Consider the following 144,179-nt stretch of genomic DNA (forward strand, 5'->3'; position numbering starts at 1 on the left):
TCATCACTTTTTGGCGTCATTGCTGGGAAGGTGTCTAAGTAGTTGCAATTTCTTCTTTCCTTTCTGTTTTACATTCAGTAAATAGTTTCAATTTCAACTTTCCTTTCTATTTTACATTCAGCAAGTAGTTGCAATCTCTGCTTTCCTTTCTAGTTGGCCTTTTTCAATTTATGATTTCTTTCCATTTTGCATGTAACTCAGAAAAAACCTGAAAAAAAAAACGAACATTTCTTTCATGCCTCATAGGAGTAGAGAAAATTTAGGAAATTTTTTTCCAAATAACCCCACACCATCAGACATCCAACCTTCCCTCTTCTTCGATGGCTTCTATCTTCCCTCAATAACTAAAGAGGAGTTGGAGGACCCATTTGGTGAGCAACCAAAGATCTTTGAAGAGCCTATTGGGGAAGAAGAAGAAGAAACCCTTCCACACACTTACAACATGGCTGAAAACAAAAATGAAGGTGATTTTCCCATTAGAGAGACTAATTGAGATGCTAGGATGAAAAACATAAGCCCCTCTTCCCTTCCTCACTTTCATGGATTAACCTCAGAATACCCTGATGCCTTCTTGTTTGAGTTTCCTATCATCTGTAGAACTTATGATTGTACCTCTGATGACCAAAAGTTTAAATTGTTCCCATCCACCCTTAAGCATGCAACCTTGCACTGGTTCATGGTTTTTCTTGGGGACAACATCACTACTTGGGCTTAGATGCCAAAGAAGAAATATCTAGAATGACCTACAGACATGATGAATCGTTGTAAGATTAGGAGGAAAGGTTCCAACTCAGTTACAAAAAGACCATATGCACCCTCGATCCTAAATCACTCAAGTTAGTCCTTCTTAGAGGGACCAGTGAAGATATCCTAGAAACCCTAAACATGTTTTCTAGAGGGGACATCTACTAGTTATCTTATGATGATATCAAGACAATTTTAAAAAATTATTCTAAGGTAGCCAGAAAGAAGGGTAGGGTTAGTCAAGCTTTGGCTAGCTCATCCTCCTCCACCAAATCCATCAAAAGTTAAATTGGAAACATGTTGGAGGACTTTAAGAGTGAAATGTTGCATAACCTTGCTCTACAAATGGACACCATGTAGATCAAGAGGAAGAAGGAGGAAGAAAAAAGAGCCTTAATTACCTTTTTCCCTAGATGCACTAGGAGGCGCCCTAGAAATGAATGTCCATTGAATATTATAGAGGTCTGATCGCTTTGTGAGGAAAACCACTCCAGAGATAAGTGCCCTTCTCTTCCTAGATTGAAAGTTGTGTATCAAGGAACTGAAGGTGTGACTGGACAACTATGCTATATCAATCAAATTATGCCTCAAGGACATCAACCATACTAGTAGGGCATGCAAGGGGTGCCTTATTCATACTACAACCCCAATCAGAATGCATCCATTCCTCCTTGGTGTCCTCCTGCTCATTCTTCATGGCCCACAACTTCTCCCTGGTCTTATGCACTTCAATACCATTCCCAACCTTCCAATCAATCATTACAGCCATATGCTCCCCCACAACCTTAGTGGAATACACCATCACAGGGGTGGAGGCCCCCATTTAACGAATCTCTAGCCTTACTGCCTCCACCACCATCTAAACCACATCTCCTTCACCCTGATCCACCTAAGAAACCTCAGATGCCTTCTCAGCCAAATCTGAACCCGAACAACAAGCAGGCATAACAGGTCTATAGTGGAGAGATATCCTACCCTACTATGCTCTAGAAATTCAGGAAATCAACCTCAGTTCTGGAAGAGTGCTTCCAGTTAACCAACCTCCATCTCCACCTGAGGAGCTTGAAGAGGAAAAGGAAGAGAGTGTTCCTCAAGCCAATCCACCTCATTTTCTTGAGAGACTAATCCATCCTAACCAACACACCCCATAAGAGACTAAACTTCTGGGTGAATTGAAAAATATTTGTGTTAAAATTCCACTCCTCCAAGCTATGAAGGATGTCCCCATCTACAACAAGCTAATAAAGGAGAAATCATTCAAGCGTCATGGGAGGAGAAAGAAATACACCCCTACCATTAATGGCATTAGACAATTGTCTGACTTAATGTTTGGGAGAGTGATTTTCCCAAAGTATCTAGACCCTGGAAGTCCTGTGGTAGATGTGCACATTGATGGCATCATTGTCCCCCATACCTTGATTGATCTTGGGGATGCCATAAATGTGATTACTAAGAAGACCATTCTTAAACAGAATCTCCAAGAATCATTAAGGAAGACCACAACAATCTTGCATCTTACAGATAGATCCATAGTAGCTCCTAAGGGATTTGTTAAGCATGTGATGGTCTCCATTGATTCCTTGGAATACCCTACTGATTTCTTAGTTCTCCAACCTAAGACCAAATTAAATGGTTATCCTCTCATCTTTGGAAGGCCATGGATAGCCACTGTTGATGCTTAGATAAGTTGCAGGGCTCAGAATATGACCATTAAAAATGGGTATTTTTCCAAACAATTGGTCTTGTATCCTCCTACTCAACCATGTCTAGAGAATGACTTACCCTTATGGTTGTAAGAGGAGGAGGGAGATGAAGTATATTGTGCTACATCTTACTCAATATGTACCCAATATGCTATTATAGGAGGTGGGAAACATGATGAAGATGACCAGATTGATTGAATCCTCCAGAATCAGCCGCCCAACACCATGTCTTGATGAGTTAGTAAAGAAATCTGAAGATAAACCTTGGGTTTATTTGTCCCTATCTAACTCAAGTCCTACTCATTTCAAGATGATATCATTTGGTCCAACAAAAACATTGAAAATCATCCCCTGTCTCTTTTCACATCAAGAAAAGGAGTTATGTGGCATGCTAAGAGAGAATCTGGATGCCTTTGCCTAGAGTTATAAGGAAATGAAGGGGGTTCACCCTTCGGTGTGTACTCATGACATTTACATCAAGAAAGGTTGCAAGCCAATGCAGCAACCTCAAAGAAGAATGAACCCAACCCTCGAAGTCATAGTTAAAGAACAACTGCAAAAGTTGTTGGATGCAAGGTTCATTTACCCCATCCTAGATAGTGAGCAGGTGAATCCTCTAGTTCTGGTCGCAAATAGGAATGGAAAATGGACGATGTATGTGGACTATAGAGAGCTAAACAAAGCTACTAAAAAATACCATTTCCCTCTACCTTTCATTAATCAAGTCTTGGATGGTCTTGCAGGGAAGAAGTTCTTCTCTTTCTTAGATTTATTTAATGTTTACAATCAGATCTAGATCAGCCCAAAGGACCAAGATAAAACAACCTTCAATTGTCATTAGGGTACCTTTTCTTATAGGTCCCTTCCTTTTGGATTATGTAATGCCCCTGCCACTTTTCAGAGGGTAATTCTGAACATTTTGGTAGAGCTAGTCCATGACTCTGTAGAAATATATATGGATGATTTCACTCCCTATGGGTGCTATTTCCTGGAGGCTCTCTCTAACTTGGGAAAATTATTAAATAAGTGCATTGAAATGAATCTATCCCTTAGTCCTTAGAAGTGTGATTTCTTGATGAATTCATTGACTGTTCTAGGTCACTCGACATCCCAGGAAGGAATACAAGTGGACCTAAATAAAATTGCTATCATAAAGAGGGTCCCTACTCCTCAAGAGTTTATTGGGCTTAGCTGGATACTATAGGAGATCCATAAATGATTCCAGCAAAGTAATATTGCCATTATTTGGACTACTAGCCAAGGAATTTGGTTTTTTTGGTAAGAACGTTGCCAAGAGGCCCTATAAACCTTAAAGGAAAAGTTGACTACTACACCCATACTCAGATGCCCAAATTGGGCCCTTCCTTTCCACATCCATGCTGATGCCTCTGAAAAATATATAGGAGCATATCTAGGCCAGATAGATGATATGTTACCTTATGGAATTTACTTCATTAAAAAAATCCATCTAAGGTTGAATTGAACTATATTATGACTGAAAAAGAGCTCCTAGTTGTTGTCCATTTGTTGAACAAATTTAGACACTACATCACTGGTTACTAGACATTTGTACATACTAACCATGCTAATATTAAATATTTGATGAGCAATCCTGATGTGAATGCTAAAATTGTTATCTGGTTTCTTTTATTACAATAGTTTGATATAACTATCATTGATAAGCCTCATAGAGAAAATGTAGTTGCAGATTTTTTATCTAGACTTGCGTTTCCTGTAGGTGAGGAAGGAATGGTTGATGATCAGCTTCCAGATGAGCATTTATTTTCTATTTTAGTTCTCTCTGCATGGTTTTCTGACATAGCCAACCACCTAGTGGTTGCATAGTTCCCTCCAAATTTGTCCTCCAAGGAAAAAAAACAGAATTGTAAGAAAGAGCGCACCATTCACTTGGATTGGGGGAAATCTCTTCAAGTTATTCTTAGATCAAATTTTGAGGAGATGTGTCATAGGGGAGGAAGTCTTTGACATCCTTCTAGCCTGACATGATGGGCCTTGTGGAGGTTACTTTGCAGCCAAGTGCAGAACCTTCAAGGTACTACAAGCTGGATACTACTCGCCCACTCTCCACCAAGATGCAAGAAGATACACCAGTTGATGTGATTAGTGTGAAAGGATGGGGAAACATACTACCAAGCATGAAATGCCTTTACAACCTCAAGTGACTCTTGAGCCATTTAAAAAGTGGGGCATGGATTCCATTGGGCCCATTGATCCACCATCAGGGCAGAAAAAGTACATAATTGTATGCACTGATTATTTACAAAGTAAGCTGAGACCAAGGCTGTCAAGGTAGAAACATAAGAGAAAGTTGCTGATTTCTTAAGGGAGAATATATTATACAAGTTTGGGTACCCTAAAGAACTATTCATTGATCAGGGGGCTCAATTCACAACACACCTGATTAAGAATTTGTTGAGGCAGCATAATATCAAACACAAGAGGTCAACTTATTATTATCCTCAGGCCAATAAATAAGTAGAGGTTACTAATAGAGCATTGGATGGTATTCTCACCAAGGTTGTGAGCAACAACATAAAATATTGGGTTGACAGACTAGCGAAGGCCACTTGGGTCTATAATACAACTTGGAAGACAACCACTGGTTTCACCCCTTATGACTTCGTCTATGGAAAGAAGGCTCTAGTCTCCATTAAGTTTGAGTACAACACTTTGAGAATCACAGCACAGTTGGATTTGGATGTTACAAAGAACAATAAGAGACACTACTCTAGCTCAATGGTTTGGTTGAATTCAGGATGAAGGCCCTCCTACACATTGAATTTGTTCAAGTATAGAGAAATGTTTGGCATGACAAAAACATCAAGGACAAGGTTTTTCAAGAAGGATATTGGGATTTTCTATATGATTCTAAGTTCAAGGACTTCAAAGAAAAATTGATGACTAGGTGGTTGGGCCCATATCTGATAGAAAAGTTCCATGATAATGGGACTGTGCAAATCAGAACCATTGATGAAGAAGGTATCCCCTTGATTGTCAATGGATACAGATTGAAAGCCTATAAAACACCTCTGTTGAGGGAGGAGTTCATCAGTACCATCAGTGAGCAAGTGAATGTGCTTGGAAGTGTCTCACCTTCTAGCTCACTAAATTCTTGAAGATTGCTTTTATTTTTCAAAAAAAAAAAGAAAAAACAGTAAGGGACCTAGGTGAAAACCCCTATGAGGCACCTGAGGCCAACTTTTGGGTTGAAAAACTCCTTGAGGCAGCCCAAGAGTGAAAAAAGGAAAATGATAGTATCCTTGGGTGAAAACCTCCCTTGAGGCACCTAGGGTAGGCAAACAGGCTGAAAACATCCTTGAGGTGACTTTTGTGTCTTTCAAAAAAAAAGAGAAAAAAGAGAAAAGGAAAAAATAAAGTGCCATGTCAGGGAACTCAAGCCTGCCCACTAATAAAATTATGTGATTTTTGCAAGTTTTTAAAGACAAAAAAGAACTCAGAGTTCAAGGGATAACAAACTAAGCATCAAAACAATTTTTCCTCCATTCACTTCACATCTTCCATCCCTACCATGTTTCCATCATCTATCCTCACTTATAGGCATCAAAAACCTGTTGGAAGTAATGCTTCCATGGCATGTATAGCTGTCATTATGAGTTACAAGGAGTCAATCTAGAAGCTGTTGATTCCTATGCTATGAGTTGGAGTCATAATATAGACGTGTTGAAGTAAGTGTGCTATGTCCTATATATGTAATGTCTGTGAGATAAATAAATCATAGCGTGTTTTCATGTTGTGTGTAATCAATCTCTCACTCTCTCTCTATTTTCTATCATGGTATCAGAGCCTATTTTGGCCTGACTCCTTCATAGGAGGGCCAGGAAGATGTGAGAGAGCCTCAATGTTATTGTTTCTGTACATATAGGTATAAGAGTGTGCCAATTTATGATGTGGTAGAAAACATAGTTGTCTTTTATGTCCCTATGTGTAGATCTATAGTTCTATTTTATTTTGTTTATGTTTATAAGTGGTGTTGAAATTAGATCGTCTGCTATGTATGAAGAGCATAACTTCCAGTTGCTTGTTATAGATTTGGCTAGGACGTGTCCCTATAGAAGATATGTGAATTCACTGATATTTTGTAGATCAGGACCTTGCATGTAGAGTACTGAGCTGTCATGTCGAGCGTTTGTTGAGTCAAAGGATGGTGTGAAAGTCGTGGAAGTGACCACTGCTCAACGCATTTCTGCGTGATTCGTCAAAGCTAGAGATTTTGCTCGTAGTGATTTGCTAGAATACCAGCGTGAAATTTCAACATGTTGTGATGGACAGTGATAGTCATCACTGACTACAGATTCGGATCTGATAAGATCAAGGTTTCTACGCTCCAACACTTTCTTGAAATTGGTAATGCTGTCGAGCATGGGATGTGAAATCGCTTAAAGATCAACCATTTCGGCAAATTGAGGTAAGATCTGGGCCAGATCTATTGATAAGAGTATGCATGTTTTCCATCAATTATATCAGGATGCTGGTGAATCAAACATTGAACCCTGCCCTGTCATCCTATTTTTTGTGTTTCGAGGATTTCGGTGAACCTTTTTCATAAAATTTGAGCCAAAATCGTTGTTATTGAGGTTTGGTCTGTGTTCATTTTTTCAAAGATTATCTTCAGAGAATTTTAACATTTGGTCTAGATGTTGGAATGGACACCGTCAAAGATATTGGAATGTATTTGAGCCAGATTTATGTCTTGATTGGAAAACATCAGAGTATATTGATGGAGGTTAAGTTCTATTGGGGATACAAGAGACCATACTATTCGATGGTAGCCATGTATCTACCTTTCGATGTTTTTGTCTATAATGCTCCCTTTTACAGGGGTGTGGTTCTAGCAACCAACTCTTTCATGCAGATTAATTTCCCAAAAGCACAAGAGGGTTGATGGAAAAAGGAAGTAACAGAGTCGATCCATAAAGCATTTATCTATGACACTTCTGCTGCACAGGAAACACTTGTTGGGGTTGACTATTTCTAGAGGTTTTCTCCACTGATTTCAATGTACTGTGCATTGCCTTCAAGAGAAGAATATTGTTTTTGAGATTGGTTTGGTTTTCACAACTCTTCTCAAGTTGAAAGGTTGCGGTGAAGATCTTGGGAGGCCATTGAGTTTAGAAATATTAATGGTGATATATAATGTTGATTTTTTGTCCCAAGTTTGTGGTGTGAGTTGAAGTAGTAGTATGCTATTCAATAATCAAATGATGCAGAACCACAAAGAACATGCCAAATATTCAATAGATTAATGTGACCTATCGTGCTCCGGGAGCATTAGTCACAGGTAGTTCTTAATAAGGTCAAGCTAGTGTGACCCGTCATGCTCCAGGAGCATCAGTACAAGTTATTTATACAAGGTCAAGTTGTAGAATTATCTGTTGAAGACATTCACTACCCAGAATTATATCCTAGATAAATGATGAAGATTGCGGAGGACCGTGGATTCACAGATGGTGGAAATTTCATATGATGGTTTAGTATTGAGACTGACTCGTTGCGCTCTGGGAGGTTGATAAACGTCAATTCTGCAAATTAAATCAACGATGGTTTGAAGTGGTTATGTTTTAAATGGAGGTCAAGTGACAACTCGAAGATTTGGTGGTGAAAGAGCGGTGTTTGTGATATTCCAGAGTGGATGTGAGTGCTGATGAATACCACTCAAAAAAATTATCCTTGTTGTTGTAGTATGTATTTTCCATGTAATCATTAAGGGAGGGTGTTGGTAGTAATGCTTCCATGTCATGTATAGTTGTCATTATGAGTTACGAGGAATCAATCTAGATGTTTTTGATTCCTATGCTACGAGTTAGAGTCATAATCTAGATGTGTCATAGTAAGTGTGTTATGTCCTATATATGTAATGTCTGTGAGATCAATAAAATCATAGCCTATTTTGGTGTTGTGTGTAATCAATCTCTTGCTCTCTGTCTATTTTCTATCAAAACCAATTTGTATGAATTTTTATATCTTCTAGAGGGTTTCCTATAGTTACTACAAGAAGATCCTGTAGTACTACAGGATGTCCTGAAACACTACAGAAAAGGAGTCTTGATTGGAAAATGATGATGAAAGCATATTTTAGGTTGAAAAAGAGGACCCTACACCTCACCAAGTCTCACCCAACACTACCTCATGACCATACCCCTCTTTGTGTCCATAAAAAATAAAAAATACAAAAAAAATACAAAAAAGAGAGTCCAAGCGACATGCCATCATTGGCTTCGCTCACCTATCACTCCATCTACTTCATTACCATCTCTCAACTCCTACATCACCACCCATCCTCCCTCCAACTAAAAGAAATATATATATATATATATATATATATATATATATATATATATATATATAATGAAGAAAAGGTAGCTATAAGGTTTCCTGTAGTAACTACAGGATTCCTTGTAGTAGCCTGTGTTATGACAACAACATATTATCACTACATTCACCTGTACCACCCATGCAAATAGAGAGCTCCAACATCCATGCAGGGATTGTGACTATTATGAAGAGCTCAACAGCAGCAGCAAAGAACAAGCACTTGTACACCACAACAAAGAAAACAACTACATCAGCAAGAAGAAATCAACATAAATATGACAAAGGGAGATCACTTACCTAAACAACAAAAATCACAGCAAATTCACCCTCCAGCATGCATCAACGAAGCAAAGGAAGGAACGTGTATGGAACCTCATAAAAATAAGTACGATATGATAAAAGTTTAGGAATATGAAAAAGTTCTTTTTTATAAGTTGGAGGTGGCTAGTTAACTCGACCACCCTCATCTCGAAGACAAAAAGTAAACTCCCAGTCAACATGCCACATTGCAATGTCACATTACAGATAATTAGTGAAAAATGTGGTCACGTTAAATTGTGTGAGAGTGGATGATGATTACAAGAGGAGGTTTCATGATAACCAATGGTGGGCCAACGGTCCCAATGAGGAAATCTTGTACATTGCTAGCCAACAAAGCACTCCAAGGAATCAACCATAAATAGAAAAAATTCCAAACTTTTATGCACAAATTGTTCATTTTGAGATAAGAGAGAATGAGACCACCTTGGAGAGACATCGAGGAAGCAAACCCTATTTTGGCCACCCTATGGGAAATAGAGCTACAAGGACTACATGAAATGCAGAGAGCTGTAGGAAGCATTGAAGATTCACAAAGAACACTACAAGGGGGTGCCTAGGGTCTGATTGTTAAGAAATTATCCTATCCAGAGTATCATAGTGAAAGGTAGGTGGCCCTTTCCTCATGTGTTTTGACTTGATAGCTAGGAAAGGGAAAAAGTAAACAAATCCAAATTTTCTAGTAATTATAGCAGGTGTTATCACTAAAAATTCTGTTTCCAAAATGGCTCAGACTAGCTTAAGGACAAAGTGTTTTCGCAGCGCAACAATCCTTTAGCAGTTTCGCAGCGCAACCTGTTTTAGTGATTTCGTAGCGAAAAACACTGACTTTGCACTGGCTGCGCTACGAAATTAGGGAATTGTTCAAATCCATAGCCAATATCTCACCCATATCACCTTTGTCTCCTATGGGTTCTGTGGGAATATGATATATGCATAGAAAAGCCTGTTTCTGCAAATTGATGGTGAAGTTTGTAATTCATTTGAGTTATGGCTACAGGCTTGCTTGCCTTCTAGTGAGAGTTTAAAGCAGCAGGGGTTTACTTGTGAAAACCATGTTTCATCCTTTGATATTGATGTAGAGGTGCAACAGATTTGTCAGGCTTCAGATCATGATGAAGATGAAATTGATTGCACCCAGCAAGAAGAAATATTGGAGGAAATTTTCTATGACCCTCAGGCAGAGGAAAAGCTTGTTCAATTTTGTAATTCCTTGCAGCAGCTTACTTCAAATAATGATCATAGTAGTGAGGAAAATTACATTGTTTGTGAGCATCATTCAGAAAGGAAGTTGGATAGCATATCAAATAAATTTGGTGTGGCTGAGGATAAGTTGTTTGAAGATATAGAATGTTATGAGAATCAACAAACTAACCATGTGTTTTTTGACCCTATAGCTGAATACATGGAAAAGATTTACTGTTCAGGCTTCCAGTTATATTTTCATGTTGAAGAACAGTTACACCTCATGCTGCCTTGGTTACTTCAGTATCTGGTTTATTTTTGTTTCAAGCACAACCAAAGGACTCAAATGTCAGATAAGACAAATGATTGGCTACATTGGAAATTTCACATAGATTGAGCAGAAAGAAGTTGAAATTGATAGGGTAGGTAGGTAGGAAATGGCAAATAAGCTCAAGGTTGACTGAGCATTTTTTTTCAGTAGATGTAGTTTTCTTTCTCCTACAGTGATCATCCAGCTAAAGCCCGAGGTGAAGGCCCAAGGAACTTAAAGAAGATGTTTGTCAAATAAGTTTTATAAGGCACTGGACCTGCGAGTTCTTAGTGTACCACAAGGGCACACTATCCTAAGTGGAGCCACTGTTATCACTAAAAATTCTGTTGCCAAAATGGCTCAGACTAGCTTAAGGACAAAGTGTTTTCGCAGTGCAACAATCCTTTAGCAGTTTTGCAGCGCAACCTGTTTTAGTGATTTCGTAGCGAAAAACACCGACTTTGCACTGGCTGCGCTACGAAATTAGGGAATTGTTCAAATCCATAGCCAATATCTCAACCATATCACCTTTGTCTCCTATGGGTTCTGTGGGAATATGATATATGCATAGAAAAGCCTGTTTCTGCAAATTGATGGTGAAGTTTGTAATTCATTTGAGTTATGGCTACAGGCTTGCTTGCCTTCTAGTGAGAGTTTAAAGCTTGTTAACCAGGATAAAAGTCCTCAATCAGTTCCACTGTCAATGACAGCCGAGGTTAATAGAAAGGTGGCTTTTGAATAAGGTGCCAATCATAAGAAGGAAAGCATATCAAGATTTAGAAGATGCTGGTCGTGGTATAGTGCCTTAGAAGATGCATCATTGGAAAGAGAGGATTTTCAGACTTCTGCAAGTGATTACTTGAGAGCTCTTTCTATATTAGAACGCTTGGAAGAACCCAACAGTCGTCATATTTCACAACTATGTTTTAAGATATGTTTGGCTCTACATATGCAGAACAAGATCTCAGATGCACTAAGCTATTTAAGATCCCAGCTTGTATACAAATGAAGCTGAGACATCCAAAGGTGAAAGTTCTGGCAAATATGCACAGACAAATAATGTTCCCGAGGGAGATCTCCATACTGGTACACTGGCTACAACTGCCGTGGATGATGAGATTGATGTGCTTAAAGGTCTAATGTCAGATCTTTCAGATAAGATTGAAGATCTCAAGGCGATGATGTCAACTCCACCGTTGTCTGAGGTTCTTCAGGCTCTTTATGATGATAAGAGCGTTTCTCAGGATAAAAATGCTTGTATAAGTGTGAATTCCTCTCATGAAGTAGAAGCTACGACAAACAATGGTTTTGATCAGCCTAGTCTACCAGCCGTTCCTTCCAGTGGTAATGTAACGCATCTTGGTGTGGTTGGGAGAGGTGTGAAACGTGCAACACCGGTTTCAGTTGATGTCTCAGAACCAGAACCAAATCATGGCCAAAAGACTGCAATTGATATTAACAAGGATGGAAAAGATGTTAAGAAATTCAGGGCGGTGCCGACGTTACACAATTCTGAAGCCCTGCAATCTAATGGGGTGCCGAGACTGCCAGCGAAGCCCCCTCGGTCTCTGCGCATATCGAAGATAGCTATGAGGATGCCATGACAGACGATAAGAGGGACGCAAGTGTTCCTTCTCAGAAAATGTCCCTCACTCTAAATGATGTGTCAGCGACAGTGTCAGAGGCTCAATATTGTGATGGAATGAAACTTTTGGAAATAGTTTCAAGCATTGAGGTGTCACACTTCCGGCCACTGGTTTCACTGTCCAAAAACACTCGAGTTCGGTGGCATTATGCCTGTCAGGCAAGCCTGCATCTACAGAACAAGACATGGCACCGCCTATCATGGGAAAATGTTTCTCGCCTTTGTCACCTTCGTAGGAAGTATGTTCAGCTCTATGCAGGGTTTTTGCAACAAGTACCCAGACTGAAAAACGAAGAAATCATAGAAATTGAGGAAGAAGCTTAATGAACTTTTAAGCTACCATTCTGCAGAGAACGTCTTTGTCCTTTCCGATAAGGAGCACTGATCGTTTATTTGTTAAAGGGCTATTGGGCACCGGAAAATCTAGAGTTGTGTTTCAGCTGAAGGTGAATGTCAATAGTGTTTGTATTTTCCTTAACAAGGGCGATGGTTCTCAGTTGGCCATGTTGGTACAAGAGAAGTTTCAGGTGGATGTAAAAGTTCATCCAAATTCTATTTCCATTGAGGGGATGTTAGGGAACCTTAGGATCTGTGACATGTCCTTTGGTCCAGATCACTGGTGAGGCTGGCTTTGTGACATTCGGGACACAGGTTCTGATTCATTTGTAAAGGAGAAGTTTCAGTTTTTCAGTGTAGATGATGATGATGTTGAAGGCCATGATTACAGTCTCATTGCCAGACTTTCAAATGTACAGATTGGTTTTTCTGTACAGGTTTATTCAGGAAGTAACGGCCTATTTCACAGGTTTGGCAATACCACAGGCTCTGCATGCAATCCAAGTTGTTGATAAAGTTAGAGGGATTGGAGTGGCCTCCTGATGTGTTACAAGTCTCATTGGATGCCACTGTTAGGAAAAGTGCAGCCATAAGCAACAGAGGCTTTGATATCCAAAAGGTGAACCTTGTACAGCAGGAGAATGATTTGACTGTAAGGATGACATTGCATACCCTGAGGATTGAAGATAAATTTCAAGGTCATGTGTCTACAACATGCAAGTATATTGCTTGTTCTGTGCTGGAAAATGATAGTCAAGATCCAGTTGAGGAGATCATTAATAAATGTAGCACAGTGTTAGCAGAAAACCAGAGAGAAAGACTGTGTTTTTAAATTACACAGCAGTTTCGTAGCGCGCTACGAAACTGCTGTAGGTGGTGATTTTAAACGCAGAGCAGCTATTTTGATAATATGAACGGGAATTTTGAAAGAGAGACACTTGTTCAATCAATAAAGCCTCCAGCACATTTGGGAATATGGTGATGCTCATCATTTTTGGGGTATTAAAGAGTTGGAGACATGCTGCTACATTTTCGGAGAGTGGTGGAAGACAAGGACCGGAAAAGCAGGGGTTTTATCTGAATACTATTGAACCATTGATGCATCCAGTATCCAAAACCAGCATGAAGCATTAACTGTTCATTTCAGCCATTTCAGCCAAATGGAAAGGAATCCATGTGTCAAAGCTGCAAGGAGGAATCTTCTACGAAGAAGATAGAATTAAAGTTATGATTAAATTAGAATCTTTTAGAACTTCAGTTAGTGCTGACTGTATTTAATAGGTTAGTTCAATAGCGGATAGGAGTAATTAATGGCAATCATCAAGCTCCCCTCATGCTGGAGGTGGAAGCTCGAATGAGATAGAATAAGCACTCTATAAATAGCTAAGAGAGTGAGGTAATAGGGGTTGGATGTTTTGGAGAAGACTGTTAGGGTTTATGTATAAACAAATTTCAGTAATGCAAATGACTGTGTTTTCTTCTCAGGATTCACAATGGATCTTCTTGTTCAAATGTGTGATGGCATTCTTTCTTTAAGGTTCTTTTACAGTTTTGTTAATGCATAATCACTCAGAACTCATGAATCATGCTCTGACTTCCTGTATGCCTTGGCAAACTGTGGTTTCAAAGTTATGTTTGAACATTTAGATGTAAAGTGCCCTGATTTCCATGAAAAGATAGTGTTTTTGTTTGCTGAGATATGAGAGACTCCATAAGCCTAATGGGAATAAATTCAATGTTGTCCAACCAACATATTTTTCATGTGTCTTATAAGAGTTAGCCATCTTTTCTTGTCATTAGTCAATATTCATAATCTGTGAGAGAGCCCTCTCAGACTAAGGAGGCTAAGCCTTAGTCCAAAGCCTGGTTTGAAATAGTTACACAGAATCTTGCTGATTGGCAGCCTTCAGTACTTGATTTTGTGATAACATTTTGGTGCGTCTGCCGGGAGTCTGAAGATTATTCATTCCCGAAATCAATGGTTGAACTTCTGAAGGTAGCAGGAGCTCAGACATCTTTTGAGGCTGCAAAACTACCTTGGCGACTCCACACATCAAATAACAAATTAGAAGGTGACTCCACTGCTAGAAGGTCAGTAGCTTGATGAAGTTTCAAGATGGATTCTACTGCAAGAATGAATGCCAGGTATGCTCCTATGGATCGGCCTCATATCCCTGGTTTTCCAAATCCTATGCCAAAGGTTGATTGGTTAGATGATCTTCCAATATTCAAAGATGAAAAGAAGGATAATGCTGCTCTCCATTTGGTTAAATTCCACATGCATGTACGCAGTCTTAAGGTTCACTTTCCTGAAGATTGTCTCATGAAGATGTTTATGACCACTTTAGAAGGAAAAGCATGGTCTTGGTATAAAAATTTGGAAAATGGTTCAATATATTCGCTTGCTAGTTTTCATGATGAATTCTGTGAAATGTATAAAGAAGGTTATCCTTCCTTATTGATGCTTAAAGATTGCTGTAGGCATTCTTTAAATCTTATTCAGTATTTGAAGGATTGTTATGATGATGATGAGTTTACGGATGAAGAAATTTTAGAGGCTCTTCATAACAATGCATTCCAGCACCAAGGTGAAGGTATAACATTCCATGAAACGCAGCATGAGGAGCAGCAGGGGTTTACTTGTGAAAACCATGTTTCATCCTTTGATATTGATGTAGAGGTGCAAGAGATTTGTCAGGCTTCAGATCATGATGAAGATGAAATTGATTGCACCCAGCAAGAAGAAATATTGGAGGAAATTTTCTATGACCCTCAGGCAGAGGAAAAGCTTGTTCAATTTTGTAATTCCTTGCAGCAGCTTACTTCAAATAATGATCATAGTAGTGAGGAAAATTACATTGTTTGTGAGCATCATTCAGAAAGGCAGTTGGATAGCATATCAAATAAATTTGGTGTGGCTGAGGATAAGTTGTTTGAAGATATAGAATGTTATGAGAATCAGCAAACTAACCATGTGTTTTTTGACCCTATAGCTGAATACATGGAAAAGATTTACTGTTCAGGCTTCCAGTTATATTTTCATGTTGAAGAACAGTTACACCTCATGCTGCCTTGGTTACTTCAGTATCTGGTTTATTTTTGTTTCAAGCACAGCCAAAGGACTCAAATGTCAGATAAGACAAATGATTGGCTACATTGGAAATTTCACATTGATTGAGCAGAAAGAAGTTGAAATTGATAGGGTAGGTAGGTAGGAAATGGCAAATAAGCTCAAGGTTGACTGAGCATTTTTTTCAGTAGATGTAGTTTTCTTTCTTCTACAGTGATCATCCAGCTAAAGCCCGAGGTGAAGGCCCAAGGAACTTAAAGAAGATGTTTGTCAAATAAGTTTTATAAGGCACTGGACCTGCGAGTTCTTAGTGTACCACAAGGGCACACTATCCCAAGTGGAGCCACTGTTATCACTAAAAATTCTGTTGCCAAAATGGCTCAGACTAGCTTAAGGACAAAGTGTTTTCGCAGCGCAACAATCCTTTAGCAGTTTCGCAGCGCAACCTGTTTTAGTGATTTCGTAGCGAAAAACACCGACTTTGCACTGGCTGCGCTACGAAATTGGGGAATTGTTCAAATCCATAGCCAATATCTCACCCATATCACCTTTGTCTCCTATGGGTTCTGTGGGAATATGATATATGCATAGAAAAGCCTGTTTCTGCAAATTGATGGTGAAGTTTGTAATTCATTTGAGTTATGGCTACAGGCTTGCTTGCCTTCTAGTGAGAGTTTAAAGCTTGTTAACCAGGATAAAAGTCCTCAATCAGTTCCACTGTCAATGACAGCTGAGGTTAATAGAAAGGTGGCTTTTGAATAAGGTGCCAATCATAAGAAGGAAAGCATATCAAGATTTAGAAGATGCTGGTTGTGGTATAGTGCCTTAGAAGATGCATCATTGGAAAGAGAAGATTTTCAGACTTCTGCAAGTGATTACTTGAGAGCTCTTTCTATATTAGAACGCTTGGAAGAACCCAACAGTCGTCATATTTCACAACTATGTTTTAAGATATGTTTGGCTCTACAGATGCAGAACAAGATCTCAGATGCACTAAGCTATTTAAGATCCCAGCTTGTATACAAATGAAGTTGAGACATCCAAAGGTGAAAGTTCTGGCAAATATGCACAGACAAATAATGTTCCCGAGGGAGATCTCCATACTGGTACACTGGCTACAACTGCCGTGGATGATGAGATTGATGTGCTTAAAGGTCTAATGTCAGATCTTTCAGATAAGATTGAATATCTCAAGGCGATGATGTCAACTACACCGTTGTCTGAGGTTCTTCAGGCTCTTTATGATGATAAGAGCATTTCTCAGGATAAAAATGCTTGTATAAGTGTGAATTCCTCTCATGAAGTAGAAGCTACGACAAACAATGGTTTTGATCAGCCTAGTCTACCAGTCGTTCCTTCCAGTGGTAATGTAACGCATCTTGGTGTGGTTGGGAGAGGTGTGAAACATGCAACGCCGGTTTCAGTTGATGTCTCAGAACCAGAACCAAATCATGGCCAAAAGACTGCAATTGATATTAACAAGGATGGAAAAGATGTTAAGAAATTCAGGGCGGTGCCGACGTTACACAATTCTGAAGCCCTGCAATCTAATGGGGTGCCGAGACTGCCAACGAAGCCCCCTCGGTCTCTGCGCATATCGAAGATAGCTATGAGGATGCCATGACAAACGATAAGAGGGACACAAGTGTTCCTTCTCAGAAAATGTCCCTCACTCTAAATGATGTGTCAGTGACAGTGTCAGAGGCTCAATATTGTGATGGAATGAAACTTTTGGAAATAGTTTCAAGCATTGAGGTGTCACACTTCCGGCCACTGGTTTCACTGTCCAAAAACACTCGAGTTCGGTGGCATTATGCCTGTCAGGAAAGCCTGCATCTACAGAACAAGACAGGGCACCGCCTATCATGGGAAAATGTTTCTCGCCTTTGTCACCTTCGTAGGAAGTATGTTCAGCTCTATGCAGGGTTTTTGCAACAAGTACCCAGACTGAAAAACGAAGAAATCATAGAAATTGAGGAAGAAACTTAATGAACTTTTAAGCTACCATTCTGCAGAGAGCGTCTTTGTCCTTTCCGATAAGGAGCACTGATTGTTTATTTGTTAAAGGGCTATTGGGCACCGGGAAATCTAGAGTTTTGTTTCAGCTGAAGGTGAATGTCAATGTGTTTGTATTTTCCTTAACAAGGGCGATGGTTCTCAGTTGGCCATGTTGGTACAAGAGAAGTTTCAGGTGGATGTGAAAGTTCATCCAAATTCTATTTCCATTGAGGGGATGTTAGGGAACCTTAGGATCTGTGACATGTCCTTTGGTCCAGATCACTGGTGAGACTGGCTTTGTGACATTCGGGACACAGGTTCTGATTCATTTGTAAAGGAGAAGTTTCAGTTTTTCAGTGTAGATGATGATGATGTTGAAGGCCATGATTACAGTCTCATTGCCAGACTTTCAAATGTACAGATTAGTTTTTCTGTACAGGTTTATTCAGGAAGTAACGGCCTATTTCACAGGTTTGGCAATACCACAGGCTCTGCATGCAATCCAAGTTGTTGATAAAGTTAGAGGGATTGGAGTGGCCTCCTGATGTGTTACAAGTCTCATTGGATGCCACTGTTATGAAAAGTGCAGCCATAAGCAACAGAGGCTTTGATATCCAAACAGTGAACCTTGTACAGCAGGAGAATGATTTGACTGTAAGGATGACATTGCATACCCTGAGGATTGAAGATAAATTTCAAGGTCATGTGTCTACAACATGCAAGTATATTGCTTGTTCTGTGCTGGAAAATGATAGTCAAGATCCAGTTGAGGAGATCATTAATAAATGTAGCACAGTGTTAGCAGAAAACCAGAGAGAAAGACTGTGTTTTTAAATTACACAGCAGTTTCGTAGCGCGCTACCAAACTGCTGTAGGTGGTGATTTTAAATGCAGAGCAGCTATTTTGATAATATGAACGGGAATTTTGAAAGAGAGACACCTGTTCAATCAATAAAGCCTCCAGCACATTTGGGAATATGGTGATGCTCATCATTTTTGGGGTATTAAAGAGTTGGAGACATGCTGCTACATTTTCGGAGAGTGGTGGAAGACAAGGACCGGAAAAGCAGGGGTTTTATCCGAATACTATTGAACCATTGATGCATCCAGTATCCAAAACCAGCATGAAGCATTAACTGTTCATTTCAGCCATCTCAGCCAAACGGAAAGGAAGCCATGTGTCAAAGCTGCAAGGAGGAATCTTCTACGAAGAAGATAGAATTAAAGTTATAATTAAATTAGAATCTTTTAGAACTTCAGTTAGTGCTGACTGTATTTAATAGGTTAGTTCAATAGCGGATAGGAGTAATTAATGGCAATCATCGAGCTCCCCTCATGCTGGAGGTGGAAGCTCGAATGAGATAGAATAAGCACTCTATAAATAGCTAAGAGAGTGAGGTAATAGGGGTTGGATGTTTTGGAGAAGACTGTTTTGGTTTATGTATAAACAAATTTCAGTAATGCAAATGACTGTGTTTTCTTCTCAGGATTCACAATGGATCTTCTTGTTCAAATGTGTGATGGCATTCTTTCTTTAAGGTTCTTTTACAGTTTTGTTAATGCATAATCACTCAGAACTCATGAATCATGCTCTGACTTCCTGTATGCCTTGGCAAACTGTGGTTTCAAAGTTATGTTTGAACATTTAGATGTAAAGTGCCCTGATTTCCATGAAAAGATAGTGTTTTTGTTTGCTGAGATATGAGAGACTCCATAAGCCCAATGGGAATAAATTCAATGTTGTCCAGCCAGCATATTTTTCATGTGTCTTATAAGAGTTAGCCATCTTTTCTTGTCATTAGTCAATATTCATAATCTGTGAGAGAGCCCTCTCAGACTAAGGAGGCTAAGCCTTAGTCCAAAGCCTGGTTTGAAATAGTTACACAGAATCTTGCTGATTGGCAGCCTTCAGTACTTGATTTTGTGATAACATTTGCCTCAAGTTTAGACATAATTTTTTAAAGTTAAAGAGGATTGCGTGGGGGTAAAAAGAAAAAATGCAGTCATCCTCCAAAAATTTGAAACTATCAGTCACCCTAAAAAACATTAAATTTAACCCACCAAACTCCCTACAATCATCTCACCAGAGAAGAGAAATGATAGAGGGATTCAATAGAAGGGAACCCATAGGCACATCCAGGATACACCTCCATCCCCCTGTGATAGAAATATTTAGAAGGAATCACTGGTTGGGATTATTTGAGCTACTCAGAGGGTATGATGATGATGTAGCTTAGGAATTTTCCATGGCACTCAACCCCCAGGCTAGAACCAGTGCTACTACTCTGCCAAGAGGTCTGTCAATTACAGTTAATCCTAAGGTAATTAGAATAATCACTACACTTCCTCAAGGGGTGCAATGGAGAAAGCATGATAAGGCTAGCAACCCTTTTGCTAAGAAATTTTTTCTTAAAATATGAATATCCAATTGAGGACAAAAATGGGATCAAAATGGAGATCCTTCCCTATCCTTGGAATGAGGTGAGCTACCACATTCTCAAATATATTTATTGCGAAGGGAGGCTCAATATAGTTGGCTACCAATTCAGACTCCTCCATGAGTTGAGATTTGGAGAGGAGTTACCCATTGACAAAAGACATAGTGTACCCTACTTACTTTTGAAATCAATAATAGATATGAGCCTAAAGGTATAAGAGGGGAAACATACACAATTGGCACATCATGGACTCATATGTCTTGAGCCAACTAAGAATTCCTATTCTATGGTCAACATTTAGAGACATGGACAGAGAGGTTGTAATTGAAATCCAAGCCCTGAATATGATAGGGACCCAACCTCTAGTCTTGAAGAGGAGGCAGGAGAAGATGAAGAACAACTAGAAGAAGAAGAAGAGGCAAAAGAAGAAGAGGAGGAAGAAGGAAAAGAGGGAGAAGAAGAAAAAAGTGAAAAGGAAGAGCAGAAGGAAGAATCAAGCCCTAAGGAACATACCCAAGAAGGGGAGGAATCTCCAAGGTTGTCCCCTGAACCTACTGAGAAGGAGGAAGTTTCTACCTTGACTACCCTAAGCACACCTATCAAGTCAAAAGGGAAAGTAAAGAGGAAAAATTCCCTCTATTTCAAAACAAGGAGAAGCACCAAGATCAAACAAGGGAGGCCACAAACACCCACCAAGACTCCAATCATAATTGAGGAGTCACCAAAAAAGAAAGAAGAGATAGTTTCCCTAGAAATAAAAGTTGAAGAGGGCACATAAAATAAATCTACCCCAAAGTCTCTCGTCACCTATTTTAGATAACCTTTTACCAGGTCAACATTAGCAAAGAAAGATAAGGCACCTGTTACCCCATTATAGAGAGGAAAAGCCCTTCTACATGATCCTCAGCTAGTCCTATAGGAAACTCTGTAATACTACAGGAAACATAGAAAAAGATATAGGAAGGATAGTAGGGACAGAGGGAAGGAAAGGAAGCACTAACACAAGTGCAGGAGTGTTATGAAACCAAATCACAAAAAGATAGAAAAGATAGACCACTTGATGAGATACTCTGAAATTGATGAATTTCGTAGCTGTTGAGTTCTTGTTTCTATGGCTGCTTCAGGTTCCAATATGATTTTTCCTTCCTCATCAATTTCTAGCAATTTTGTTTGAACTGGGAGCTTGTCACCTATGACCTTCTTTAAGCATGAAACATGGAACACTAGGTGCACTCGAGAAGTTGTAGGAAGCTTCAATTTGTATGCCATAGTACCTATCTTTTGCAACACCTTGTACGGACCATTGTATTTTGGTGATAATTTATTATCCTTCTTAGCTTGCTTGAGGGACATTTTTCTATATGGTTTAGCCGTAGGAATACCCAATCACCTACATCAAAACTTCTTTTGCTGCAATGTTGATCTGCTACTTGTTTCATTCTATTCTGCACTGAAGAGAGGTTATCCTTTAAGATTTGGAGAAATTTTTGTTGATGCTCGATGTGATCTTCCACTAATTGAACCTTAGAATTTTCTCTTAAATATGATGTGATGGATGGTATATGATATCCATAGAGTGCAATAAATGGGGTCATTTTTGTTGTAGTATGGAAGGAAGTGTTATACCACCATTCAGCTAGAGGAAACCATTTGACTTATTGTGTATGTTTATCAGATAGAAAGCAATAAACATATCCTTCCAAAAATTTGTTTAATATCTCAGTTTTCCCATCAGATTGAGGATGATAAGATGAGCTATGGGCTAGCTGAGTACCAAGACAAGAAAATAATTCTGTCCAAAAATTTCCAGTGAAAATGGGATCTCTGTTGCTTACAATAATCTTTTGGTTTCCATGTAGCTTTTTAATTTTTTCCATAAATGCAGTAGAAGATGTACTCACTTTAAATGGATGAGATAATGCACAAAAGTGTGCATACTTGGTAAGCCTGTCAACTGCCACCATGATAACACTCTTTCCTTAAGACGTGGGTAAACCTATGATAAAATCCGTTGAAACCTCCTCCCAACATTGGCTTGGAATGGATAAAGGTTGTAATAGACCTGGGGTCTTAATTGTTTCAACTTTATTTTGTTGGCAAACCAAACATTTTGCCACAAACTTCTGAATATCCGATTTAAGGCCATCCCAAAAAATTCCTTCTTAACCTTGTGGTAAGTTTTTAGAAATCCTGAGTTCCATCCTAAGGGAGAGGTGTGCAATTCCCTAAGAATCTTTTGTTTGAGTTGGGAATTATTACATAGGTATAACCAATCTTTGTACCATAAGAAATTATTTTTCCATCTAAATATATCATATGTGTTGGGATCTTGTTGTAAATTTTGAATGAGTGCCCACACTTCTTCGTCATTCTTCCATTCATCCCATGCTTCATTTATCTAATCTGGTTGGATAATAGAAATGGCACAAAGAAATGCTTCCACATCCTCATCCTTTCTTGAGAGTGCATCTCCCACAACATTTTTCCTCCCTTTTTTGTAGATGATTTCAAAGTCATAACCAAACATCTTTGTGACCCATTTTTTCTTCTAATATGAAGATAATCTTTGTTCTAAAAAGTATTTAAGACTATCATGATCCATTTCTACCTTGAAGTGTCTTCCCATTAGGTAGGGTCGCCATTTCTTAAGTGCATGTAGTATTACTAACATTTCCTTCTCATAATATCTTTGTGTAAATTCTTTCCTTTGATTGGATGACTTTCAAAAGAAATGGGTCTTTCTTCTTGCATTAAAACAATACCAATTCCATTTCCTGAGGTATCACATTCCACAATAAAGGTTTTTGTGAAGTCCGGGGTAGCTAAGACCAGTGCTTGGAACATTGCCTCTTTAAGATGTTCAAAGGCCTTCGTTGCTTCTGGAGTCCATGAAAATACATCTTTCTTCAATAATGTTTTTAGAGGTGCTAGTTTTCTCCCATAATTCATAACAAATTTGTGATAATACCCTGTCAACCTGAGAAATCCTCACAGATTCTTTATGGATGTGGGGATTTTCCATTCCTTAATGGTTTTAATTTTACTAGGGTCTACCTTAACACCTTCATGAGATATAATATGACCCAGATATTCCACCACAAAGAAACATTTGGAGCTTTTTTCATATAATTGTTTCTCCTCCAATAGTTTGAGCACCCCGTCAACATGTTGAACATGATCCTTCCAAGACTTGTTGTAGATTATAATATCATCAAAAAATACTAACACAATTTTTCTGAGGAAGGATTTGAAAATGGAATTCATCAAACCTTAAAATGTAGAAGGTGCATTGGTAAAGCCAAAAGGCATGACCAAGAATTCATTATGTCCCTCATGAGTTCTAAATGTTTTTTCCAGAATGTCTTCAGTCTTCATTCCGATTTGATGATAATCCTGAACGAAGATCCAACTTGGTGAAGTAAATTGATCCATCCAATTCATCCAATAATTCATCAGTGACAGGAATGGGAAATTTATCTTTAATAGTGAGCTTGTTGAGCTCCCTATAATATGGACACATGCGCTTCGATCCATCCTTCTTGTGAATCAATACTATTGGAGCAGAGAAAGAACTTTGACTAGGTTGAATTATACCAACCTCTAGCATTTCTGCAACCATACGTTCAATTTCACTCTTTTGGGCATAGGGATATCTGTAAGGACTAATGTTTGGAGGAACACTTCCTGGAATCAAATCAATAGCATGATCATGATCAAGAATAGGTTGTAGGCCTTTGGGAGTCCCAAATACCTTACAATGATTGTCCAAGACTTTTTGGACATATGGAGAAATAGATGGTTTCGATGTGGGAACCTCTAGTGAACATAATTTTGAAATTGTGCCTCATTCTTTATTTAGATGCTTTTTCATTCCATTAGAGATGATAATCTTTCCCAGTTTCCCTGTGATACCCCTTAATTCAACTTCCTTTCCTTCTGAATAAAGTTTCATGAGAAGTTCTTGAAAATTAAAAGCTATTGTACCCAAGGATTGTAGCCATTGGACTCCTAGTACAACATCAGTACCACCAATTGGAATGGAAAGCATTGGGTTATTCAATACATATTCTCTGATGGATAGCTTGATATTATTGCACTTTCTAGAAAAAATTATGGTTCATCCACTTGTAACCATCACTTGATACTCTGTTGCTGGATATAGGAAGAAATTCATTTCCTTTGCTATCTTATAATGAATAAAATTATGGGTACTGCCCAAATCAATCAACATTATTACCTTTTTCTTCTTGATATGCCCTTCTATCTTGATAGTTTGAGGAGTGGTAACTCCACCCAATGCACTACAAGATATGGTGGGATTCATATCTTCTTTATCTAGGGTTGTTTCTTGGTGTATATGCTTTTCTTTTCATGTTTCTTGTTCCTTTTATTCCTCCTCTTCACAATATATGTAAAATAATTTCTTCTCAGCACACTTATGACCTTTAGTGTATTCACTATCACAACTATAACAAAGCCATTTTGCTCTTTTTTCTTCCAATTGTTGTGGTGTCAACCTTGTAGGTGGTGGAAGTCTAGGGGAAACAACACTTCCATCTTTATAATTGTGAGTGGTAGGATTCCTTGTTGCCATAATTTTTCGTTCCATTTTTCTTGCCAATCTGAATGCCTTCTCCAATGAATTAGGTTCCCAAAGGTGAACCTCATGTTGGATGTTATCCTATAAAGTACCTATGAACACATCAATCCTATGCTCCTCTGGAACATATTTTACCCTTATATTCAATTTTTGGAAGTCCTAAATGTGCTCCATCATTGAATCCTTTTGTTTGAGATTTATCAATTGGCTAAAAAAAGTGTTTCTTTTTGTATCATCATAATGTGCTATCATTTCTTTCGTAAAAATTGCCCAAGTGACAATTTGTTTATGAAAGAAAAGCCATCGATACCATACATATTGATTTGGTTGCAAATATAAAGTTGAAATGTGTACCTTTTGTGTGTTTTGCACATTATGGAGATCAAAATATTGCTCCATCTGTAGTATCCATGTTACAGGATCCTTGCCATCAAACTTACTCATATCTATCTTTGGAAAATGGTGGGTCTTTGATTCAATGTTAGAGTCTATGAAATCATGATTAACATTTATTTTGTTCTCATCATGAGTTTCCTTTACTGATCTTTCACCATTAGTAATCATTTCTTGTAGAAACTTTGTCAAATCAATCTTCAAATATTCCATCTTAGCTTCCATGCCTTCCTTTAGACCATCCATCTTAGCTTCCACACCATCCATCTTAGCTTCCACATCATTCATCTTAGCTTCTACTTCTTTCTTTAAACCATCCATATTAGCTTCCACGCCCTCTTTTGACCCATCCATCTTAGCTTCCACACCATACATCTTAGCTTCTACATCTTTCTTTAAACCATCTATCTTTGCTTCTGTTACTTTTTGTGAGAGTGAATTTTGTTGCACTTGGTCTCATAATTTTAATATATCATGTTGCATTTCTTCCTTTTCTTCACGAGTCATGCTAGAACTTTCAGGTTGCTTAATAGGTGTTTCCATTTTCTTTCTTCGAGGCATCAATTAATGATAATATTTCTTCACTATTCCCTTTGAATTCCTTTGAATTGATTTTTCAAACCAATCTTATTCAAAAATTTAAAAAAACTACACATCATTTTTCACTTTGTAGGAGCTCGATATTGAATCTATTGTATCTCTGTAATTTCAGATCTCCAATATATGAAATTTCTTCCTACGGTAGCCCTCTGAGTCCTCTTTTTAACCCCACAAGTCTGATAAATATTGGATTCTCCAAGGAAGAGTTATGCAAAATCTCCCATGATGACCTAATTATAGATTAGTTCAGTAGAGAGAACTTGTACGAAGTGCCACATGTCAATGTTTCAACCTTAGGACCTAAAGTTGATATAACAAAAACGAATGGCCATTCTCTTTCTATAACTTCTTATGAAATTTCAATATGATGTTAAGAAAATAAGTTATGACGATTTTCCCTAGGTCACCTGTTTGAGATATAATTCTTGATCCTGCAAAAACCCTAACTTTCTTGGATCATATCTCCAAAAAGCTAGTGCAAAAAAATCTGAAATTTGGACTTGAGGTTCAGAGTGATATCGTCTCAAATGGGTTTTGTTTTAAGCTTCTGCACAATTGCAAAACAAATGTTATAGCGAAAATTCCACGATGGCCTGTTTGGAGGAACGAAAACCTAGAATTCAAAGCTATGATACCAAATGTTATGAAACCATCTCACAAAAAGATAGAAAAGATAGATCAACGACTTAGAAATCAACCTCTTTGAGGGGGAAAACTCCTTTACATTACAAAAATGAACAATTCTTGGATGATGCAAATGACAAAACCTCATTTCTGTATATAGGAGTCTAAGGGGTCATAATATAACCAAAGCCGACCTAACAATAAAAATATAAGGGCACAAAAATAACAATAGTGGGCTTCTATGGGGCACAATAATAACAATATGGGGAGAACATGAGTACAACAATAAAAATAAGGGCTACACTTACAATAGTAATAGGGGAATCACTAGTATTATAGGGACCTAACAAGGAGGGGACAACTTCTCCAAAGACATCTCAGGGGGAATTCCAAGAGCTGCAGGAGCCTAGCCCATAGCCGAATCTGATCTCTTACTACAAATTCATTGAGGGAGGCAGAGTAATACCAAAAAAACTTTCCATCCCTCTCTTATTTGAGCTTGACAAAGAGAGAGGAAGGACACATCGTTGGATGAAAATTTCCAAGTCAAAGAAGGTAGAAGATGTGGGCCATATGGAAGAGAAAATCCTAGAGATGGGTAGGGAGTTGAGTGAGATGAGAGACAGGGAAAAAATTATGAGATGAAAACTATAGGAAAAAACACACGCTTAAGGAGGCAATTGTAGGAAAAAGAGCGCCAATTAGTCACCATGGCAAGCCTCTCCATGGAGGCACTTTAGTGCAGGATGCCATCAAGATCATATATATTATACATCAAAGATCAATGGCCATAATTTTAGATCAAGCACTAGCAAAATAGGTGACTATGCCTTTCCAAGACTATAGGCAGTTCATTGAACTATGTGACAAGAGCACCCCAGAAGATAAGGCCAAGATATCTGAATTTTACCTACACAACTTGGTCTTAACAGATTTGAATGTGTGGGACCCCAATGCAAAGTTGGGGGATTTACAACTAATGGTCCTTGCATCATGGATGAGTCATGAGGAGGCTAGGTCTAAGGAGGTGAAGATAATATTGGAAAAGGAGGAAAAGGATCCCCTTTACATCAAATCAAAACAGATAAATTCAATGGTTGTCATTAGTACCCACAACATCATCTCCAATGATGCCCAACTTGCACCAAGATACCTAGCTACACAAGAACATGTCATCACCCACTTTGAAGACACCTTGAGATTGCTGGGAAATGAAAGCTAGCAAGCATGCCAGAGGAGATGGAACAACCTAGCGCACAATCTAAGGATCAGAGAGTACCATTCCCCTTAGAGGTTGAGGAATGCACTGGAAATGACCCCACTGTATAAGAATACCATGCAGAGAATAAAAATCAATTGGATTGGGTTAAAACTCAGTCCACCCTTGCTGTTGGGTTTGACAGGAGGTAGGAAGGAAGAGGAGGAAAGAAAGTAGTGGGAAGAAATAGAGAAACATGCAGGGTTCTATCCTCAAGAGGAAAATCCATCAATAGAGCCCTGGAATGTCAGAGAGGCCACAAGATCTATGAACGATATGGACATAGACTATGTTGCTCAGAGGATGAGCAACACGTTCAGTGTGGGGGTGATGGTGAGGCTCATCAATAGGTAAATTATATGGGTCTTAATGCCATTCTCCGGCCTATTAAAATCAACTTGCCTCACATTTCTTTACATATTCTATTGTATTTTGCTTAGTGAGAAGGGTAAAGGTGAGATGTTATGTCATGTAGCCTAATATGTATTAAATGTAGGAATTGAAGAAGTTTTGGGCTAGTTTAAGTGTAGGAACTCGAAGTGGACAAGAAAGAGGGATTTTAGGAGATTTTGTCTCCCTCCTTGCCTCCTCAATGATTCGAATATTCCTCCACTGGATCTCATCAGCTCAGAGTTACATGTAGCCAAGACGGTGACACTTAAAGGGAAGTCAATCTCGAGTTTGGGAGCTAAGACTCCCTAATTTTTAGGAAGTTTTGGTAGGTTCAATTTGTATAAATGAGAAGGGCAAGGGCCTCATTAGGATTTGAATTTTTTGTTGTATCTAAGAGGAAATTTGGATCTAAGACATTGTGGTTGTTACTCTTATGTTATTTTTGACATTTTTGATGATAATGAAAAGATTTACCTTGATCTAGCACTGAGTTTACTCAAAGGGTTGAAGCTTTTGGGTTAGGGCCCAACCCTAGCAACAGAAGTTCATCTTTTTGTACATGTATTCTTCGGTTCAAATCATAGTTAGCTGTTGAAGTTATTTCGGTTTTGTTTAATTTACAAGTAGTTGGATGATTGTCTAGTCTTTCTTTCATTAGTTGAAGAAGTAGATCAGTGGTACAATAGTGAAATAGAATACTTCAGAAAATCTTGTGACATTGGTCTCTTCCTCATCTCCATCATTGGATCATGGTTCGAGGCCCCACTCTCAGCCCCAAAAACATATTTTTCTTTTGATCATTGCATAGCTTAGGATTCCTTATTGAATAGGTCACTATTTATAATTTCTTAGAAGTAATTGCATTTGTCATTTTTTTCTTGAGTTTGCTATACTTTAAGAAGGCATTTCATCCCATAGATATCATTAGCCATCAATAAATAAGTTATCTCATATTCAACCCATATTTTCCATATTTATATGAAGTTATGCATAATTTAAGAGAAGAACATGTGTTGTTGCAGGATTTGTTGATTTGCAGGGAGGAACTCATTCCACCAACCTAATCTAAGCCTTCTCCATCTACTGCCAAGGCCTACCAACCCTAATCCGTTTTTTTGTTTTATAGCCACCGTAGGTAGCCACCTTGAGCAAAGCCAACCATCTTGATGTGTTGGGTTGAGCCTTGGGAACTGTGCACCTTCCCTACACATTATTCCACCATCATACATCTTTCGATCACTTCATTTGACCTTCCTTACCTTCCTCTAGCCTTCAACTAGTTTCCTATAGAAAACGAGGATATCTTGTAGTAAACGAGGACATCCTGTAGTAACTACAGGAAACCTTGTAGTAGCGTATTTTAGCCTGTTTTGAGTAGAAATGATGATCTAAGCATAGGATATGCTCTGCACTTGACTTCCATGCCCCTCAATTCCATTTTGGACCAAATTTTCCATGCCTTTATCCCCTACAAAAGATCAGATTGTTTATCTTAGCATTTACATTTCTAAATTGAAAATCAAAAGACTATTTTTTTGTAATTGTAACAAAAGATAGTTAGTGCATGCATACATCAGTCATATCAATGTTAGGATAATTTCCATGCCTACTTAGTCCAGATAGCTAGATGATAGAATGAAAGGTTAGATTAGTTCCCTTCTGCAAGTAATGTGTGTCAATTGTTAGCTAGATAATTTCATGTCATTTCATATCACTTTCCATTCAACACTTTATTTTCCTAAAATATGTAAGAATTTAGTTTCTACATTAAAGATAGCTTTACATTCGCTGTCAATGTTCAGACTCCTTCTAGTCAATAGAATACTGGTTTGAAAAACCCTAGTGGTCTATCGCCCTAGTTGGAAAGTGACAAGAGTAGATTGTTTCATCTACTGTGCATATAGCACTGTCACCTCCAAGTTTGTATGAACCCCGGGTTGATAAAGTAAAGTTGGTAGCCCTAGGAGTTACAACATCCTTGCTGCAATATTGGGGCTCATCAATTCCATGTGTGACTTTTCTTAACCCTTAGCGCTAAAAATGACACACGACAAACTACAGTCTGTAGAATTTTAGTCACGTCTTACAAAATTCAAATCTAATGCTTGTAGAGGAATTTATGACAATTTTCCCTAGGTCACATGTTTGAGATTGAATTATAGAGAATGAAAAAACCCTAAATTCTTTGGACCATATCTAAAAAATATAGCGAAAAAATATCTAAAATTTTTAAACCAAGTTCACCAAGCTTTTCGTTCCATGTGGCTGAAATTTTAGCTTTTGAAGCCTCGTAGAAAAAAGGTTATAATGAAAATTCCAAGATGACCTGTTTTGATCAAAACTTAAAGAGGAATGCAACAAATTATAGATATAGCCATAAATATAGAGATGGAGCAGAAATAACACTTCATTTCATTAATAGAAAAATATTCAATTATGCTTACAAACAAATTGGAAGTAAACTAGCTTAGATTATAGTAGCTTATCTCTGAGAAGTGATGTGGCAGTTACATACCTCTAAACTGTGTTACAATGAGGCTTAAGGGCCTATTTATTATTGATAAATGAGAGAAAATACTAAACAACAAAAACCCTAACCCTAGGAGATGTAACACAAAGAATTTGTAGGCCCAGTTGGGGTTAGTTGGGGTGTCAACTTCCCAAGGTCGTCACTTGGTCGTATTATCTCCGTTTGGTGTGTAAGATACCTTGTTGGAAAGGTCTCTATGAGTATTACAAGATTTACAGTAGTCCCCTTGCAATGGCTATAGGCTTACATCAAACCTAAAAAAATTTCGTTTAGGGGGTCAAAACTGCTCTGGAAATTCACGGCCCGAAAAACTACTAAAAATAGTAAATGTTGAAATAAACAAGGAAAAAAATGAAACCAAATAGAAGTATAGGTGGAATAGGGAGGTGGCCACCAATATCCATGTGGATTATTCCTCCTGACTTAGGAAGCAATGGTCTCCATTGCGTGCAAAGCCTCCATGAGGTGAGGACATTTCTGTTGAACCTGGTCCTTAGTGAACCACTTGCCCTAGTGAAAGAGCTGGCATGCTTCGACAACTCAATGTAGTTGGATCCTCTGTTGGTGAGTGTTCTTGATCTACATGTCCGTGAGATGATTAGTTGTGGCCTATTCCATGTAGTCCAGGTTGATTTCTCTTGTTGTGAGTTATTCTGCAATGTCAGATGTGTCCAACAAGGGTGGAAAGTATGGCCAAAGGTGGGATACATCTTTGGTGATGATGTATGACCCATATCAAAGTGGGTGAAGCTTCTAGTGGTGTCCAGTGAGGCACTCCTTCTACAAATGTAGGAAAACTTTATCGCCCACTTGGAACTTGTGTGACACTCGATGCTGATCATGGCATTATTTGTACATAGCATAGGCTCTATCAAATCTATCTTAGACCTACTCATGGATGTGTTGAATGCACTCAATAAAGTTTTTAGCCTTTTTGGCTTCGTACTGGATGTGAGTCAAATCTGCGTGATTGGCTGCAAAAGGTATGGCCACATCAATGGGACATAATGGTTGAAATCCTAGCCCTACCTAAAAGAGGCTATGGCCCATTGAGCTGTGGAGAGATTTGTTGTAGTTGTGCTAAACATAGGGGAGAATTTCATCCCATGTGTGTGGATTCTTTGATTTATACATGTGAAAAATATGTACGATCATCTTGTTAACAACCTCTGTTTGGCCATCAGTTTGGGGATGGAAAGCTATGGACTTATTAATTTTTGTATCCAACATCGACTAGAGACTTGATCAAAATGAACTCAGGAATACGCTATCCGGATCTGAGACAATAAACTGTGGGATCCCAAAGTGTACCCACACTCATCCAAAGAAGAGCTTAGTAGCTCCTATGATGTGATACTCCTCTTGCAGACCACCATGATGGCCATCTTCGAGAATCTATCAACGACCACGAAAATGAAGTCATTGTCATGCTTAATAGAAGGAAGACCCAACATGTAATCCATGGAGATAGATTACCAAGGTTGACTAGGAGTAGGTAGAGGAGTATATTGGCCTTGCTTCTTCATGGTTGGTTTGGAAATGGTGTAGGTGGTGTAGGATCTAATGTACTTCCCAACATACTGACAAAGTTTCAGCCAATAAAAATACTTTTGAAATACCACCACTATTTTCTCTACTCTGAAATTTATTGTGACCCAACTATAGTGCACCTCCTAAATCATCTTGGGACGCTCACTTGAGGGAACAAATATGTGTCCCAAGTGGCATAGCAGTGCATCCTAAAGGTGAAAATTTGGAACTTGCTTCCCTTCCTCGAGTGCCTCTTATGTGCTGCTGAATTCTGGATCGCTCTGGTAAAGATGCAGCCACCCTGAAGTCTCGTTCCCACAAGAGTTGAGGATAGTGATTAGTGCCATGACTGGTGCTCAATTGAGGCAGTGTGCAACATTATTAGTGTTTTCCTTCTTGTAATTAATGTTCAAATGGAACTCTTGCAGATAGGTGGACCATTTCTGATGGTAATCATTTTGTAACTTCCCTTGTGTTTGTATGAATTACATGGGTCGATGGTCCATGTGGATGATTGTTTCCTTCCCCATAATGTAATGATTTCATTAATGACATGCCTACATAATCAAATACATTTCTTTATCGTAAGTGGGATACTTTTGGACTGTGTCTAAAAGTGTCTCACTGTGGTAAGCCATTGGATGCCCCTTTTGAGTAAGAAGTGCACCAATAGCATAGTAGGATGCATTTGTCTCAATCTCAAATGGTTGTTCCAGGTATGGTAATATGAGCACTAGTGCAGAGAAGAGGCAATGCTTTAAGTTAGCAAACGCCTGTTGGGTTTCAGAGCAAAAAACTTTGATTTTTGTCTGCCCTTGGTGACTTGAACTAAAGCCCAAGTGATATGAGAGAACCCTAATACGAACTTGCAATAGAAATTGGCAAGACCCAGAAAGCTCCAGAGCTCTATTAGTGTGATTGGGGCTGGCCAATCCTGAATGAATTGTATCTTTGCTGGGTCCGCATGCACACCCTACTCATTAATGATGTACCCCAGATATTGAACCTGGGTAATGCCAAAAGTGCATTTCTCCAAGTTAGCACAAAACTTGTGTTGTCGTAGGGTTTGACAGACTTGTCAAATATGGTGGAGGTGCTCTTCCAAACTCTGGCTAAAGATCAAGATGTCATATAAATACACCAACATGAATACATTGGTGAATGGTCACAAGATGTATTCCATCAATCTCATGAATGTTGAAGGGGCATTCGTCAACTCAAAAGACATGACCAACCATTCAAAAAGGCCCTCCCTGGATTTAAAGGTAATCTTCCACACATCAAAGGGTTTGATAGGCACCTGGTGATAACTCGACTTCAAGTCAATGTTGCTAAAATATTTGGCCCCCTTGAGCTGGTCAATAAGGTCATCAATTTGCGAGATTGGGTACCTATTCCAGACAGTGATCTTGTTCAACGCCCGATAGTCAATACAAAGTCTCCGGGTCCCATCCTTCTTCTATACCAATACAATTGAGGTCCCATGGGGTGATGATATTGGCTTGATGTGCCCTTTATAAAAGAGTTCTTGAATCTTCATGTTGATCTCATCATTCTTCAGAACAGAGCGTCGAAAGATCGATCCATTGGGAAGTGGCACGTCGAGAGTGATGTTGATGGAGTGCTTGACTTGATAGTGCAGAGGTACCCCTATAGGTGAGGCAAAAATGTCCCTATACTCCTCCATGAACTTGTCCATCTACTACTGTTGTGCAAAGGAGCCTTGTTTGGAAGCCATGGCCACAAACTTCTTCTTTCCCTAAGGGCGGATAATAAGAAAAACAAATTTCCTAGTCTGGGAAATGATATTACTACATTTCATTACAGTAATCAAAGAGATGGCAGTAAGGCAGGCTACCTCTAGTATTCTGTGCAGCTTATTGGCCAAATTAATAATCATAGGGCGAGCTCTAGACTCATATACAACATGTTGCTTCCACAAGTATGGTTTTCCTAATAATACATCATAAACTTCAAGAGGAGAAACATCACACAATACCTCATCCGTGAAGGGCTTGATGTTGTAGGGAAGGCAACATTGCTAGCTAACATGAAGATCTCGTCCTTGGTGAGGCCACCCAATGGTGTACGATTATGGATGTCTTGTAGTCTTTAGGCCCAGCTGCTTCATGAAATCTGCTAAAATGGGGTTCTTTTGGCTCCCATTGTCAACAATGAAATGCAGCAAAGAACCCTTCACCCAAATCTGTGAGTGGAAGAGGCATTCCACCTCCTTTGGATCTTCAGGATCATTCTTCTAGATCTTAGTGGTGGCCATGGTGGCACTAGGCTCCGCATCAATGGTGTGATTCCCTTTTTCATTACCCTTATTGGTTTCTAACTCAGAATCAAAACATGCGTATGATTTAGAGGCTTTTAGCTCATCTAGCAGTGACTTCCTAGCCCGACACTCACTTGTGTTGTGAGTGGAGCTCTCATGGAACTCACACAATTTTTTCATGTCCTTCCTTGTCTTTTTGGTGTTTTTCTTTACTTGCGGCTTCGACAGGTTATCCTCGATAGCCCCACCTTAGCTTTATCCTTTGCTCTATGGTTTGGTGGCCCCTTTTCCTTGCTTTGGATTCACAAACCCAAAGTCCTGCTTCTTCTGTTTAAACTTCTACTCAATCTTGACAGCGTATTGATATGTCATGTTGAGTGAGGAAATGTCTAGGAAATCCATCTCATCCTATATGTACTTGTGTAGACAGTCGTGGTACTTGAGTACCAAATGTCGCTCATAATCCTTGATACCCAACTTCATGTGAAGGGTATGGAAAACATTTGTGAACTTCAGCACATCTTCATCCCTTCCTTTCCATAGCATGGTCCACTTTATGTATTTATATTCATTTCTCCCGACAGGGTAATATTGTCCCTTAATGGTGTCTTGGAAATAATCCCAAGTGAGTGTGGCTAAAAGCAATGAGGATTCACTCTCGTCCTTTTTCTCACAGTAGGCTTCCCACCAGTCCTTGACGTGTGGGGTGGATTTGAGAAGTGAAAAAGTAATATTTTCCCAATTGGAAAAGTCATGAACTGAAAAATATCCTTCCAACAAATTTAACCATTTATCTACGACATATGCATCTATTTGGCCCTCAAATATTGGAATATCAAAGTTAAATTGTACCTTAAAAGGAGTGGTGTCTCGAGAGTGGTTACTGGATGAAGGTGCCTCGCCTCTAGCTAGTCGTCGAAGGATCTGAACAAATTTATCTGTCATCGTGTCATTTGTCAATCGAGGGCTTCCTCGAGCAACATTTTAAAAGAATCTCCTACTTCCTCACCTTTCTTTTCTTCCTCCATGGGAGGTCGTCGGGTTTTGTGAGGCTGATCCTGCAATGGTTCAACCAGATCGAGCCCTAACTCCTTATACCCTGACCTCGTTGAGGACATGCAAAGAAAAACAGAGAAAGAGCATACAACTCTGATACCATTGATTTGAACTTAGATAAGAATGCAACAAATTACAGATATAACCATAGATACAAAGAGGCAGCATAAATAACACTTGATTTCATTAATAGAAAGATACTGAACTATGCTTACAAACAGAATGAAAGTAAACTAGCTCAGGCAATGGTAGCCTATCTATGAGAAGAGATGTGGCAGCTACATGCCTCTGAAATGTTTTACAATGAGGCTCGAGGGCCTATTTATTATTCAGAAACAAGATAAAACCATAAACAACCAAAGCCATAACCCGAGGGGATGTAACGCCAAGAGTTTGTGGGCCTCGTTGGGTTTAGTTGGGAAGCCAACTTCCCGGGGTTGTAACTTGGTCATATTATCTTTGTTTGGCGCATACGATACCTTGTTGGAAAGGTCTCTTTGAGTACCACAGGATTTTTGGTAAGCCTTTTCCTATGGCTATGGGCATGCAATGAACCTCAAAAAACACCATTTAGGGCATCAAAACTGCTCCGAAAGTTTAGGAACGAAAAAACTGTTAAAAATAGTAAATATTGAAATAAACAAGGAAATATATTAACTGATTGGAAGTCTAGGTGGAATAGGGAGGTGGCCTCCAATATCCACCTAGATCATGTTTGAAGCAGCGAAACCATAGAATCCAAACTCTGATACCAATTGTTATGAAACCAAATCACAAAGAGAAGAAAATATAGATCAACGACTTGGAAATTAGCCTCTTCGTGGGGGAAACCTCCTTTACATCACATAAATGAACAATTATTGGATAATAAAAATGACAAGGCATCCTTTGGTATATATATATACGATTCTAAGGGGTCACAATATAATCAGAGCCTACATAACAATAATAGTCTAAGGGCACAATAATAAAAATAGTGGGATTCTATGGGGTACAAAAATAACAATATCGGGGCTACATGGGCACAACAATAACAATAAGGGGGCTACACTAGTATTATAGGGACCTAACAATATCCTCAATATGCTTTATTAATTAATCCATAAAAATTGTCCACGTGAATAGTGCCTTAAGAGAAAAAAGCCATGGATACAATACAAAGTTACAAACTGATTGGGTCTAAATATAAAGATGCAATGTGTACCGTTTGTGTGTGTTTCACATCATTTAGATCAAAGAACTACTCCATATGTAGTATCCACGTTACCTTTATCTTGCTTTGAGGAGCTCAACCTTGAAATGGTTGTATCTCTGTAATTTTGGCCTCCACAGGTACAAAATTTTGATAGAGGTAGATTTATGTGTCTTATTTCCAATCCCAGGAGTTAGAACAAAATTGGATTCTTTAAGATAAAGTTATACAAATCCCCCACGATGACATGATTATGGACTGGTTTAATATAACGAAATTATACAGACTGTCATGTGTCATTGTTTTGACCTTCATACCTAAATATTGTCCCCAAAAAACTTCAGTATGTGTAATTTCAGTCACTTTTTATAGAATTCAAATCTGATGCTCGAAGAGAAAGTTATGAAGAATTTCCCTAGGTCACCTGTTTGATATTGAATTCTGGAGCATGTAGAAAGCCTAGATTCCTTGAACCATATATCCAAAAATATAGCGAAAAAATATCTAAAATTTTTACATGAATTTCACCATGATTTTAGCTCCACATGGTAAAATTTTCAGCTTTGAATGCCTCAAATAAAAGACTTATACTTAAAATACCATGATGGTCTTCTTAAAGCAACAAAACCCTAGGAACCAAAGCTTTGATACCAAATGTTATGAATCTAGATCAAAAGTGATAGAAAAACATAAGAAAAGATATATCAAAGACTATATAATAAGCCAATTTGAGGGGGGAACTTCCATTTACAACACATAAATAGACAATTCTTGTATGATTCAAATGACATGACCTCCTTGGTATATATATGAGTCTAAGGGGTCAAAATATAATTAAGGCCTACATAACAATAATAATGTAAGGGCACAACAATAACAATAATGGGCTTCTATGTGGCATACCAATAACAATATGGGGGCTACACTAGTATTATAGAGACCTAATAGGTATTGGCAGAAAGAAATGCTACCACCTCTATGTGCGTGTTAAGTCTATTTCCTATGCTTGGAAATATCTAGGAAAATTCATTCTAGCCTTTCTAAAAAACCACCCAAAGAGGGAGAAGCACAATATGAGTGGCTATAAAATATCTAGGAAATTTAAGTACAATCCTATAATAGAGCAACCAACAAACACCAAGAGGAATGGAAGAGTGTTTATTTCTATAAGTCCCTCTCATAATGAATATTTCCACAACATGACGCTTGTGTTACTAAGGGTAAAGGGTTGTGAACCAAAAGAAAGTTACCCTAAAAATTACACACGACCATCCACAAATTATTAAAAGAAAACTCACTCACAACCACAATTTCCACAAAATGACACATTCACTAAAAAAGAAAAAGGTACATTTGCAATACATCAAACAGTTTAAAGCATAAAATTAGCCTCAATCTAACTAGTAACTTTTATGAGATATTTCATTAGGAAGGCCCTCTTAGAGAGCCAAAATAATCCGCAAACCTCCCAACCAAAATGTAATTTTTTTTGTAAGTGCCTCCCCAAACAAGCATGAAGAAAAACTACTTGTAACACCCCCCCCTACCCCCTTGGGTTATTCTCGGGTAGTGGACGGTGTTACTTCAAAATTTACCTAATCTCCAAGGTCCATTATGAATACAGAGAAACAGCAATCCCATTTTTCCAATCCTTCTAAAAACTTAATACAAAACCCACCATCATGTTTGGATCATCGATATATTCATGGAGATATAAATTTTATCTCAATATGGCTCCTGGATTGAAATTTATGCCCATTTGAATATTTTCTCATTAATCCCTGCCACATCAAGATGTATTTGTCTCATGAAAGGGTTAGGATAGTTTTTGAGTGGGAATTTAGATGCTTAGCCAGAAGTGAAATTAGGAAACTTCCATAATAATTTTCCACTAGTCAATTCATAAAGGTAATCCATCAATAAGATCTCCTAAAAAATTCACAATTCTAGAAAATTCTTGATGGACATGGGTTATAAAGGGCTAATTTGACACTCACAACCCATATTATACACTAAGAACTGGGAGAGGTAGCAGATTTCATGTGGAAAACCAACATCCATGCAAAAAATGCCCAGGAACAAGGGTACAAGATATGAAAAAGGTTCAATAGTATAAAGATGAGTATAAATGACTAAAAGGTGGGAAAAAAGGCTGATAACAAGAAGGCTCCAACCTCCTTTTTCTTTTGCAAGCACCAAATTGTTGTTTTTTATGGGGACCAACCTTAAGGAACCATCAACTCCCTATTGTGCAAGAACCTACTTGCACAAAATTTTAGATCCTTCCTTCATAAAATTTCAAACATATATCTAAGACTTTGTTTTCAAAAATTAGTACCTCATCAATTTATCCTTCTCAAATTTTCTCTTCATCCCATCACACATCTCTCATAATTAAATTCACTCTCTACTCATGTCCTTTCTTTAATGTTGTTGCTACTTATAAAGCTTTCTAACTACTTCTATTCTCAACTAACTTTATATTTTAAATTTTATAATTCAATTAGGCTTCAAATTAGTTTTAGATTAGTTTTTTCATTACACTATTTCAGTTCCTTTCATCGTTGCATTCTCTTAGCTATTCAATTAGTTAAAAATAGTTTTAAAATTTATTTTGCAACATGTTTACATGTCCTACATGTTATTTTGTTACATTGAATCATAAATTTGTATTCTTTGACCTGTTTGTCTAAATTTGGAGTTTTAACTCTCATTCTAGTGCTAAAACATTGATTTTCTAAGTGTCTATAATGAAGTTCTAATTTTGGAACTTTGAATGCCAAATTCATTTATTTTCATGGCTCCTCAATCTTGATCTCTCTGGCTCATATGACCATGAGCTAGGACTAACAACTTAAGTGGAGAAGGCACTTAGCTTCACAACTTGAACCTTCCATTCATGCTCCTCTGACATCATTTTGATCAATAGTCAATAGTCATCTTGGGGACCCCCCATATGCTTGACAGCTAATGGAGGTGGGGTCTGGGTTCGAGACTTGTGAGTTCTTTCACTAGCTATCCACCATCTTTTATAAATGCACCAAATGAAATTTGATGGTATGTTTAATGGAACAACAAATGAATCATCTTAGGGCCCCTATGCATGCTTGATGATTAACAAAGAGGGGTTTATTGATTTTTGTCATTTAGCGCACATGTAACAAAAAATCAAACCCTTAAGATCTAGAGGACATGCCATGTCATCTATTGACGTCATCCTACCACGTGACATCCTATGAGTGGTTCCACATGTAACCTATAAATAGGTCATTTGGCCACCCAAATAGGCCAATTCCACACACCACATGTCTCTCCATCACTTTTTTATGTCATCTCTCTCTTGCGTCATTACCACTTATCCACCACATTAGTTTCCATGAAATTATGCCTTGACCTGCTATCCTTTCCACCTTTCTAGTGTCTTCTGGCAATTTATTTATGAAAAGTATAGATCTCAGTCCTTTGAAAAATTGCATAGCTACTCCATGTCTAGAGGCCCGAATACTGGGATACACTTTTCACTACCACATTAGCTAGGCATCTTAGCTGCGAAGTCATCTGAGCCAAGCAAGCAATGTCTTTCTAAGAAGATCTTATATCTAGTCAATTTCCTAAGTGTTTCTTTATTATGCATTCAAAAGGCCCAGATACAATTTATGTTGTGGAACCAACTAAAAAAAAACCTTAGCAGTAGCAATTATGCGATTTGAATTTAGAACTGGAGAAATAATCATGCCACCCTCAGATTATATGGATCTAGAAAAACATTGAAACCCTTAGATTATCTATTTTTGGAAAAATATTGAAACCACAAGATAATTTGGATTTCTTAGATGTTCTTGGATATCCTAGATACTCTTCAATTCAAAATGTTCTTTCTCATCAATCCTTGGGATTTTGACTAAGTGCCATTTACCATTGGAAGGTTACAAAGAGGGATATCAAACTAAACAATTTCCATGTGCTTTTGAACAATGTAGCTATATAAAAAATTCCTTCAAATATAGGCTACATCTTATTAGTAATAATCATGAATTAAATTCCCATAAAATTGTATTCTCTTGTTCATTTTACATTAATGACTAGACTTGACATCAACGAAAATAGTTTTCTCAACATGGTGACTAGTTTGGGAATGTGCATAGTATTTTCCTTTATTTTAGGCCTATATTCCTCATAGGTTTTGTTAGAATCTCAAGAAAATAGTGTCTAAGTTCCCCAATGATTTCCTTGTGAATCTTGACTTTTGGTTCTAACAGTTCTTGAGATTCAATACCCTATTTTGTTGGAAGTGTTGAATCATTGATCTATGGAAGAATTTGGTATTTTTTTTCTCCTTCCTTCAACCATTGTATTCTTCATTTTTTGTTGAAGAGGATTTCCTCTTGCTTCAATTGCTCTTATAATTTGATTTGTGTCATGGATTTTATATGATCTAATTATTTTGTCTTCTATTCTTGTATTATTATTTGTTGAATGTTCTCCATTTCTTTTTCCAATTTCTATTTTTCTTCATCAGTGTTGCCAAATTATTGTATGTTCCATTATTTTAGCAACGTTCTAATAGTTCGTGAGATTCATTACCCTATTTTGTTGGAAGTGTTGAATCTTTGATCTATGGAAGAATTTGGTATTTTTTTTCTCCTTCCTTCAACCATTGTATTCTTCATTTTTTCTTAAAGAGGATTTCCTCTTGCTTCAATTGCTCTTATAATTTGATTTGTGTCATGGATTTTATATGATCTAATTATTTTTTCCTTTATTCTTTTTCCAATTTCTATTTTTCTTCATGAGTGTTTCCAAATTATTCTAGGTTCCATTATTTTAGCCTTCGTTTGATAAATTTTAATTTATGTTACAATTGAGACATTGTATTTCCTTCTATATCAATTTATTCTTTCCAACAATTTTCAATGTTACTATTAAAAGAGGGGCACCTCAACCAAATTTTTTGAACAATAAAATTTTGTTTTTGGGAATTTGTCTCCAACCTATGAATATTTTTATAGGATAGTAATCTAATCCATGGCAAGGTAGTATGGGGGCTTCAAAACTAATCCATGAGAGGAATAGGCATTCAAAGAGGAGAAAATATATTAAGACATGGTTTGATCTAAGAGAAAACTCCTCTATTATTGTTTTAGGTTAGGATACCAATGATGGATTCTTGGTTGACTAATTTTTAATTGGGCAAGAAGTATATAAAGAGGAGATAATCTTCATATAGTCTTGTGATACATCCACTATTCCCCAATGATATAGTAAATGTATCCTATGATTTTGGCAAGGTTTTGAAGATTTAGGATGAAAGTTCTTCTTTTTTTTCACTATAGGGATTGGGCCATACATATTGGTTGATAAATATAGAGTTTGTGGATCCCATTAAATGAAATCAGGCTATTATGTTTTTCCCAGTGGTTAAGGAAGCTAATAAAGTTATATTTTATAGGTTCACAGGATATATATGCCTCTTAATAGTCCACAATCATTATTTGCAAGAAATTGACATATTTTCCAAATAGAAGGTCTGGAGATTTTCTAAGGGTTTCCATAAAAAATTTAAATTCCTACAACATAATGATATTAGAGTTTTCTTGTTTGAATTTTCATTTAAGGAGTCCCATTTTTTTTTCATAGAGATCCATTATATTCCATAATATTAATTTCATTGATGATTTTATGGGGAAGACTAAAATGCCTTTGTCATTAGAACAATTATGCCTATCATTAACCAAGTATTCCTCGATTTTCAATATATGTTGTTTATCTCCTTATTTTTTTTATCTTCTTTTACATCTTTGTAGTGTTACCTCAAGCTTCCATATGCAACATTTTTTGAGATTTTAACCATGTTCTTTGGTTATTAGCTGGATCTAGTCTCCTGGTATAGCTATTGGGTTCTTTGATTTCCACTGCAATGCTAACCTTTGGAGATCTATGTTGCTTAAATTTGAATCTTCTTACTCTCGTGTATATGGTTATTCTCAAACTTCCTCTGCCATTACTATGTCTTCTATGTTGCCATTCAATTTTTATTTCTCCTCTTACTTTGATTCATTCCCTTGTGTATTTTCCTAGGTTTTCATATTCTCGCTAGTCGTTACCCTTTTTCCACATTTTCTTTGGGTACATCCTCCTCAATTTGTAGCATTTAATATCATATGGTGTTGTTTCCTCTTGATGATGAGAGATATATAGTTTCTTTTCTTGCTTCTTCCTATTTGAGACCTCTACAAACCTTTATTGGCTTTATTATTGCTCAATCTGTGAAGGACGTTGGACTTTATTTAAAGGACACTTCCTGAATAAATGTCCACATTCGTGGAATTTTATACATCTAAAGGGTATTTCCTCATAATCTATGACTTGGTCCCATATTTCATTTTGGTAGCCAATTTGGATGTTTTCTAGGAGGGTCCTAGTCAAGTATAGGTAGACACATAATCTTTCATATGAAGTTTCTAATACCATGATGAAAGACCCAATAGAATTTCCAATAGCTTCAAGTATGTTCTAATGCCATAATTATTGCAGTAACAAGTAGAATTGAATCCATACCGGTGCTAAGCTAAATCCTTCTTTATTAGGGTTAAATATATTCACCCAAGGTTTCATATACAACCCTAATGAGTTTACAAAGTGAGCCCTCCCTTTGAAATAATTTTTCCCTACCATCTATATTGTCGAAAATGACTATGAAGAAACCCATAAATTCTATTTGAGCTCAATGTCTCCTTCAAATGCCAATATTTTCTAATCCATTCTATACGTATTCTCTCTAAGAGCCAGATTCCCACAAACTTACATATTAATGCATGACCATTCATGTATTGGATTTTCTCTCCGAATTTATCTAAAATTGTTTCATATAGTGGTATTTTTTCCATTTGAGGAAGCATGTTCTTATGTTCTTAGGATCCCTTGGTTATTTATTTTCTTTCCCTAGTCTAATTCTTCCTTCCTCTAATTGAGATTTAAATGCACTTGAGGGTTGCACATTATTCCCAATGGCGCTCTGAGTGTGGGGTGTGCAAGAGGATTATTTCGAAGTACAACTTGCTACTAAGTTTCTAAAGAAGGTACCACATTAGCACCCATGGGGGAACTATGTAGATGTTGGAAGCTTAGATGTGAAAAAATACTTTGTAAGTTTTTTCATATTTAGATCCTCAATATTTCCATTGAATGGTTTAATAAAGTGTAAGAACATTATACTTTATTACCCAAGTGAGTTACTCCAAAAGTGTAGGCTTCTAGATTATAGGTGAGTTTACTACCTCAATATATTTTAAAAAAACTTTTCAAACTTTGACAAGTACTTCAAAGCTTGGATGGTGATTACATGGGATTAGATTCAACCATGTTTAATGGTGGCTGGGGTTGCTAGGTCTCGTTACTCTCTTCATCAAGATTATATGGTTGTTATAGTTTAGAGAAATGACCCTTTCATAAGAAAGAAGAGTTATATACTTTCCACAAGCAGGTCCTTTGCTCATTCCAACAGAAGGGGTTTCTTTTCACAAACAATGAAAATTAATAGTGGAAAATATCAGGCTATTCCTCATTTTTCTACTCAATGGCATTGCAAGTTTGTTGGGAAGCTCAATACATGGATGGGCCTCTAGCCTCTCTTCCTCTATTTGACTTTTACGCAATAGATTTTAGGAAACATATTCCAAAATGCTTGTTCTCTCTCTTAGACATATTCCACACTCACATCCTTATATTTTCTTATTGAAAATGTGATTTCCACCATGTGGAAAGTCTTGCGAGAGGATTATTTCGAAGTACAACTTGCTACTATGTTTATAAAGAAGGGACCACGTCAGCACCCATGGGGGAACTATGTAGATGTTGGAAGCTGAGATGTGAAAAAATAATTTGTAAGTTTTTTCATATTTAGATCCTCAATATTTCCATTGAATAGTTTAAAAAGTGTAAGAACATTATACTTTAATACCCAAGTGAGTTACTCAAAAACTGCAGGCTTCTAGAATATAGGTGAGTTTACTACCTCAATATATTTTAAAAAAACTTTTTAAACTTTGACAAGTACTTCAAATCTTGGATGGTGATTACATGGGGTTCGATTCAACCATGTTTAATAGTGGCTGGGGCTGCTAGGTCTAGTTACTCTCTTCATTAAGATTATATGGTTGTTATAGTTTAGAGAAATGACCCTTTCATAAGAAGGAAGAGTTATATACTTTCCACAAGCAGGTTCTTTGCTCATTCCAATAGAAGGGGTATTTTTTCATAAACAATGAAAATTAATAGTGGAAAATATCAGGCTATTCCTCATTTTTCTACTCAATGGCATTGCAAGTTTGTTGGGAAGCTCAATACATGGATGGGCCTCTAGCCTCTCTTCTTCTCTTTAACTTTTATGCAATGGATTTTAGGAAACATATTCCAAAATGCTTGTTCTCTCTCTTAGACATATTCCACACTCACATCCTTATATTTTCTTATTGAAAATGTGCTTTCCACTATGTTGAAAGTCTTGTACCTACCACAATACCATGCTAAAAAATTAGCAAAAAAATAACAATAATGAAAACCAATTGAAAAATCATAAAGCATTTCTACCACTTATTACATAGATCTTAAGGATTAACAACTTCTATTGCTAACCACTCCCAAAAACAACTTTCTAAAATTAAATTTGACTAACATCTAAATTCTCAACTAAGGAATATAACTCCAAAAATTGTAGAACATGCCCTCTCTTCCACATTTATTTAATATTTATTGTACCAACCACTTTTTAGATGTCGCCTCATATTACATGCATAGAAATGCCCATTTTGGAATAGGGTTTCCAAAATTTAAATTTAACTATCAATAATAATTAAGTGGATGGTAGGGATTTAACCTCCATACAATATTCTAGTATATTATCAGTAATATACAAAAATCAGAGGTTGAAATTTATCTCCAAATTACTTATACCCCTTTTGGCCTTTTAATTAAATTGATTAACTAGAAAAATGTCATATGAAACTAGTTAGGGCTTTTTGGGCATGCGATTTGGATAGGCCATGAAATTCGCCAATAGTATTCTAACAAATATTATTTGCATATTAATAATATGTGTAGTCAAATGATGGTGAATGAATCTTGTTACATGCTTTATATATATATATATATATATAGAAATTCGTTTCATAATTAATAATAATAATTGAGCTGAGAGATTTAAACTACATTTTAGTATGAGGGCAATGAGGAATTTAATCTATGCTCAACTTGGAGTTGACACATGTCCCTTTAAAAAATACTTTAAATGGAAATACATTGTCGGCTATAATAAAAACATAAATGATTATACATATTTGGTTAGTTTTAATTAAAAGAAATATAAAACAATAGTAATCACATTCTTAATGTGCTCAATTGGTTTGTTGATATTTCACTTTCACACTTCAAATAATAAATAAAAAGTTTCAATGTCTATGCCAAATAACATAATTTTATATAAAGTAATTAAAATTAAAAAAAAAAACTTATGTTTCCCTTGTACATATTTCAATATAGAACTAATAAAGTAATTAACTATCCACATTAACTAATATATTTCAATTTATGTATTTGTTAATTTTATATAAAGTAATTAAAATTAAAAAAAAACTTATATTTCCCTCATAAATATTTCAATATAGAACTTAAATAAACTATTTGCATATTCGTATTATACAATTTCAACAATGAAAAGTTACACATGGTTTATAGAGAGAGTGACAAAAAATCACCATAGCTCTATTTTAATCATGGATTTATCAACCACTAAAAGGATTAAATCTCTTGATGTGTAATGCCTTTTTTTCAAGTTTTTCGTTCTAAAAAGAGGTTTTCATATACGTTTAGTTCTATGGTTAAGACAGATCTATATTGATAGTAATTTGAAAAAAGTTACAATTTAATTCATTTTTATGATTGTAATTGATGCCTATAAACATTTGTCATCCATTTAATTCATATGATTTAGTAGTGTGATTCACATACAACACCTAAACATCCCAACCATGGGTGACCAACCTGATTTCTGAAGTGTAGCATTTCCAACTCTCTTTCATACTCTCTATTCAACATTCACACTGAACGTATAACAAGAAATCTTTGAGAATTTTCCACCAATTACTGAAATTACTTAATTCTACATTTGGCCTACAAATCGACCAATTTTCTTATTGTTGTAATTTGTGGCATCATGTAATTGAATAGTGGCTTCAAGTTAGAAAAATGTTAATGTTGCCAAAAAATTCCAATGGTTCGAAATTAAACAGAAACACAACAACTTACAAATATAATTATAAACATAGAGATGCAGCAGAAAAACACTTCATTTCATTAATAGAAAGATATTGAACTATGCTTACAAACAAAATGGAAATAAGATATCTCAGGCAATGGTAGCATATCTCTCAGAAGAGATGTGGCGGCTACATGCCTCTGAAATGAGTTACAATGAGGCTCAATGGACATATTATTATTGAAAAATAAGGGAAAACCATAAACAACCAAAACCCTAAGCTGAGGAGATGTAACACAAAGAGTTTATGGGCCCCGTTGGGGTTAGTTGGGTAGTCAACTTCCCGGGGTTGTAACTTGGTCATATTATCTTCATTTGACCAGTATGATACCACGTTGGAAAGATCTGTCCAAGGAATACAACTACTTACGTGATTACCATAAAAACCAATATGAAGAATTTTGCCAAAAAAATTTCATTTAGGGCCTCAAAATGGCTCTGGAAATTTAGGACCCGAAAAACTACCAAAAATAATAAACTATGCTACAATTAAGGAAACAGATGAAACTGAGTAGGAGTCTAGGTGGAATAGGAGGGTGGCCACCAATATCCACCTAGATCATTCCTCCCCCCTTAGGAAAAAATGGTCCCCATTGCATGCAGACCCTCCATGAGGTGAGAAAATTTATGTTGAACATGGTCCCTGGTGACCACTTGCCCTGGTAATGGAGTTGGCCTACTTTGACAACTCGATATAGTTGTATCCTCTATTGTCGAGTGTTCTTGATCTGTGTGTCCATGATCTGATTAGTTGTGGCATGTTCCATGTAGTCTGGGTTGAGCTCTGTTGGTGTGAGTTATTCTGCAATGTCAGATGTGTCCAACAATGGTGGGAAGTATGGCCGAAGACGATCTACATTGAACACTGGGTGCAGACAAAGGAACGGTGGGATGTTGAGCTAGAAGGCACTGTCACCGATGACCTTGGTGATGGCGTATGGCACATATCGAAGCTGGCAAAGCTTGTGGTGGGGTCAAGCAAGGTGCTCTTTCGGCAAATGAAGCCAAACTTTGTCACCCACTTGGAACTTATGTGACACTCAATGTTGATCATGGCGTTGCTTGTACTTAGCATTGGATCTATCCAATATATCATGGACCTATTGTCAGATGTGTTGAATGTGCTCAATGAAGCTGTTAGCCCTTTCAGCTTTAGACTGCACATGAAACGAATCTACCCAAGTGGCTGCAAATGGTAAGGACACATCAATGGGGCATAATGGCTAAAATCCTAGCCCTACCTAAAAGGGGCTATGGCTTGTTGAGTTGTGGAGAGCTCTGTTGTAGCTGTGTTGGAAATATGGGAGACTTTCATCCCATGTGCGTGGATGCTTCGAGTTTTACATTTGTAGAATGTGTACGATAATCCTGTTGACAACCTCTATTTGGCCATCAGTTTTGGGATGGAAAGTCGTGGACTTAGTGAGTTTTTTATCCTTGATGCCCAGCTTCATGTGAAGGGTATGGAAAGTATTTGTGAACTCAAGCACATCTTGGTCCCTTCCCTACTGTAGCGTGGTCAACTTTATGTATTTATCTTCATAGCTCCCAAGAAGGTAATATTGTTCCTTTATGGTGTCTTAGAAAGAATTCCAAATGGGTGCAGCTGAAAACAACGCGGGTTCACTCTCTTCCTTTTGTTCATAGTAACTTTCCCACCAGTCCTTGATGTGTGGGGTGGCTTTGAGAAGTGCAAACATAATCGTTTCCCGATTGGAAAAGTCATGAACTAAAAAATATCCTTCCAATAGATTTAACCATTTATCTACGGTGTGTGCATCTATCAGGACTTTGAATATGGGAATATCGAAGTTAACTTGTACCTTAAAAGGATTGGCGCCTCCAGAGTGGCTGATGGATGAAGATGCATCACCTGTGGGTAGTCATGGAAGGATCTGGACAAAGTTATCCATCATTGTGTACCTATATCACTCGAAGGCTTCTTCAAGAAACATTTTCAAAAGATCTCCTGCCCCATAATCATTGTTTTTTTCCACCATGGGAGGTTATCGAGTTTTGTGAGGCGAATCCTACAATTGTTCAACTAGATCGAGCCATAACTCCTTATACCCTCACCTTAATGGGGACATGCAAAGAAAATAGAGAAAGAGCATAACACTCTCATACCACTGATCTGAACTTAAACAGGAATGCAACAACTAACGGATATAATAATAAACATAAAGATGTAGCGGAAAAACATTTCATTCATTAATAGAAAAATATTGAACTATGCTTACAAATAGAGTGGAAATAAGATAGCTCGGGTGATGGTAGCTTATCTCTGAGAAGAGATGTGGTGGCTACATGTCTTTGAAATGAGTTACAATGAGGTTCAAGGGCCATTTTATTATTGAAAAATGAGGGAAAACCCTAAGCAACTAAAACCCTAACTCGAGGAGATGTAACATGAAGTGTTTGTGGGCCCCATTGGGGTTAGTTGGGCAGCCAACTTCTCGTGGTCGTGACTTCGTCATATTATCTCTGTTTGATGTGTATGATACCTCGTTGGAAAGATATCTCTGAGTAATACAATTGCTGATGTTATTACCATAACAATCATTGTGAGGAGTTTTTCCAAAAAACGTCGTTTAGGGCCTCAAAACAACTCTAGAAGTTGAGGACTCGAAAAACTGCCAAAAATAGTAAACTACACTATAATTAAGGAAACAGATGAAAGTGACAGTGGGTCTAGGTTGAATAGGTGAGTGGCCACCAATATCCACCTGGATCCTTCCTCCCCACTTAGGAAGTAATGGTCCCCATTGCGTGCAGAGCCTCCATGAGGTGAGGAAACTTATGTTAAAACTAGTCCCTAATGAACCACTTGTCCTTGTGACAGAGTTGGCCTGCTTTGAAAACTCGATATAGTTGTATCCTCTATTGCTGTGTGTTATTAATTTGTGCGTCCATGATCTGATCAGTTGTGTCATGTTCCATGCAGTCCAGGATCAGCTCTATTGGTGTGAGTTGTTCTGCAATGTCAGATGTGTCCAACAATGGTGGGAAGTATGGACGAAGATGATTTACATTGAACACTAGGTGCAGGCCAAGGAATGGTGGGATGTTGAGCTCGAAGGAATTGTCGCCGATGGCCTTAATGATGGTGTATGGCCCATATCAGAGCGGGAAAAGCTTGCGTTGGGTCCAACAAGGCACTCTTTTTGCAAAAGAAGCCAAACTTTGTCGCCCACCTAGAACTTGTGTGGTACTCGATGCTGATGATGGCACTGCTTGTACTTAGCATTGGATCTATCCAGTATATCATGAACCTGTTGTCGGATGTGTTGAATGCACTCAATGAAGATGTTAACCCTTTCAGCTTCGGTGTTCACGTGAGCCGAATCTACCTAAGTGGCTACAAATGGTATGGTCACATAAATGGGGCATAATGGCTGAAATCCGAGCCCTACCTGAAATGGGTTGTAGCCTGTTGAGCTGTGGAGAGCTCTGTTGTAGCTGTGTTGGACATACAGGTGACTTTCATTCCATGTGCGTGGATTCTTTGAGTTATAAATCCGCAGAATATGTACGATCATCTTGTTGACAACATTTGTTTGGACATCGGTTTGGGGATGGAAAGTCGTGGAATTAGTGAGTTTTGTATCCTTAATACTCAGCTTCATGCGAATTGTATGAAAATTATTTGTGAACTTCGACACATCTTGGTCCCTTCCCTGCCGTAGCATGGTCCACTTTATGTATTTATCTTCATTGTTCCTGACAGGGTAATATTGTTCCTTGATGGCATCTCAAAAATAATTCCAAGTGGGTGTAGCTGAAAACAACGAGGGTTCACTCTCATCCTTTTGTTCACAGTAGGTTTCCCACCATTCCTTGATGTGTGGGGTGGCTTTGAGAAGTGAAAACGTAATCTTTTCCCAATTGGAAAAGTCATGAACTGAAAAATATCCTTCCAATAGATTTAACCATTTATCTACGACATCTTCATCTATTAGGCCTTCGAATATGGGTATATCAAAGTTAACTCGTACCTTAAAATGAGTGGGGTCTCTAGAGTGGCTGCTGGATGAAGATGCATCACCTATGGGTAGCTGTAGAAGGATTTGGGAAAAGTTATCAATCATCGTGTCCCTATTTCGCTTGAGGGCTTCTTCGAGAACATTTTGAAAGGATCTCCTGCCCCATCATCTTTCTTTTCTTCCATCGTGGGACGTCAGCAGATTTTGTAAGGCTAATCCTATAATGGTTCAATGAGATCGAGCCCTAACTCCTTATACCTTGACCTCATTGGGGACATGCAAAGAAAAACAGAGAAAGAGTAGACCACTCTGATACCACTGATCCTAACTTAAGCAGGAACACAAAAACTTATAGATATAATCATAAACACAAAGATGGAGCAGAAAAAAGCTTGATTTCATTAATAGAAAGATATTGAACTATGCTTACAAACAGAATGGAAATAAGATAGCTTGGGCAATGGTAGCTTGTCTCTGAGAAGAGATGTGGCAGCTACATGCCTCTAAACTGAGTTACAATCAGGCTCAAGGGCCTTTTTATTATTGAACAATAAGGGAAAACCCTAAACAACCAAAATCCTAACCCGAGGAGATGTAACACCAAGAGTTTATGGGCCCTATTCAGGTTAGTTGGGAAGCCAACTTCCCGAGGTCGTAACTTAGTCATATTATCTATGTTTGACGTGTGTCATACCTTGTTGGAAATATCACTCTGCAGACTACAACTTCTAACTTGATTTCCATGGAGATTACAAGATGAATTTTGCCAAAAAATGATGTTTAGGGCCGCAAAACGGATCTGGAAGTTCAAGACCTGAAAAAATGCCAAAAATAGAAAATTGTGCTACAATTAAAGAAACAGATGAAATTGAATGGGGGGTCTAGGTGGAATAGGTGGGTGGCCACCAATATCCAACTGGATCATTCCTCCCCCTTTAGGAAGCAATGGTCCCCATTGCGTGCAGAGCCTCCATGAGGTGAGCAAATTTATGTTGAACTTGGTCCCTGGTGGACAACTTACCCTGGTGATGGAGTTGGCCTAATTTGACAAATTGATATAGTTGTATCCTCTGTCACCGAGTGTTCTTGATATGTGTGTCCATGATTTAATGAGTTGTGGCCTGTTCCATGTAGTTTGGGTTGAGCTCTGTTGATGTGAGTTGTCTTGCAATGTCAGATGTGTCCAACAATGGTGGGAAGTATGGCCGAAGATGATCTGCATTGAACATTGGGTGCAAACCAAGGAACAGTAGGATGATGATCTCAAGGCATTGTCATTCATGACCTTAATGATGGTGTATGACCCATATTGGAGCCGACAAAGCTTGCAGTGGGGTCCAACAAGGCATTTTTTCTGCAAATGAAGCCAAAATTTTTTGTCCAACTAGAACTTGTGTGACACCTAATGCTGATCATGACGCTACCTGTACTTAGCATTAGACTTGTCCAATATATCATTGACCTCTTATCGGATGTGTTGAATGTGTTCAATGAAGTTGTTAGCCCTTTTAGCTTCAGACTACACATGAGATAAATCTACTGAAGTGGCTGCAAATGTTATGGTCACATTATTGGGGCATAATGGTTGAAATCCAAGCCCTACCTGAAAGGGGCTGTGGCCTGTTGAGCTTTGGAGAGCTCTGTTCTAGCTTTGTTGGACATATGGGAGACTTTCATCCCATGTGCACGGATGCTTTGAGTTGTACGTGCACAAAATGTGAATCATCATCCTATTGACAACCTTTGTTTAGCCATTAGTTTGGGGATGGAAAGTTGTGGACTTAGTGAGTTTTGTATCCTTGATACCCAACTTCATGTGAAGGGTATGGAAAGTATTTGTGAACTCTGCACATATTGGTCCCTTCCCTGCTATAGCATGGTCCACTTTATGTATTTATCTTCATAGCTCTTGGAAGAGTAATATTGTTCCTTGAAGGTGTCTGGGAAAGAATTCCAAGTGGGTACAGCTGAAAACAGTGAGGGTTCACTCTCGTCCTTTTGTTCACAGTAGGTTTGCCACCAGTCCTTGACGTGTGGGGTGGCTTTGAGAAGTGCAAATGTAATCTTTTCCCGATTGGAAAAGTCATGAACTGAAAAATATCCTTCCAATGGGTTTAACTATTTATCTATGACATCTGCATCTATCGAGCCTTCGAATGGGAATATCGAATTTAATTTGTGCCGTAAAAAAAGTGGCATCTCCAAAGTGGCTTCTCGATGAAGATGTGTCACTTGTGGCTAGTCATTGAAGGATATGGGCAAAGTTATCCATCATCACATCCCTTTGTCACTTGAGGGCTTCTTCGAGCAACATTTTGAAAGGATCTCCTACCCCCTTGTCTTTATTTTCTTCTGCCATGGGAGGTCGTCAAGTTTTGTGAGGCTGATCCTGCGATGGTTCAACTAGATCGAGTCTTAACTCCTTATACCCTGACCTCATTGGCGACATACAAAGAAAAATAGAGAAAGAGAAGACCGCTCTGATACCATTGATCCAAACTTAAACAGGAATGTAGCAACTTACAAATATAATCATAAACACAGAGATGTAGCAGAAAAACATTTCATTTCATTAATAGAAAAATACTGAACTATGGTTTCAAACAGACTGGAAATAAGATAGCTCCGGTGATGGTAGATTTTCTCTGAGAAGAGATGTGATGGCTACATGTCTTTGAACTAAGTTACAATGAGGCTCAAGGGCCTTTCTATTATTGACCAATAAGGGAAAACCCTAAACAGCCAAAATCCTAACCCGAGGAGATGTAACACCAAGAGTTTATGGGCCCTGTTGGAGTTAGTTGGGCAGCCAACTTCCCAGGGTCATAACTTGGTCATATTATCTCTGTTTGACGCATATGATACCTCATTGGAAATATATCTCCGAGGACTACAACTTATGTCTCTATTTCCATTGAAATTGTTAGATGATTTTTTCTAGAAAAGCGTTATTTAGGACCTCAAAACGGATTTGGAAGTTCAAGACCCGAAAAGATGCCTAAAATAGTAAACTGTGCTACAATTAAGGAAACAGATGAAACTGACTAGGGGTCTAGGTGAAATAGGTGGGCGGCCACCAATATCCAACCACATCATCCAATGATATAATTAGCGTTCCTAGTCATGATATTATAGTTTAACATATATTTAGAATTATGCAAATTTACAATTATGGTTGGCTAGTCTCACTAGTTATAAGTTGTAATCCATGAAACATAACTTGATTGGGAACGAGAACCATCCATCGAACCATTTTGACATCTATTTCAAATTCTTATTAAACTAGCAATTTCCCTTAAAGGTGGAAAGATACACCAAAGGAATAGAAGAATTGGGAAGATCATCATGACAAACGTAATCACTAAATATTAAACTCTTATTTCTAATATAATAAGTATTAGATAAATATTATTTGAAAATAAATTAAGAAAAATCTATTACCAAAAACAACCTTCTACTTCAGTGGTTGTTTACTTTGCTTATGGAAATTTGTCGTTGCAACATTTAGTTATTCCCAGAGTAAGATGATTGATGGAAAATGATGTAGGGAAATAGCGAAACCACTACAAAAGTTATAAAATTCTTTATATAATTCTTTAAGTATTGAGGAAATTATTGGTTTAGTATGTTTCCATGTTGGGTAGGTTGAATTGTGAAGAAAAAATGGATTAGATTTCACATTATTTGTTTCACCATTCAGGTTAATACAACTCAAAGGACAACTTTAAAAAGCAAGACAAAAAATTTACCGAGCAAAGATTCCCTAGGGGATATTGGAACCACTCTTGAGTTTTGAAATTTTGATGACATATCTCACTAGCTTGTGCATGGCCAGCACTTCCATTCTCGACAAAAGGATTATTGTGGCATAAGCCATGTTGATTTGAGTAGGCGCCTTCGACATGAAGGTCTTGAAGGTTTTTTTGAAGGATTTTAATTATAGTAATTCCAAGGATGTCTAAAAGGTACTAGTCCAATATCCTGTAGTCAAAGGGGAGGTATGGGATCACTTTGATTTTGCTAGGAATGCACATGAAAAAGGTGTTAATATTTTCATGGCCACATGTGTTGGTTTTGATGATATAAAATTTTCTAGGAAAGTTTAGAGCAAATATGGATATTGGATATGCTCAGAGATTTGGGGTTTAGATCTCAGTTGTAGGGCCTCATGCTATGTTTCTGGATACTTCAGAAGAGTATAAGAGAATCATGCTCGACAGGATTATAGGAGTGAGTGTGGATTCAAATGATAGGCCTAATCTTTGGATCTAATGTGTGAGATGACTTCCCGATTGCCTTCTTCGGGCATTCTTGGAAAGCTTTGTGCTGACAAAGTCAAAGATTTTGGTGGTGAGGTTGATGACCTACACTATTCTGAGTGCCAAGAGTTATTGGCGGTGGGGTTGACTTATTGGACTGTTCATAGTTCTACATGGTAAAAAATGGTTTGATGGATGGATGGATCTTATTAGCTGGGATGAATAGTATATGTCTAGGCCAACCCCGTAGAGAAACACCTTTGGTGTAATAATAGTTTTGGGATTCCCTTTCTATAAGGGATGATGGTGAGCACTAGTATTGTAGCAAGAATGCTACAACTCCTGGGCTGCCAACTTTACTTTTATCAACCTGGTAGTTCGTAACAAACTTGGAAGCGTCGGTGCTATATACACAAGTACTAGTTCTCACTGTAGGTTGTCACTTGCTCAGCCGACGTGAAATCACTAGGAGCTCAAGCCAACTTCTATAGATTTCAGAAGAACCTCTATGTGTGATGAAAGGAAAGAAAGATTACTCTATAGATGCTATTCTAACTACAGAAAGGAGAAAGACTAGAATGTAAAGAAAAACCTACTAAACCCTAATTAACAAGTTAATTCTACTTTTTCCAAAAACACTATGAAAACCATGAAAGAAATGCCATTACCTACTCAAGGAAGTAAACAACATATAACCATGCTATTTCTAGAAGTAAATAAGCAAAAAACATATTTTTGGATTTTTATGTGTTTTTATGTGAATTTAACATGCATCTAATTTATTGTGTGTGAGTGTGGAAACAAACAGGTCGCATTAGAGGGCAGTTTTGGAGCTTGGGAGGATGTAGGATGGTGTGGATTGGTCCTAGGAGGTCTTAGGTGCCATTCTGGAGGATTTTTCCACACCCAGCCTTCAAAAGAAAGCCTACAGGAAAAACTGCAGGAGGACATAGGAAAACTACAGGAGGAAAACAAGGAAACTACAGGATGCCTACAGGAGGAGGCCGAGAGAAATTTCCACTTTTTTGAGGGTGTGAGAGTGGGTGGAAAAGGTGGATGAAGGTTGGAATGAGGTGTTAGGGTGCCTGAGGTCTACCATGAATCACCAGGAGAGAGAAAGATGATTGGGTTTGCTCAAGGAGAGAGGAAGAAGTTCTATGAAAAATGAAGGAAACTAAGGTAGAATTGAGGTGAGGTTTGGGAGACCTATAGGGCATGGATCAGATGGAGGGTGTGATTGCTGGTAAGCTGGCCTACTGTTGGAAGAGATCTACTACATAGAAACTGACAATCAACCAAGAAAATCAAGCAACCAATGAAATGAGTGCATCCTAGGAAAAATAGAGTTTTGCATTAAAATGGCCTAAACTATGATGTATAGAAGGAAATGTTGGGAAATGTTGTAAGAAAGGAAAGCATGCAAAAGGAATATTGAAAATTAGGAAGTGAACATGATAAAGAAGATCTAAAGCAAAGCAAAACTAAACTATCAACCTACTAGAGAGTTGCAAACACTAGAAGTCCTAGGAATGAGGAAAATCTATGTTTTTGTGGCAGCAAGAGAGTCTTTGCCTCAAATCATGGTCCCAAAGGGAGGAAGAGAGGCCAAGGCATTGTTTCTAGCCTTTTGAATCTTCTCTGATCACTTCTTAACCTACTACAAAAAGCACAAATGGAAGAAAACTACTAAATCATCAAAAGCAACCTATTCTTAACCATAAGTGAAATACACCTAACAACAAACTAATCTACAAAATGAAGTAAAGCATACAAATAAAATTAAAGAGGAGCTTGGATGCTTGGATTGGGTCCTAACCCAAGAGCTTAAGCCCTTTGAGGTAACTCAGTGCTAGCTCAAAAAGGATTCCATCTTCATTATCAAAAAATAGCAAGATTACATAAAACTGTCATAAAATAGTAAGCTCAAAATTTGAGCAGAGTTTACACAAGCAAAAAAGTCAACCCTAGTGAGGCCCTAGGCCTCTCTACTTATACATCTGAAGCTACAAACAACTTCCTTAAAATCAGGGAGGCTTGGCTCCCAAAAGTCGAGATAACTATCAATCAACTTCCACTTGCTCGGATGCCTTCCAGTGCATGATTCGGCTACTTGTACTCTAAGATGAAAGAAGGGGAATTCAAAGTGAGGAGCAATAAATGAGGGGGATTCCCTCCTATATGTCCTATCGTCTGTCTACTTCGAGTTATTTCTACGGTTTGACCACTAGATCTTTGACTTTGACCTCGAAATCCATCAATAATCTGCATTAAATACATGTTAGACCACATGACATAATAACTAACTCAACTCACCCTATAAGCATAAATATAATCAGAAAGTCATATAACAAGCTAAGAGAATGGTTGATTTGACTTGGTTAGGAGGTAAAATGAGCCCATATAATTACCCATTTATGAGGCTCATCATCACCCCCCTATTGAAGGTGTTGCTCATCCTTTGAGCAACCTAGTCAATCTCTTCGTCTTTTATGGCCCTGGTGGCCTCCCTAGCATTCCAGGCTTCTAATGTGGTCTACTCATGTTCTCCATAAAATCCCGCCTCTCTGTCTATGCCCTTCCACTGCTCCTTCTCTTCTACCTTCCAACATGTCTAATAGGAGTGGAGGACTCAGTTTGAGGCCAATCCAGTTGACCTTCAACCTTTGCATGGAGTGCTTGTACATTGGCACTCTTTTCAATGCCTCCCTTAGCCTCATGGGAGAATGGTATTCTCTGATCTGCAAGATGTGGGGTAGGGTGTTCCATCTTCTCATGCATGCATGCACACAGTCATCCCCAAGTAGCCTAAGCATATATTCAAAGTGTGCAATGGCTTGTGCCTAATTGGCTAGATATTTAGGGGAAATCCAAGGGTCATTGGCAAGCAGGTTGTGTGTGCTGATGAGTGCCATAGGATTTGATGGCTCAACTCTTATCATCAATGGTTCATTCTACTCTCTTATTAACAATATTTTCATTTCTGCTGCCCTAGATTCTTCATGGTTCATCCATGACGCCATGGCCATTAATTGTAGATCACCTAGCTTGGCATTGGGGTCCCACACATTTAGGTCTACGAGGGCCATGTTGTGTAGATAGAACTCTGCCATCTTTTCTTTTTCCTCAGAGGTGCTTTGGTCACACAAATCCATGAACTGCCTATAGTCTTGGAAAGGCATTGTGCCTCTTTGTGCCAAAGTTTTTATTTGGAATCGAAGCCATTAATCCTTCAGATAGATGCCATAATATTTGGCTAGTGTTCTGCATTGTAATGCTTCTATGGATAAGCTGGCCATGTATGCCAAATGAGTTTCTTTCTCCTGCAGCTTCCTCCTTAGTAATTCATTCTCATTCTCAAGGTGGCTTCTTGTAATGGCTTCTCTATCTCTGAGAGCACTCAATTCCTTATTCATTTCCCTGAGTTTGTTTTCCATGTGGCCAATATCCTCAACTCCTTTGGACTTGGCTATCTGCATCCACCTATGTGTTCTCACTCTCTCTTTTTCCAATTTGAAAAACAGTGGAATTGCAAATTTCTATGGGATTATCTTGCCTCCCTCAAGTATTCTATAATAGGAGTCAAGATTGGCTAGGAGTTAGGTTCTTGTATCTCTTGTGCTTCCTCTTTCACCTCTGGCTATCCTCCTGTCCTTTCCTCAAGTTTTTATGTCTCCTTTAGTTTGGACAGTGTCTCCTATAGGACTGTTTCAAACTCTTGTAGAATTTCCTTCCCCTTCCATCTCCAAGATCTTGTAGGCCTCCTTTCATAGGTTATGGGTTCCTTGGAAGGAGATTCTTTCACCTTGGCATATGGTGAATCTTCAATGTTAATGGGAGTCTTTGATGAGGGATGAGGTTTGCCTATTTTAATTCTGGTACTCTTCCTTGCCCTAAAATACATGGAGGTTTTTCCTTTCCTCTTCCACTTCTACTTGCTTGGTGTACTGAGGGCAGTGAGGGTAGATGTTGCTCCCCTTTCCAAAGTTTCAGGGGATTTTTCTCTTTACTCTGCCCTCTCTGCCCCCTTTTATCCTTCTTCTATCTCTTTTTCCTCCTCCTACTCTATCCCTTTTTCTACCTCCTTCCTCTCTTACTCTGTTATGTCACCATTGGCTTCATCTTCTCCTCCTTGCTGTTCTCCCTCCTCACTAACAACAAGACTAGCATCGTAGGTTAATGCCTTGATGTCATCCTCAACTATCATATTTATGAAAACTTGCCATGGTATAGGGAGTGTAAGGGTATGGAGGGCTTATTCTACTAGGATCTTGATTAGGCCATGGTGAGCTAGCTACTATGAATTTCCTTCTTGCACCTTGGTGCTGGAGTCAATGAAGGACTGAAGGAGAAAGTAAGGGACATTGAGCTTTTGATGTGCTGGGGTATCCACGCCATATCTCAATTCTTGGAGGATTCTGAAATGATATCCATAAACAATGATGTGCCTCCCCTCACAAGAAATGTATTTGATAACTTGGTAGCTAACTTCATCCTAGGGATATGGTACACTAGCCCTCCTAATTCCATTTTTGTCTTCAATAGGGGTTTCATTATCTTGGAAAAATTTCCTCTTGGCAGCCTGCCCAATTGGTTTCTCATCTTTACTCCAAGGCAGCCCAAGAGGAAGGGTAATGACCCTACTGATGAATTCAGGGGTTATTTCAATGCAGAGGCCTCTAATGGTTACAATAGCATGAGTTTTTGTGTGAGGGACTAGAGAGAGAGATAATTCATGGGCAATTTCATCATCAAACCCTCTAAACTTCTCAAAGAAATTCATCCAGTTTTCCCTTGTAAATATTTCCACCACTTGAGGATGTGCATGGAGTCTAGTGGAGTTAGTGGGATATTTTCTCATAAACCCCCCTGTCATACTGGCTGTACTTCTTTTTGAAAAACCAGATATGGAGGTGGAGACAAATAATTTTGAGTGAAATAGAAAAACAGAGGGGACTGTGTTTTTTTTTAAATAGAAATATTTTCTATGTATTTCTACCCTCTTAAAGATTCATTTTATCTTCAATTAGAGACTAAATCTTTCACATTTTGATATTCAATAGAGGCCATTCATGAAACCTACCTCTTCAGACTGAAATTCTTGCCACAAATCACGTTTCCTCCCTTCAAAATGAATCACTGCCCCTCCTGTAGAAGTCCATTGTCCCTCCTGTAGATTTCCCGTAGGTGCTCTTGTAGAAAATGCTGAGAGCAAAGGTATCGAGGAAATTGATGGAGTAGGGTGGTTATGAGGCTGTGGGGGAATAAGGAGACTGTTGTGTGGCTGAGTTACAAGGAGAAATTGAAGGAAAGGTGGTGAGAATGCGCAAGGAGGAGTGCTCATTACCTTTTATGGCTATTTTCGGTTATATTTGCTGAGCTGGCAAGGTGTACATTGCCCCGATTAGGACCGTTGGTCCCCACTTCCTTGGTCATCATGACTCCTCCTCATAATCATCCGCTCATTAATGCATCAGATTTAAGTCTTCCTCCCACTACCTGTCCTGCGCATTTTTTTGCTTGAGTTGACTGTGCGCACGTGTGGGTGATATCTCGGTTAAGTGTAGTCAACTAAATGAAGGTGGCCAAGTTAACTCGCCACCTTTACCTCTTTCGATTTCAACCATTTCGTTGCCTTTGTATGATTCCTAATTACACAAATGCAGATAGAGGAGTGACTTAGCTACTAACCTGTAATCGAAGCGTATTTGCTGCCATTGACTGTGAGGTGTTGTGGCTTTCTCTATTGCATGCCTTCATTTTCCTTCATGCATGATGTCTCTGCTTGCTACTATGTTGTGTGCTTTTGTAGGTTTTTCTTTTGTTGGAGCTGCTCAACATGTGCCTCTTCAACCTTCAGATGTGTTGTCGCTTTCTGCTGGTGCTGGACTTCTATGGGATCAGCTATTAAAGGAATTCCTACAGGAGCTCCTGTAGCTGTTTCTCCCCTTGAAACTTCAGCTATTTCGTTGTGCTTGGAGCTCGAGAATGATGCCAGAGGTGGAGATGAATGATGGAGGGATAGTAGGTAAGCTTCAGGTGAAGTTGATGGTTCCTTTTCTTCCTTTTATTTTTGTTTTTTTTTCAAAACTGAAAAACCTTTTTTTCTGTGTTTTTTCTTGGAAAGGAAAAAAATAATAATGATGCTTGGAGTGTGATGCAGGCTTGGAAATGATGGCAAGGAGGTTTGAAGATGGTAAGAGGGATTATAGGTTCCTCATGAAGCTTTTCTTGTCCCTCAAACTGCCTTCTGTAGACACTTTTTGGCTCTCTGTAATTCCTATAGGAGCCTCCTGTAGAAAACACAGTTTTGGAAGAAGAGGTACAATGGGGTGAAAGAGATGCCAAAAATGATAGAGGAAGGTGTGGAGAAGATGAGATGGATGCTGGTATGAATGTCAGGGTCCCCTTGGCACCTTCTTCTGCTCCTTGTAGTCCTCTTGCAAACCTGCAATCTAATAAAAATTCATTATTTATTTATTTTTATTTTTTTCCTGAAAACAACTAGGGTGCCTCAGAGAGGTTTTCACCTTAATTGCCTACCCTAGGTGCGTCCAAGGGAGGTTTTCACCCAGGGATATTATTCTTTTCCCCCTTTTTTTTTGACATCACTGGGTTGCCTCAGAAGAGGGTTTTAGCCCAATGATGGGACTCAAGTGCCTCATGGAGGTTTTCACTTTAGTCCTTATTTTTTCTCTCTTTTCTTCAGTGAGTGGGTGAATTGGAAGCTAAGACATGCTCCACTACCATCACTATTTTATTCAAATATTGAATAAAATCTCACTTGGAGAGGAGTTTCTTGTAGACTTTCAATCGATGTCCATTGACAAGCACGGGGATGGCTTCATCATCAATGGTTCTAATTAGAACTGAACCATTTTCATTGCATTTATCCACAGTGTAGGGTCCTACCCATCTTGTCCTCAGCTTGCCTTTGAAATCCTTGTATCTTGAATCATATAGTAGTTCCCAATCTCCCTCTTGGAATTTCTTCTCCTTGATATTTCTGTCATGCCATATCTTTCTCTGAAGCTGAACTACCTCTGTATGGAGAAGGGCTTGCAATCTATATTCATCCAATCCATTGAGTTGAAGTAATCTCTATTTCTGTGCATGGCTGAGGTCTAGGTCTAACAGAGTTGCCATCCTTAGGGTATTGAATTCAAACTCTATTGACAACAAAGCCTTCTTCCCATAGACCAGTTCATAGTGTGTGAACCTAGTGGTGATCTTACATGTTGTGTTGTAGGCCCAAGTGGCCTCAACTAATCTGTTTGCCCAGTCTTTTCTACTACTGCTCCCTACCTTGGTTAGGATCCCTTCCAATTCTCTATTAGTGACCTCCACTTGCCCATTGGCTTGTGAATGGTAAGGGGTGGAAGTCCTGTGCTTGATCTTATGATGTGTGAGCAGGTCTTCAATCATGTTAGAGTGAACTAATTGCCTTGGTTTGTGACCAAATCTATCGGATACCTGAACTTGTAGAATATGTTTTCCTTAAAAAACTCAGCTACTTTTTCCTTTGTCGCTGCTTTGATTGCTTTTGTCTCCGCCCACTTTGTCAGGTAGTCAGTGCACACAATGATGTACTGCTTCTGCTTTGAAGGGGGGTTGATAGGCTCCACAAAGTCCATGCCCCACTTCTCAAATGGCTCAAAAGTCACTTGAGGTTTCATGGGAATTTCATCCTTTGGAGTGGGTTTCCCCATCCTCTGACACTGATCACACTGGCTCGTGTATCTCCTCACATCCTAATGAAGAGTGGGCCAGTAGTAGCCTGCTTGCAATATCTTGAAGGCGGTTCTTTTTGCTGCAAAATGACCTCCACAAGGCCCGTCATGATATGTTAAGAGGATGTCAAAGACTTCCTCCTCCCTGACACATCTTCTCAAGATCTGATCTGGGCCAAGTTTGAAGAGATTGCCTCCAATCCAGGTGAAAGGGGCACTTGTCCTTACTATCTTTCTCTTTTCTTTTGAGGATAGGTGTGGTGGGAACTGTGTTGAAACCAAGTAGATTGCTATATCAGCAAACCATGGAGAGAGTACTGATATAGCAAATAGGTGTTCATTTGGCATTTGGTCATCCACCATTCCTTCTTCACCTGTAGACAAATTTACTCTAGACAAAAAGTCATCAACAACATTTTCTTTACCAGGCTTATCAATAATGGTCAAATCAAACTATTGCAATAAAAGCAACCATCCAATAATGCGAGCATTTACATCTGGTTTTTTCATTAAATATGTAATTGCAGCATGATCAGTGTGCACAAAGGTTTCATAGTCTATGATATAATGTCTGAATTTGTTTAAGGAATGCATGACAGCTAGGAGTTCCTTCTCTGTCACTGTATAATTTAACTCTGACTTTGACAAGTTTTTGCTTATAAAGTATATGGCATAAGGTAACTTTTCATCAATTTGTCCTAAGGCTGCTCCTATTGCTTTGTTCATGGCATTTGTGTGAATGTGAAAGGGTAGGGCCTAGTTTGGGCCTCTGAGAATTGGGGCAGTCACTAGCTTGCTCTTCAAGGTATCTAGGGCTTCTTCACAGTTTCCAACCATATGAACTCAACATCTTTGCCTAGGAGGCCAAACAAAGGAAAGGCTATCTTGCTGAAGTTGTTAATGAATCTCCTGTAATAACTAGCTAAGCCTAGGAAGCTTCTGACATCTCTCACCTTTTGAGGAGGTGGGACCCTTTGGATGATGGCAATTTTGTTGGGGTCCACCTGCAGTCCTTGTTGAGATATTGCATGACCTAGCACAGTCCACTCAGTCATCAAAAATTCACATTTTTCTGGACTGAGGGACAGGTTCATCTCAATACACTTATCTAGAAATTTTCCTAGGTTAGATAAAGCTTCCTGAAAGTTAGAGCCATAAGGAGTAAAATCATCCATGTATATTTCTACTGCATCGTGAACCAGTTCAGAAAATATACTCAATATCGCTCTTTGGAAAGTGGCTGGAGCATTGCACAAACCAAAAGGAAGGACCCGGTATGCAAATGTACCCAAAGGACAAGTGAAAGTGGTCTTATCTTGGTCTTCCAGGCTGATTTGAATCTAATTGTACCCTTTAAACCCATCTAGGAAGGAGAAAAACTTTCTCCCTGCTAGACCATCTAACACTTGATCTAGGAAAGGTAAAGGAAAATGGTCCTTTTTAATGGCTTTGTTCGATTCTCGATAGTCGACACAGATTCTCCACTTACCATTTTTCTTTGACACTAGCACTAAAGGAGAGACCCATTCACTGTCAGAGATGGGATAGATGAATCCTACATCAAGCAATTTTTGTGGTTCTTCCTTAACAATATCTTTAAGTGCTGGGTTCATCCTCCTTTAAGGCTGCCTAGCTGGGTTGCAATCCTCCTTGATGTATATATGATGAGTACATATTGAAGGGTGCATTCCCTTCATCTCCTTATAACTCTGGGTGAAGACATCTAGATGTTTTCTCAGTATGCTGCATAGCTCCTTCTCCTGGGAAGTAGATAGGGATGGATTGATTTTCAATGTTCATTTTGGGCCGAACTCTATATGTTTAACACAGAGAGAAGTGAGGTGGGCCACATAGAGATCAATTGAGGGGTTGTTTTGGGTTTCTCTTACTATTTCTTCTAATGGTGATACACTGGGAGGTGGATTTTGAATCAAATTTTCAATCATATCATCCTCATCTTGCGGTTTTCCGCCATGGAGATTTCTAATGTACAAATTAGTGCAGAATAAACTTCATCCTCATCCTCCTCCTCCAACCAGAGAGTTAGATCATGTTCTAGCAAGGGTTGGGTAGGAGGATATAGGATTAACTGCTTGGACATGTGCCCGTTATTTATAGTCATGTTCCTAGCTCGACAGCTAATGTAGGCATCGACTGTAGCCAACCAGGGTCTTCCCAGAATGAGAGGATACCCAATGAGCTTTGCCTTTGGTTGGAGAACTAAGAAATCAGTAGGGTACTCCCAAGAATCAATGGAGACCATCACATCTTCCACAATCCCCTCAGGGGTCACTGTGGAGCGGTCTGCTAGCTGCAGCACTATTGTGGTCTTCCTCAAGGAGCCTTGGAGGTTAAGTTTGAGCATTGTGTCCTTTGTCATCACATTAATGGCAGCTCCCAGATAAATCAAGGTATGTGGGACCATTGCACCATTGATGTGGACATCAACTACTAGGCTTCCAGGGTCCAGATATTTTGGACAAGTCATCTGCCCCAACATTAGGTCAGACAGTTGTCCTATGACATTGATGGTTGGGGCATCTCTCTTGCACTGTCCTTGTTGGGTTGTGTTATATTCTTTCCACGACTAGCACATGTAGTTAACCGAGGTGTTAGAAGGGGGCAGAGCCCCCCTTCGTTGCGCCGATTGTGTAGTGGGGGGGTCATAGGGGGTTTGAGGTGTATCCATAACCCCACTTTATGGGGTCTTGGGTAGCGCACCATAAAATTTTGGTTTTGGACCCTATGTTAGGTTGGGCGGACCCACCTATGGTTTTGTGAATGATTTTGGCACATGTTTTTGGACGCGATGGTTTTTGGTCCATGGTATTGGACGTGATGGTTTTTCGGTCCATGGTATTGGATGCTTCGGCATGTATAAATATGTATTATAACATTGAAAGGAAAATAAATCCAGGGGAAAATATCTGTATATATGTGTTTTATGTGTTATTCTCTCGCATTGTTTTTTTTCTATGTTTTAGAATTCATATGCAGGTAATTTCTGTATGGGGTTAAAACCTACATTTGGTATCAGAGCAGATTTGGCTTCAAGGGGACGCCTTTGTTGCTGAGGGGTTTCACTCGAGCTTGTGGTAGACCCTGTTCAGTGTGAGATCCACGAGATTGATTCTGGTGGTGAAAGAAGATAGCGAGCAGTGGAAAGATAGAGATCAAGAAATTTAATGGTTAGATTTTTGAGTTGTGGAAACTCAAGATGGAGGATCTGTTGGTGGATAAAGATTAGTGGATTGCGGTAGATCCGGGTACTAAACCAACATGAGTGTCCGATGAAGAATGGAAGAAGTTGGATTGGAAGCAAAGAGCACAATACGATTTTGTGTCTTAGATTCAGTATTGCTGAATGTATCAAGGGAAGCTACGGTGAAGGCTTTGTGGGACAAGTTAGGGACTTTTTACCAATCTAAGACTCTGGTAAATAAATTGTTCATTTGGAAAAAGCTATATAACCTATGGATGAAAGATGGAGACTCAGTGACAGAGCATCTGAACGCATTTAATACTTTGGTAAGTTAGTTAGCATCCGTTGATATCAAAATTTCAGATGAAGATAACTACATCAGTTTGTTGTGTTCTCTACTCGATTCATGGGATAGTCCGGTTATTGCAATAGGTAGCAATGCAATTGCCTTATAGTTTGATGAAATAGTCTCATCCTTGCAGACGGAGGAGATGAGACAGAAAAATATGGAGAGCCAGAATGGTGATGCCTTGTCTGTACGAGGATGGTCCCAGAACAAAAACAAAAATAAGTCATCGAGTGGGAGATCTAAATCAAGAGGGAGATTTAAATCTCCAGAAAAACCTGTAAAGGTGGTGTGTTGGAAATGCAGAAAGGAAGGGCACTAAAAAAGGGACTGTAAATCTAAAGCTCCTAATAAAGGAAACGGATCTTATGATGCTCCTTCTACAGAGGTGAAAACCACCTCAGATGAAGGTGGGGATGTGTACTTGGCTTCTTCAAGTACACATGTAGATCATGAGGCATGGTTGATTGACTCAGGTGCATCCTTTAAATTCAATCCCCATAGAGAGTGTTTCTGCGAGTATGAGAAATACGATGGTGGTGATGTCTTCTTAGGGGATGATAGCAAGGCTAGAATCATTGGTTGCAAAAAAGTAAAGTTGAAGTTGCAAGGTGGAAGGGTTAGAACACTTCCAGGTGTTCTGTATATTCCTGCATTAGCCAGAAATCTGATTTCTGTAAGCAAGCTAGATGATGCAGGTGTAAAAACAGTGTTTGAGAAGGATACATGAAAATGGTTTGGGGAGCTTTGGTATTGATGCAGGGCGCTCGAATAGGAACTTTGTACAAGCTGCAAGGTAGCACTGTTATTAATGGGTGCAACAGTTCTGTGGTTCCTGAAAGTGGAGCAAAAAATCTAGTGGTCTCTGGAGAGAAGACCATGTCGTGGCATCAAAGGCTTGGACATATTGGAGAGAAGTGTCTTCGAATACTTCATGGTAAAGGTATGGTAGAAGGTATGAGTAATAGCTCTTTGTATTTTGATTTCTGTGCAAATTGTGTATATGGGAAGCAAAATCAGGTGAGTTTCCCCTCTGGTGGTAAGAGGGCGAAACAGATATTAGAACTTGTACACAGTGATGTGTTTGGACCTATGAAGGTTCCATCATTGGGTAAGTTTGAGTACTATGTATCATTTATAGATGACATATCAAGGAATACATGGATATATTCCCTTAAGAAGAAATTTGAAGCCTTTGACAGGTTTAAAGAATTTAAGGCTCTCGTGGAAAATTAGACAGAGAAGAAGATAAAGGTGCCGAGGATAGATAATAGTGGAGAGTTTTATGGCAAAGAATTTGAAGAATTCTATAAGAAGTGTGGCATAGAACGATAGAAGACTACTTCATATACACCTTAGCAAAATGGAGTTGTAGAAAGAATGAATAAGACGTTGATGGAAAGGGCAAGAAGCATGCTCAGTGGTGTCGGGTTAGGACAGGAATTCTGGGCAGAGGCGATGGATACTACATGTTACGTGGTCAACAGGTCACCTTCATTAGCATTGGAGGATAAAACTCCACAAGAGGTATGGACTGCTAAGAAACCCTCTCTTTCACATCTGAGGGTATTTGGATGTGATGCATATGTACATGTTCCAAAGGAGAAACGATCCAAGTTGGATAGTAAATATGAAAAGTGCATCTTTATTGGGTATAATGATGGCTTAAAGGGTTATAAGCTTTGGAACCCAGTCACATGGAAGGTTGTGTACAGCCAAGATGTGGTGTTCAAAGAGGTAAAAGATGTTATTAAACATGAAGTCCAACCAAAGGAACCTGAGAAAATAGAGTTTGAGCTAAAGGAGGAAGAATCAAACTCTACAGCAGAGGAGGAATTACAAGATGAAGAGCCACAAACTCCGGCTATGAGAAGATCAGTTCGAGAAAGAAGGTAGCCAGGAAGGTATAGTCCATTTTATTTCTATTCAAATTTTTCTTTGTCTGTTACTGATGATGATCCTAGAACTGTGAAGGAAGCAGTAGATTCAGAGGATGGAAAATTGTGGAAAGAGGTCATGGTTGATGAAATGGCATCTTTGCACAAAAATGAGGCTTGGGATCTGGTGGAGTTACCAGCTGGAAGGAAACCCATTGGCAGGAAATGGGCATTCAAGAAGAAGACAAATGCAGAAGGAAAGGTGGAGAAATACAAATCTCAGTTGGTAGCAAAAGGTTATTCCTAGGTGCTAGGAATTGATTTTGGTGATATTTTTTTCTCCTGTTGCGAAGGTAACTTCTATTAGATTACTTTTATCTGTTGCTGCTACTTTTGATTTTGAGGTAGAACAGATGGATGTGAAGACAACATTTCTTCACGGGGATCTGGAAGAGGAAATATACATGAAGCAACCTAAAGGCTTTGCGGTGAAGGGTAAGAAAGAACTGGTATGCAAGTTAAAGAAGTCTCTGTATGGGTTAAAACAATCACCAAGGATGTGGTATCAGAAATTTGATACATTTATACGAGGAATTGGCTTCACTAGAAGCAAAGCAGATCACTGTGTGTATTTTAAATTAATTGGTGACCGTGTTATTTATCTAGTGTTGTATGTGGATGTTATGTTGCTGGTTGGAAATGACAAAGAAATTATCGAGGATTTGAAGACCCATTTGTCCTCCAAATTCGACATGAAAGATCTTGGTGCTGCAAACTATATTTTGGGCATGGAAATTTAAAGAGATCGAGCAAAGAGGAAGCTCCTGTTAAACCACAGGAAGTATGTCGAGAGAATACTGCAAAGGTTTAATATGCAGGATAGTAAACCGATGAAGGTTCCTATTCCTGCAGGTGTGAGGTTATCTGCTGAACAGCATCCCAAGACAGAAGAAGAGGAAGAGGACATGTCCCATGTTCCATATGCAATAGCAGTCAGCAGCCTGATGTATGCAGTGGTCTGTACTATACCAAACATTGCACATGCAGTGGGAGTATTGAGCAGGTTTATGTCAAAACCAGGGAAGGAGCACTGGACAACAGTGAAGCGGGTTTTCAGGTATTTGCGTGACACTAGTGATTATGGTTTGTGCTACCAAGGAAGACTAGGGTTGGATAGAGTGTTGGATATTCATGGCTTTGTTGATGCAGACTGGGCTAGAGATCTAGATCAGAGAAGATCTACAAGTGGGTATGTGTTTAACCTATTTGAAGGTGCAGTTAGTTGGTTGAGTAAGAAACAATCTATAGTGGCACTATCAACTACCGAGGCAGAATACATGGCAGCCACTCATGCAAGCGAGGAAGTAGTTTGGTTGCAGAGATTGTGCTCAAGTAATGGGTTAGTAGATGGAGCTATAAGGATAGACTATGATAGCCAAAGTGCAATTTTCTTGGCATGGAACCTCTCATATCATTCAAAGACAAAGCACATTGATGTGCAGTATCACTTTTTGAGGGATATGATAGAAGAAAAAAAGGTGTTGCTGGTAAAGGTGGACACTTTGAAGAATACTGCAAATGCATTGACAAAATCTATGAGCTCTGAGAAGTTCTCTTGGTGTAGAGAGACAATGGGCATTTCAGGGCTGAAAAAATGACTAAAGTAAACAACAAGTGGGAGAATGTTGGGTTGTGTTATATTCTTTCCACGACTAGGCCACGTAGTTAACTGGGGGGTTGGGGGGGGGGAGCCCCCCTTCGTTGTGTCGATTGTGTAGCAGGGGGGGTCACAAGGGGTTTGAGGTGTACCCATTACCCCACTTTATGGGGTCCTGGGCAGCGCCCCAGGAAATTTTGGTTGTGGACGCTATGTTAGGTTGGGAAGACCCACCTATGGTTTTTTGCATGATTTTCGCACATGTTTTTGGACGTGATGGTTTTCGATCCATGCTATTGGATGCGAGGTTTTTTCGGTCCATGGTATTGGATGCTTCAACATGTATAAATATGTATTATAACTTTGAAAGGAACATAATGATAAATCAAGTTGGTATTCTCGGTTTTGGGATCCAGGGGAAAATCTCTGTGTATATGTGTTTTATGTGTTATGCTCTCGCATTGTTTATTTTCTGTGTTTTAGAATTTGTATGTAGGTAATTTCTATACGGAGTTAAAACCTACATTCCTGGATGCCTAAAGCACTTCCCTTTGATCAACTTATTGTAGATAGGAACATCTTTTATGGCTTGGAGAAGTGGTATCTTCACACATAAATGTTTCAATTTTCCCAGGAGTTCAGTCTCTTTTGGGTTAGGCTGGATTGTCATGGATAGTATCTTAGGAAAGGGTCGAGTTGCTTTAGGTTGGATTTCCTCTTCATATTCCTCAACCTCCCTAGGTGGAGGTTGGCTATCTGGGAGAACTTTCCCAGATTGCAAGTTAATTTCTTGAATCTCCACAACATAAGTTGGTCATGATGGTTCCCCACTATACACTTGCTAAGCCTGTCTGTTGTTTGGGTTTGGATTTGGCTAGGTAGGCATTTGAGGTTGCCTTGGTGGAGCAGAAGGTAACGGTTGTGGTTGGGCAGGTGGTGGAGGCAGAAGAGTGGGAAGAGAGTTGTATTGGGGCCTCTACCCCTGATGAGATGCATTCCACTAAGGTTGCAGCTGAGCATAGGATTAAAAGGAATGGGTGGCTAGTTGGGCATGATATTGAGATGTGAAAGACCAAGGAGGAGGTGTGGACCAGGAAGGATGAGTAGGGGGGCCCCAAGAAGGTATGGAGGTGACTTGGTTGGGGTTGTAGTATGCCTAAGATGTCCCTTGCATCCCCTGTTGGTATGGTCTAAGTCCATGTGGCCTCCTTTGGTTTATGTAATAGATCTATTCAGTGACTCCTTCAGCCCCTTGGTATACAAATTTAAGTCTAGGCAAAGAAGGGCACTTATCTATAGAATGATCTTCTTCATAGACTAAACAAACCTCTATGTAGTTCAATGGGTATTCATTCCTAGGATGTCTACTAGTGCATCTAGGGCAAAAAAATGGCCAAAGCCCTCTCTACTTCCTCTTGTTTTCTTTTGATATGTAAGGTATCCATTTGCATGGCAAGAGTTTGTAGCATATCACTCTTGAAGTCTTCCAGCATATTTCCAATTTCACCTTTAATGGATGAATTGGAAGAAGAGGTACTGGCTATGGGTTGACTCCCCCTACCTTTCTTCCTGGCTGCTCTAGAATGGTTTCTAAAAACAGTCTTTATGTCCTCATAGGATAGTTGGTAGATGTCTCCCCCGGTCAGTAGATGGAGGGTGTCTAAAAGGTTTTCCCGAATTCCCCTGAGCAGGACGAACTTCAAAGATTCAGGGTCAAGTGTACACCTGGCCCTTTGGTAAGGGAGCTGGAACCTCTCTTCATAATCTTCCAGGGACTCATCACTTCCTATGGTCATTCGGAAGATTTTTTCTTTAGTATCATTTGACCTACAATAGTCTCAATACTTGTCGTTAAAGGCCTACTACACCTAAGCCCAAGTTGTGATGCTATTGCTAGGTAAACCCATGAACCAACATAGTGCCGTGTCCTTGAGAGTAGAAGGGAACAGTTTCAACTTTTTCTCATCTTCTGCATAGTCATAAGTCAGATAGATGATAGCAAACTCGAACAAGAAGGTGTCAGGATCTTCTGTAGTCAGACCATGGAAATGAGGTAGGGCTAAAGGACTTATATTCTTCATTTTTGTGTCCCCATTGGTCTCCCGTATGGGGAAGGTACCCTCTATTCTCTCGCCATCTCCCCTAGCATTTATGTTTTCAGCCATTGGCTCCAAAGGAATGTTTTCTTCTTCTTCTTCCCCTATAGTTTCCTCAAATATGTCTAATTGTTCACCTAATGGTTCTTCTTGATTGCAGCCACCGAAGAAGAGAGAAGGTTGGCTGTATGAAGTAGTGGGGGTGTTGGGCAAAATTTTTCCTGAGTTATCTCTATTCCTACGAGGCATGAAAGAAAATCTTTTTGGTTGGTTTTTGTTTTTTTTCCCCACACTGAAAGTACCTGCAAAAACTGAAATTGTGATTGAACAAAAAAAATTGCAACTAACTGAAATGAACTTGCTGAATGGAAATTTGTAGAATTGAAAAGGAAAGCACGGAAATGCAAAACTGAAAGAAAAGAAATGACTAGTCTACTTTTGCCGAAATAAACTATTAGTAGAATGTTGCAATAGGAAATTGAAGAAAGCAGTAATCACATAATACTTTGACGCGTCCTTGGCAACATCGCGAAAAAGTGGTAAGCGCCAGTATTTCAACAAGAATGCTACAACTCCTGGGCTGCCAACTTTACTTTTATCAACCCGGTAATTCGTAACAAACTTGGAAGCGTTGGTGCTATATGCACAAGTACTAGCTCTCACTGTAGGTTTTCACTTGGTCAGCTGACACAAAATCACTAGGAGCTCAAGCCAACTTCTATAGATTTCAGAAGAAGCTCTATGTGTGATGAAAGGAAAGAAAGATTACTCTATAGATGCTATTCTAACTACAAAAAGGAGAAAGACTGGAATGTAAAGCAAAACCTAGTAAACCCTAATTAACAAGCAAATCATACTTTTTCCAAAAACACTATGAAAACCATGAAAGAAATGCCATTACCTACTCAAGGAAGTAAAAAACATCTAACCATGCTTTTTATGGAAGTAAATAAGCAATAAACATTTTTTTGGATTTTTATGTGTTTTCATGTGAATTTAACATGCATCTAATTTATTGTGTATGAGTGTGGCAGCGAACAGGTGGCGTTAGAGGGCGGTTTTGGAGCTTGGGAGGATTTAGGATGGTGTGGATGGGTCCTAGCAGGTCTTAGGTGGCCTTCTAGAGGCTTGTCCCACACTCAGCCTTTAAAAGAAAGCCTACAGGAAAAACTACAGGAGGACATAGGAAAACTACAGGAGGAAAACAGGGAAAGTATAGGAGGCCTACAAGAGGAGGCCGAGAGAAATTTCCACTATCTTTAGGGTGTGAGAGTGGGTGGAAAATGTGGATGAAGGTTGGAATGAGGTGTCAGGGCACCTAACATCTACCATGAATCACCAGGAGAGAGAAAGATGATTGGGTTTTCTCAAGGAGAGAGGAAGAAATTCTATGAAAAATGAAGGAAACTAGGGGAGAATTGAGGTGAGGTTTGGGAGACCTATAGGGCATGGATTAGATGGAGGGTGTGATTTATAGTAAGCTGGACTATTGGAAGAGATCTGCTACATATAAATTGACAGTCAACCAAGAAAATCAAGCAACCAATGAAATGAGTGCATCCCAGGAAAAATAGAGTTTTGCATTAAAATGGCCTAAACTATGATGTATAGAAGGAAATGCTGGGAAATGTTGTAAAAAAGGAAAGCATGAAAAAGGAATATTTCAAATCAGGAAGTGAACATGATAAAGAAGATTTAAAGCAAAGCAAAACTAGACTATCAACCTACTAGAGAGCTGCAAACACTAGAAGTCCTAGGAATGAGGAAAATCTGTGTTTTTGTGGCAGCAAGAGAGTCTTTGCCTCAAATCATGGTCCCAAAGGGAGGAAGAGAGGCCAAGGCACTATTGCTAGCCTTTTGAATATTCTCTGATCACTGCTTAGCCTGCTACAGAAAGCACAAATGGAAGAAAACTATTAAATCATCAAAAGCAACCTATTCTTAACCATAAGAGAAATAGACCTAACAACAAACTAATCTTCAAACCGAAGTAAAGCATACAAATACAAATAAAGAGCAGCTTGGCTACTTGGATTGGGCCGTAACCCAAGAGCTCTAGCCCTCTGAGGTAACTCAGTGCTAGCTCAAAAAGAATTCCATCTTCATTATCAAAAAATAGCAAGATTACATAAAACTATAATAAAATAGTAAGCTCGAAATTTGAGTAGAGTTTACACAAGCAAAAAAGTCGATCCTAGTGAGGCCCTAGGCCTCTCTACTTATACATCTGGAGCTACCAACGAATTCCTTAAAATTAGGGAGGCTTGGCTCCCAAAAGTCGAGATAACTATGAATAATCTTCCACTTGCTCGGCTGCCTTCTAGTGCATGATTCGGCTGCTTGTACTCCGAGCTGAATGAAGGGGAATTCGAAGTGAGGAGCAATAAATGAGGGGGATTCCCTCCTATAAGTCCTCTCCTCTATCTACTTCGAGTTATTACTACAGTTTGACCACTAGATCTTTGACTTAGACCTCGAAATCCATCAATAATCTGCATTAAATACATGTTAGAGCACATGGCATAATAACTAACTCAACTCACCTTATAAGCATAAATATAATCAGAAAGTCAGAAAATAAGCTAAGAGAATGGTTGATTTGACTAAGTTAGGAGGTAAAATGAGCCCATATAATTACCCATTTATGAGGCTCATCAGATGTACATGGGAAATTGTGTCAACTAATTGGGTGATTGAGAATAATTATAAATAAACAAAATATCCATATTTTCATTTTCACCTGTGTTAGACAAGTGAAGTCTCTTCACATTCTTGGTTGATATATCATTTTTTAGCACGTCTTCATGTAAAAATAAAACATTTCTCTTTATTACATCAGATATTAAATCTGAATACTAATGTAATCCCTTAAGAATGTTAGGTCAGGTGAATCTCCCTTGTAAATCACACCCCCCCTATTCACATCGTCAATCCCAAAACAACCATTACTATGTTTCAATCATATAATATAACTTTATTCAAATGTTCTGGAACGCTGAGATTGAATAATAGAAAAAATGATTATCTAATTTTAAAACTGAAATTCAATAATGTGAAACTACACAGAAGGATATCTACATGATTTATTCTTATTGAGTAACTAATACACTACCCAAAGAGGATATAAGTCACTTGTTATAACCAACGAGTTATATGGTCGAATCCTACGAAGCTTGTAGCACACATATTACAATATCTAAGTGCACATTTTAGCTACAAGCTAATCGTTTGTAAACCAATGCAAAGGGACGTTCTTGAGAACAATTATTTCAATAACAAGGCCTAATCTGAATCCAAATAGGATGTCCACATCCAATCCCTCCCCTATTGTTATACATTTGTTTTCTTGAGAGGTATTTCTCATCTCTCCAAGATGAAGTGCACACAAGCATTGGACATGTTTCCATGTTCACTTAGAATGTGCCTCATGGATCTCGCTTTTTTAGGATCTAAGTCGATCTTTGCCTCCACCTAGTCTAGAATGGTTTGTCCTCTAGGATGAATGAACCTAAATATCTTTCTCTAGCCCGAGATTGCAAGTTGTTGTAAGTTATTGACAAGGAAATTCTCAATGTTCTTTGAACAAAGCCTAAAACATATTTAAGAAGGTGGAAGGTGAAACTAATCTCTCTTAGGTGTCTATCGATGCCTCTATCGTTATCGAGAATAATTGTTTTGAAGGTCGCGATGAGTTGGAAGCAAGTGATATCCAATTCAGGGATGGATCGAATCCCATGATGAGTGCAACGAAAATGTCGCCGAAGAGAGCCTTCCCAACCGACCTGTTGAGGTGACTCTCAAAAGGGCCACAGAAGGTGATGGTTGTGAGTTCCCTATAGACAACACTACAAGGTATGAGAATTTGTATGAAGGCGAAAAGGGTAGAAGCAACGATGGTCAATGCGGTGATATTCGTTGCACCGGTGCACTCCTCAATGAATTCTTTAATGACATCTTGTGGGTTCAATGTGTCAAATAGTATTTAGATGGAGGCCAATGAGAATGATGCCCATCATCCTCTAGGTACCAAGTAAAAATTGCAGCCCTTGCGGCATGTATAGGAAGATTTTTTAATACTTTGTGACACAACCATTGAACATTAAATATTAACAACTGGGTCAAAACCCTCTTTCAATTGAATGGCATTAAAAGTTTTGATTCACTTCCTGGATTCAAACAATTTATTGGAATGGGAAATTATTGAGAGGGGGGCTGAATTAGTAATAGTGAGATTCTTAAATCTTTTCCTGAATATGCTTCAGTCCTTTTTATTTTATGTTACTTATGAGAGAATTTATTAATAAAGAATGTAGGAAACAAGTTTAATCATTCATAGTTCATACAACCAATCACATGAGCAGTATACACATTTTGACACCAGTGTTTTCACATGGAGACCTAGAGGGAAAAACCACCAATTTGTTGTTTGTTTATGATGCAATTTAAGCGCCTACTTGATTACATTAGTTTGTTTGTGAGAACCCACTCACAAGGGACACTGACCCCTTTAGGTTAGAAACCACCAACTTGCAAGAGGCACCAACCTCTTTTGAATGCAGGCTACAAACTCAACTTGCCACTCTTCTACTATTTCATACAATTTTCAAACTAAAACTAGAGGCATATACAATTACAAATAAAATTCCAATCAGGTTGGTTGCAGAAACAACTTCTGTCCATGGTCCTCTAATGTTCCACAGACTCCCTTAGTCTCATTCAACAACACTCTATCCTCTGCTCATACCAACATATCCTCAGCACTTTGCCTCCTCTAACATAGGCCCTTTTCTACACACCCTTCAACTTTTCTCTCATTGTTTGTCTTACAACACACTCTCTGCTTTCACAACTATCACTATTATTACTCCTCAACACTCCAACAATATTCTATACTCCCTAATTTTCTCAATGGTGATCAAATGGTTTTGATCCTCTAATGCATATTGCACAATGTTGTCTCTACTTCTTGTGTCCATACTTCCTGAGTGTACACTATTATGGAATTAAACATAGAAATGGAATTAAACATATAAATGGGATTTCAAGTTCTTCACTGAATCCCTATGTAATACTCCATACTTCCTGCTCTTGTTGCATCTATTGGATGAACTCTATTATGGAATTAAACATAGAAATGGGATTTCAAGTTCTTCACTGAATCCCTATGTAATACTCCATACTTAGAATTTAATCTTAGGTGGCCTGCACACTCTATCGTGACTTCCCATGCTTATTCATTGATCCATAGGTCTTGAAAGTCCTCTGGAATGGCCACTTTGTTACTCATTTAAATCTACCAAATGTGCACATGAAGCAACTGTTTTCTTTGTCCATTTCTTCAATTCTTCTATGTGAACTTTTGTCCTTGTTTCCTTGTCTGAGAGTCTTCTGCAGATCCATTTAACCTCATAAATCAACTTTATCGATCTTTATTTAGTCTTCAACTATTGACCCATTCATCCATTTAACTCGTTTTAATATTTCATCAGAAACCCAACATTTCATAGCTCATACAAAAGAAATGTTACGATATTACGCTGATCCAATATCCTTAGCCCCCTTGGCGCTTAGCTCCCTCAACATTTTCTTTCTCATAAAACTGGGCTTGTGATCATCGATGTAGCATAGCACTATGGCATTATATCGGAGCCTGTTTATATCATAACTTTTTGAAGGACCCGATTATGTCTTTGCTCCCTCTGTTTATCCCTTGTTTCATTTTAGCTCCATATGACCATGTGCCAGATAATATCAGAGCCCCTTTATCGTAAATTTTTCAAACGCCATTTGCAATGGACTTACGATATCCTCATTCTCCTATATACTGACCTCTGATATGTTGATGTCACTTATACACGTGAAACTCTTGAGTGATGACACATGTCTCCCTGATTTTCCCCATTAGGCCACCGAAAGTGCCAAAATAAGATGCCATATGTCCACCATACTATCACGTCAAGTTGATGTCATTTTCCACTCCAGCTTCTTAGAGTCAATCACATGCCACCATGTGTCCTACCATAGGAGAAAGAAAGACTCTCGATTAGAATTTGTTTTGCAACAAAATCATTTGTTAATTCTTCTGAGCATCGCTCGACACTTTTAACAATATCAGTGGCACCAAATATCGTAACATCTCAATATTGAAGTGTTAATAAGTTCTGAGATTCTGATGGTTTCAACCTTCCAATATTCTGATATTCACCTACGCTGACCTCTGATGTGCCAGCGAACTCTAGCTTTCAATATCCTGATATGACCTGCTCCAAGGTTCTGATATTCCAATCTCTGATATATCCTACTCCAGGGTTATGATATCAGGTCCCAATGTGCTCTGACCTCCAATATTCATCCTTCCTCTTTGTTGACCTCTGATATTTTGGCCTGCTTAGGACTTCAAGACCGTGACATCGACAGAACATAAATTTTGATCCAAGAGGCCATTTTTAGATTTTCACACACCATTGGAAAGCTCTTTCAGAGAAATTTCCAATGATGAAGGCCTCATGTAGACTTTGATCCCATCAGCTACCTATAAAAGGGCTGCAAACTCTCTGTCATTTTTTTCCCATGGAATCCTGAACTACCAACCACCATAGTCATTATTTTATGGATTCTTTAGTAATCTTTCTACTCTAATGATTCTCTACATGAATCCTACAACTACCATAGGATTCCTCTTGAGCCTAGACTACCAATCACCATTGTGGTTATCATTTTATGGATTTTCAATAAGCGTGCTACTATGATGATTCTCTACCAGAAGCCTGCAACTACCATGGGATTCCTCCTGCACTCCCAATCACCATCCCAATCCCAATTGACATCAATGCCAACACAATCACAACCACTAGCCATTCACACGCTACCAATTGTCCAACGATCTCCCCCTTTCGCATTGATGGCAACACCATAAGCTCCCTGTGAAGCTAAGCATGGTCTTCTCCGATTAAGCTCCCCCTAAGGCTAGGCATGGTCTTCTCTAATACCCCAATAATATTCTCCCCCTTTGACGTCAATGGCACTGAATACTTCTTGAATACTCCAGCTAAGACACTGCATCCTACTCTTCCATTGATCCCACTTACTGAGTAGTTTCCAACACCTACTAAAATTAAGTCATTTGGAAGGAGGAGTCACAACTCTTATCCACTGCCTGAGATATTCAAAGGTTTCTCTTCTTAGTCGCTTAGTAAAGATATTTGCAGGTTGATCTCGAGTGACCATGTATTCAAGTTTGAAAACATTTGTTGCAACTACTTCCCTCAAGAAATGGAACTTGATAGGAATATGCTTAATTTTTGAATGCATGACTAGATTTTTGGAGATGCTGATGGAACTTGTATTATCACACATAATCATAATAGGATCAGTCAGCTCTACCTGAATAAATTTTTAATTCTGCTTCATCAATAGAATCTGTGTGCAAAAGGTAGCAAGAACAATATACCCTGCTTCAATAGTAGATAAAGAAATGGAGGCTTGCTTCTTGTTGACCCATCACTCCAAGCATTTCCCAAAGAAGAATGTTGCACCAAAGGTGTTTTTCCTATCATCGAGACTGCTCGCCCAATCAACATCAATGTAGGCCTTCAATTTAAATTATTTTCTCTTAGCATACCACAGTCCATATTTTTTTGTTCCTTGAAGATATTTTAAAATCCTTTTGACAACAACAACATCACTTTCACATGTGAAGGCCTGAAATTCGACCACAAGACCCAAAAATTGCATGATGTATGACCTCAAAGTTGTAACAACACTAGTGAAAAATTCCATGTAATAAAATTAAATAATGGAAACATAGTAACCACGGATGATGGGACACTTATTCGAAGCTAAACACTAGGAAAAATCTTAGTGATGGGGATAACTTGTGATTGTTTATGTCTAAGGAAATTGGCAAACGCAATGGCTAAGGCTTTGGAAAGGAAAAATGGAATTTTTGGCACATCTATTTACGAAAATAATGGAAATTAGGAGAAAAGGAAGGTGAAATTCCATAAGTTTCATGTGAGGAGGAAAATGAAGGAAAATAATGGAAAATGAAGAAATTAGAGGCCTCATTCATAAAAAGGCTTCTAAGGATCAGTTGGCAACCTTTTTTCAGTTCAACTTTGGATCTTTTTCATTATTATCTCTCTCTCTCATACTCTTGGAGACTTAGAGTTTTTTTGGAGCACTCTTGGTGGGTGTGGCATACTTGGATTCTTAGAGCAAGAAGGAAAAGGAAGAGCACGAAAGTGCAAGATGGCCTCAGCATAAACAACTACATCATATTTTCTTACAGGTATCGAGTTGTATGTAGTTTTTATTCACTAGTTTTGGCATGCATGCCATATGCATGCAGATTATTGGTCATGATCTGTCATTGGCATGAAGGATTGCCTAGATTGACAATGAATTTCCTAGCTTTTCCATTTCCTAGATAGCCATGGTGATAGTGGGTTTACTTTCTATTTTCGTTTGGTTGGTTCTCATGTTTCTTAACTTGGGTTGAGTTATTAGTTCCTGACAGCCTTGGTTGGACAAATTCTCTGGAAGCCCTGCAACATATTGGGTTGAGTTACTAGTCTTGGAAGCCTTGGTTGGACAAGTTCTCTAGAAGATTGGTGACAACTATGGGTTGAATTACTATTCATGGAAGCCTTGGTTGGAACAAACGTTCTAGACTTCCTTGAAGGCTTGGATGGAGACCAATCTGATGATGGTTTTGTGATGTTCGACCATGAGTTGGAATCATTTTTTGATGGATTGAGGTGCATGGCCTCTAGAAACCCTAAATGAGTTTTGATTGATGCATTCTTTGAGATCCCACATTCATGCTTGGAATATGGCACGGGGTGAATGACTGAAGGGAGATTTAGCTAAGCCATTCTACGGTCAGGTGGAACGTGGAAGTCCCATGCCAGTTTTGGATTTTGCGTCATTCATGAAAGGTTATTTCTCCTTGTATTTCTATGAGAATTTTGATGGATGATATGTGGTCTATTTAGATGTACTTTCATGAGTATTTCTCCTACTATTATGTTGGTTATGTATGTGTTTTATGACATCAACCATGTATGGATTTCATCATGTTTTTACTTGAAATTGAATGATCAATGTATCTATTACCTAATGGATGGAATGGCAGTTTATATACAGAGACATCAATGATGCTTAGTGATTCTCAACTAGGTATGAGACCCTTATGCTGAGAAATATTATTTACACGTGTAGATTACATATTCATGATACGTTCGGTGAAATGCTTGTCACAGCTAGTAGGGGTCCAGTCAAGGTATTAAACAAGTATTTGCTTTAATACGGTCATTTCCATGGTGTTTTACTATTATGAAGGGGTGGTTCAATTCTGGGCAGCGACCTAGGTTGTCGGCGTAGAAAAGTGGCTCAAATCTTGTGGTCCTTGGAATAACACTAGAAAATTTAGTCTCTAGTCGCTAGAGGACAAGCCTATGAGAGAAACTTTGGGTTTTTGGATGTTGTCATGCCTATAGCATGAGAGTGACTAAAGCTTAAGTTGTCCAAAATGTCATTCGGATGTAGAGGAAAGCTATCTAAAGTATTGGATTGGTTCCTGAGGGTCCTGTAGCTGATGTTGAATGTCTATATGGTGTGTTTGCGTTGGTTCCAATTCCTTAACATGACTTAGGAGGTTAAATCATATCATAGTGGCCTCTCATCGCATATGTACCCCTGCTAGCTGGTTGCTTGGGAATATGTTGGAGGAGGGTGTTATAGAAGCTATAAGATACAACAAGCTTCCTATCACATATATGTATTCTGTTTGATTTATTAATGGTGTCTCATCTTCTTTGCAAAATTTGCAGCCTGTATTCATAGGTGTGCTCACTGGTTTGCAATCTTCCAACCCAAACTTCTTCAAAGTTTCCTTGAGATATTTGGATTGAGAGATAAAAACTCCTTGTGGAGACTAAGAGATTTGCAAACCTGGGAAGAAGGATAGCTCTTCGATCATGGACATTTCAAACTCTATTTGCATACATTTTGTGAATTGATGCCCCAATTGTTCCATGTCACTGCCAAATATTATATCATCCACATACACTACTACAATTAGTAGATGGTAACCTTTAGACTTTATGTATAAATTGTTATCAACCGTACCTTTCTTAAAGCCTTGTTGGTGAAGGTATTTATCCAGCCTTTCATACCAAGATTTGGGAGCCCGTTTTAGTCCATATAGAGCCTTTTTCAATTAGCATACAAACCCTTCATCCGTGGAGAGTATAAATCCTTCTGGCTGCTCATTGTAAACTTCTTCTTCCAGATATCCATTGAGAAATGAAGAATTATGATAGCTTTGAGTCTTGCTACTGGTGAAAAGGTTTCCTTGAAATATACCCCTTTTATTTGAGCATATCCTTTGCAGAATAATCAATCATTTTTTTCTGATTACTTGACCCCACTCATTCAGTTTGTTTTTGAAAACCCATTTGGGTCCAAAGAAATTATTCTCTTTAGGTCTTGGAAACAACTCCCAAGTGTCATTCTTTTCAATTTGGTGAAGTTATTTATTCATAACTTTCACCCAAAACATGTCCTCACTTGCTTGGCTAAGATTCTTAGGTTCAATCAACGACAGCAGAGCCATATTTTCATAGATTGAACTGGCAACAAGTCTTCTCCTTATCTTAACACCATGTCTTTGATATACAAGTATATGATTCTCAGGATGTTCTTTCTGTACATACCTGGAAGGTAGCTATGGCCTTGGACTTGTATCTGCTTCTTTGCCTTCATCATCTGAATATATTTTTTCTAGATCTATGGACCTCATATCTTGATTTTCTTCACCATCTAAGTTCATATTTATTTTAGAGGACTCAGGTTGTGAAGCTACTTCATCTACTATCACATCAATGCAATCCTCAATCTTTCTCATCCACTCTACTCAAGTAATATTCCCTCAATCCTTTACTTCGAGTAGAGTACCTGAGTAATATTCCCTCATCAGTGCAAGAGTCAAACTTTCCAGGATTCTTATCATTCATTTTGATAAAGCATTTTCTCCCAAACACCTTGAGGTGTTTAACTGATGCAGGTCTTCCATTCCACAACTCATAGGCATTTTTATCAGGCCTAAGTTGAGTTATGTTCAACAGATACACTGCTCCTTATGTTGCTTCTCCCCATAATATGTGAGACACATTTTCTTCATCCAACATTGCTCTGTCCATTTCCTGGATTGTTCTATTCTTTCTCTACACTACATTTTATTGTGGATTTCTAGCCACTGAATATTGCCTCCAGATGCCATGATCTTCAAATAATTCTTCAAACTCTCTTGAAGTGTACTCTCCTCCTTTGTATGATCTTAAGAATTTTATGTTTAAGTCTTTCTCATTTTCTACTTGAGATTTAAATTTTTTTAAATGCTTAAATGATTACGAATTTTCTTTTAAGAGCACAATCCAAGTGGCTCTTGTAAAATCATCAATGAGGAGAAAGAAATATCTTTCTCCTTTTGGATTTTTTTCTCTACTTGGGTAACAAATATCTGTGTGAATGAGATCGAGTGGTCTACATGAGGAGAACTCTTTTGACTAAAATGAGTCCTATTCAGCTTGCCAAATTGGAATGACTTGCAGATTGAGCTATCAGGCCTTGACAATTTTGGCAATCCTCTCACAACTCCCAGCTTTCTAACTTTTATCGAACTGTCAAAATTCATATGGCCAAGCCTGTTGTGCCACAACCGTGCTTCATTCATTTTTCTTAAATAACAATTAGTCCTCGAATCATCAAACACATATACATTCTTGTTGGTTATAATTTGTTTTCTCACTAGCTTTATATTCTTCATGTTGCGTATCTCATAGTCCTTGGATTGAAAGGACACATCATAGCCATTATTACACATTTGGCTAACACTAAGAAGATTGTTCTTGAGACCTTCCACATATAACACATTTTGTGCTTTTGTCTTTTTATATTTGAAAGTTAAATTAAAAGAAGCTAAACAAAAGGAAGAGGTTCCTTATAGATCTACCTTCCAGTGGTTAGACTGTTCCTAAAGGAACTTGGCTTTGATAGCAATTGTTGGAATAAGGAACTACTGAGGGGGCCGGTGAATCAGTAATAGTGAGTTTCTTAAATCTTTTCCTGAATATGCTTTCAGTCCTTTTATTTTTGGTTATTTATGAGAACATTTATTCAAAGATAAAGTGAGCAAAAATTTTAAGCATTCATAGTTCATATAACCAGTCACGTGAGCAACATACACTTTTTGACACCGATGTTTTCATGTGGGAACCTAAAGGGAAAAAAAAAACCAATTCGTTGTTTGTTTACGATGTAATTTAAGCACCTACTTAAATACATCAGTTTGTTTGTGAGAAACCACTCACAAGAGGCACAAACCCCCTCAGGTTAGCAAGCACCAACTTGCCAAGAGGCACCAACCTCTTCTGAATGCAGGCTACAACCTACTATTTCCACTATTCTACTATTTCATACAATTTTCAAACTAAAAACATAGGCATATACAATTATAAATAAAATACCAATCAGGTTGGTTGTAGAAACAAACTTTTCCCATGGTCCTCTATTGTTCCACAGAATCCCTTGGTCTCATTCAACAACACACTGTCTTCTCTTAGTCAAACTCTTTTCTATGCACCCTTAATCTTTTCTCTCACTGTTCATCCTACATCACACTCTCTACTCTCATAGATCTCACTACTCTCACTGCTCAACACTTCAACAATATTCTCTGCTCCCCACTATGCTCAATGGCGATTAAATGGTTTTGATCCTCTGATGAACACTGGACAATGTTGTCTTTGCTGCTTGTGCCCATACTTCCTAAGTGTACCTTAGTATGGCTCCTTCTGCTGCTATTGCATCTGCTGGATAAACTATGTTATGGCATTAAACACATAAATGAGATTTCAAGTTTGTCACTGACTCCCTCTGTAATCCTCCATACTGAGAATTTAATCTCAGGCAGCCTGCACACTCTACTATGACTTCCCATGCTTATTCATTGCTCCATAGAGCTTGAAAGTACTTTGGAATGGCCGCTTTGAGGAATTCATCATTTAAATCTACTAGATGTTTACGTGCAGTAGCCAATTGCTTTCTCCATTTCTTCATTTCTTCTCTGTTCACTGTTGTCCTCGTTTCCTTCTCTTAGTGCCTTCTACAGATCCTGCTAACTCCATAAACTAACTCTAATGATATTCATATAATCTTCAACTGCCAACCGATTCATCCATTTAACTCGTTGTATTGTTTCATTGGAGCCACAACATATCGTAACTCATACAAAAGTAATGTTACGATATTACATAGCTTCAATATTCTTATCCCCCTTGGCACATAGCTCCCTGAGCGTTTTCTTTCTCATAGAGTCGGACATGTGACTGTTGGCTTAGCTTACCACTTTAGTGTTATATCAGAGCCCCTTTGTATCGTAACTTCTGCAAGGTCTCGATTGCATATTAGCTCCCTCTGTTTAGCCCTTGGTTCCTTTGAGCTCCACATGACCATGTGCCACGTAATATCAGAGCCCCCTTTTTCGTAGAATTTTCAAACACCATTTGCACATGAGTTATTATGTCCTCATCCTCTAATATACTGGCCTCTGGTATGCTGATGTCACTTCTACATGTGGAGACTCTTGATCGGTGACACGTGTCACCCAGATTTTCCCCATTGGGCCACCAATAGTGCCAAAATTGTTGGGTTGTGTTATATTCTTTCCATGACTAACCTACGTAGTGAACCGGGGGGGGGGGGGCGGAGCCCCCCTTTTGTTGCGCCAATTGCACAGTGGGAGGGGTCACAGGGGGGGCAGTAGCCCCCCCTGACTAGGGGGTTTGAGGGGGGTGGATAGCCCCCCTCTATGGGGTCTGGGGCAGCACCTTGGGAACTTTTTTTGGACCCTACATTAGGTTGGGTGAACCTACCTATGGTTTTCGGTCCATGGTTTTGGACGCGATGGTTTTCGTTCCATGGTATTGGATGCTTCAACATGTATAAATATGTATTATAACATTGAAAGGAACATAATGAAAAATCAAGCTGGTATTCCCGGTTTTGGGATCCAGGGGAAAATCTCTGTGTATATGTGTCTTTGTGTTATGTTCTTGCATTGTTTATTTTCTGTGTTTTAGAATTCGTATGCAGGTAATTTTTGTACGGGGTTAAAACCTACATTTGGTATCAGAGTTATTTTGGCTTCAAGGTGACAACTTTGTTGCTAAGGGATTCTGCTCGGGCCTGTGGTAGACCATGTTTAGTGGGAGATCTGTGAGATCGATTCTGGTGGTGAAAGAAGATGATGAGCAGTGGAAAGATAGAGATTGAGAAATTTAATGGTCAGAGCTTTGAGTTGTGGAAACTCAAGATGGAGGATCTGTTGGTGGATAACGATCAGTGGATCACGGTAGATCCGGGTACTAAACCAACAGGAGTGTCCGATGAAGAATGGAAGAAGTTGGATCGGAAGGCAAAGAGTACAATACGATTGTGTGTCTCAGATTCAATTTTGCTAAATGTATCAGGGGAAGCTACAACGAAGGCTTTGTGGGACAAGTTAGGGACTTTATACCAATCTAAGTCTCTGGTGAATAAATTGTTCCTACGGAAAAATATGTATAACCTGAGTATGAAAGATGAAGACTCAGTGACAGAGCATCTAAACGCATTTAATACTATGGTAAGTTAGTTAGCGTCTGTTGATATTAAAATTTCAATTGAAGATAAGTGCATCAGTTTTTTGTGTTCTCTACCAGATTCATCGGATAGTCTGGTTATTGCAATAGGTAGCAATGCAACTACCTTGCAATTTGATGAAATAGCCTTAGCCTTACTGACGGAGGAGATGAGACAGAAAAATATGGAGAGCCAGAATGGTGATGCCTTGTCTGTACGAGGATGGTCCCAGAACGGAAACAAAAATAAGTCATCGAGTGGGAGATCTAAATCTCTAAGAAAACCTGTAAAGGTGGTGTGCTGGAAATGTGGAAAGGAAGGGCACCTCAAAAGGGACTGTAACTCTAAAGCTCCTGATAAAGGAAAGGGATCTGATGATGCTCCTTCTGTAGAGGTGAAAACCACCTCAGAAGAAGGTGGGGATGTATACTTGGCTTCTTCAAGTACACATGTAGATCATGAGGCATGGTTGATTGACTCAGGTGCATCCTTTCACTTCACTCCCCATAGAGAGTGGTTCTGCGAGTATGAGAAATATGATGGTGGTGATGTCTTCTTGGGGGGGTGATAGGAAGGCTAGAATTGTTGGTCGTGGAAAAGTAAAGTTGAAGTTGCAAGGTGGAAGGGTTAGAACACTTCCAGGTGTTCTACATATTCCTGCATTGGCTAGAAATCTGATTTTTGTAAGCAAGCTTTATGATGCAGGTGTAAAGACAATGTTCGAGAAAGATACCTGCAAGATGGTTCGAGGAGCACTAGTATTAATGTGGGGTGTTCGGATTGGAACTCTGTACAAGCTGCAAGGTAGCACTGTTGTTGATGGGTGCAACAGTTCTATGGTTGCTGAAAGTGGAGCTGAAAACCTAGTGGTCTTTGGAGAGAATACTATGCTGTGGCATCAAAGGCTTGGACATATTGGAGAGAAGGGTCTTTGAATACTTCATGGTAAAGGTATGGTAGAAGGTATGAGTAATAGCTCTCTGGATTTTGACTTTTGTGAAAATTGTGTATACAGGAAGCAGAATCGTGTGAGTTTCCCCTCTAGTGGTAAGAGGGCGAAATCGATATTAGAGCTTGTGCACAGTGATGTGTTTGGACCTGTGAAGGTTCCATCACTAGGTAAGTCTGTGTACTATGTATCATTTATAGATGACTTCTCAAGGAATACATGGATATATTTCCTTAAGAAGAAATCTAAGGTCTTTGACAGGTTTAAAGAATTTAAGGCTTTGGTGGAAAACTAGACAGAGCAGAAGATAAAGGTGTTGAGGACAGATAATGGTGGAGAGTTTTGCAGTAAGGAATTTGAAGAATTCTGTAAGAAGTGTGGTATAGCATGGCAGAAGACTACTCCATATACACCTCAACAAAATGGAGTTGCAGAAAGAATGAACAAGATGTTGATGGAAATGGAAAGAACCATGCTCAATGGTGTCAGGTTAGGACAGGAATTATGGGCAGAGGTGGTGGAGACAACATGTTACCTGGTCAACAGATCACCTTCATCAGCGTCAGAGGATAAGACTCCATAAGAGGTATGGACTGGTAAGAAACCCTCTCTTTCACATCTGAGGGTATTTGGATGTGATGCATATGGACATTGTCATGCGGAAAGAGTCGATTTTGCGGACAAAACCGACCTCCCTAGAAGCTAAGGCTTTCTAGTGACAAACAAGACAAATAAACACTACCTTTCTCTAAACATGCATTTAGAATACAAGTAATCAAATGATTATAACATACCTTTAGTCCAACGCTTTGTAGTAGTCTAGCCTCAATGATCCGGATGAGCTCCTCCTTCTCTTCGAAACCTACATTCACTAACAAGCCAAAATATTAAATAGCACCTGATAAACTTATAAAATAACACATATTCATCATACAGACCAAGGAGTATATGAAACAAATCATGAATAACAATCTGTTGAGAAAAATGAGTTTATTTGCATTAAGTGGAAACAAAAGAAACCATTACAACTTGAGCCTTGGTGTTGTGCAGGTCCCTCCTAGGGTCCAGCAAGAGTTTTCCTTTACTTTGATCAGCTCACCCACTTCCAAATAAGGCTAGGAAAGGATGGGAATCTCTCCTCTCAAGCTCTATAAGCGAGTCCTAATTCCAGCAGCATCTACCCTTAGGAATGTTCAGCTTTCAACCTCCCCTTCTTCTGGCCCAATGCTTGTATTTATAGTGCTCTAGAGGAAGTTAATCAAGTCCACCATCAATGGGATAAGCCCCTCTTTGAATGGGATAGCTCCCCTCTTGATGGGATAAGTTCCTCTTTCATAGGGATACATGAACCATCTGGAGGCGCTCAATACACTTCAAACAAGCTTCTAGAATGCTCTAGAAATGACCACAAGTAACTTTTTTGGAGTGAAACTTGCGCCTTTTGACCTTTACAGGAGTACGCACCCTCCCCTTTACAGACAGAGCGTACAAGTACGCAGGTATTGTGAACTTGGGGTGCGTACACGCAGGTAAGGCTAAGAGAAACTGCGTACCCAGAGATATATAGATTTTCAAAGACTTTCTCTCTTTCTTGGAGTTTGACATGAAGAGCAGAGGTATGAGACTTGCCAAGGAGGATAGTATGACAGTTGATGGAGCCATACTAACTGCAAATAGTCATGGTGACAAATTTTAGTGTAACAGATTGCCCCCTAAAGTGCGAAGCCTGTAGTAGATTAGGGTTTCATATCATCTAGCAAGGGTGAAGTACTTTATCATTTCAAGGATTATCTTGTGGAGAGCCCAGTCGGAACCTGGAAGTATTCAACACAAAATACATATATAAGATCATATCATCGCTGAGGTAGGCATTCCGATACTCAGATTGAAAACTTTAACTAACAAACTAACTACTGCTCTGATACAGGAATGATTTTGTAGTACATCATAATCATAGACTTGTGTAGACACAGTATGGACGCAGCCATCTGTTTATAGTTGGTCTACTATACAATGAATACAAAACTCCTCGCAGCCTGGATGGTGGAAACTAGATCTAGGGTCTTCATTTCTACTTCCCGAAATAGTACGATTCTATCCATGCGAATAAATGAGTTGATGTCGAACATGGTAGAAATCACTTGATTACCAGTCAATGATGTAAACTGTTAACAAGTGTGAGAGAGACCACCAGTGATGTCAATGGTTCTCAAAGTACCCAGTACAATCCATGAGATGTGAATGAATGAGTTGTTGTCGAACATTTCACAGAATCCTTCGATCGAAAGTCAATGATGTAAACCGTCGTCAAAGGCGAGAAACCTGCCATTGATGCATGCAGATTACAAGGTACTGACGATTTCTAGGTCACCTTTCTAGATAATGTACTGATGTCGGTAGAAAGCGACCCGTTGCAGGCAAGCCCACAACACGAAATCATAGATCAAGTTGAAGAAATGTAGCTGTAAGGACTGACTCAGGGATGGTCGAGATGGATGATGGGTATTTTGCAGATGAATGGTTTATTTGCAGCGACCTCTTGAACACATAACGACACAACAGATGGCTTGGTGACATTTGACCCAAAGTTAATACCCGGCTGAAGACTTTCAATGTAGTTTGATCAACTGTGAAGCAAAGGATTTCCAAACCCAGGTGAATGAAAAGTGTCGCGTTCAAGAGTGGTGATAAGGCTTCTTCTGAGACAAAGGATAACAAATAGGCTCATTTTTCTCTCTTTTCCCCCACCATTTCTGGCAAGTACCTCTTTATTTTTTACAAGCTTGAGGAGGATAACATATGCTTGATTATAAGCTCATCCTTCTGATGAGTCCAACTTAGTTTTGATTTGAACCCTAAGAAGGAGTGGTCCGTTCCTGTCTGTAATCGAACAGGTCCTTTACTGTGAAATTTTAACGAGTCCAGTATAGGAGAAACTCGGCGTTTTTCAATTTTAGAGAGTCTGAAAAAACTTAAGAAGACTCTAGGGTTGAACTTTTTCGTAAAGTTGTGTCTCCCAAGCCCGAAAAAGTATAAAATAATACTTGAGAGAACCGCTTGATCTTGCAACCAAGGAGTACTTTCATGATTAGTGTCTTTGACCTGAAAAGTAAAAAGCGATCAAGGACACGTCGTTTTATTTCCAATATCGAATTTGAAACGACAAAAATCTGGCAATCTTTTCGTGTTTTTACGGTCAGAAAAGGGATGTAAGAGGACCGTCTTTTAATTCTGTTTTAACGAGTGTAAAAGAAACGCTCGGCAAGCTTTTCATGTTTTAGGAGTCAGAAAAGGGCTTAAAAGATGACTCTGATGTTTTTGTTTGTGAAAAATGACATTTTCCCTGAAAATCCTTTTATCCTGCGCAAAAACCAACACATTACTCATACCTGTTTAAAGATAGATAAAAATACTTGAAAAATACCTTTTCATGGTGGAAAATAAACAAATTTGACATTCATTTACTCAAAAAACCTATAAAAAGGGCTTTTACCATTTCATTTTTACCATTTTACTGTTGAGGAGAGAAAAAGGGCTTTTGGCAAGAAGCTTCCCGTGGACATTGCGGAGAATCCGACCGTCGAAACCGAATGCCGTCTCATCAGGTATTCTACAACATCCTCCCTTGCATTTCCATCCATTTAGAATTTGTTTTTAAGCTTTAGTTTCATTTTTTGGAGGCCTTGGGGGTTTCAAGATCCGCTTTTCGGGGTACGCAGGTGCCCCATGGGTGACCTGCGTACCCTGACATTTTCTTAGTTGGGAAAATGCCGGGCGTACGCAGCTTGCCTTAAGAGAACCTGCGTACATACGCCCTGTCTCTAAGGGCGGGCTGCGTACACCGCGGAACAGATTTTGAAACTCCCATTTCTCCAAAATGAACCAAAAACTTTCAATTTTATGGACTCTAACAGATGTTTTATGGTGTGCAGATTGCCCACCATGCTTGATTGGTGCGAGAGAGAACACGAAGATGTTGATTTGGCCGTGATTAATCACCAACCTTCCATTGATGCTTTGAAGGCATGCGGCCTTTACAAATACTGGGCCATACCTGGCATGAGGGCCCAGGTGCGCTTTCTAGAGTGGCTGGTTGAAAGGTGGAACGTTCAGGATCAGTGCTTTTACATTGGAGGGTACCAGCTCGAGATAGAGCCCTCTGATATTTACTTTCTCACTGGTTTGCCCAAGAGGGGTGAACAATTGACTCTGTCCGGGATTAGGCCGAGTGGTCAGTCCATTGCTAGTCTCCGACTAGAGTGGTGCAATAGTCAAAACCAGGATAAGGGGATAGAAATCAAAAGGATATCCCGACCTGAACTTATGGTAGTTGCCTTTACAGTTACCAGAATTTGTGGGGCTGCCGCTTTTCACATTGCCACTGAATCCCAGATGCGGATGGCGATTGATTGCTATCGGGGCAGCATTTTCAATTGGTGTGATGCTGGGTTGGCCAACTTAAAGGGCCAACTGACTAGGACCAAAAACGGACAGCTGAAGACTTTTGGTTATGGGCCTTTAGTTGTGAGTTTTTCCCTAGAGAGGGTTCCGATGCTAATCCCACAGCAGCTCACTGTTGAGGTTAGGCCTCCCCGAGAGCCTAAGTTGATGCGATGGGTTGCGGTGATGGCCTGTCATCCTGACGAGGGCACAGAGGTTGTCCGATTTAGACCGGAGTATTTTCACTGGTTAGAGAACTAGGTCTTCTCGATACAGGATTTTCCATATGCCGAAGTTGATTTTCGTGGAGATCTAGACATGATTCTTCCACCGGGAGAGCAGTGGGATGACACAGGTACTTCATTTTTCACAAGTTTTTAAATTATCTACTTTTTTTGTTTTTATATCGTCTCAAAACTGACAGTAACAATTTTAAAAATGCAGATGTAGGCCCACAGCGTCCGGCCAATCTCCGGCCTTTCGAGAGGAGAGTACCAGTTGCACCAGCACCGGCCCCACAGGATGCGGCCGCAGAGACCTTAGCTGAGTTGGAACAAGACCTAGAGCGTCTTACGGCATACATACCAGAGACGACTATAGATGATATTCCTATCAGACTTCAGCACTATGTGGTCGCAGTCCCAAGACCTTTTAGGAGGTTCTTGTGTAGGGTAGCCCGTGCAGTGGTGTCGTATAGAGAGCACCACCAGTGATTGGATGGTCACTTTTGTAGACACATGTGACATTTTGGTTTTTTGTACTTATCATTTTTGCCGATCATAAGGTGTTTTTCAACCTATGATTGAAGACGATGTATTTTTTGACACACTCCTATCTATATATATCATTATTACCGGCTTATCTTGTTAAACATGTGTGATGAAATGTTTTTAAATTTACATGTATGATTATCGCAAATGTCTGTCTAACATTCGAGAAGAAATTGCATCTGCTAATGTATTTAAAGACCTTGGAATATGCTGATATTCAATGTAATCAAATTCACGTTCCAAGAGACGCACTCTCAAAAATAACCTTAATAACACTGGATTTCTAATGGCATAAACTCTATTAAGTTGTAATACAACGAGTTCAGAATCTAACCTCACTATCAAACTCCGAATCCCAAACGAAATAGATTCAGACAATAATTCAATCACTGCACTGTATTCTATAATGTTGTTTGTTGTTTGACCGAGGCTCACCCCATGCATAGAAACTAACTCGTCAGAGGGCGAATATATAACCCAAGATGTGGAAGAGATATTCCGTGTACTACGACAAGCACCATCAGCGAATCCAATGTACATTTGGAGAGGCGTCGACATCTGCAATATCAAGAGTAAAACCAAGGTAATCCAGAATAACGACGAAAAACACACTCTCTATACTAACAAACACACCAGCTAGAAAGAAAAATATAACCGAACTAAATCTCCATACCCATCATGTAAGCATAATACCTCTTTAGATAAAGTCCATTTCTGGGTTTACCCAAAGAGTCCCCGTCAAAATCTACCAGCTCATAGGCCCCTTTGGCTAGCTTTCTCTTGACAATTTAGGGCCCATGCCACATAGGAACGAATTTTCCAGCACCTAATTTATCGTTAGCTTGATCATATAATAGCACTAGGTCTCCTTCCGAAAAATTTCGTGGGGTCACGTTGCGATCATACTGAGCTTTCTTCCATTTTGCGTGAGTCTCGATTGCCAATGCAGCATCACGTCGAGTCTCATCTAATTGAGCTAAGTATAATAGACGCTTCTCCTCTTCGGAAGTAGCTGGAAGTAATTCAACAGCCATTTGAAGTGACGGGATTTCGCATTCAATGGGCAGCACTGCTTCCAAACCATAAACTAGTTGGAAAGGAGTGAACCCTGTTGATGTTTTCACTGAGGTTCGGTACGCCCAAAGTGCGGAAAATAACATGTTGTGCCAATTTGACCGATGAATACCAATGATTCGTCGGATCATGATAACTAAAACTTTGTTGATGGAATCAACCAGGCCATTGGCTTGTGGATAATAAGGAGTTGAGCTATCGTGATGCAAACCAAGCTGGCCTGTAAGTTCTGTCATCATAACGTTTCGAAAATGGCGCCCATGGTCAGTGATTATTGCTTGTGGGACACCAAACCTAGCAATAATGTGATTGAATATGAAAATTGCAGTTGTCTTGCCGTCTGCCTCGAATGTAGGCATTGCCTCGGCCCACTTAGTAAAATAATCAACCGCAAGGATGATATACGCATGCCCCCCGGCCGAGTGAGGGTTACATGTAATAAAATCGATACCCCATTTAGAAAAAGGACCAACGGCAATTATAGGGTGGAGAGGAGCAGGTGGTGCTCGCATCTTGCGATCAAACACTTGACAGTTGTGGCATTTCTGGACCACTATAATACAGTCTTTAAACAAGGACGGCCAGAAATAGCCAGCGTGCAATATCTTTTGGGCTGTGGCATACCCAGACATATGACCGCCACATGCTCCAGAGTGACAGTCATTCAAAACCCTTTCAACTTCCTCATGAGTTAAGCAACGACGAAAAACCAAGTCCGCCCCACAGCGATAAAGAGTATCTCCAATAATTTTGTACTGTTGGGACTGGAATCGAATTTGCCGACGTTCCGACTTTGAAACTTCGGGCCGAAAGGATTGGGTCTGGAGATAGACAATTATATCTCCATACCATGGATCTAAAGTGCTGATGAGAAACAAAGATTCATCCGCAATGGGTTCCTCTGCCACAGTTTCTGTGTCAGCACGCGGGAAATCACACATCAACTCTGCAAAAACTAAAGATTCTTTAGACTTAGACTTTTCAAATTCCAAGTCAAACTCCTGCAGGATAACGATCCATTTAGAGTACTTGCCCTCTAGCAATTGTTTAGTCAAAATGTAGATCATAGGGTTGCAATCCGAAATGACTGTAGTTTTACGGAGAAGAATGTAGTGACGAAAACGTTGGACAGCTTGAACGGCTGCCAAGGCCAATTTCTCCACATGTGAATATTTGAGCTCAGTGGGATTTAACGTCCGACTAAGGTAATAAATCACATGTTCTATCCTGAATTCATCTGCCTGGACTAAGACCATTCCAATGGTGGAATGAACGGCGGCGAGGTACAAAAAATAATCTCGGTTGTAGTTGGGAGGATGCAGCAACGGTGCATGGGTTAACGCGTGCTTGAGCGCATCAAAAGATTTCTGAGCTATCTCATCCCAAGAGAATTGAGCATTTTGTTTCAACAACTGGGTAAAACCCTTGGTAATCTCGGCGTAGTTAGGAATGAATCGACGTAAAAAGTTTGCTTTCCCCTGCAAACTTTGGAGTTGGCGAAGACTCGAAGGAGGAGGCAATTTGATGATAGCTTCTACCTTCGAGGGATCGACGCGGATGCCGGCTTTTGAAACTACAAATCCTAGCAATCGTCCCACTTCTATACAGAAGACACATTTGTGTGGGTTCAACCGTATACGATAATGCCTACACCTCATAAAAATTGCTCGTAAATGGACAAGGTGATCAGCTCGATATAAGGAGTGAGCGGGCAAATCATTGAGATACGGTTGCACAATGTGTTTGATGTCATGAAATGCATAAGACATCACCCTTTGAAAGGTGGCTCCGACATTCTTAAGCCCAAAAGGTAATTTGCAATAAGCAAATGTCCCCCATGGACAAATGAAGGCCGTTTTTGGTTAATCGACAGGTAGAATATTGATTTGGTTGTAACCGGAAAAACCATCCATAAAGGAAAATATTTCACTGCCGGCACAATCATCAATTATTTGATTGATATAGGGTGTTGGATAGTTGTCCTTGGGACAAGCACGATTGATATCCCTATAGTCGATATATATTCTTATTGTTCCCTGTTTTTTGTTAACTGAATATTCGATACCCAATCCGTTAGCGGGATCGGATAAATGAAACCTGCTTTCAACAGCTTCTCAACTTCTGCTTTAATCGCAGCCGCTTTTCATGGGTGAATCTGACACAAGCGTTGCCGGATGGGTTTAGCGTCCGGGTAAGTCTTGATCTCATGGACAACAATGGCGGGATCAATTCCTGGCATTTCCTCGTAAGACCGGGCAAACACGTCGTAGAATTCTTGAAATAGGGCCTTGTATGTCTGAATTTCGTTATCTGAACATGAGGCACCTATATGAATGTGCTCAACAATTCCGGGCTTGACTGAAATGTCAATGGGAATAGTGCGAGAAATGTTTCCCAAATTCAGCTCTGAATCAGGATGTTTCATTGGACTCTGAGCTTCTTTGACATATTCTGCCGTAAAGATTGATGAGAAATCGTTTTCAAAACGATCATCCTCAGGTAAAAACGAAGATCTATGATGGAGATCTTCCCATGGTAAATCGTCTACGCACAGGACTTCACAAAGTTGTTTGTCAGATGATACAACTTCGGGAAACGTTATTAACTCCGAGGTTGATGCAAAAAGGGATTCCTCATGGACCACATTCATTTGGTCGATTTTGGTTGAACTCGGGTCGGTAAAAGACTGCACGTCTTCCTAGGCAATTTCATATGGACTCAAAGGCCTTGCATCACCAAATGAATCTATCTCAGATTCAGAAGGAACGATCCAAGGATCGTCATAAACAATGGTGTCCAAAGTAATCATATGAATAGATGCAAATGAAGACACAGTGTTGATTGGAGGAAAAGGAAAAGTTCCCAGTAAACCGACATCTTTAACTAATCCTACACCAACATCCTTGTAAGGGATAGTCGTTTTACCGACATGCTGGATACTCTCTGAAGAGGCTGGGTTGGATGAAAAGTAAGCCAGCTGGTCTATGGTTACGATCTTGCCATTATGTGGAAATTTTATTACTCTGAAGACCGATGAAACGACCGCTGTCATAGCGTAAGACCAACTTCGACCCAAAAGAAGGTTGTAGTCTAGAGGGGCATCAACCACCTCCACATCCAGACTAATGGTTTTTCCTTCAACCCCTATAGGAAAATCCTATAGAATGCCAAACGGATGGAACCCACGGCCATCAAAGGCCTTAAGAATTGTCGAGGATTGATTTAGTGAAGGAGAACCAAGCGATCTCCAGCACTGTATTGACATAATACACGTGGAAGCTCCCTCATCAATTACAGTCCGATGAATAGGCCTGTTTTTGACTATCACTGGGATCTGGAAAGCCATCTGATGAGGTAAACGCGGTGTACTATTTTCTAGATCAAAGATTATTAGGTTCGGGTCCTGAACATCAACAGCTCCTATAGCCGACAAAAGTAATATTCGCTGTGCTGGGCATGATTGCAGCACTTCTAAAGCCGACATTGCTGAGGGTGAAACAGCTAAATCCTCAACAATGTTGTAATTCTGGGCCGCTCTCGCATGTGGATTGAAAGAAGACCTTCGAAGTACACCCTTGGCGGGCGGTTTGATTACTAAGTCAGGGTTAGGTTTCTCGATTTGTAGTGGATCGGAACCGGGAGCTGAGGTTGATGGATTTGAATGAGAAGATTCCGCTTCTTTCGATCCATCAACAGGAGTTTTACTGCCATAATCTTGTGATCGAGTCGCAATCCTTACATGAGACATCATCAATATGGGTTCTTCACTGGCACTCAAGGAAGAACCTATCATCTTACTCTCCTTCTTTGGAAATGGATCTTTCAAAACAGCAGGAGTTGGGGAACCCTTGACGATTTTCACAACCTCAGCCCGATGAGGGCAATATCTTGTAAAATGATCCTCTTCACAAAGAAGACAAGGATATCGAGGTTTGCGCTTTTTGTCATTGGTTTCCGACTTTTCTGTTTTCTCCTTTGGAGTCTTGTCTGCTTTACTCTTCTTCTTACCTTTCTTCTTCCCACCATTTTTTGATTTAGCCGTAGATGACTCTACAGCGTGGATATCAGTGGAAACTTCAAGAGAAGATTCTCTTGTCGGGGAATCTGGTAAGGTTATAATGGGCGAAGAATTCTTTGAAGAATTCTTCTTGCTTTTAGTATTCACCGTACCAATCATGCCATCAACAGCATGAGATCCTAAAGGAGCAGCAGCGATTTGATTTGACTTTGGAAGATCTGGGATCTTTTCTTGTAACGTACTTGACTGAGTGTAAACTAAGTCAAGGTACTGTGCTTGAGAAATCACTTGCTCCTCAGTAACTACTCTGGCCTTAGCTACGTCTTCAGTAATCTTCGATAACAATGATTTAACAAACCATTCAGCTAAGATTTGGTCCGGGACAAAAACTTTCACTAATCGCCTTCGATGTCTCCATTCATGTATATGATCGGAAATATAAGTGGACGTCGACTATTTTAATGAAGTTAGTAGCTCCGTGCCATTATCATATCTGACCGGCAACTGAAAATGAGTTAGGAATGAGGTAGCTAACTGACTAAAATTATAAAAAGAGGCTCGTTGTAACTAAATGTACCACTTGGCCATGAGACCAATGATCGTACGCTGGAAAAGACGTAAGTGGATTGAATCATCCGAGATGGAATTTGAAGCACACCAGAGGTGGTAAGTCATCACATGACGGATCCTCTCCAGACTTACCTTCGAACTTGGGAATGTCACTGGGCAACTTATTTGGCATTGGCGGCCAAAACAGAAGATAATTTATTGGATCGTTCGTGAGGCGCGACAAGTCCGGTAAATCCAAAGTTGCAATAAACAGTAATTGCCGATTAGGATCCCTAAAACTCTGGGTCATAAGACCAGTCCCAGGAGGAGGATATCCAGGATAACTTGGAATAGGAATCGCATTCGGGATATTGTATCCTCCTGGAAAACTAGGATTAACTGGACCGTACTGGGGTTGCTGAGGTTGTTGATAAGTGTACCCAGGATACGGTTGATACTGGTAAACTGGCTGTTGGACAGTAGGCCCGTATTGGTACTGTCCCTAGTACGGTTGATAAATGAATTGTGGTTGACTAGTGACAACCGTACTTAAACCAGGCTGTCCTACAGGCATCTGAACCGTAGTTTGAATCGTGGATCCAGACAAGGGTAAATATGTCTGAGGAGTAGTTGCAGAGACAGTGGAAACCGGAGCTGTCGATACTCCAGAAGTAAGTGTGGTGGAAGGAACAGATGTTGTGGTAGTTGCAGTAGTCGTTTGAGATGGAGTACTAGGTGCAATGGGCGACTGAGTAACCACCGAAGGTACAGAAGTTTGAACATTAGACTGGACTAGTTGCTGGGGTGAACCAGCAACTAAGGGTTGTCCAGCTTGAGATGACAACTGTACGCTTGGCTGCAACACTTGTTGAACTTGCGATGGATCCCACACTATGTTCATTCCGGGGTATTGACCCATGACAGGTTGAGGATATTGAGATCCATAACCGGATTGAGGGTAGGATTGATAATTGAAAGGTACATTTCCCGTACCTTGACTATAAGATTGACCTTGGGGTGGTTGATAACCTTGATTTGAGTACTGACCTTGAGGTAGATACCCTTGAGGTAAGTACTGATACTGGGGTTGACCTTGAGCTATAAATTGATACTGAGGTTGACCTTGGGGTACATATTGAGGCTGGGGTTGACCTTGAGGAATGTATTGTACTATGGGTACATACTGTCCTTGAGGTTGCCCCCCAAACGCAATTTGTGTACCTTGAGGTTGCCCCCCAGGCGTTAATTGAGGCTGCCCCCCAGGCGGTAATTGGCCACCTTGAGGTTGAGAACCGGGAACTGAACTTGACATCCTGTAAATGTCTCCTACACCCAACGGTTTATTACCATTGTTTCCAGCTAATAACCCATGTTCAATGGGTTGAGGAGATGCTCCCGCAAAAGTACCAGAAAGTGACTCATACCCAGAGGGAACAGAAGGACCGTCGTACAAGAAAGATTCAGGAGATTGAGTGAACATGGATGACTGACCAGACATATTTACAGGAGTATATATACCTCCAGGAGGATAAGGAGTACGAGGTGGAGAAAAACTTGACCCTGAGTTGTCTAAATAATTAGTTAACGAAAGATACCAAGTAGTGTTTCTAGGAGGACTGTAAAAGATGGATTCACGCTCCCTTAGATTAATAGTAGGTTGATCTTCAAGGATAGAGACGCCAAATTCTTCTTCTGGAGCAAGTTCTTTAATAGCTATCAAACCAGCAGGAAGATTTTCAGTGATGACTCTTTCTACCCTAGGTGAATCAGGAGCACTAGAAGTTGGAGTAACAGGTTCAGATATTTCAGGTTCTTCGCCTATATCACTAGTAGATGAAAAACTACCAGCAAGCTTGGAAACTGCAACAGCTTCAGGATTATAACCTATTTCTAGACCTTGGTAATTTGGATGGACTACCAACGACGACTCTCCTTCTTCAGGTGAACCTACTTTACTGCCACTAGGAGTTACAAGGACTTTCAAACCTTCGTAATGACCTGGGACGTCTTCAGGAGGTTCGCCCTGAAGTCTATAGAACTTCCTCAACAAATCGGCCACGGTAACAATCTCAGGAGACTTGCCCCGAAGTCTACGGGACTGTCTCGGTAATTCAGCCACAGTTAAAAACTTTTAACTACTGCACACGGAAACAAAGTAAAATCTCAAAGAAAACCGCCTAAAGCCTCTAAAGAACCAAACAAATTCAAATCACACGCCTAAAGAATCTAGGGTGTCAAACCATACACAAACAGTCCCCTTCCGGACCGAAAACACTAGTTGGTGATGAAGCCCAACATCGCCGAATTCAGTACAGAAGTGGTGGGTGGAACAGTTACCCCGGTAACCTGCTTAATGAATAGACTGGCACAAGTTCCTCCACTTTAACCGTCTCGAGTGAAGTGAAACCCCCGGAAAATCCAAGTGAGTCTAGCCGATGTCTGCTCCAGGTACAGTGGGATCTTCCCTCCACCGTCACCTCGGTAGAATCCTAAAGATAATGGTCACTAAGGTTACCAACAACAACAAATATACCTGGGGGAACAGTCTATGACCCGATAGCACGCAAGGGCAGAGTAACAAGCTCAATCCCCTTACCGGCTCCTTGACAATAATCCAAGGTTTACCGACAAGTGACCCCAGGCTCCTCGACAATAATCCGAGGTTTACCGTTTGTAGTACTTGCGTATCTGGCATCTTTCCCAATGAAGGAGGATTGATCCCCTCACTGGTTCGGACACGGTCTCGTGCTTCTCCTTTAAGAGGAGCTTTCCCAGAGTACAAATGAAACAGTTGGATTTATCCTACCACAAGATGAGCTACTTGTTTGGTTTTACTGTCTTGGAGAGTTAATTACTCTCCTACTCCAAGACACTAGCCTGATCTATATTGGTGTTTCAGAGCCCTAGTAAATAAAAGTTACTAAGTTGATTTTACTTTAAGTGTTAATTTTATGGCTTTTCTTTAGGACAAAAAGGTAGTGGAGATGAAATTGATGGTGTGTAGACTCGACTCAAATCCACTAAAAAGATGCACTTAGGATGATTTATACTAATTTTCTTTTTCAATGAATTCCCTAGCTAAGAGAGTTGGAGAATGCAAAATTGGTATAAAGACAACTTTCTTGGCAATGAAAATCAAAGAAACAAACTCTTTATCTTTTCCAAAACATACAACACATGACCACTAATTACTTCACAAAAATTCCTTTTCTTTTCAAAGACTCAAATGCTACCAAAGCAAACTTTTCTTCAAAAGAGTTTTTTGTATTTTTCCCTAATTAACAAAGCATGTAAAATTTACTTTAATAGAAATCAAAGTTAAAAAATTTATGGCAATCAAATCAACTCAATTTCACACAAAAGCAAATCCAAGAGAAATGCACCTAAAAGTAAATCTAATGAGGCAAAAGCCTACCAAGTGTGATTCCAGGATGTTTTACTCAGTCAAAATTTAACTAAGGACTAGTTAATGCAGAATCAAAAACCAGTCAAAAACAAAAATCAAAATCTTTTGTTCTTTTTCTTAAGAATAAAATTCAAAGTTCAATCAACAAACTTTTTCGAGATTCGGCAAAGAGACAACACAAAGGTAGGTTTCTCACAAGGGTGGATTCTATGACAGGTCCGACTCCTAAGAAGACTGAAAAGACCAGGGAGATCCAAGGTTTTACAACTTCTAAAGCCAAAGTCACTACAGGACCAATGCAAAAATCAAACCCTAGGGCAAAATCTCTATGAATTTCACTAAAACTCTTGACACTGATGAAACAAGCTTAAGTGAAGATTTATGACAGGTAACCAGTGGATCTGGGCAGCAAAAACTAATTAAAAACAAAATCTAAGAGGCAAAAAAGGAGAAAATTGAAATTTTCTCAATTTTGACAGGGTACGCAGGCAACCTGTTTGCACAGGTGCGTGTACGCTCTGTGTACAAAGCTGCAGTGCGTACAGGTATGCACTGTGCTTAACTCAGAGGGTGCGTACTGCTAGCAAAACCAAGAAAAACTAAAATATAATTTAACCCTAAGCTATCCTACCCAAATACACAGTCAAACAGCCAAAAACCAGAAAACAAACGACTTTTCTCAGATCAAAGTTTCACACAAAGGAAAAATCATTCACATCAATGGATTCCCCAGTATGGTCGCCATTTTGTCATGTGGAAAGAGTCGATTTTGCGGACAAAACCGACCTCCCTAGAAGCTAAGGCTTTCTAGTGACAAACAAGACAAATAAACACTACCTTTCTCTAAACATGCATTTAGAATACAAGTAATCAGGTGATTATAACATACCTTTAGTCCAACGCTTTGTAGTAGTCTAGCCTCGCTGATCCGGATGAGCTCCTCCTTCTCTTCGAAACCTGCATTCACTAACAAGCCAAAAGATTAAATAGCACCTGATAAACTTATAAAATAACACATATTCATCATACAGACCAAGGAGTATATGAAACAAATCATGAATAACAATCTGTTGAGAAAAATGAGTTTATTTGCATTAAGTGGAAACAAAAGAAACCATTACAACCTGAGCCTTGGTGTTGTGCAGGTCCCTCCTAGGGTCCAGCAAGAGTTTTCCTTTACTTTGATCAGCTTACCCACTTCCAAATAAGGCTAAGAAAGGATGGGAATCTCTCCTCTCAAGCTCTATAAGGGAGTCCTAATTCCAGCAGCATCTACCCTTAGCAATGTTCAGCTTTCAACCTCCCCTCCTTCTGGCCCAATGTCTATATTTATAGTGTTCTAGAGGAATTTAATTAGGTCCACCATCAATGGGATAAGCCCCTCTTTGAATGGGATAGCTCCCCTCTTGATGGGATAAGTTCCTCTTTCATAGGGATACATGAACCATCTGGAGGCGCTCAATACACGTCAAACAAGCTTCTAGAATGCTCTAGAAATGACCACAAGTAACTTTTTTGGAGTGAAACTTGCGCCTTTTGACCTTTACAGGAGTACGCACCCTCCCCTTTACAGACAGAGCGTACAAGTACGCAGGTATTGTGAACTTGGGGTGCGTACACGCAGGTAAGGCTAAGAGAAACTGCGTACCCAGAGATATATAGATTTTCAAAGACTTTCTCTCTTTCTTGGAGTTTGACATGAAGAGCAGAGGTATGAGACTTGCCAAGGAGGATAGTATGACAGTTGATGGAGCCATACTAACTGCAAATAGTCATGGTGACAAATTTTAGTGTAACAGACATGTTCCAAAGGAGAAACGAACCAAGTTGGATAGTAAATTTGAAAAGTGCATCTTTATTAGGTATAAGGATGGTTTAAAGGGTTATAAGCTTTGGAACCCAACAACAAGGAAGGTTGTGTACAACCAAGATGTGGTGTTTAGAGAGGTGAAAGATGTTATTAAACATGAAGTCCAACCAAAGGAACCTGAGAACATAGAGTTTGAGCTAAAGGAGGAAGAATCAGACTCTATAGCAGAGGAGGAATCAAAAGATGAAGAGCCACAAACTTCGAGTGTGAGACGACCAGTTCGAGAAATAAGGCAGCCAGAAAGGTATAGTCCATCTGCTTTGTGTTCAAATTTTGCTTTATCTATTACTGATGATGATCCCAGAACTATGAAGGAAGCAGTAGATTCAGAGGATGGAAAACTCTGGAAAGAGGCCATGGTTGATGAAATGGCATCTTTGCACAAAAATGAGGCTTGGTATCTGGTGGAGTTGCCGGTTAGAAGGAAACCCATTGGCAGCAAATGGGTGTTCAAAAAGAAGACAAATGCAGAAGGAAAGGTGGAGAAATACAAAGCTCGGTTGGTAGCAAAAGGTTATTCCCAGGTGCCAGGAATTGATTTTGGTGATATTTATTCTCTTGTTGCCAAGGTAACTTCTATTAGATTACTTTTATTTGTTGCTACTGCTTTTGATTTTGAGGTAGAACAGATGGATGTGAAGACAACATTTCTTCACGGGTATCTGGAAGAGGAGATCTACATGAAGCAACCTGAAGGCTTTGCAGTGAAGGGTAAGAAATAATTGGTATGCAAGTTAAAGAAGCCTCTGTATGGGTTAAAACAGTAACCAAGGATGTGGTATCAGAAATTTGATACATTTATACGGGGACTTGGCTTAACCAGAAGCAAAATAGATCACTGTGTGTATTTTAAATTAATTGGTGACCGTGTTAGTTTTCTGATCTTGTATGTGGATGATATGTTGCTGGATGGAAATGACAAAGAAATTATCCAAGATTTGAAGACCCAATTGTTCTCCAAATTCGACATGAAAGATCTTGGTGCTGCAAACTATATTTTGGGCATGGAAATTAAAAGAGATCGGGCAAAAAAGAAGCTCTGGTTAAACAGGAGGAAGTATGTCGAGACAATACTGCAGAGGTTTAATATGCAGGATAGTAAACCGGTGAAGGTTCCTATTCTTGTAGGTGTAAAGTTATCTGTTGACCAGTGTCCTAAGACACAAGAAGAAGAAAAGGATATGTCCCGTGTTCCATATGCAAGTGCAGTCAGTAGCCTGATGTATGCAATGGTCTGTACTAGACCAGAAATTGCACATGAAGTGGGAGTATTGAACAGGTTTATGTCAAAACCAGGGAAGGAGCACTGGACAACAGTGAAGCGGGTTTTCAGGTATTTGCATGGCACTAGTGATTATGGTTTATGCTACCAAGGAAGAACAGGATTGGATAGAGTGTTGGATATTTGTGGCTTTGTTGATGCAGATTGGACTGGAGATTTGGATCAGAGAAGATCTACAAGTGGGTATGTGTTTAATCTATTTGGAGGTGCATTTAGTTGGATGAGTAAGAAACAATCTCTAGTGGCACTATCAACTACAGAGGCAGAATACATGGCAGCCACTCATGCAAGCAAGGAAGCAGTTTGGTTGCAAAGATTGTGTTCAAGTATGGGGGTTAGTACATAGAGCTGTAAGGATAGACTGTGACAGCCAAAGTGCAATTTTCTTGGCAAAGAACCCTGCTTACCATTCAAAGACAAAGCACATTGATGTTTAGTATCACTTTGTGAGGGATATGATAGAAGACAAAAAGGTGTTGCTGGTAAAGGTGGACACTTTGAAGAATATTGTAGATGCATTGACAAAATCTGTGAGCTTTGAGAAGTTCTCTTGGTGTAGAGAAACAATGGGTGTTTCAGGGTTGGAAAAATGACTAAGCTCTCGTGTGGCCCCCTGTGGAAAGAAAAAAACAAATGGGAGAATGTTGGGTTGTGTTATATTCTTTCCACAACTAGCCCACGTAGTGAATCGGGGGGTCAGAGGGGGACAGGTAGCCCCCCTCTACGGGGTCCGGGGTAGCGTCCCGGGAAATTTTTTTTTGGACCCTATATTGGGTTGGGTGAACCTACCTATGGTTTTTGGTTCATGGTTTTGGATGCGATGGTTTTCGTTCCATGGTATTGGATGCTTCAGCATGTATAAATATTTATTGTAACATTGAAAGGAACATAATGAAAAATAAAGCGGTAGTCTCGGTTTTGGATCCAGGGGAAAGTCTCTGTGTATATGTGTTTTTGTGTTATGCTCTCGCATTGTTTATTTTCTATGTTTTAGAATTCGTATGTAGGTAATTTCTATATGGAGTTAAAACCTACAAAAATAAGATGACACATTTCCACCGTACTGTCATGTCATGCTAATGTTAGTTTCTACTCCAGCTTCTCTTGGCGACAAAGTTCATTGGTAATTTTGCTAAGCATCCCTCTACACTTTTAAAACTATCATCAATACCAAATATCGTAACTTCTCAAAGTTCAAGTGTTAAGAAGTTCTGATATTCCGATGGCTTCAACCTTCTGATATTATGATATCCACTTGCTTCGACCTTTGATGTGCCGACGAGCTTTAGCTTCCAATATCATGATATGACCTGCTCCAAGGTTTTGATATTCCAATCTCTGATATATCTTTCTCTGGGGTTCTGACATTAAGTCCCAATGTGCTTCAACCTCCAATATTCATCCTTCCTCTTTGATGACCTCTGATATTCATCCTTCATTTCTGTTGACCTTTAATATTTTGACCAGGTTATGACTTCAATACCCTTACATCAACAAACCATAACTTTTGATCTAGGAGGTCACTTTCAAATTTCCACATTGTTCTTCCATAGAACTTTCCAATGAGGAGGGTCTGATGTAGACTTTAAGCCCACATTCTACCTATAAAATGACTACAAAATATCTGTCATTATTTACTCGTGGAATCCTAAACTCCCAACCACCATGGTCATTATTTTATGGTTTAGCTCGCTAATATGATGATTTTTTACATGAAGCATGTAGCTACCATAGGATTCTTCCTGAGCCTGGATTACCAATCACCATAATAGTCATTATTTTATGGATTTTCAATAAGCCTGCTACTATGATGATTCTCTACTAGAAATCTGCAACTACCATAGGATTCCTCCTGGACTCCCAATCACCATGCTAATCCAGGTTGACATTAATGCCAAGAAAATCACAACCACTAGCCATCCAGGAACTACCAACTATTCAAAAGAATTATATCAGTACTGTTTATTATTTATTATGCACTTATATCGTTGGAAATGTATGTAACAACCACCAATTATTTACTTTCTTTTTTTCTTTTGTTGTCTGCTCTAAATAGGCTATTCACGTTTTTCTGCATCTGTATATATTAACACCTGCTTATGCTAATTTTGTTTTGGTAGTTTCTTTGTATATCGCAACTAGTCAACATTCGATCATACACATATTTTAATGCTTGATTATACAATTAATAATGGAAATTATGTTTTAATGTTGTGAGCTCTCATAAGGAACTATTCGAATTCCCCATTTATGTGTAAATGAGAAAAGGCTTTGAGTAAAATTAGTGTAGTTCCATAACATTTTTATTCTCAATATACAATTTTTTATTGGTTTCCATGTATTCCTGTTCTCAGAATAATGGTTCTTTCCGTCCTATAGGAACTAGTAGTCACATGGAGGTTATGGAATTTCTTAACCGATAGGTATTATTTCTAGCTTCTCTTTATTCGTGATTTGTATTATGTAAATATAGACTATTAACAATGTTTATTGATTTGTAATTTGAAATAACTTAGTCTGATTAAATAAAAAAGGGGATTTTCCAAGCTAGGTGGCCCAAGTCAGCTTTGACCTAGAGATAATCATCTGATACACATTTATATATTCTCTAGTTCTTTGTCATACACTATAATAACATCATGTCTTTCTGGTGTTCTACAACCATCCTATCCATTTTCAAGTCTTCTTTAATATAAACTTGGCCATTCTTTGTCATAATTTATTAATGTAACTGTAACAACACCTGTGTATAGTTTCATAATCTACTAAGTTTAATCTACCGGTTTTACAAATATTTAATTAGTCCTTTACAGCAAGTAATTTAGGACAAGGTTTTATAAATATTCCATAGATTACTATCATTTACAACAACATTTATTGTTCTAAAAAAATAGAAAAAGACATGTTATTTATCTATTTAGGTTACTATCATTTACATCAACATTTATTGTTCTAAGAAAAATAGAAAAACACATGTTACTTATCTGTTTAGGTTACGCTTTCTAGGAGAATTCACAAAAGAGAAAGACCACTCCACTCAACCATTACATTCAATTCCCCCCCGAGTCTTCTCAATTCCATAACAATAAAATAGACAGTGCCCTAGCAAGGTCTCTTCTCACGCATGAAGACTATGTTAGTCCAACCTAGAACTCATAGACTCCAGTTTGTCTTGGGGTTTCCATTGGCTCTCATTCCAACTCAATAATACCCTACTGGCATCTTCTTGGCTCACCTTAACAACTTTATGTTCAAGGTTTTAATTTCTTATCTTTTCCTCCAAAATGCCTCCAACTTTTTCCACTTGCCTTCTTTAGTTTCTTTTCCCACTGAAATGTTTTATCTATAGAGAGAGAGGAAGTATCTGTCCATTAACTTTATGGTAAATGAAAATTTTCATCTAGTGTCTTTTTCCCATGAATTTTATGGCTTGCCATAACCAACTGATTATTAAAATTTAAAATAAACTTTAAACATTTAAATTTATCTACCAAGCCAAGTCACTATAGTAAAGTAAAATACCTATTTACTTTTCACCCGGGTGTTACACCAACCTACCTATAATGGTAGCAGATAGATCTATCCAAAAGGACCTTTCATAGAAGATAAACCACAATCCCTAGAATCACTATAGTCCAACAAGGCAGATATATCGAAAAGGTGCCTTAACTAGAAGGAATGGACCAACTAAACTAACCCTGGGGGATATATCCAAAAGAATTATGATTCTTAAGAATGTGTTTTAAAATATTTGCATTCAAAAACAATTACGAGAATAAGAAAAATGTATTTAAATCTTTTTCAAATTTTTAATTATAAAATTTACCTTTATCTGCAATTTTTTAATACTAAACTTACTGAACTACATTCTTTTAATGTAGAATTTCTATAATGTTTTAAAAATAGAAATTATTTTTTTTCATAATTTTTAATATAAATTTTTTGGTAACTAAACATTCCATATTGTATTAAAGTCAACAAATTTTGGGTGTGGAGTATGCCCTAAAACTGCATGTGCTTGGCTAAAAGGTTATCTTCCTCCGAAGTAAGGAAACATGCTAACTACCCAAGACCCAGAGGCATCTGGCAGGAGAGAAAGCCTGGCCCCTTACGACCACCAGTTATTCCATGTGGCATGGTTCTCTTTGAATAACAGTGATGAGTCACCTTGCATCATTCACAGATAGCAGTAGAGATGGTTGTCCTCACTACTGGCTGGCTGGTTTGACAACTCAGTTATCATAGGTTTTCCCACCCTCTGAAAAAAATTAGAGAATTTTCTAATCTTTTCAAAGATTACAACAAAACTTGATAACATGTTTTGGATATTTTTCTGACATTTTTTTGAGTCAAATTTACTCTAAGTCTCAAAAATTTGCTAAAATTATAAATCTAAATGGTAAACTCTGCACAATTCTTAGGCTCCAAAAATTTTCAAAATGCTGAATCCATAATTTCTAATGCTCCAAATTTTTTTAAAATGCTAAATCCATAATTTGAAGACTAATTTTTATCACATGGAAAAAATGATTTGGGAAAATGATTGTTCAAACTATTAGGGCCAAAGTCCTTTAGTTTTATCCAAATATATGACATAGTCCGTTGCACTACAGATTCCTTGGTCAAAAGGGGCTAATCACACCCAACGCTACTCAATCTGTCCCATCCACTCATGTTCAACCAACAGACTTATGATAAATGATTGCCATATTTCGTCTAGATATGAGCATTAAATCTGATTGTGCGCAGAATGTGGCTGAAATAATTGGACGTTGTCTTGCAGTATAAATGGCAGCTGTGCAGCGATTGTGAATGTCAAGTCGATTGGTTGGGCAAATATTTATGTAGATCTGCCAGTAATGGAAATTGGAATTAGGAGATTGCAATGGCATCATGCAACGCCACAGCACGAGAATCAGAAACACCTCAGCCTTCTACGGATCTGCATATCTAGGTCATTTGAGCAACGTAGATCATGGATAGTAAAGAAACCAAAAAAATTCAAGCATTAACAATAGTGGGTTAAGCATGAAGCATATTGGTGAGGTCACTAATTCGAAAGCTACCCGTATTCGTCAAGTTCGAATCCACTTAAGTACGTGTTGGTGATAACAGTGGCTGGAAGTGAAGCATATTGGTGAGGCCACTAATTTAAAGGTACTCATGCTCATCGCGTTTAATGATTAAGTCTTTCACTTCAATGAGTTCCATATATCCTGCACATAAATCAATATAAACGCTGTATCTCTTTTGAATGTCAAACCAGTTGATATGGTGACGACGTTTCTCAAAGATCTTTTTGTAGTGGACAGCATCAGGTAACGTTAAACTTTTATAGTGGATAGCTCAAGGAATTATTCAACCTTTCGTTTAGTGGATAGTTTAATAAATTATTAATTCTTTTAAGATAGCATTAGGAAAATTGAAATAAAGTATAAATCTTAATTAACTAAATCAATATATATCTATGTAGTTAAAATTCTCGCTTATGGTCGAGCCTGCTTGCGCATCCTGATGAGCAGACCTACACTTACTTACTTGCTTATGATGCCTACCTTAGCGAACGAATGAGAGAGCCGCCTAAACTGGGCAAAGTTTCAATTTACTTATTGGGTGGGGGGGCTCGTAACCTCGGCCGAGTCGATGGCGGCCAGTCTTAAAGAGCGCTTGACCCGCCCGCACCTCCGGAGTCAGTCCTCCGGTCCTCTCCTTAAGTCAGGTCAGACGGAAGTATCTGAACCATAGAATTCACCTAATGGGTGGCATTTTTCATATAGGCTCGACTGTTAAGGCTGCCATCACCTTTAGGTGCTCGACTGTTAAGGATGCGTAAGCAGGCTCGACTGTTAAGGCCGCCATCACCTTTAGGTACTCGACCATAGAGCCTCTTTGGATGGGCCTTCAGACATTGCTAGGAGATGCCCAGACAACCAGCATTGCCAGGATATGAATGGATGGGATCCCAGTCAGAGTTCAGTTGGGCTCTGTCCTCACTTACTTTGATTTCTATGCTTAGCTAATCTTACAGCTGGCTCACATTGAGACTTCTTCCTCCCATCCACCAGAATAATGAAAAAAAGTTGTATTTAGTGTGATTTTGGATTTATAAATCAGAGATCATCTCTAGCCACATCCACAACATAATAAAGACTAAGAATTTAGAAATTCTACCGAATCCACAAACAACATGTACCTAGCATCACACGCAATGTACAAATCTCATACAATTAATACATTCTTGCCATGACCCATTTTTCCATAACTTGTATCTTTACACATTCCTCTAAGTCATTTACGGGTCACCTCTACTAGATTTTGGATTAGTGTCTTAACCATACCTCCACCAACTTATCCTTTAAATATTTTAACCTCATGATTAAGCTCCACATATTGGTTTGAAAAACCATCAACCATGTATTTTTTTTAGCAATGGCTGAAGCGAGCAATACCACTAATTTTTTTTCCAAATACCAATTTTCCCATTTTACTAGTTACACCTATTTTTTTATTCTTTCCATTCCATAAAAACTGAGCAACCTCATTGAGAGTGGCCAATTACACTAAATATTAATGTGTTTTTCTAAAGTAATTCTTGTTATTATGGAAGGGTAACATTATTTTTCCAATTTTACTAGTTACACACCTATTTTTTTATTCTTTCCATTCCATAAAAACTGAGCAACCTCCTTGTGAGGCACCAATTACACTAAATATTAATGTGTTTTTCTAAAGTAATTCTTGTTATTATGGAAGGGTAAGATTATTTAAGTCAACCTTCTAAGGAGAGTCATTAATTACACTAAAGATTAATGTCATTGTCTAAAGTAATGATTAATATTATGGAATGGTAATTTTATTTAAATTAGATTAAAAGATAATTGAAGTGAGTTTAATAATTAAGCATATATGTATTTTATAAAGAAGTTATAAATTTAAATTTAGAAAAGAAAAGATAAAAATAATTTATAGATTTTTGCATCTAGAGGCACTCTACAACCCAATATAGTAGAGATGTTTTAATATAATGTAAACATTTTGACTTGATCAAATTACATTAAAAAAAAATTAATAATTATAATTATCACTAAAACATTTTGACTCGACCAAATTACATAAAAATGAAAATAAAATAAAAAACATAAAAATAATAATTATAATTATAATTAATAATTAAATCAACATAGATTCATCTTAATTCTAGATGTACACAGTATAAAGAGATCAAATTTCTTTAAAAATAAACCTTTTTATGAGCGAATTGAATTTTGATGCACTTGATACATCAAAAAAATAAAATAGATCTAAAATAAATCTATAATTATACTATTTAATTCTCTACGTAAAAATACTTTTTATTAAATAAACAAAAAAATAAAATTTAAATTTAAATTTAGATGATTATTTTTACTATTTACTTATTAAATTATATTGTATTTTTCATTATTATAAAATAGTATCAATTAATAGTTTCGAAATAATCATGTGTATTTCTAAATACTGTGAAGAAATGTAAGTAAAAAGGTTTTGTCTAGAATTATTATTATATATGCTTATTATTTTCCAGTTTTTGATTTGACATTTTTTTAAGCTATGTAGCAGTACATTATATTTTATTAAGACAAAAGGATATAGTTTTCCCATAAAACTAGGAGTATTTTTTTTCTATTAAAAATAATTAGAAGAGAAAGTTTCATATTAAAATTTTAATTTTAATATTATTTTTGATATTGATTTTCTTTTATAAATTTACAAATATAATATATAAATAAAAAATTTAATACGAGTATTTATCAGGTTGGATTAGTTGTTAGAACATGGAAATATTGGGAAACTGGATATTAGGGTTTAAAAGTTTTATCTAAATTTTAAATTTTTTACCCAATCAAAAGAAATAAAAAATAAAATTTTTATTTTGAATTAAATTTGTTGTACGGGTAGAAATGTTGCAATATTTAATATTTTAATCTAATTAAAATAAAATAAAAATACAATAAAGTAAAATAAAATAAGTAATAATTATAATTATAATTATGAATAAAATATTTTAACTTGTGAAATTACATAAAACTAAAAATAAAATAAAATAAACATAAAATTAATAATTATATTTATTTTAATCTTAATTCTATTAAGTACTAAGAGATTAAATCTTTTGGAATGCTCTTTTAGAGTTAAGATATTTGATTCGTCTCAAAGCTTTATAGATATTTCATTGAGATAGATCTATGTTGGTTATATAGTCTACATAATATACCAAACATTATTGGTTTAATATATTTAATTTTATATTTAATATTATTATGTATTAATTTTGAATTATGTTAAAACCTTTAACTAAAACTTTATATTTTTCAAATGGTTAATTTAATTGGTATTATTAATTATCCGAACACATTGTCAAATTGTAGCTAACTAGAGGTAAAAATTTGAACTAGTTGAAAAGTGTGACCATTCACTAGTTACTATGGAAAATAAATAAACTAGCAATTTCACTAGATGTTGCAAAGGAAACTCTGAAAGCCATAATTTGAGAATCATCACATATAAAAAATTCATTGAAAATTAAAATTAGTAAACAAAATTTAATTCAAAAACTACATCTAATTTGTACCAAAAAAATAAAAAAAAATAGCATCAACGGTTTGCTAAAATAGGAAAATTATAAGCACTTTAACCCAAAAACCATACTAGCTCACCAGCCTATATCACATATGTACCTATAGGGTCAAGCTACCAGCCTATATCACATATGCACCTATAGGGTCAAGCTAGTAGTGTTACAAGGAAGAAGCTGAATAAAACACTACTTATCAAAAATCTTCTGATTTCAACAGTGGTAGCACTTCAAAGTAGCTTTGACAAGGTAGGGTGATGATGAGGCAAGTAGCTCCATGTGATAGCCTATAGAAGAAATGGATGCACCAAAGTTTGACAACTAGGTTACTTAAGATAAGTAACCTTACCTTCTAGAGTAGATAATGTTTGACAATTAGGTTACTTAAGATCATGGAAAATTTTAGGGGCTAAGGGGTTTTAAATTTTTAGTGGGCGAATATTTTGTATCATAGTACATTTTTACAAATCGCCTCAAATAGCCCACATTATTTTAAGGGATAGGGTAAAAAAGGTAAATTTAGCCCTTCAAATTAGGAGTTACAACCTTCCATTCGCCCTAATTTTCAAGAATAGGTTTTATTTAAGTGAATCCTATGGGCCAAATACCATATTTATAAAAGAGGGATGGTAAATTAATAAAAATATAAATAAATGAGAGGTATGGTAACCATAAGTCACTTTATATACATGCAAGGGTGTAAACAAATAAAAATAAAAATAAAGTGGAGGTATGGTAAATAAATAAAACCTCTTTTTATATTTAGTCCATAACTCTCTTTCAATTTATGAAGGCTCAAAAAAGAGGTTTTATTTAAGTGAATCGCCAAATACCATATTCGTAAAAGAGGCATGGTAAATTAATAAAAATATAAATAAACGGGAGGGGTATGGTATATATATATATATATATATATATATATATATATATATATATACTCCGTAAGTCACTTTATATTTACGGACACTCAAAAAGTGCGTTATATTTAGGTGAAACCTATGGGAAAAATATTATGGGCCAAATACCATGGGTTAGATTATTATTAATACCATGCAAAAAAACATTATTAACGAGTATTAATAAAAATAAAAATGGCACATGGTATTGACCCATGGTATTCACGTGGAATGTAGCCTATTTAAATGAGGGAATTAAACCAACATAGATCCATCTTTACTCTGGATCTACTAAGCCCCCAGAGGGATCAAATATCATGATATGCAAACTAGCATAGAGTGGATATACTAAGCCCCCAGAGGGATCAAATATCATGATATGCAAACTAGCATAGAGTGAAAAAATATTTGATCCCTCTTGGGGCTCGGTGGATCAAGAGTAAAAATGGATGTTGTAATTTAATGTATGTTAAACATTTTAACTTGTTAAAATAAAAAATAAAATAAAAATCAATTATTAATTTTATTAATTTTTATAAATTACTAATAGTAATTTTTAAGCTCGATAATCGATGGTATTGACCCATGGTAATACCACGGTATTCATGTGAACATATACTATTTAAAGGGGAAATTCTATCATCTTAGATCCATCTTAATTCTGGGTCTACCAAGTGCTTAGAGGGATAAATAGATTTCATCCCCGTAAGAGTAGTAGATGTGGAGTTAATATGGATATAGGTTGCTTTTTATGATAATGAAGATATTAAATAGACTTAGGAAATTATATTGTAAAAACAACTTAAGGTGAATGGTTAAAGATACATTTAGTCACTTCACAAAATTTAGTAAAAAATAACAATATCTCCATTAATACTAGTTTTTAACTTTTTCTACTTTAACAAAAAAAATTCAAAACAATGAAACCTTATCACTCTTTCCGCATCACCCTAGTAGAAGATTTCTCACCATTTTTCAAACATTCTCAATATCATATCTTCATGAAAAAGTTTAGGTACTGATGTTGGATTAGTTGTTTGAAAAATAAGTTGGTTTGTACAACCTTTCATCTTCTATGCTATTCTTACTTTGTCCTAATGATCTGCAAGGGTTGGAGCCATTGCACCATATTTTCTTAAAAGGTGGAGATTGTTCACCAAAAAAGAAATTAATCTACATGTTACAACGCTGTTAAAAAATGTGAGACCTATGAGGGTAGTGAATTATGCTAATAAGCAATTTAGATTGGGAGAGACGTAACTAAATTTTATTATTTAATTGAAGATTTCCAATTAAAATAGTAATAAATCTACATTTATATATTCATATATTGATTGGAAGGATTCTCACAATGGTCACTTCTTTCAATTAGATCCCCTTCAAGCCTTTGGGATACCTAATACTTTCTTATATAATATAGTTGGTGCTTGCTACTTGTTGGCGTGTTGGGGTAAACAAACTTGATGTGTTTTTTTTTATCTCACAGTTGGAGTCTATGGAATAAGAAAGAAATTTGATAACTTGAAAAAAGTGGTAGCTTGAGAAAAGTTGTAGAGAAAATATTAATCTCTCCTACCATGACAGAACTCGTTGTCAATATCAACACCTACAAGAAATTTGTTGTGGAATATTATCAAAACTAATGGAAGGATATGAAAGAGTGTATTGTAAGAACATTGACAAACACAGCCACTGAAACTTGGAACATTGTTTGTAGTATGAGAAAATTATGTTTCTTTTTTCCAAACATGTATGTTAGTATATTACAGTTTAATGAATATGTTTTATTATTATCATATATGGTTTCATACTTTAACAAAACATTCACCAAGACTTCACAATGTTTTATTATTCAGTAAAAGATTTGCCAAGATCTTATAAGATTTTATAATTCAGTGAAAGATTGTCCATCACTTTACAAGATAATATAATCTGGTGAGAGATTCGCCAAAAAAATTATATATACATATTATATTATTGATAAAATCACCTCCCATTTTTCCTATGTATCATGGGGATTAGCCCATTTATTATACATATAAATTTAGGGTGGTTCTTAAAATTTTCCTTGCTTAAGATAAGTAGCCTTACCTTCTAGATTAGGTAAGGGCCTTTAGGACCTTACCTTGGCATAACAAAGGAAAGGAATACCCTTTCCTTCTTACTTGGGTTAAATAACCTTTCTTACATGGAGCCAACTATCATCCAGAAGATGTTTAAACTTTAAATGTAATTATCCTTGACATGTTTGAAGACTTGATAGAAAAAGCTATAAAAGCATATGAAAATGATAAATGCATAACACCAATGAATTTATGGTATTCACGTGAAATTTTATGTATTAAGAAAGCATGTGGTTACTCAAATAATAATTGAAATTCAAAGGACAAGAAAAAGAACAAGAAATAAATAATCAATAACAAGATGAGAAATTATGACAATAAGTTGTTACAATGTATTCAACCTACAAGACATGATGACAACTTCAAAATTGTTGACCTTAGGCCCATCCAGGTTTCAAGTATAGCCACATTCAGCAGTCCGACAAAGACGCAAATGACTATAAATATAAACGTTTGGTCATATTACATTATTATGGCCATCAATGGGATATCTCTTTTGTACCATGTATTTAACTTGGTAGAGAGAACAGAAGCCACTTATGCTTGAATCTGAAACAGGCATTTCTTATTCTAGTCAGGCAGAGCAGTCCCACGTTCTAGATTATTCTTTATCTCAACAGTGTACTTTCCAAAAGCCCTTTCAATTTTCTTATTGAAATGCTCATTACGATCATTGATTGAATCAACATCTTTCTCTTCATGAAATTTGCACCGTCTACTGAATGCTTTCCTCTTTTGATCTTTGTCTTCAAGTTCCTGCACCATTTTGTCTATGTTCTCTTCTGGAAGCTTCGGTGCCTAAAAACAGATTTTGTCAAGAATATTAGGAAATCCAAAAGAAATATTAAATTAAAAGCATAAACTATCAATTCTTCAAATACGACAACCCTCTATCCAAAGAGTTTAAATTTTATACATGCAAAAATAATTTCCTCGTCTTAAAATCAAAATAAAACATTTATCACCTTACCTTTCCATATTGTAGACTTGAACCATCATGATAAAATTCTGGATCAGTTGCTTTCATCTTTGTATATTCATCCACATTCAAAGCGATATTTTTTATGCGCTTCTTGTAGGCATTATATTGGACTTCTGGTTGAACACTGAATTGTATAATTAGAAAGCTAGTAAGACATCAATTCCAAAACAGTTACTCACGTGTAAGGATAAACAGACTCTCGAAGCCATTACAAAAGTCAATAATAAACTGAAAGACGCATATGTGTGATTTATAAATCTATATTAAGACTCCTTATAGTATCTTTTTAAAGGTTAAGAATAATATATCAACACTTTAATTAAGTCGTTTGTAAACATAAATTAGAACAAGTTTTCCCTTGAGTTCCTACCATCCCATCCAAATGGAGCAGGCTTCTTGTCCCATTTCTTGTATTTTGTTTCAGTTGCCTCTTGAGTATCTAACATATAAGCTTTTGAAAGATCCAACCCATTTGCATCCAACAACTTCCCTAGACTTTTCTTCTTGTCTTCAATCCATTTCTGTTTTGATATGCCTCGTGACTCCTGTGGAGCCTCTTGTCTCTTTTTTCAGCTAGAATCTCAGTCTGATTAGATTTTCTTGCTTCATTATGTAGATAAGAAGTATATATCACACTTGAAATATTTCTATTTGAACTTTGAAACCAATGGAAAAAATAATGTTTCACCTCTTGTCTCGGGAAGGATTCAAAACTACCATAGATTGGGAGGAAAATCGTACCCTTCTAAGTCTCAACTCAAACAACTTCTTTTTCCTTCCAGTTAGTTTTGTATAGTCTCCCCCAGAGGCATCCTCATTAATCATCCCATCTTCTAGATCATTGGCATGGGAAACAACATCCTCAGGATTTTCTAAGTCCTGTGCTTGTGGGTAATCTTGGGAAAGCCCAGATCTCTTTATTCCTTTACCAATGTCTATAAGTTCCTCATCTTTCTTAGAAGAGACTGCACATAGTAACAACAATAATACATTATGAACTCATAGCACAAAGATAAATGCTTCAGATACATTATAAGGAGTCTATTACATAAAGAGTCTACTCAAGGCTATACAAGAAATTCCATAAAGATAATTACCACATGCTAAACCAAGATCTGGAATTAGCCCTTTAAACCAAGTTCTCTTTGAACAAAAGGTATGATGTAGGAGGATATCTTTCATTCCTAGGGTTAGCAAAAAAATAAAGGAAAAGAGCCATTGTGTGTGAAACAATTTAGTTAAGTGATTTGTAGAGGACAATGATCTATCTGTGTGCAAGCATTAAGCAAGACATGATTTGTCTAAAAAAAAAATTTAACTACTTAATTTTCTGCTCGTTTTTATGTTGCTTGCCCTTCATTATAGTCCCTCTAAAAGGACTACTCCTTGGCAACACTGGCATGGGCATTAGATCAAAGGAGAACAGAGAACATCCAACAAGGAGACTATATAGCAGGTTTTGGAAACCCAAATGAGAGTATTGTCAATAGAGACATCCAGATGTATATGCAAGATTAAATTTGGAAGGTATGCAACCAAACTTCAATCCTGCATGAACACATTTTCAATGCCCAAAGTGCTGAATAGGATAAAAGATAAGCACAAATCCAAATAATACACAAATTAGGCAAGGCCTTGTATCTAGGAGGACTACGACCTTCTGTGGGATTTCATGTTAAGAAGAAAAGGATAAATTAGTGGAAGAAAAGAAGCAGCTGCCCGATACCCATAGAATTAATGTGTTAAAAAAAAATATTTCTTCCCCTTTCATCCTTTGTTCATCATCCTATAATTCAGATTGCTATAGTTGGCAGAGACCCATTAATTCTAATGATTCTAACACAGATTTTTGTGGAGAGACATAACAAAAGTTGTTCCCATGCTCCAGACAAAATTTCCCCATTTCATCATTGCTCTTCAAACCATAATTCGGCTAGAAACCCATTAACTCGGATAATTCTGCAGATCGGCTTTTGTTGACCTAGGGTTTTGAGCAGGTTATTGCATGTTTAGAAACTTGGATATCTTGAAACAGAAAATCCATCCATTCACGTTTTGTCTACTATTCTCTTTCATAGCATTTGAATACAAATAAGAAACATATTTTACAGAACAAGGAAAGTAGCTACAATACCTGTTTCTTCCTTTTCTCAGCGTTCCTTGGCTTCGGTGATTTTCCAAAAACAATACTCCACGCATTCATGATAAGGATTTGAAGCATTTATACACTCTGGATGAACTCGCATACAACACAACTAACCCTACCTCACTTCAAATTACAGAAATGCCCCAATAGCGCGATAATTTTTGTAACTGAAATTACGATTTCTAGATCATACTAATTACCTCTTGTAATCTTTAAAAGCCATTGATACCTTTTCCAAAAGACACACTCCAACACTAATGCTTTCCTCTCAGGCAGAGCCAACCATGAAAACTTGTAATGTTCGAAGAAAATTATAGATCACTCCACCCCTTTGAGAATATATTCTTAATGAGACTGCTCCAGAAAACCAAATCACTGTTGGAGACATATATTTAGAAGAAGCCTCAGTTTCACGCTGAAAAACTCCTGAGACCAAAAAATAAATCTATGGGATGAAGGAAGGAAATGTAAGATCTACTTAATAGTTAATCACGATTAAATGGATTAACTTTTAGCATCACCTAACACGTCTGTCCCTTTGTTAGAGAGATTTATATGAGGCAAGCAAGATGCATTTGGAAAAGTCAATTTTAAACTAAAGATTCATTAAATATTTACATGGATAAAAAGAAATCGATTTCAAGTTCAGATGTATTAAATATTTAAAGGCACAGACTCTATGCCCAGTGCCATGGCCACAAACCTATGGCTCTTATACCACTGTTGGATTGAGAGCCAAAGTGAAAGACCAGAGTTGGTGTAAATTTGACATGACCTACGCTTAGTTCCATGGCTGCAAACCTATGGCTGACATAATTGTACCATGAAACAACATTTAGTTATAAAGTACATTAGACTCAAAAAATTTATTCAGAACGGATTTGGTTACCACATCACCATAAATTTCTGAAAGAGTGCAATACGTTATTCAAACTAGGATGCTCACAAATTTTCTTAAATAAAACAAAAATCCTTGGTATGGGATTGCGAGAGCAGCCTTTAGGACTCATTCAAATTTCGATTGTTCATTTCTCTGCTCAACGAGGTGTTGGCATAGGTCTTCATTTCTCTACTCAACTAGGCATTGGCAGAGGTCTCGAGTTGGACTCTCGACTGCTACCTAGGTTCTGTTGCTAGATTTTCAAACGATGGTTGAAGGTCATCAGGAAGTAATTGCAACTGATTGAATTGTAACTAACTAATCTTGGTTTTAAATTTGATGGCATACATCATTTTAATTGCCTAACATCAAAATCAATGACTCATAATAGCATAGGTGGCATGGGAGGGGAGTTAATTTTAGAGGGAAACGCCTTAGGGTGTAATTATAAAAATATATAAAATAAAATACAAAAACTATAAATCCATAAATATCCATCTATACATAATACCATCCTAGATCCATCTTAACCCCAAATCTAGAAAGCCCCTAGAGGGATCAAATATGTAGATGTGCAAACCTTTCCTCAAGTTTTGCACTCAAAATAAAGGTTGGCACCTTAAGGGATTTGATCCCTCTAGATGCTTGATAGATTGGGGTTAATATGTATCTACGTTAGTTTTTCTATACACACATATCATATGTAGGCTACATCCATCTCTACCTCTCTCTCTCTCTCTCTCTCTCTCTTCCCTCTCTACTCTCTCCCTCACTCTCTCTCTATGTCTCCCTTGTCACCCTATCTCTCTTTCTCCACCTTTCTCTCTTTATGTATTTTTTCTTCCCTCCCTCTCTCTCACCCTCCAACTCCATATTTCTCTCCCTACCCCTCTCCTTCTCTCTCTCAAGTCCTCTCTTTTTTCATTCCTCTCTCTTCCTTTCTTTCCCACCTCCCTCTATCTCCCCCCCATCGATCTCTCTCTCTACCCTCCAACTATGTCACTATGTACCTCCCTATCACCTTCTCTCTCTCCCTCCATTTCAATTTCTCCATCTCTCTCTATTTTCCCTTATTTCCCTATCTCTCTCCTCTCCTTCTCTCTATCTTTTATCATGTCCTCTCTTACTTGCTCCCTCTCCAACTCTCCCTTATCACTCCCTCTCTCTCTCCATATCTATCTCTCTATGTATTTGTTATTCCCTTTCTCTCTCTCTCTCTTCCCCTCTCCAACTATATATCTCTCTCCATCCCCCTCTCAATTCCTCTATATTTTCCTTCCTATCTCCCTTTCTCTTCCACCTCCCTTTGTCTCTCTCTCTCTCTCTCTCTCTCTCTCTCTACCCTCCAACTTTGTCACTATATACCTCCCTCTCTTTTCTTCTTTCTTTCCCTCTCCACCCCGCTCTATCTCTATGTGTCCGTCTCTCTCTTCCCTTTCTCTCCCTGTCTCTCTCATCTCCTCTCCTCTCCTCTCTCACACCCTCTCTCTCTCTCTCTCTCCATCTCTCCCTTGTAACTTCATCTTTCTCTCTACCTATATCTATCTATGTCTTTTTTATTCCCTCTCTCTCTCTCTCTAGCTTGCATCCATATGATCCATAATTGTTACTCTATGTTACCGATGGTATATGTAATGTCTAGTATATTTTACATATTTTTTTTTTATTGTAAAATGAGTTACGGTTTTTTGACATCTAGTATTGATAAGCCATGGTATTGGCCCATGATATTGTAACAAAACCTATTTACAAGTCAATAATATCCATGGTAATGCAGGGAAGGATATCCATGGTTAAGAAACTTATTATATTGTAATTTTATTGTAAGTATTGATTTCTTATGTGCTTGTTAATTTAATTGAAGTATAGTTATGGGGATGTTAACAATCCATTTGTCTGCTGATCACTATTATCTAACATTGACCAATTCAGATTATAATACTAAGTTTGAAAAATAGATATTTATTCTTCAATATTATTAAACAATTTAATTTTCTAGCATTTGATTGGAGCATAACTTGAAGGTCTTATTTAATCTTTTGCACAATATAAGGCCATGTGGATACTTGTCTTACATATTTTATGCCATAATTTATAGATATGATTGCAATATTCATGCATGATTTTTAGATATTTATGTAGTGACTTTTTTATTACTAATCTTTGCAAGAAATCCTTTAAAAATGAAATATTTGAAAATAACTTATACTCAAGTGAATAACATATTTACCATCAATTACTTCCCATCATAATTTAAGCAAGTCCTTGCATAAAAAAATGGATAAGAATAAGATGTAAAATATAGACTTACCGGCTTTACTTCCCATGACTAATTATATTTTCTTTAGCACTTAAGGAGGGATAAAACTATAAATATATATACTTACCAGTGGTTACTGTCTAGAAAAATTTATGCAAGTTATTTTTCTTGAGAAATAAATTTACTTATCCACTCCACATCTCACTTTATTAGTTCCTACCAAAGCAAGACTATAAGATGTTTTGTCTATCAACCATTATTAATTTATCATTGACCAATAATTTTTAACCTAAGTTGGAGGGGCTCGTGCAAAACAAAATTGAATTTTTATTTTTATTTTGATTACATTTGACCATTGATTATTAATTGAGCTTAGATTTAAATGTTTGCACTCATTTACAGACACAACAACATCTCCCCCATACATTTCCCCCATATTGGATCTATATTACTTTTAATATTTTATTATTTTAATTGAGCCTATGTATAAATGATAAATGTTTATGTTAGATGTTAAAAAATTATGTCCACACATCTACCCCTATACTCGGTTGTAGAGTGAGGCACAAAAAAAACATCTTTGTAAAATTAAATTTACATATACAACTTCAAACGTTTTTTTTGAATTTGAAATATTGTTTTTGGAAAGAAAAAATATTATTGTAATTGTTATCACTCAGGTTGTTCCCTACCTCCTCGAGGGAATACGGCCAAGGTAACCACTAACCAATATTTTAGCTGCAGGTCCTAGCCAACCTGCAACTAGAGAGGGCTCTCTCTATGTAATTTAGCTTTGTTTTGGGGTATTTTAGGCTAGTTATGATGCACAGGTTTTTTTTTTAAGTTTGTTGGATGGTGATTCCAAGTGGAGCTGAGGAGAAAGTGTAAGACAGTCTATTCCATTGGGCCATGGAGTCAGGGATGGTGTACAGCTGAAATTGTTTCTTGGGGTAAGTGGTAATGCTACAGAGCAAGGTAGGCAGTCTAGGAACAATTTTCAAATGTGAAATGATGAAATGAAGTCAGGGAATGAAAGGAAATCAAGAATCTTTCATTAATCTGGCAAAGGGAAAGTGTATGAGTATAGTCCAAGAGCAGTTAAGAATTCCTAAACAGTATTCAAAATGAAAGGAATTAGTGCAAACATGAGCAGTTAAGAATTCATGTCTATGACTAAATCTGAGGAAAACATAAGTAATAATAGAAATTGAGCACAGAGTGTAATTAAACAAATCCTGGGCTATTCTTCCTCCCTGTTATCAAGATCATGAAACATATGTGAAATTTATAAACACAGAAAACATAAAACGAAGTTTAGAATAACTTATTGTTCCGTCGAATGACTCAGGAATTCAGCAACAGGTCCTAGAACATCATTTGCACATTTAGACAGTGCAGAAACCATGAACTTCAACAGCAATTTGTATTAGAGAGTCTTAGAAATTATAGCATAGCTAAGAGAGAAAATCACCAACCCAAAATACATATTATGGGGAGGTATTTATACAAAATGGAGATACAAAATATCATGAAGACAAGTCTTGAACTCATAACTTTCTTTACCAACTACTAAGAAGTAGTAAGTGAGGGAATAAATGTTGTAGTAAATATGAATGCGCTAGCTGTCCAATCTGTCAGAGGAATTTTGACTTTCTGGGCTAAATGAGTCGGCTGGTTGCGGCGCATTCATTCTGTGTTTGCTGTCCTGATGTTACTATATTGCTTGTCACTGTCTTGCCTTTTATTATCGGTGCTTGCTTCCCTTGCATTCAATGAGCTGTAGTGACCATTCCATTTCTGCCTTGCGCTGCTTTTTCTTCCCTTTGACGGGTGGGCCGTGCTATCTGTATGTGCTGACCTGTAGCTGATCAAAAAGAATTAATAAGCAAAATCATCTGAGCAATGTCTCCATCATTCCTTTCCACCAATCCTCTGTAGGTAGATGATGTCTTTGTATCTTTATTGTGTTTCATCAACTTCAGTGTATCTATAAATGCTTGGCTAGACTTCAAAGAGATGGTTTATCTCATGTTTAATATAGAATAAATTTTCCAGCTTGTCATAAAGACTCTATCCAGATGGAGGCCCTGTTTCTTCTGATGTGCTCGAGGATGTTGTGATTTGATTGGAGGCATAGTTGTTTACCCTGTTGGCATAATGCTCATGTGACAGCAGTCTTCCAACGCTAGTTACTAAACTTGGTAGCCCTCTGCTCTGTAATGCTGCAAACTTTATTCTGAATTCATTTACCTCTGCTTGCATTTCTTAGCACTTTCTTTCCAGGGTGTGCACAAAATTCCTTAGGGTCAACGCTCTTTTTACTATCAAGATAGTATCAATCCTATTCCTGATACCTATTGCTACCAGTTGCTCCTTAGTGTGAGTGTTGAGGAATTGGATCATTCTATTGGCTTGCTCAGGCATATTTCCCAAAGATGCTCTGGCCTTTTGATTTTCAAACTGAGCCAAGCCTATCAAATCCATTTGCTCATGAATAGTTTCAATGGATTGCCATTGGTCAATAATAGATTGGCCAATTTTGGCCCACAAAACTTTCTTGACCTCAGCTATGGTCCTATCAAGAGTAAGCTCTTTCTCTAGCTCTTTTATTCTTTTTTCCAGGGTTTTCACTTCCCTTGTCTTCTCCACTACATTCTGCTTTGACTTGTCATATCTTTGCTCAATCTTGGCCAGCTTTTCTTTGGCCTCTTTCAATTCTACCATCTCTACTTCTAGGGCCTTTATTTATTTCATCATCCCCTCCATACTTAGGATTGCCTCTTGCTCTGTTGCTACTATTGTTGTTGCTGAAACTGGTGCTGAACTTGAGGTACCTGCTTTTGATGTTGAAGCAGTGGGAGGGACTGTTGTGGTGGCTGTAGGAGGAACAATTGTAAGAATCTGAGCTATTTGAATTGGCTGACAGGCCAACTCTCCCTGTCTTCCCTGAAATGATGTCTCCAAGGCACCCTCTATTTCTACCAATCTTTTGTGCAAGCTCATAAGCAAAGTTACCACATCCTGTTCTTCTTTTTGTTGTGCTATCTCTGTGGCTTGAGGATGTAGTGTAGCTAGCAGCCTGAGTTGTCTTTTGAGGGATGCTATGTCTTCCTCTTTCTTTTTGATCAAGGCCTGAATGCCTTTCGGATCCTGGGGATCATGTCCCAATTCTATAATAATCTCCTCCAAGGACTTGATTCTATTGTCCTTGGCCTGTGATGAAGCTTTCTCCAATTCTAGTTGGGTAGAAGTATTGTGCATAGAGTTTTGCAATCTATGGGCCAACAATGTTTTGTCTGCCAAGGTAGAATATACCATTTCATCGGTCTTCTTGTGTAATTCAATCGGGTCCATCGGATGTATATCTTTGCAAAGCACTTCCAAACTGGTTTTGATATAGTCAGCAGCTAATTGTGGTTGCTGCATTATAGGTCTGAAATGACTGAGAGTCATTTTCCCTTCCTGGATGTCATAGGCTACCATTAGCCTTTGCTGATTAGTGGGAGCCATCCTTAGCAACTGGTTATAGAGTTGGTACCTCACTGGCTCATTTCTAGCCTTAATATTGGTGAATGCCTTTTTAATATCAGAGCCTTGTCTGCTTTGTTTCCTGGTGGATGTGACCTCCACCCCTTGTTGTCTTTCTTGTTCTGGCTGGAAGGAGCTAGCTGATGTCTCCATGCATGGGGGAACTTGTTGTTCAGTTGGACCTTCTGGCATTTCTTCCTCTGAATAAGGATTCAATCTCTGCCTCTTTTCTCCTTTCTGATATGCAGATGTCCATGGAGGTGTCTCTTCTTGTCTATCCCTTTTCTTGGCCCTTTCCTCATTAAGAGGAGTCTGTAATACATGAATTTCAATCACCTTTGCCTGAGTTGAAGGGTCTTGCCCTTGACTTTGTTCGTCTGTAGAAACCGGTCGGTCTGCCATTGTCTCTTGCTACTCAGAATGGTGGACTTGCTGTTCTGAATCCTGCACTTCTTTTCCTTTAGCTATTGCTGCTAGTGGAGCACTTTCAAGGGCAGGCTATTGGGGAGCCATGGCGGATGAGTTTCCTTCTCCAAGGTGTCGAGGAGTTGTGAAAAAAACCTGTCCAAAAGATTCCAGGTCAACTACTTTTTCAAGGTCTTTGATTGCTTTTTCTGCTATCTCTTCCTCAGAAAGTTCTTCAACTAGTGTGCCCTCTACCCATTCTTGTTGATTAGCATATTGTTCAATTTCAGGGATATTGCAGTGTACATATCCTGCAAGCTTGTGTTTGATCCTTCTAAAGGCTATGAAGTGGTTGGGGTCATAAGGTGCCCAATAGAAGCTTTGTTTTAGCAACAGAAAATTTTTCAAAATCTTGTCTGCCTCTTCCCAGGCTTCTTCTCTCTTATTGAAAATAAATGGGCCCAATTGATGTCTTATCTTGAGCTGTGCCTTTTTGCTTTTGCCATAGAAATGAATCATATCTGAATTACCAAATTGCCGGAAGTATTCCAAGGCAAAGAGTCTCATAGGGACATATTTTGGCAGTCTGTAGGGGGCTAATTCATAGCCATAAATCCTAATTACTGTGTGGTTTTGGTAAAAATACCAGTCACCAATGCTGTAGCTTTTGGAAAGCTGTAGAATCTTTTGTATCTCATCAGTGAGTCGAGGAAGAGGAGTGCTCACCAGTAAGGAAGATGTTGGATGTATAAATAGGTCAATAAACTCACAGTAGGTATATGGAGAGTAATAAACATGGTGGCAGACTGATGACCAAAATATTACAGACATTCGCTCCCCCTTAGCATCCAATTTTCTGAGGAAAACTGGGAAACTATCAGGCTGATAGTACAACAACAAATGATATATGTAGGAGGTGTATTTGAACACTCTTTCTCTCTCCAGTTCCATGAATTTCTCATGAATTTTGTCAGCTATGAAGGAGGCATAATCATACTGGATAGCAGGGGGCTGTCCTGGAGAAAACATGGACAGCAACACCAAGATTGTCTCATCAACAAACTCACTAGTTTTGCATCCTAAGATGTAGGATATCATGTCTACCAACATTCTCCCTATTTCATTGAACCAAACATGTAGATAAGGAGGAGGTTGCCGGGGCTGACAATCTGGTTGCATGAATAACTAGGCAATCCTTGTGATCTCTGAGTTGGGAAGTTTGGCACCTTGGTCAAGCAGAAGTTTCATGGAGAGAGGAACCAGAGGCTTTGTTGGCTCAAAGTTTAGCATCTCATTTATGGATTGAGGGGTGATGTGAAAAAAAACAGTCCCAGATGGAGCCAAAACTACCCTTTGAGTGGGCTCATAATTTTCACAACATTGATGGATAAGGTTAGGGAATACATTTACTTGTGGGAGATAATAAATTGGCAGGTTGGACTCCTAGATACCAAGGACATCAACATTGCTTCTGTATCTTTTCCTTATCTCACAAAAAGTTTCAATGTGATATTTCTTACTCAGTTCAACTGTTTCCTTCATTTGGAAATCCCTGTCAGCAAGGGGCAGCCACTCCAAGTTCTTATGTGGTGCATTCAAGGGGGAAATATTTAAGGCCACTGGAGCCTCCACGATCAACATTATTTACAACTGGATTTCGAGTTTGTGTGTTAACAGTAAACAAGGTGCTGGCAGTGGGACCTCCACAAGAATTTTGACACGAATCTGGTAATTTGATTTTTATATGGAGATGATCTCACAGGGTGAATCTCAGATGTAAAGAGAAGGCCCGCGGAGTTTAATAGGGAAGCTGGGTAGAACAAAGGAAATGGTGCTTTTTTGCCATTGAGTTTGACAAATTTAACTTAGTCTCTTGGCATTTTCTGGAATGTTCGTAGAGGGAAGCTAAAGATAGGTGGTTTAGGATGAAAACCTTGGTAAATTTCTCTCTTTATTGGTCCATTATGTTCTCAGCTAGGGTAGCAGACTGAATTTATTGGCTTTGTAAGCGGAGTGCAAAGAAAATGAGCTTCAATTTAGCTCAACAGGCGAATTTGCGGAGGGCAACACAGTTAACAATTTTTCTTTTGAAAAATGGTTGAAACAGTGATGTTAATGGAGAAGTGTAGGAGCAGCACTGTAATTTTGGGTTGAATTTTGGCTCTGCGGGCGATTTTTACAGAAAAAACTTGGAAAAAACGAGGTTTATGGATGAATTGCGGGTAAATACCTGTTCTGTGGATGCCAGGTGCTAAATGCAGGTTGAGGAGCTCGGTGAGGGGCCAAGTTTGCAGACTGAACTCCTGTGGGTGGCGTACTGAAGCTATGGCGATCAAATCGTCGTAAATCACATGCAAAGTCTCCGCAGACAAATGAATAAAGATAGACAAAAACCATCACTTTCACGGGTTTTGACAAATTTCGGGCTTTTTTAAACTTTTGGCGCTTTTTGTGCTGACGTCATCATGATGTATATTTGTCACGCAGCGGGTACAGAGGGTGACCTGGTAGCTGACATGGCCGGATGATTAGGCAGACACGTCGGACAGAATAGTGACATGGGGGCTGGCGTGGCGTATGACGTGGGCAGCAGGGACAGAAGGCGGTAAATGGTTTTTATCGGACCGCCTTTGGTACGGGGGCGGTATATGTCAGAGCAGGCCCGACGCAATAGGAATGGGACGTGCATCCTTTGTACGATGGCAAAACCGCCGTTCTATCGGGCGCTAACTCCCGTACGTCGGAGCGGCTCCGATATCAATATGGGTCGTTGGATCTGTAGGGTGCGATCCAATGGTTGACGGGATAGCGAAATGACAACGGTTTAAGGTACGGGGCCCGCATTAATGTTTGGCCATTAATCATTGCTTGGGCGGGGATTAAACCTTAGGTTAGGGGTTAAACACTTGCGGTTATTTGATTAATCGAATATTAACCAAATCCCAATGTTTTAAGCACAGTGACTATGGTTATTCGTTCAACCGGAGGTCGACGAATCCCAGGGTGACAAATGGCGGGCTGTTATTGGTCCCAGGTGGACCAATGACTCCCGAGAGAAATTTATAGCCATATTAGGCCGGGGGAGGGGTATTTATAATGTTTTTGGGTTTTTGTGGATTTTTATACATAATAGGGGAAAGGGAGATACAAGGGGAGTTATATAATAGAGTTAGAATATTAATATGAATATTGAGAGAAAGACTAGGTACATGAAACTGAACCACCTAGGCTTTAGGGTGTTAGGAGAAATAAAACTTTACACAAGAAATGTGGCTTTGAGCCTTTAAGCAAACCAGAAGTTTTACTTAAGTTTTTCATGGAAATGGAGTGAAGTTAAGAGTTTTTGAGCAGATCTCAATCTCTTTAAGGGATGTTAGTGAGTGTTTGTTGTGAGGGAGGAGAGGGGAGGTTAGTCATGCAACATCTGATTTGTCATCATACCTTTGCCAGGGTTCTTGAGAAATCCATGAAAATAGATCATATTTAAGAGATGACACTGCTGATAGCCTTGTTTCTGCAACTTCAAGCTACTTACCCATTCTACAATTTCCTAGCATTTTTTCTTCATTCTAATTGGGTGCACTTGAACTTGCAAACCATGATGTAACTCTTTTTCTTTTGATTGCCCTCCTATCTATGTCTACCCTTATTTCCACCAAGGGCCCAGATTAAGCAGTTGGGCTCCTTAATTTCTCTACTTAGCTAGTGCTCTGCCAAGCTTGAACTGTTTGGACAAATATTCATTCTCTATTCCACAACAGCAAATTTAAACATGGCATGGTCCAGATTGAACTATTGGACCGTCCATCAAATGTGATAAGCAACAGTACTTGCACATTATGAGTTTGCAAATAAGATGACAGTGGCATTTTGACTGGCCACCTTCCTGGTCTTTTGGTGTGGGGTTCATTTCTATCATTTTTTCTGACCAATTTACTCTTTTTTCCCTTTGATTTTTCTTTTAGGGCATACCCTCTTTACTTTCTCTAATTTTCTTTCTTTGGTTCTACAAAATATGAAACCATTGCAGCATGAAAGGATGAACATATTTGGCACTTCCATAGTCAATCATGAAAAATGAAACCTATTGGTATAGGAATCTAACAGTAATATGAAAATATCATACAAAATTATTGATATGGAAAAATTTGATACAATCAATGATAAGAAATTGTCACGTTGTTTCATTGGAATTTTTTGTTTATTCATATTCATTACTATAAATGTTTTGTGTGTGCTTGTGTTTTTTATTTTTTATTTTTTAAAAATGGTAAAACCTATCATAACTCACTTATCAAATCAGTAATGGGACAATCATCACTGTATATTATCTACTAATGTAGGTTGACTCATCACTATTATTCAAGGAAAATCACACCACATGGAATTACTTCATGGTTTTCCAGAAGACTATCTACTAATGTAGGTTGACTCATCACTATTATTCAAGGAAAACCACACCACGTGGAATTACTTCCTGATTGCCCAGAAGGGAGTAGGCTTTCACTCCTTCCAAATTCCTGTAGGTCTTGGACCATTGGCTAGCTTCCTTATGTTTAAGGAAGACAATTTCTTAATCAAGAATAAATATGTTTAGGACATACTCTCGGACCATTATCTATATCCACTACATTAAAGTGAGAAGTATTAATTTTTTTATTTAAATATTTAAAAAAAAACATATTTACTTGTACTTTGATATTTTCATTATATTGATGCTTTGAATAAATATATAACAATCAAAATTTCCCTAGTTGAGCTCCTATGCGGCTAGCTTAAAGGGGGCCTCTCCCCCTCCATAGGACGATGTGGCGATCTTTTAGGCCTTAGCCACTTCTCTAAAAAAGAAACTTATATCAAAAGAATCCCAGTCCCAATTCGTAAAGAAGGTAGAAAACATTCCTCTAGTGGTGCTAGCTCCAAGATTTCATTGAATTTTTTTGCATTCTCAGATCATGTTTTAGTTGGAAAATTTACTGGAATGTGGTCATCTCCCATATCTGTGGAATCATGGCTAGATAATACAAGGAAACTTATGATGAAAGGAAAATTTTATTTGTATGCTTGTGGAAATAGATTTTTCATCTTTTGTTCGAGGTTAAAGAAGACATAGGTGTCATCTTTTAGAATTTTCTGTATTTAATTAGGAGCAAGGGGAATGTATTTGAATTTACAGTCATTACACTTTGATCAAGATAACGACATCCCTAAAAAAAATTCGGTATGGGTAAAACTAGTGAGAGTCCCATTATTATGTTGGAGTGATGATTATTTAAGGGCCACTGGAAATGGCTTGGGTAGGTATTTGGATAGAGTTGATCCCAAAAGTTATCAATTTGTTTTCATGAAGATATTCATGGAGATTGATTAGGAGAAGTGATTACCCTCAAAAACCAACCCCAAATCGAAAGAATGGAGTCACTTTCAAGTTATAGAGTATGAGAAACTTCCTCTCAAGTGTAGGGTTTGACACGATTATGGCCATTTTGCGATTGGCTACAAGGAGCTGTAACCAAGAAAAGGGGAAGGCACAATTGCAAGTCAGGAAGAACAATGACAAACCCATAAAAAGGGAGGAAATAAAGGGAAAGCTACAACAAATAAAAATAAATCAACGAAAGAGAGGAATCCAACCTCATCTTCAACAAACCATTTCGAGGCTTTACAAGTGCTAGAAGAAAACGAGAAAGGAGAAACACATACTTACAAGAGAAAATAAGGCCCTGAGGTGGAAGAGATATATCTAGAATAGGAGGAAAGGAAATTTGTGAGCAAGTTAAAGTGATAATAAAGGGGCGATGAGAGTAGGACCAAGCCCTAATCACAACATAAGATACCAAAAAAATCCCACCAACATTGGAAATAGTTGAGGAACTCCCAGAAACCCATAGAAATGAGACACAGGTTTTTTCAATAATACTAAATGAGAAATAAGTATATCCAAGAAAGGTACTAAAAAGGAAAGAGAAGAAAAAATATGTTGAGAAATCTAGGGGGCAACAACTGTAGGTGATTTGTCTTTCTTTGATAACTACATGTGATGTATTTGTAGTTTACTTGATTAACTTCTTCTTTCCTTTATGATTATTAATGTTCTCTATCATTAAATAAATAACAAATCATAAAGAAAAATGAGACAATAGGGCATAAGATTTAGGCGATTAACCAGGGCCAAAACCTCTCCAACTGATAGGAAAACCCACCAGAATCCTTCTCTTCTTAGATAATTTCACCTGATAAATTCCAAGACCTATGAGTATTAACCAATACCCTCCAAGACTAATTCATCATTCCTTCTTGATGATCACAAATTCCAGTAACAAACTTTTCCAACAACCTCGACCCCAAGAACAATTTCTACAACTTCGACCTAGTAACGTCAACAACTTCAGCAACTTTGACCTTGATGCACCTTCAACAACTTTGAACTAATAGGCTCGCAACTTCGATCTAGAGGCAGCCTCACAGCTTAGACCTTGCAACTTCACATATTCAACCTTGCAACTTCATAGCTTTGATCTTGCAACTTCAAATCTTTGACCTTGAAACTTTACATCTCTGACTTTTCACCTTCGATGTAGATTCAAAATTTTCTCTAGCCTAGAAACTATACAAACCTTGACGAAATAAAGAGAGAGAGGCCCAAAATATTTGATCTTGATCTTCTTCTTCTTCTTCATCCTTTTCCAAATTCTATCTTGAGGAGATCGAACTTTCTTGAGTGAGTTATCAAATGAGGTGGAATTCCTTCTTATTTATAGGCTTGTGAGGGGTACAAATTGTTATCTTGAGGCCAACTTGTGCCTTCATGTAGGCCGACCTGATATTTGTGCCATGACAAGGTCTGGGAGGATATTTTGACTCTATTTTGACTCAATAAATTTTTCTTTACAATATGTAACATGCCCAAATGGGTGTTGAAGCCGCGACAATGACTCAATTGATTTTATAACAAGCCTAGAAGCACTCAATGGGTGCTTGACCTAAAAATAGTTTTCCCTTGATCACGAAAACCATGCCTCAAGAAAACAAATTATAAATTTATTGTTATTTTCATTAAATACATAAAATCACGATTACATATGCGAAGATCGAAACGAGTTACATATTTCAACACTCCCTCCTAACTAGGGAGGTATTCATAATCCATACAAGGTACTTGGACATTCTCGATATGAAGAATTCTCATAAGAGTCAGATTGGTAACTCATTTGTATAGCATCATATCATCCAACATTGTCACATAGAAAGGCCTTAAATAACAGATCTATATCTCCATAAGATCAGAGCACAATGTTGGTGACACTAATGATTTATAGACACCTTCATCATTGTCTCTCTCAGAACATACCCCACTGAGGTTCTCTGAGAGTATGTTCCACCAAGACTATTATTATCTTACATTCACTCTCCTCAAAGAATATCAGTCGTATATAACTACCTTTTATCTTGGATGACCTACCACCATTTCAAATAATATTAGATGCTAGATGCTTACCTAATCCTCCATTCTATCCTCCCAGGTGAAGACAAGAATGATGTGTCTATCTCTCCCTCTAAATTAGGGAGGATATGCCCATTCCAGTGAAGGAATGTACCCAAGATCCCTCTTAATCAAGGACCTGACCAAGCTCCCTCTTGATGAAGGAATTTCTTCTATCATCTCTTTAGGTGGAGATTATGAGACAACCAACTTCTTTAAGAGCTCCTCCTTTCGATGTCATGAACTATTTTTTCTTTATTCAGGAGTCTCCATCTTTTTGGGACTTCTTCGTAGGGAATCGACCATTCATAACTTTCATTCATGAATCATGTCAATCATGTAATCCTTTATTTCATTGGAAACTTATCCATTAGTGATCCAAGATCTTTTTCTTATATATGTATTAAAGAATTACATGGATAAATTGCAGCTTAACCATAGAAATTTAATGTGCACATGAAAGAAGAGGAGAAACACATGGAAACATGAAAAGAAGACAACAGAATTGATAACGAAGTTCGTCTAATTTAGACTACATTTCCGGGCCCTACTCGATTAATGGGGAGGCCTTCATTCATTAAGTGGCATGAGAAAGAAGATGTACAAACAACATTTGCAAAAGGAGTCTTATACCTCCCATCTGGAAAATGGCCAAAAAATGGAGAACTTTGTTGCAGAAACTGGCATCACCATTGAGTTCTTGTCGCTGAGAGGTGTAAAATTGATATAAAACTTGCCCAATTCTGACACTGGACCAAAAATAATCCCTTGAAAAATGTGCTTAGGAAAGGTTCTGCCCCCTATCGCAGGATTTCTCACGGTTTTGCCTCTTGCAAATCATCTGCCTCGAAAAATGTGTCACGCTCTCTCCACCTAGGCATGCTGTGAAAAAAGGTTGATATATGGTTCTGCGGGCAGATCTACCAATGAAGGTCATTGGATGTATTGGAAAATAAGGAAAATCATTGACTAGGGGTCAGGGAATCAAATCCCTCCCCTCCCTTTTTTTTTATTACATAATGGTTATGTTAGTTCTAGTCTTCGCAGCCTATCCATAGGGATCAAAATGGGCTCTTACTGTGTCTGGTTTTTAGAGATGTTTTGCACATGATTTTTAGTGAAAATGATATCCTAAGTATGTCCATCAGAAGAAGCTCGGAAAAATATTTCCAACGATATATCACACTCCCATTACCGGTTTATGAATCAGAAGATATGATCGAAATGATTGATTGATTCTTGGTTAAGCATGTTTTGAGGTCCACAGGGACGAGTTTACTACAAAATCAGTTTTTGAAGTAATGGACATTAATTTTATAAAAGTGAAAGAGGTTTTTGTCAATCACATACCAAACAACAAAAGACTCCTTCAGTTTATGTAAAGGTGTTACTATGTGGGAGATATACAATGATATTTGAAGCCTACATTAAAACAAAACAAATTTTGCATTTGTTTTACTGTTTTAGTCATTGTAGTGTTGTGCCATTTTACAAAAGATGGAAAGTAATTTTGAGAATCCCAAGGAGGTTTCTGTCAATCACAGGCCATATAACAAATAATTCTTTTAGTTTATTCACAGGTGTCGTGAATTAGAATATTTGACTAGATATTTACAGCCTATGTTTACAAGTTTAACTATTTAGTGATTTCCTGTTTAGAGATTATTTTGTGGCAAATATTACGAGAAATTGGAAACAAATTTAAAAAAATTTGAGAGAGTTTTTCTCACATATGACCTTATCTACAAAACCATCTTTCATTTTTGTAACAGGTGTTATGGTTCAAGAGATACAAGTTCATCTTGAAGCCCTATTTTCATAAATTTGGTCCAAATTTAATGTAACTGATTCTATCTTGAGAGAGATGGTTGAGCTAAACTCCCTTAGTACAGGGATGAGCTAATTGTATATATTTGATGATTTCAGAGTGTAATGGTTGTATTTTTGCAGCAGAGTGAGGCTGCCATTGGGCTATGTAAATTTTTCCTTGAATATTATTTTAATGAAGCTTTTTATGCTCTTTAAATTTGGGATTCATCACGGTGTTTAATGTGCAGCATGTTTTTCTTGTAAATTCATTTCCATGATTTTTTTTTCCTGCTAATTTGGTTACAAAATTCTCTAAGGGAAGTGTTAGGAATCCATCCATGCATGATGCTCCTTTCAGAATGATTATATTGTTTGATGTAGTGGTCATCTTTTCAAAATCCATCCTATGTTAGATGCTCTGTTGAGTAACCCTGTGCTTCTCTTTCTTCTAAAGTTGCCACTATAGATCCATCCCCTGATTGATGCCTACATGGCATCGATATTTTCCCTATTTTCTTCTCTCATTATATATTTAATCTAGATGTACATTGCGCTTACTTTTCCCCAAGTTTTCCGGCAGAAACTAGCCCCAAATCCATAGCCCAATAGTCCCTTTTGTTGTTGTTTTCAACCCACAATTTTCAACCAAATCCTTCTTCTTCATAGCCAGCCTAAGATTCAGTTATCCTGACCATTTTTTTTTGGCAAAGAGAGAGCCCTCTTTGGTCTAGTAAGGCTAGATGCCAAATCAAAAGCTTGGTCTATGGTTACCTCAGAATTGCCTCTTCTCAGCCTTGAGGTTCATTCTGAGTCCTAACATTTTGGTGCCGTTGTCGGGGATGAGGTGATAGATCTTCTCGGGAAAGATTGTTCTAGTTGTAGATCTGATTGCTAATGGTGGATAGCAGTCAAACACATATGAAGGCTGAAATCATTCACCTGGTGACTCCATTGTTCAAGATCTCGAGCTTCAATGTTCCGAGCGACTTCCCTACCAAAAAATCCAGATTTCAGAGCATTGAAGGTAATCACCAATGACAGGGTATGTGGAACATCATTTATTTGGGGAAATATTACTAACTTTAAGGAATGAGTTACCGAAATTTCATATTGATTAGAGTTTCTCAACATCAGTATTTCGTTGTTTGAAATCCAGCCGACTCACACCTGAAGGTAAAAATTGTTTTCTTGGTTTAGTTATTGAAAGATTAGAAAATGAAATTGAACTATTGGATGTTCAAATTGAATCATATGATTTCCAAGATCCTAAATAGTTCTTGGAAACTCCAAATAAGAAAAGGTAAGGCTTCCCTTGGATGGTTGGATTGAAGGATCTTTTGATTTATAGCAAGGATGTGACAATCTCCAGTGGAGAGCATATGTTAATGAGTTGGGGCAGCAGATAGAATCTAGTTTTTATGATCCGATAGCAGCATATATAGAATATTTTCACAAGTTGAATTAAAAACCAGATTTCTTTTTACATAGCCAAAGGTACTATGTGTATATATTGCTGGTAGAATTTAAATTTTGTTCTAGTTCAAACACCATCAAACAACCACATCATTACAACAACTTCTTGATTAGTTGATTTGGAACTTTAGCATCACTTGATTCAGTGATTTTGCATTAGATTAGTGTAGGATAAGTGTGTAATAATCTTGCTGGATAGACATCCTTCAGCATCTAGCTTATAGTTTGCAGTGTGTGATTTTCAGTGTTCGATTTGGTTGTAATTTTTTGACTATATTAGCCCAATCAGCTAGGAACTTGGTCTACAGTTTTCTTGACACCTCCAAGGAGTTTTCATCCCCAATAAGGCCAATATTAGTTCCAGTCTTCACAGCCTGTCCATAGGGATCAAAATGGGCTCTTACTATGACAGGTTTTCAAAGATGTTTTTCACATGAGTTTTAATAAAAAAATCATATCCTAAATATGTCCATCAGAAGAAGATTAGAAAAATCTTTCCAATGGTATATCACATTCCGATAACCAGTTTCCGGATCATAAGATATGATTGAAATGAATGATTGATTCTTCGTTATGCATGTTTTGAGGTCATTTGTTGCATACAGGGACAAGTTTACTACAAAATCAGTTTCTAAAGTAATGGACATTAATTTTACAAACGTGAAAGATGTTTTTTCAGTCATATAACAAGTAACGAAAACCTCCTTTAGTTTATGTACAGGTGTTACTATGTGGCAAATATGTAGTGATATTTGAAGCCAACATTAAAACAAAACAAATTTTGCATTTGTTTTATTGTTTTAGTCATTTTAGTGCGGTGCCATTTTACAATAGAGGGAAAGTAATTTTAAGAAACCCAAGGAGGTTTCTGTCAAGCACAAGCCGTATAACAAAAACCTCTTTCAGTTTGTTCACGGGTGTCGTGAAGTGTAATATTTGGCTAGATCTTTACAGTCTATTTTTACAGATTTAATTATTTAGTGATTTCCTGTTTAGATATTATTTTGTGGCACCAATTCCGAGCAACTAGAAACGAATTTCAAAAATTTGAGAGAGTTTTTTCTCACACATGACCTTATCTACAAAACCTCTCTTAGTTTTGTAACAGGTGTTATGTTTCAAGAGATATGAGTTCATATTTGAGCGTTATTTTCAGAAATTTGATCCAAATTTAATGTAACTCATTCTATCTTGAGAGAGATGGTTGAGCTCAACTCCCTTAGTACAAGGATGAGCTAATTGTATATATTTGGTGAATTTCAGAGTGTAATGGTTTGATTTTTGCAGCAGAGTGAGGCTTCCATTGGGATGTGTAAATTTTGCCTTGAATATTATTTTAATGAAGCTTTTTCTACTCTTTAAATTTGGGATTCATCATGGTGTTTAATGTGCAGCATGTTTTTCTTGTAAATTCATTTCCATGCTTTTTTTTTTGCTAATTTGGTTACAACATTCTCTAAGGGAAGTGTTAGGAATCTAGCCATGCATGATGCTCCTTTCACAATGATTATTTTGTTTGATGTAGTGGTTATATTTTCAGAATCCATCCTCTGTTAGATGCTCTGTTGAGTAACCCTGTGCTTCTCTTTCTTCTAAAGTTGCCACTGTAGATACATCCCCTCATTCATGCCTATAGGGCAGCAGTATTTTCCCTCTTTTCTTCTCTCATTATATCTTTAATCTAGCTATACATTGCGCTTAATTTGCCCCAATTTTGCAAGCAGAAACTAGCCCCAAATCCATAGCCCAATAGTCCCTTCTCTTGTTATTTTCAACACACAATTTTCAACCAAATCCTTATTCTTCATAGCTAGCCTAAGATTCAGTTATCGTAGCCACGTTTTGTTGGCAAAGAGAGATCCCTCTCTGGTCTGGCAGGGCTAGATGCCAGATAAAAAGCTTGGTCTATGGTTACCTCAGAATTTCCTCTTCTCAGCCATGAGGTTCATTCTGAGTGCTAATAGGTTAAACATATGAAACGGGAGGCAGGTCCGTCGGTTCGGTGGTTAGCTCCCTAAACCTCCGCCATTATTTTCATTAGTGGTAAGTGTTGGCATTATGATACAGGTGTTGTCCTTGATGGAAACTCACTCAGATGAAAGATCACTGTGCAGCATGACAACAACAAAGAATTACAGATCAGACTACAAGGAATGAAGAAAAAGAGGTATACGTAGTTTCACATTGACCAAGCTACGTATACACGCACCTTCACTGAACACAAGTCGCGTATATGTACACACGCACATTCACAAAAGGAAAACCACATATATGTTGGAAAACTAAGCTTTTGGTCCATTGTATTTGGTCCAAGCTATTTTGATCCATGGTATTGGTCCAAAGTATTTGGTATAAGGTATTGAAGCTAGGTATTTGGTCCAAGGTATTGGTCCTAAGTGGTTTTGATCCATGGTATTGAGAAAATCCTAAAACTATATAAGGAGGAGAAGATCATTAGGCCAAGTAGTGCAAGTATCGAATATCTGATGAAGTGTGGGATCTAGTATGCAAGTTATTGGCTTATGGTGCTTTACTGGATTTGAACCAAGGATGAATCGTAGCGGTTGATGAGGGACAAGATCTAATTATGGATCATGATCTTAAGGCTTAAATTGAATTATCATTATATGGTCTGATAATGTATAATCTAGATCTGAATATTGACGCATGTGTTATTCTATAAATATTATGATCTGGGTATAACTGAAGTCTGGAGTAGCTGCAAAATAATGAATTAATATTTATAGATGTGTACACTGGCTGGCTTTGATAAAAGTGTGTATACACATAGGTTCGCCACATGGAAGTAGCGTATACCTTATAAAGTATGTTTCGGTTGTTTCTGTTTTCTGTTGTAGAGTTCTGGGTTCTACTTTGGTTTCTGGTGACTGTATTCTGGTGACAGTGTTTTGAATAATCAGATTCAGGTTCAGTGATTGGTCGATGCAGATGTACTTGATGATTGTATTGCAGTTATTATGTTGTTGATGGGTCCAGTATGAAAATTAAATGAAAAGTGACCTTCAGCTTGTGGTGTTATGTTCCAAGAGTATCCTGTCTGAAAATTCTTGAAACGTGGTCCCTCGTAGAAGAGTGAAGTTTTCTGTAGGTTGGCATCTATGTACTAGTAAACATATTGGCTAGTACAAGGGCTAGGGGGTTGTAGTTCCCTTCCTGTAGTAGCTGGAGAAATTGAGAAGGTTGTAGCCCTCTGCAGGTGGGTGCCTACGTACTGGTATGAGTCTGCACCAATACAAGATTGTAAACAGATTTTCTTATTATTTAAAGAAGACAGAGACAACATCAGCAGGTGGTTTTTACCTGTATTGGGTTTCCACCTTCTATCTTGGTGTTCATGTGTGTTGCTTATGTGTGATGCTTTATTATTCTTTTACTGAAATATCTGATAATTCTCTGATATACTGAATAAATTTCAATACATGATAAAATGTCTAAATCAAAAGTTCTCTTCATATACGCTGGTTGCTTTAAGTACAGTCGCGTGTACATGCTAGTTCACTTAGCTGAAGTAGCGTATATAAATCTGTTTGGGAAATTAAATTATTGATCTAATAATACTGATTCACCAACCTCCTAGTACTATTTCCAACAATTGGTATCAGAGCAGGTCCTTTAGAAGAAGCTTGATCGATTGAAGGGAGATCGATCATCATGAGTAATCAAGAAAGCGTGGGATCCATCACACCACCAATCTTTGATGGGAGCAACTTTGTTTATTGGAAAATAAGAATCACAACATATCTACAATCACTCGGAACTGATGTATGGGAAATTGTGGCAGAATGATATACATTTCCAATAGCAATTCCTAGAGATATGGTAGGTAAGAAGCAATATGAAACCAATGCCAGAGTTGTCAATACCTTATTAGGAAGTCTATCACAATCATATTTTGTCAAAGTCATGCAGCTTAAATCAGCCAAAGAAATATGGGACAAAATCGTTCTGAGCTACGAAGGAGACTCTCAGGTAACACGTGCTAAACTTCAAACTCTTAGAATTCAGTATGAAACCCTTAAGATGCACAATGATGAAAGTATAACTAGTTACTTATTATGTATTGATGAGGTTGTTAATTGTATGAAGAATATAGGTGAAGATATAAATTTACCTTAGTTGAGAAAGTTTTGAGATCCTTGCCTGCTAAATTTGAATCAAGAGTGTCTGCCATAGAAGAAAAACAGGATTTGCGGACTAGGAAATGAGAAAAGGAGGTCCATCAGATTTGAGAGAAGCCGCATTTAAATCTTCAGGAAAAGGAAAGGAAGAACACAATGAATCAAGACATATTTCAGAAGAAGAAGATGAGGTAAACTTTGTCAAGAAGCTTTAACGGGGTTCCAGAATATTTAGAGGTAAGCTACCTTTCAAATGCTTTGCCTGTGGCAGAGTCGGTCATTATGATGCCAAATGTCCTCATAAAGATAAAAATGAAAAAGGGAAGGAACATGCAAAATGGAATAGAAAACAAGTTGTAAGTAAAAGAAGTTACTATACTCATGAAGATAGCAATGGTTTATCAAATAGTGATGAAGATGAAAATAGTAATGACTATAGACTTCTAATGGCTTATGACGATGATAATTTTTGGGATGCTTTAGAAGAAGACGACCTTCATGAAGAAATTTATAAACTCAAAATCTCTTTGGAAGAAAGTAATATGATTATAGATACTTTGACTTACCAACTTGTTGAAAAGGAAAAACACAATGAAAAACTAGAATGTGAAATTGAGTGTATAAGAAAGGATCTTGAGAAAATGAAATCTTTCAATCTTAGATTTGCTAAAGGATAAGAAACCTTAGATGAAATTATCAAAGTGCATTGTTCTCCTCTGATAAAGACAATTCTTGGATACATTGAAGAAGCATCTCAGTCTCAGAAGTCGTCAACCTCCACTAAAAGCTATCTTAATGCAACAAAGACCAATGAACAATGTGACAATCGTCAGCAAAGGCATAAAACAGGTCACCAGGTAAATTAGGCTCAATTTATTCCAAGGATGAATAGGAGCCAGAACCAATCTCACATAAATCATACTCAATTTTCTCCAAAGATGAATATCAATAGAAACTATAATCTCCAGGTCAACAGATTTGATAATCGTAGGAACTTCTTTGGTGGGTAATGTTTTTCATGTCATAATTTTGGACACAAAGTTGCTCAATGTGTTTCTTACAAAACCATCATGACTATAGAAGCACAAAATCAAAGGAATGTAACAGGAGTCAAGAAAAGTTCCCATAATAACGTTTCTCTTCTTGAAAATGAAATAGAATGCTCAATCTGTAACAACTTTGGTCATGAAGAATCTGAATGCATGAGAAAATTTCGACGGTCATCTCAAAAGGAGCAAACTCCATTAAATCCCAATAGTTGGAGAAGGAAAGAATCTCAAACAGAAAGATGTGGTATAACCTTGTGTACAGAAGGACAAGAAAATCAGTGCTACATCGATAGTGGACACTCAAAACACATGACAGGTGACAAAGAAAAACTTCACTCATATAATGCCTTAGAAAAAGAAAAGAATGTCTCATTTGGAAACAACACTCTTGTTGTCATAAAAGGTAAAGTATCTATTATCTTGAAAGAAAAGGTTAAAGATGGAAATATTATGTATGTAGACAGTTTAAAGCATAACCTATTCAGTGTCAGTCAAATGTGTGATCAAGGAAATGAAGTGGTGTTTCGATCAAACGAATGTGTGGTTCGTGAAATTGATACACGGGAGACCGTGATCAAAGGTACAATAACTCAAAACAACTTATACATAATCAAGGGATGACAACAACAGTTTTATCTAAGAAAAAATGATGAAAACTAGCTGTGACATAGAAGATTGGGACATCTATGCTTTTCTCAAATAAGAAAACCATGCGGATTCAAGTTTGTCCATGATCTTCCAAATATCAGCATCCCTGAAAACACAATATGAAAACCATGTCAATTTGGTAAGCAAACCAGAGCTCACTTAATTGAAAAAGAAGGGTCTGCTAGTAAGCCTCTTGAACTTGTTCATACTGATTTATGTGGACCATCAAGGAAAAAGTCACCTCATGGAGAGGAATACTTTATTTTGTTCATTGATGATTTTTCCAGAATGTGTTGGATAGGTCTGCTAAAGCATAAAGATGAAACATTTGAAAAGTTCCAAGCCTTCAAAGCTTTGGTTGAAAATGAATCAAATCGAAAAATCAAATGCCTCAGATCTGATCGAGGAGGGGAATTTACCTCAGATGAATTATTTGACTTTTGTGAACAACATGGAATAGAAAGGCAATTCTCCACCGCAAGGACTCCTCAAAAAAATGGAGTGGTATAAAGAATGAACATAACTATTCAACAAATGGTTCAAACTATTCTCAGCTAAGCTGCAACCTTCTGGGGTGAAGCTGCATTCACCGCTGTAACTATTATCAACTAAGAAAATGTTTGGGTAAATAACACTCAAACTCCATATGAACTTTGGTATGGTAATACTCCTACTGTAAGTAAC

General features: G+C 38.1%; 1 pseudogene; it reads right to left on the bottom strand.

Annotated features, from left to right (window-relative positions):
- Window positions 1-117,263: 117,263 nt before the first annotated feature.
- Window positions 117,264-119,921, bottom strand: LOC149194460 (pre-mRNA-splicing factor SYF2-like; annotated as a pseudogene).
- Between the last annotated feature and the right edge of the window lie 24,258 nt (window positions 119,922-144,179).

This window comes from Pinus tabuliformis, chromosome 2_2, assembly GCF_031772625.1.
Source record: "Pinus tabuliformis cultivar Carrire ecotype Pingquan chromosome 2_2, CPIR1, whole genome shotgun sequence".
In the NCBI taxonomy this organism is placed as follows: domain Eukaryota; kingdom Viridiplantae; phylum Streptophyta; class Pinopsida; order Pinales; family Pinaceae; genus Pinus; species Pinus tabuliformis.